At 41.5% G+C, this 144,179-nt stretch overlaps 5 protein-coding genes across 9 annotated transcripts in view; 1 reads left to right on the forward strand and 4 right to left on the reverse strand.

Moving 5' to 3' along the window:
• GEM (GTP binding protein overexpressed in skeletal muscle) overlaps window positions 1–4,868 on the reverse strand; it is an 8,919-nt gene extending 4,051 nt beyond the window's left edge. The window contains exons 1-2 of the mRNA XM_080582865.1: window positions 4,673–4,868; window positions 2,739–3,082 (exon numbers count right to left, since the gene is read on the reverse strand). Coding sequence (XP_080438991.1) covers window positions 2,739–3,072 — 334 coding nt within the window. The 5' untranslated portion in view covers window positions 3,073–3,082; window positions 4,673–4,868. The remainder of the gene's footprint in view (window positions 1–2,738; window positions 3,083–4,672) is intronic.
• A 23,378-nt stretch (window positions 4,869–28,246) lies between these two features.
• Window positions 28,247–101,280, reverse strand: RAD54B (RAD54 homolog B). 5 transcript variants are annotated; one of them, XM_080580604.1, is made up of 16 exons: window positions 101,060–101,280; window positions 98,142–98,295; window positions 97,299–97,473; window positions 61,863–62,063; window positions 58,972–59,259; window positions 55,828–55,990; window positions 54,930–55,155; window positions 49,477–49,684; window positions 48,789–48,928; window positions 47,899–48,189; window positions 46,343–46,518; window positions 43,851–44,112; window positions 42,446–42,512; window positions 41,941–42,141; window positions 38,133–38,397; window positions 28,247–32,139 (listed from the first exon to the last, which is right to left on the reverse strand). In XM_080580604.1, the coding sequence occupies exons 1-15, from the start codon at window positions 101,146–101,148 to the stop codon at window positions 38,177–38,179; spliced, it is 2,862 nt and encodes a 953-aa protein (XP_080436730.1). In that variant the 5' UTR covers window positions 101,149–101,280; the 3' UTR covers window positions 28,247–32,139; window positions 38,133–38,176. The 5 variants fall into 5 exon arrangements, with proteins under 5 accessions (XP_080436730.1, XP_080436729.1, XP_080436732.1 ...); XM_080580603.1 differs by lacking the exon at window positions 28,247–32,139 and having other exon boundaries at window positions 37,536–38,397; window positions 101,060–101,279; XM_080580606.1 differs by lacking the exon at window positions 28,247–32,139 and having other exon boundaries at window positions 37,536–38,397; window positions 98,142–98,290; window positions 101,060–101,191.
• On the reverse strand, window positions 77,147–96,814 carry FSBP (fibrinogen silencer binding protein). Its single transcript, XM_080580612.1, has 2 exons — window positions 82,971–96,814; window positions 77,147–78,658 (listed from the first exon to the last, which is right to left on the reverse strand). The coding sequence occupies exons 1-2, from the start codon at window positions 83,339–83,341 to the stop codon at window positions 78,133–78,135; spliced, it is 897 nt and encodes a 298-aa protein (XP_080436738.1). The 5' UTR covers window positions 83,342–96,814; the 3' UTR covers window positions 77,147–78,132.
• On the forward strand, window positions 101,169–117,546 carry LOC308189950 (RING finger protein 151-like). The gene is made up of 8 exons (XM_080580613.1): window positions 101,169–101,300; window positions 102,886–102,982; window positions 105,168–105,284; window positions 106,300–106,525; window positions 107,581–107,720; window positions 109,537–109,699; window positions 111,055–111,175; window positions 112,144–117,546. The coding sequence occupies exons 4-8, from the start codon at window positions 106,320–106,322 to the stop codon at window positions 112,378–112,380; spliced, it is 867 nt and encodes a 288-aa protein (XP_080436739.1). The 5' UTR covers window positions 101,169–101,300; window positions 102,886–102,982; window positions 105,168–105,284; window positions 106,300–106,319; the 3' UTR covers window positions 112,381–117,546.
• A 3,197-nt stretch (window positions 117,547–120,743) lies between these two features.
• Window positions 120,744–144,179, reverse strand: part of VIRMA (vir like m6A methyltransferase associated) — a 24,340-nt gene continuing 904 nt past the window's right edge. Inside the window, exons 2-24 of the mRNA XM_080580602.1 lie at window positions 141,756–141,871; window positions 141,429–141,515; window positions 141,001–141,049; window positions 140,174–140,342; window positions 139,174–139,296; window positions 138,357–138,641; window positions 136,484–137,636; window positions 135,019–135,510; window positions 134,142–134,296; window positions 132,650–132,732; window positions 131,642–131,735; window positions 130,951–131,495; window positions 130,134–130,369; window positions 129,373–129,625; window positions 127,885–128,102; window positions 126,186–126,318; window positions 125,217–125,369; window positions 124,668–124,828; window positions 124,310–124,406; window positions 123,077–123,243; window positions 122,582–122,913; window positions 121,536–121,679; window positions 120,744–121,088 (exon numbers count right to left, since the gene is read on the reverse strand). Of these exons, the coding sequence (XP_080436728.1) occupies window positions 120,931–121,088; window positions 121,536–121,679; window positions 122,582–122,913; window positions 123,077–123,243; window positions 124,310–124,406; window positions 124,668–124,828; window positions 125,217–125,369; window positions 126,186–126,318; window positions 127,885–128,102; window positions 129,373–129,625; window positions 130,134–130,369; window positions 130,951–131,495; window positions 131,642–131,735; window positions 132,650–132,732; window positions 134,142–134,296; window positions 135,019–135,510; window positions 136,484–137,636; window positions 138,357–138,641; window positions 139,174–139,296; window positions 140,174–140,342; window positions 141,001–141,049; window positions 141,429–141,515; window positions 141,756–141,871 (5,403 nt within the window). The 3' untranslated portion in view covers window positions 120,744–120,930. The remainder of the gene's footprint in view (window positions 121,089–121,535; window positions 121,680–122,581; window positions 122,914–123,076; window positions 123,244–124,309; window positions 124,407–124,667; window positions 124,829–125,216; window positions 125,370–126,185; window positions 126,319–127,884; window positions 128,103–129,372; window positions 129,626–130,133; window positions 130,370–130,950; window positions 131,496–131,641; window positions 131,736–132,649; window positions 132,733–134,141; window positions 134,297–135,018; window positions 135,511–136,483; window positions 137,637–138,356; window positions 138,642–139,173; window positions 139,297–140,173; window positions 140,343–141,000; window positions 141,050–141,428; window positions 141,516–141,755; window positions 141,872–144,179) is intronic.

Consider the following 144,179-nt stretch of genomic DNA (forward strand, 5'->3'; position numbering starts at 1 on the left):
GAGTCCAGTGAGGCTGAGTAATGGAAAATATTTGCTTTCTCTTTAGCAGGGACAGTTTACGGGTGAACAGTCACTGCTGCTGAGAGCAATACAGTTAACAGCCTACCAAGCAAAGAGGACAGGGGGTTGTGAGACAGGAGCTGTTGAGTTTTAGGGAGACTGAAATGACTGCTGCGTCCCATTTCTTTCCTATTTCACAGTTTCCCACATTACCTTTGATGTCAAAAAGCAAAGGAGTCAACAAACCACAGAAGATAATTATTTTGTGCCGAAACCACAAAAACTCATATCTAGATTATAAACACCACATGACTAAGTTCTGCTTAGATCATTGTTTGTGTGTGTGTGTGTGTGTGTCTGTTCCCACTCAATCACGATCAATCCGTGATGTTAAATCTCAGTCTAGCTTCTGCTTCAAATACTGATCTTCCTTCTTCTCCCCCAAATCCAGGGACATTTCGATGAGCAGTATGGGGTTTGGACCTATCCTGAGTCCTGTGTTGCTGGTCAGTGAAAAATGTTTGGCTTAGGGTTTCTGAGCATACCACACCTTTCATGGCACTGTGTCAGGGATCTGTCCCAACCACGTTTGTAGATAGAACCATGTCTTAACTCTTGCCTCATAAAAATTCTGCTGGGTATTAGCAGAGTGAACTTTCCCCTAAATTGTAATCACAGGCTTTCCTCAAAGCCAGGAATCTACATCCATGCAGAAGAATCAGCCAAAAATATTCCACATTTAAAATAAAATCAAACTTTGTAAACAAGAGCACAGGTTTGGCACAGCTTAAAGTGGAGGGATTCAAAATACAAAGCTAATCAAGAGGAGCCCTTTCCATTGTAGGTCAAGAGCATGACACTTGTGTTTGTGAGTTTGATTAATCTCGCTGCCAGTAGCAAAACTACTCCACAAAAGCAGCTGTATTCCCTCTGTGAATTGGCTGTCCTGAAACCGTCAACTCTTGTAATAATATTTCCAGTTTGCAAGCTAAAGTTTGGACTTTCTTCAACTGATCAAGCATCTACATGGGAACAAACTCCATATGCACCAGAGGACAACATTTAGAGGACTACTTCCCTGTTCTGTGACACAAGGAGAGGCTACAAATACGTAACCACAGTACTTGAAAATGTTGTGCCCCAAATGGTCATACTCAGCAGTGATTTGCACCTCGGACAATCCTAAGGAACTTCTATAGGATATAAAACACACTGAAAGTGAACAATTAGTTCATCTCATACTTATTTTGAAGCTGACACTAAAAAAAAAAAGGAGAAATACAACAACAGCAAGTTGTCTGATACCTCCAATGAGCTGACCTTGAAAATCTGTCATGGCTACACTCCAAGCAATAGTTCTGGGAGTGCAAGTGAAGGAGGAAACCACACTGCTTTGCATGGAGGAGAAGGAAACCATCTGACAAGTGTGCAAAGTAAATCAGCTGTGTTTTCTGAATGATTGCCCAAGGGTCCTAACCAGGTCACTGGAGCAGCACTAGGAAAGGTTTTATCAGAGATATTCCAGGCTGAGAAGCTGATGGATTTTCAGAAAAAGTCAGTGGAAGGTGAAGGCAAAGCCTGCTTTTAGTGACCCAGGGTCACTGCACTGTGGGGAGCTTCGGATTCCCCAAAGGCACAAAGATCTGTACCTCCAGTCTGCAAGAGCAAGCAAGAAGGTAGCTCCTACCTTCCTAGCCCTGGGCTATATTAAATCCCAACTGTGTTAAGTCCTGGCATAAAGACAAAAAAAGCGGTGCGTTTTTGCTCCACTGAAGACTGGAAGAGAAGCCCAGAAACTCTGTGCTAGCACAGGCACTGACACACCAGGAAAGGATACAGGAGAGAAGAGAAAACTCCAATGTGTTGACCAGCAAAACCACCCAGCAATTTGCAAGTCCTCCCAAGGTGACAGCACCTGTGTCTTTAGGGCCACAGCAGACTTCTGTCATGGCACAACCCTTCTCCCACCACATCCCCTACACAGTATGCCTTACAGGTGGGTGCCATGACCCCTCTTTCTGCATTAGCTGCTCTTTGGGACTAAGGAAGGTTTCACAATCCTCACCAACACAGAGGAGAATAGCAAGGGGGAAGCATTAAAAAAAACCCTACAGCTTCTGACTTTTCCCCTGGTTTGGGCAACAGGAATTTCCCTACAGTGCTGAAGCATCTTTATTTATTTTTTCCTGGGGGAACCCAACCTGTGCGAGGAGCATGAAGGACGGGTGGGCATATTTACTCAAACTCCATACAGCCTACACTGAGGCAACACATTTATACATAAGACTGAGATGACTTCTAATGGCAAATGTTTTCAAGGTGATTAAAAGACTGGGCAGGTTTTTTATTTTTATTTTGCATTACGTATTATTTCTAAGCACTGCACTCTCATAGACCATGGGGACTTCCAATGGCTTTCTCTGGCCTACAGAAAGCTGAAGACGACCCCATGGAGCCTGTGATGACACAAGGGTTGGACCAGCATGAAAGCTGAACGCCTTCCAACAGGTATTTTGAAATGAAAGAGCATGAGAATCTGTACTGTTCTCTTTCAGAGGCTTTAGAGTGTTGTTGGAGAGCATCTTACTCTATGTAGCTTGATCTCCTTTTTGACAATTAGATTCAAACATTTGCTGCATCAATTTTAGTTTAAATGGCCTCTCTGATTTTCTGTGCCAATTTCTGGTGACAGGACCAATTGCAAGCAAACCCAAACACCTCAGAGCACAATGACCTACCTCCCAGCACCTCGCAGTCGCTGTCGATGCTGTCGTGTACCCCCGCGAAGATGTTGGCCAGCGACGACTTGCCTACGCCGTGCTCCCCGATCAGCACCACCCGGTAGCAATTGCTGCCGGACTCAGAGGAGATGACGGAGTCGGACGACTCCGAGGACCAGCTCCTTCTGTAGTACTCGTCGGGGCTGATGGTGTATCGCTTCTGTGCGTTGTACTCGTTGGAGTCCTTCTGGACCAGCAGGTTTTTGCCGTCAGCGGGGATGCTCCACCGCTGCTGCTGCTGCTGCAGGCTGCTGGTGTGGGTGCGACGCATGGTAACGTTGTTGAGGGTCATTTTTTTACCCCTGGTGAGAAATACAGAAATCACACTTGTTACCCACAAAACAGTTGCAAATGCACTAGCACCCTCGTATTAACTCTAGGCAGCGCGTCCTGCTCTTGTATCCAGTATACAACAGAAGACAATTGAGGCTTTGCACTCTTTCGCAGTTGCTGGTATGCAAAGAAATATTTGTAGTTAGTGAGTCAGAGGCTTTTTCCTAGGGATGATGCCACCCTCACATGCTAAATCCTATCCTTTACAAGCTCACTGCCATGCTAGGTGCAGCCCAGCCCGGGGGAGGCATGGGGAGGGCCAGAGCACGCACACTGCTGTATCCCTGCTGGGACAGCCCTGCAGGCACCGGTCCCTACCCTGCGCGGTCGCCTGGCAGCAAACAGAGGGACCAGTCCCAGCTGCCTCCAGCCCACAAACTTAGACAACACTCTTAAGAAAAGAAAGCCAAGCAAGCAAGCCTTGCTGTGATGGGGTGGATTTGGGTCTCCCCTACGGCAGGGCAACGGCTGCTTCAGGTGGTGGCTTTCTGGCTGCTAAAAGGAGGGACACAGCCAAGCCCAATGGCTTTTCTGAGGAGGTACAGGTTTGAGCTACTACAGGAGGTAGCACTGGGAGAGAAGCTCATAAATTTAAAGATATTAAATCAACAACTTCATTTACTGCACAATTGGCTAAATAGGTTAGCTCTTCCTGTCTAAGCATGGCTCTTAATTACCTTTTATTTAGCAAACTCTATTTTGCCTTGGTTGGAGTCAGAGGACAGTGATGTCATTCTCACTGGCCAACAGCTTCCATTTTTAGGAAAGTTACTTTGATGCATTCCAGTTCCCAAAGTGACAGTTATTTAGACATTTTTCTGTGTTTTTTTTTTGTTTGTGTGTGTGTGTGTGTTTTATTTTTTTATATCTGAAGTTTCTCAGCTCTCTTCTCCGTACTAGTAGGCAGGATAACTGCCCATAAAGTTCACTAGATCACTTCCAAACTTGAATAATAAATGGTGAATGAAAAAAAAAGCACAGCAACACATCAAAACGACATGTACAAGTCACTAGTCCCCTTCACACAACACTATCTGAAAACTTCTTAGAAAAAACACACGGCAGGTCAGAGAAAAAACCAACAAAAAGCAAACTCTATCTGAACTTATTACAACACATGCGATATTTCCTCTGCGATGCACAGTGCTTAGAGGCAAAATTAGATCTAACTGGAGACCAGGCAGCAAGCAAAGACTGCTTCACAAATGAAGGGAAATATTAACCACAATTTAATTTTTTTTTTCTTGGAGTTTCCCCATTTAAAAGATCAGATGAGAAAAGCCAGCTCCAATTCAAACTACAGCGCCTAAAGATAACCTTCAATAAACAATCCCCAAACAGCCTCGCTCACGAACATCTAATGATTTCTCCTCCAGCAAACTATCATCCCTTGCTAAGCAAATCCTAGCGAGACCAAGGCTTATAAGGCACGACTGCACATCGCGGTCCGAGTGCAGGCTGGTTTTGGTGCCACAAGCTGCTCGTAGCTGTTGGGATCTATCAAAGCAGCCACCACACACTGCACGAGACCCAGGGCACCTCGTCCAACAGTGTCTTACTTGCGCCTGGCTCCTGCTCGCAGTCGGGTCCGCAGCTCGCACTGCCCTCCTCTCCCCGTAGACCGTGCTACACCGCGCTGCTCTGCCCAAGTAAATCCTCTCCCGCTTACGGGCTGCCTCTTTAATTCCCTCTCGGCAAACCTGGTTTATATTAAGCCCATCTGATCAGAGACAGGGCTTTTCCGTGACGTGGCTGGCCTTTCCATACAACAGCCAGCCCCCAGCTGGGAGGAAGCAGACATGCAGAAGAGCAAAAACTTACAAACAGGCTCAAAAGACTTACTTGAAATCATATGATTGGCTTAGCATTGCCAGTAAAACAAACACATTTGGGTCGTACAAGATGAAAACAGGAAAGTGGAAAAACACATAATAATAAGTGCCCTTCCACCTCAGTTTTTCAAGCAAATGCTATTAGAATCGATGATGTTTTAAAAATGACACGTCTCATTAATGCATAAAATGCTGTAAATGTATGATGTTCTCTGTCTGCAAAATGCAGCTGACTCCCTGCTGGACAAAATGATTCTTTGGAATAAGATATCCGAATGTTATTTTACAATTGCATCACAAGTAAGAATATTACTGTTGTTGTTTTTCAAATCTAATTTATACAATCCTGTTTTTCTCTGTGAGCTTCCAAGTCACTGCACTCAGTTTTCTGAACTGCACAACTAGCTCCCATTTCTGCTGTACCCCTTCAGTAACGAGGGCTTGACTCCTGTTTCTGCTCCTATTCCTTTTCACTAGCAAGGGCTTGCCAAAACACCTGGCCACACGCTGAGTGTTGCTCCAGCAGCATGCTGTCACTGGAAAAGATGTATGAGCACTAGCGGGCACAAAGTCTGGGCAGTGTAGTGCTGATTCTGCCTGTAGTTTATTAGGAGAGATGAATATATGGTGTATGTGCCATAAAACAAGTGCCTGCTCCTTAAATTTTTATCATCTCATAAGTCCTTGGCAGAAGAAAAAAAGAGTAAATCCAAAGCCATAATGTATGCCCCTGGGTGACGCTTCTAACAAATGTGGAAATTACTTCTTGATTAACAGAGAAAGAATAATAAACATCTACAAACTACTCGGTAGGCATAGCACCAGTTACATAGAAGATTATGGAAAATGCCTACAGTTTTCCCTTATTTTAACAAACTCCTTGTTATTCTACTGTCCCCTCCTTTTTCCCCTCTTCCCCCCCAAAATGAACTGGTGACTGTCCCTCGCCTTGCACTTAGGAAGTCTGAAAAATTTCACTTCTGAGCAGAGGGAAGAGCATTTTGCTTCACAGTGCCATTCTCCTCTGTTCCACGTGATCAAGCTGCAGAGGGGAAGAACCTCTGGTTGCTGCCCAGCACTTACGGTGCAGACCTCTACATTTTTATGCCTTGATTAAACCCTGTCTAGTGGATAGATAGTGGACCTGTATGAAATTCTTCCATTGAAATATGCCCGCTTTCTTCCCCCTTTGGCTTTGTTGTCCCCTTGCATCTTTCATGAGGATTTTCAGGGACCTCCTGAGCCCACCCTCAAAGAGCCAGGAGCATTTCCCAAAGTCATGCACATTCATCAGTGCACATGGAAATTACTCAGAGGTACTGAGGGAAGACCTGAATGCAAACAAGCCCTGATTTTGCATCACCCTGCTCGACAGCAGCTGCCCGGCCCCCGATCCTGCATCCCCACGTGGAGCGGCGTGTCCCTTTGCTGTTTGCGCTCACTGTGCGTGGCAAAACACAGCAAAACCTCCATCAGGGAAAGATTATGGCGCGGCCAGTGGAATTCGACACGGAACACTTTGCTCTTGTGCTGCCGGTACACTCAGCTCTGCAGTTGCTTTTTTTTTTTTTTTTGTGAAACATTGGAAGTGATGTAGGTGAGTGGGTGGCTGGAGAAGCGTGTGCTGCACCCGGGGTTCACTGAGCTCTCTTTACATTGCCTTCATTTGTCACCACGTGTGACAAAAGCAAAACCTGTCCGCCACGGGGCTGGAGGTATTTGTGGCCAGATCGCTGCCAGCAGAACTGTAGGCTCTAGCATCTCGCCCAAATGTTTAACTTATATCATGGCAGAAAGCACAGGCAGTGGATATAAAACACGGTCAGAAAAGCCTTCGTGTTTAGCTGTGGTTATTGTTAGATCAGGAATCGTTGGACATCGTCTTGTGGACTGTCCTCGTAGAACGCAAGGCAGACGCAGAAAACACGGCTCTCCAGCAATCCCTCGATATATCCCTGTGATAAAGCTGTCCGTTTGGACTGTCCCAGCTGTGGCACACAGCACTTGTACTGGGGAAACTTTCACACACGTTTGCCTTTGCACTTTTCCTTCTGAGCTTATCCTAGCTTCGCCAACTTGACAATTAACTCTGCAGCCCCCATTCTGGATAGGGTCTGCATGTGACAGAGAGCTCTTGTTCCTCAGGTAATGCCATCAGACCTCATGAATCTGTCATTATAACTGCGGGGAAAACATTTTCGTTCCTTTAAAAAAAAAAAAGTTAGGGAGAATTGCAACATTTTCAGCCTTCTGCTACTTGCTTACGAGGGATAAGAGCAGATTGATTAATGAATCATGAACTGAGCCCTTCCCAAGAGGGCTGACTATCGACTTGCACTTCCAAATACAGCTCCGTAGACTGATGGGTGGTTCTGTGGTCCTGGACTGCTCTGTCCTCTTGCACTCTTTGCCGGTCAGCACTTCTGCAACAAAAACCGCCTGAAACAAAGGTACAAGAAGAGAAAAAACATAAGGCCAAGTGCTGTCGTAACACACACAAGGGCTTGGATGCTGCTGGCTGGTGCAATACTAAACACAGAGTGATTGCTTTTTGCCCATCTTATCCGTTGTGTGCTTCAATAGTCGCATCTTAGAGGAATGTTCCCTGCAGCCAGGACGAAATAAACACCGCAGAGCAACTGCTCTGCAATCTCTCTCTGGCCAGTTACAGTTACACCAGGTGATGCCCAGAGCAATTAGGCAGAAATTTTCCATTGGATATAAAACAGGAGCGCGTTTTAGGCTGGCACTTTATTAGCTGTTTTGTATTTATGTATATGAAGGCAAAAGTAGTTCCTCAAATTGCCATCTAGCACGAAGGTCATGCTAGAGAGGGTCTGAATCAGCTTGGAGGTGGAGGGAAATGCAAGGGAAAAACAACGACGACAACAACGATAAAACCAAGGAGAGTAAAACTCAGATTTATTTTGCTCGAAATTGAACGCTGTGTCTGAAAGTACACTTGCTCCCTGCACATTCAGCAGAAGAGTATATCTTTGGTTTTCCCTGTAAATGACCTACTTTAGCAGACTGTGTTCCCAGCAGTTAGTTGCCTGCAAAGGCAGTGAATCCAGTCCACCACCCTTCTTCCCTCCACACCATACCAGCATTTTACGTTTTTTTCCACTTCCCACATCCATCAGTGTTGGCTGGCCACATGGAAACTCTCCGTCCCCCTGTAGCATTAGGTTATCAGCTTGCCAGCGGACAGAGATGTGTTTGGGGGACAGGCATGAAGCTGGGCAGAACAGTGCGGACCCACTGCTATGGGGCAGGTAAATGAAGGATCGTGTGCTTGGGGAGAACTACTGAGGGTCTTAAGTGGGGATAGGGAGAGAAGGAGACTCAGAAACTAAGGAATAATAAAGTTTTGATCTATTTTACTGGGAAGAGAGTCAAAAAATGCTCCTGAAAGTGCTTCCCTATCTAAAAATGTTTAATAAATGAGCCAGTGCTCCCCTCAGAGGGGCAGATTTGGTTGCCTCTTCTTCCAGCAATTGCTTACAAATGGTACTGACATTGTTCTACCACCTTCTTTTCTCCCACACCACAGCAGCATTTTACAATTCTTTACTTGAACAGTAAAAGCAGGAGATGATCTTCTGGTGGTGGAGCACAAGGACAGGGGAGAAGCATTGATCTGTTCTTCCTCTGTGCAAGACAGCAGGAAAAGCTGGCATTAGAGCTCTGAGGGAATAGGATTGTCTTTAATCAGCTGCCTCATTAGGGAACCCCTCATTAGTCTATTACTGGCAGATAATCTGGATTCTGATGTACCAAAAGGAAGGTGTGCTCCACATTTGAGCTTTGCAGAGCCCTTGTAGTTGTGATGAGTGTCCAAAAAGTATTTTCCCCATTAATACAGTAAGGTGTCAAAGACAAATATTAAGTAGAGGGTGAAAAATGAGCAGCCAAAGGAAGCTATGCAGTCAAGTTCATAATAAATTACAAAGTTACAAGTTTCTTTTTAGTTTATTTAAACGAAAAAAAAAAATAAAACTGGTATCAGATGTGGGGGAAAAAAAACACACAACAATAACAAAAAGCAAATGGAAGAAGTGAATAATTTCGGTAAGAGTTAGAAAAAGGAGGGCCTATTTCCCACCCTTGCATTGAATGACATTAAAGAATTCTGCTGATAGTTGCCCAGAGAACAGGATTAAATCATGCATGACTTAAATAAATGTACTTTTCAAGTAGAATCGATGTAAATTAAAAAAAATAAATCATAATATTCTAATAATAGTAGGATGTGAGTTAGCCATAAATGTTCTTTGAATACAGAGCTAAAAAAGCCTTTAGAGAAATGGTAGCAGCGTAGACCATTTTCTGCAGCTGGGATTTTTGCAGCACGTCACAGTCCTCGGTGGAGTCTGGTTCGTGAGTCACAGTCTCCTTTTCAACTTGGGGTCGTGACTTTCCAAAACAAATCCCACTTGCTTTTATAGTAGAAAGCCATGGTGGTATTTAATGATAAGCAACCTCTGCATCAGCAAAACATAGGTTGGAAATTTCAGCAGAATATCCCGGGTCTCTGATCTTCAGAAGTACTAAGGAGAAATCCAGAAAAAGGTCTTTTGATCCAACCACAAATTCTCCTTCCTCCCTGCGATACCCAAAGCTGTCACACAAAGGGTAACCAACAATCATTGCCAGGATTTGGGGGTGCTGGGTCACAGAAACCTGCCTGTACTTCAAAAACTTCCCAACATTTGACAGAAAGCAGAGATATATCATCAGAGGCTTCCCAGCAAGTCGTCCCACAGTCTCCAGGGAGGTTTGCTCCAGCTATCATCGCTGCCTGTCAGTTTTTATTGCCATTTTCTCCAACTCTCCATGCACGGACACACATTCGCCAACTAGCACCCACCAGTTTGCGCTCCGATTGCATTTATCTCTGTGATAAACCTGTCTAGGGTGGGAAGAGAGCGCCTCATTTCCCGTGCACGCCGCTTCGCTCTGCAACCCACGTAAGCATCGGATTGTGAAACTCCTTCTGGTTTCACATCAGCTGGGGCCTGTTATCTGCGTGGAGGAGTCCCTGCCATGTGGGCTGGGAGCAGGCGGATGGCGTGCCAATGCCTGGGCAGGGTCGCTGGTGGTCCCGGGGGGCTGCAAGGGGGTCCTGGGCCTGGGGGTGGGCAGGCATGGTCAAGGCTGTGGGTACCCTCAGGGTCTGACACCCACTTGGTGTACTTCTCTGTGCCTTTTGCATAGGAGACATCTTTTCAGCAGTCAGAAAGAGGGAGGCTGGGTCACATCCTCTGCCACTGCAAGCCCATGGCATCCTAAGATGCTGCCTAAGGGCTTGGGTCCATCCTGCACTCACAGGAGTTTTGGCCTGAGAAAAGGTGGTGGCCCTTGGTTCGGGTTTAGCTGAGGCACAGCTGAATGCAGCCTGTCTGGACGAGAAGCCCTGGGCACAAACCGGCCCCCAGGAGGCTCCCCCTGAGCACCAGGAGCACTTCTGTGCTGTGCGGGTGACGGAGCCCTGGCACAGGCTGCCCAGAGGCTGTGGGGTCTCCTCCTTGGAGCCCTTCAGAAGCCGCCTGGATGTGGGGTGGGACCAGGAACAGGTGTGGGACCAGGTGGCATCCTGAGGTCCCTGCCAGCCTCAGCCACTCTGGGATTCTGTTTCAATCAAAATTATTCCTAGACTGTTATTGATATCTGCACTGGGAGGAAGGTGATGTGTAAAAATGCTCAACAAGTGTTGGAACATGATGGCTAAACCAGCTACTCTCATCACGCAAAGCAAGATCAAGCCGTAGCTGTAACACAGTGTCTGGCTATCTTACCCCTCCCCTGTGCTCTTTTTACTGTATAGAAGATCAGCAGCAACCAAACCACAGCTAAATATGGTCTGCTGTGAGGGATGCATGGCTCTCTTCTCTCCCCGTTTACAGTATTGTCTCACCAGTGCCACCGGTTCAGCGCAGCCGTGCGCTTGCTGCTGGCTGCACCAGCACCTAGCGAAGCGATGCTCCATGTGATGGCTCGGTGATTCACCGCCTTGTTTGGATTTTCTGGCTCCCGGGCTTGTGTTGAGCAGCAAAACACACACGCTCCGCAGCGTCAGAATGTAAGCGGGTTGGAGCCGTGCAGAATGCCTTTTAGGAAGATGCTGTATATGGTCAGGCGTCATTAATATCTGTTTAATTGAACGACAGCATATCTTTTATTTACACGGCTTTATTCTGCTGTCTTTCAGCATGCACTTTGCATTTGTCCAAAAGGAAAGAAATAAAGTGAACACAGAAGTGAAAATACGTTTGTTGTTTTCTCTTTGAAGATCGAATTCTTTGTCTCTGTTACACCGTTATCACACCAGGACAACCAAGTGCTGGGTCCTCAGGCAGTGTTCTTCTCACCTCCTTTACATTAGTTGCCTTGGTCCCCAAAGAGAACCGAGCGAGGTCAGACAGGCGCCTCCAGGGTGGTCATCCCACAGAGGCGGCATGAATCACCCCTGGAGATGCGTCTGTCCCCGGTGAGATGCATCACTGGGGAGATGAGTCTCCCTGCGCTAACACGAGCCTTGAACTTCCCTGCCGGGAGATCTGAGAGTCAAGTGAAATGAACCAATATCTGAGAGCTTTACAGGCTGATCGTTACCTTTTCAGATGTGCAACAGGTGAGACAGGGCTTACAATACGGTCATTACATACGCAACACTGAATAAAGTATGCCGCTGTGGTGCAGGCGGCGCAGAGATGCACAGGCAACCTGGCCACAAAGCTGGGGAAACTGCTACGTGTGTCATGGTCAGCATGGATGGCAGCAGGGGTCTTCTCCCAGTAGCCACTGGGATGATTCTGCATCACTTCTGATGCCATCCACATGCAGTGATCACCAGCTGATGATGTTCTTTACATCCCCTGACATACAGCAGCATGGCTCAGTGACCGAGAGCTTTCTGCCCCGCTTCTGCAGGCCAGCGCATGCTGTCGCTGTGTGCCACCGCATCCCTCCACACCAAGCCCTTGCTGGTGCCCAGCAGCAGCAGAAGGCGCTCAGCAGACGAAGCTTCACAAGAAGTCCTAGCTGAAATATGAGAACGAGAGCTGTGCACAGAGTACACGGCGCAAATCCCTGCCCCTGGAGGAAAGGAGGATTCCAGCCAGCGCATTTTACAGGGAACGTGCTCAGTACAATACCAGCAGTTACAGGGCTGTCACCTTCAATATTGCTTCCCAACACCAGTTCCTTGGCAATGAAGGCTCTTGCGTTCCTGCAGGAGCCAGCAAGGGATGGCGCAGCTGCAGCAGGATCTTCTCAAGTCCCCTAGCTGGGAAACACACACTTGGCCATGCTCAGGCTGCTGGGAGCCCTCCTACAGCTGCCAATTGCTTGTCTTTTGCCTTCTCTCTGTTGTTTTCACAAAATCTATTCATTTTGATAGCAGACAGTAAATAGAGGAGCTGGGCATGATTAAAAAAAAAAAAAGCCACCTCTAATAACTAAAAACAACACTTTTGATGGGTAGCAGAACCTTTAATACTTTCACTGCATTTTCCTCCAGTGCATCTTATGCGTTTGTAAAATGTGTGCCTATGTGATAAGATGTGGGACAACACCACCTTTTAGAAGAAGTGAACTGCAGTCTATCACACACATTTTTTCTTCTTTATGGTAATTAGCACATCCTTTAATGTCTCCTGAGCATTTTCTACAATGAAAGGTATTAAAGTTTCATAGATCTAGGGGATGGTCTGTTCTTGTGAAGCCAAGGATGCTGAATATGCTACTGACTCTAAGGTGTGGGTATCTAAAATTGCAGAACCACAGAGTGGTTTGGGTTGGAAGGGACCTTAAAGCCCACCCAGTTCCAGCCCCCTGCCATGGGCAGGGACACCTCCCACCACACCAGGTTGCCCAAAGCCCCATCCAGCCTGGCCTTGAGCACCTCCAGGGATGGGGCATCCACAGCTTCTCTGGGCAGCCTGTGCCAGGGCCTCACCACCCTCTGAGTGAAGAACTTCTTCCTAATATCTAATCTAAATCTCCCCTCTTTTAGTTTAAAGCCATTCCCCCTTGTCCTATCCCTACACCCCCAGACAAAGAGTCCCTCCCCAGCTTTCCTGCAGGCCCCCTTTAGGCACTGGAAGGCCGCTGTAAGGTCTGCCCAGAGCCTTCTCTTCTCCAGGCTGACCAACCCCAGCTCCCTCAGCTTGTCATAGCAGAGGTGCCCAGCCCCTTGGTCATCTTCATGGCCTTCCTCTGGACGCTCTCCAGCAGACCCATGTTCTCCTTGTGCTGGGGGCCCCAGAGCTGAACGCAGGCTCCAGGTGGGGTCTCACAAGAGCAGAGCAGAGGGGGACAATCACCTCCCTCGCCCTGCTGGCCACGCTGCTTTTGGTGCAGCCCAGGACACGGTTGGCTTTTGGGGCTGCAAGCGTGCATTGCCAGCTCACGTTGAGCTTCTCATCAACCAGCTTTCCCATGTTCTCTTCAGGGCTGCTCTCAGTCCATTCCCCACCCAGCCTGTATTTGTGCTTGGGATTGCCCTGGCCCAGATGCAGGACCTTGCACTCGGCCTTGTTGAACCTCACGAGGCTCACACAGGCCCACCTCTCAGGCCTGCCCAGGTCCCTCTGGATGGCAGCCCTTCCCTCCTGCATGTCAACTGCACCACACAGCTTGGTGTCATCAGGAAACTTGCTGAGGGTGCACTCAATTTCACTGTCCATGTCACTGACAAAGATGTTAAATAGTGGTGGTCCCAGTTCTGACCCCAGAGGAACACCACTCATTACTGGTCTCTACCTGGACACTGAGCCATTGACCACAACTCTGAGTGCGACCATCCAGCCAGTTCCTTACCACCAAGTGGTCCGTCCGTCACATCCATGTCTCTCCAATTTAGAGACAAGAATATCACGGGAGACAGTGTCAAGTGCTTTGCACAAGTCCAGGTAGATGAAAAGGCAATATCTACCCAACGCTCAAGCAGCACATTTGTCAGGTGAGCTGCTCTGAGGTGGGGTACCTCATGTGCATTGTTCCTGTGAATCAGAAAATTAGAGAAATCAAAAAATTAGAGAAAAAGCTTTGACTCCTTGAGCCTGAGGAAGTAGCTACAGTCCTGGTTTTCATAAATCCTCTGTGTTGCTGGAAGTTTAATCAGTGGCCAGGCAGGCAGATTTAGAAGCTAAGAGAAAAATAGATAATTCAAAGTCACAAGCTCAAGGAATGTGATTCTGGCATGACTCATAAACTAGATCTGATTTTTGGTTCTCTGCAAAACTCTTTTCTATGTAGCCCACAATTTGGTCATTTGAGCAGTGGGTCTGACCCCTTGAATCACAGCCTCCTCCCCCTTATTGCCCTGCATGCTTTTGAACTGCGCTTTGATGAATTTTAAACAATTCCGTCATGTTGTAAAGTAAGGCCCAACATACCACAAACATGAATGAAGATGATAAAACGTATCTCAGCAAACAGAGACATGCGGGGGAACAATACGGACACATCCCATTACTAAGGGCAGCGAAAATATTTTGATCTCCTAGTTACCAGCCCACTTCTCTTTGACTTCTGACCTAAGACTACGCTGCCAGCAATTACGTCCCCGCAGCTGGGCAGCATAACACTGCTGCCAAGAGCTCTTTGCCTCATCAGCAGGGTGCTCAGAGGGGCAGCTTTGGCTGGGTGAGTCAGGGCAGGGAAATGGGCTCCTCCAGCAGCGAGGGCAGAGCAGCCAGGGCAGGCTTCTGGGCTGCACTGCCTTCCGTGCTCTTCCTCACTCGCAGCTTAAGAAAATATGAAGCTAAAACGAGCAGCACCCTAAAGAGAAAAATATACTTTAATTATAGGATCACATGGCAGAGTCTGACTGCTTACCTAAATACCTTCAAATATCTGCTCTCATGAAATCCCTTCTTCTCCTCATACACTGATATATATCAGGTCACCCTTAAAATAAGTTAAAACCAAACGTAATTGAGGTTAAAAAGCATGTCCAAAGTACCTGAAGGGAAAACAGCAAGGAAGGTCCATGTGTTCTGAGGAGGATGAACACCTTGTAACCCATACACTGCACATGTCCAGCAAAATCTGTACAAAACATGTGCCTGGATACTTCTTACACTTCACACAAAGGACAGACCATCTCCACTGCCTTAGCTACCCTGTGTCCTGCCTGCACAAGGGATAAAGTCCCTTGCCTTCTGCCCTCACATTGCAGAAGATCTTCAACTGCACCTTTAGGTTGTCTTCTGATTAAGCACACGGTTAATATTGTCCCTATATGTTGCTTATATGCAACGTGTTAACCTAGCTGAATAAAAAGGAAAGCAGAGAAAAAGTGAGAAGGAGAGGGAGTGAGGGCAAGAGAGAGAGGGAGAGAGGCCCTGCCCTCAGAACAGCCTTCCTGGGATCATGATGATTCAAGCACTGTCCCTTGTTCGGGATGCTGCATCACTTGCAGAGTGTCATTCCCAGTTATTCTTTTGCTGGCATGCCAGGAAAGTACTCTCTGTGGAAGCCTGTAGGCTTCCAGCTGCCAGCATCTCAGTCTCATATTGCTTGCAGCAACATGACTACATTGAGGATCTAGGCCTCTTCAGCCCAAAATGACTAGGACAGACCCTGCCACCTGAGAGCTCCACCACTTCGGCTTTCCAAGCACTCCTCAGCCATCACTAACATTATGGTGCTCACCATGGATTTTTAATTAACCTGCAGGCAGGGGTGGTCTTTCTCCAACTTCGTGAGGAAACAGAGGTTTCTCCATGGGTGTCTGGCTGCAAAACACTTGTAGTGCTGCCTGAAGGGAGTGTTAGCCACCTTGCTCATGGTGGGAGCCATGGAGCAAAAACACAAACTCATGAGCAGCCCTTGTTCAAATTCAACAGGAAAGGGAACTTGCACCTTTGATGAATTTCTTCTCCTGTAGATCAGGGGGAAAGCTATGATGTGGAGGTGAGGGCAGTTTGCGTGAAGAACCTTTCATCAGTGATGAGAGGAGAGATGACACGAGACAAGATGGGATTAAATTACTTTTTCCCCAGCCAGGCAGCAGTTAAGTTCTGGAGGGATCAGACATGAAGTGTGACTTTCTGTGGAGGACCTACCTGGCTTGCAAGCAGCTGGTTTTCAGATCATTTTATCTTCCATTTCTAACCAGGAAAGACTTTTCACAGTAAGGGGGGAAAGTCCCTAAATTTTAGAAAAATGCAATAAAAAGTCATGAAAGTGACTTAAATTTTGAAGTTACAATATGTGGTTAGTGACCGACTTCATGGGTTGTTCCACACCTTCAATGCACTTGGAGGTACCCTGCTGTTGGCCCCACAACTCTAATTTTGCCTCCAGACCATGCCAGTGGTTTCTCCATGGTGGCTGCCCGCAGCAGTTCCCTGATGCTGATGGTGCTCTGTCTTCTCCAGCTTAGCACCAGCACTGGGAGAAACCCAGCTGCCTGGCTCTGCCTTGGTCTAGAAGCAATGGAAGTAGCAAACACATGTATCTAACCTTAAACAAACAAACAAACAAACAAACATAACAGTGGCAAACACAGCTCTGGACAAAGCCTGGCAGCCTCAGCAGCTCTCTGTGCTCTGTGTCAAAGGAAAAGGCAGAATAATGCCAAGTTCAGATGCGAGCAGGTGAGATATAGTGCCTTGCAGAGTCAAAAGCAACACGCTGTCTCTAGTATTAATAGTTAATTTCATTAGAGCTGCACAAATCACCTGGTAGTAACCTTTTTGTTTATAGCTCTTGCAGGGGCACGCTGTTAAGTCTGCGTCACTCTTTTAGTTATTGCCTTTCCATGATGCACTTGTGGAGCATGTACTTCCTTGCAAAGCGAGTGCCAGTTCCCGAAACCCACCTGCTCAAATGCACAAACCCTGCCTCCTGCATCTGGGGGAAAACAGATTTATTAACCACCAACATCCACGGAGTAACAGAAACCTCCTGCTTGCTGTCTCTGTGCCAAGAGCAGCGGAGAGAAGGAGCTGCCACGATCCACACTGCACTGAAACATTCACAGCTGCCACAAAAGCTGGGTCCTGCAGGGCTCGGGAATGCCAGTGACTTGAGCCACCACCCCAGAGCTGGAAATTTGGGGTCACTGTATTGTTACATACTCAAGCCTGTGTGGCCGTAAGTGACAGCAAGCATTAAAAAGCTTAGCCAAAGCTTTTATTTAACACAGCAGGTCTGAACATCTTAACGATATAAATAGGCACCATTAATACTTAGTGTTACCCAATTGCTGAAGTAGGTTATAGTATTTTTTAGTTTAATTAGGGATAGCCCAATATATAAATAGGTTGTGGTTATGTTTAGCTGGGTACAAGGATTAGAGACCAGCTTAATACAGAAGTAGATCCCGATAGACCACTTAGGAAATAGAAAGAGATTAACTTGACGGTAATAGTAGGGCCCAGGCACAATGACGAACCCATGAGTAGTGGGTTTTGCTAAATAGGGATGGATGTTTATCGATGACAGCAGCCTGATGCCCGTGAAGCTTATGTCATTTCCTATGCTGAGACAAGGGCATCCCTTACGTATTCTGAGACAAGTAACTACTCCACGGGAATAACATTAAAGATTAAATTATCGCTGACACCGAGGGCACATGCCAGGCACGTGCTGTGATCCTCGTCCTGCCTCCCCACATCACTGGCGCCTGGTTTTTGGAAGTTGTGCTGCGTGGGTTTTGTTCAGACATCTGGAGCAGATCTCCAGGGTCCTCAGGTCTTAGGCTTTACATCTGTAAAATGATACGTGCATAACACAGTTCTTGTGAGGAATATTGGAAAAAGCACTGAGACAGTTAGAAGAAATCATAAGTGACGTGGAAAATACTCCAAAAATAACAATTTTGTTTCTAACTATATAAAAGAGTAGTTCTGAAGTGCTTACCAAGCTGGGGATTGAAAGAACTGGGAGCAACATCATTATTATTTGACATACACAGTCAGAGACAAGGCTCCTCCATGCCAAGCATTATACAAACGTACATCAAAAATATTGCCCTTGCACCAGGCAGCTGTCAGCCTTGTTATTAAACCCAAGACATGGAAAATGGGAGGAAACAAAGAGACAGCACTGCTCAACAGGACAGGCAATGGCCAGGGCAAGTCAGCATCAAAACAGACATCAAAGCATTTGCAGAATAAGCAAAGAAGACTTTTATGAAGAATTTAACAGAGAAGGAAATAGCTCTGGGGTCCTTTGGGATCTTCTAGGCCCAAGGGGCAGCACAGGAAAGAGTATGGAGGAGTGGAAACTGCTGTTCAATTCTCCTTCATTACTGCGGAAAAGAATGGGATTTTCTTTGGAACATGGTTGAGTATATTTCCTCACTACACAGCCCCACAGCTTTTTGCATGGCTTTGTGCTGCCTATAGATTTATCATCCAGTCTGAGGCCATGCTCATGATCTATGCCACAATACAACATTTGGCCTAAGACAGTCTCTTAGTCTGAGCCCCGCTTGGTTTTCTCAAAAACAGAAATCACAGAACATAATTAACTTGCCCATATTTAAGTTTTCTCATTTTTACATTTTAAAAATGCTTAGAACATCTTAGGCTAAATTTCCAGAAGTTAGCGTTAATTTCTTGCTGCCTTGGTGCCTTAATACTTTCTTTATTTCCTTTCTTTAACCTTGCACTGTAAAAAGTGTCTGAAAACTAGTTTCTTACCAAGCCTGTTGAGTTGGGCATGAAAACCTGTGCCTGGAAATGCAGAATCCTTTATGTTAAAAGACCAAAGGCTCGCCTGTGTGAGAACATAATGAAATAAGAAAATAACCACAATGGAAAAAGCCGAATAGATTTACAGTTTTAAAATAGCACACATGATACAAAAGTTCATGGGTCTATTTAAATTTCAACAGCAAAGATCGTGGTTTTTTTCATTAATGAAAAATGCATTCATTGCGGCTTTTAAGCGCCTCAATTTAGAAGTTGAAGGCAGTTTTTATTAATAGCACATGTAATCCCTGTGCAGGAGACTCTTGTGGCAGATTCATTTGCTCCTTAAGTAGGCAGATGGAGCAGGGGGTGCTTGGCTGGGGGCCCTTGGCCATGGTGGCTGTGCCTTGGCCCTGCAGATGGTGAGGACGAGGCATGAAGGTCAGGACAAGGCTTCTCTGGAAGGAAATGTGGGTACAGAGCCACTCGAGGACCTGGGTCTGAACACCTGGGGATGAGGACATTGAGATGGGCTACGTGGCTGCATCATGGCCATCGGGAGGGGAGCCAACATGATGCTCCGGGGAGCACAGGGCAGGACGGGCCACCTTCCTGGCTGTCACTGCCAGAGCTGACAGCTCTTTTCTCTTTCACACTCTTTATTCCGAGAAGTCCTCTGACATACAGAGAAAGCTGGCAGATTGGGGCTGACACCATCGCTGCAGTCTTCCTGGTTACTATGTGTGGATGCACGTCAACATTTTCATGGAAATAGTTCACGTGAGCCAAGCAAGCAGAACAATTGCGCTCTTCTCCCCTTTCTGAGAAGGCAAATATCTAAGGGAAAACCCTCCTTCCAGTACATCTTGATGCTGCAGTAAGGAGTAATCACGATAAATGTCCCAGAACCCACACTACCAGGATCCCCAGGGGACACCGCGTTTCCGAAATGGCAGATGCCCAATCTCCCCCTCCCTGGAGGAAGACGCCCTCCTCCAAGTGTCCCACCAGTGCCACCAAAGCAGGAGGCCACCTCTTGGGAACGGCAGCAGGCAGTCTGAAAACCCTCAGCTAAAGTCTTCATAAAGGCAAAAAAAGAGACAAAAAGCAAGGAGGAGGTTTTAAGGAGGGCGTCATGCAATAGCAGAGCAGTGGGGAAAAGAGCCCAGGGCTACGACATGTCTGTCCCTCTGGTTGCCCTTTGAAGGAATTTGAGGAATGCCCAGAGCTGGTCTGAATACCATACACAATGCTTATTTTTTCCTGCTTGTTATAAATTCAGTGCTGGACTGATTTCTGGCCCTACCAGAGGAATTCCAGCCCATCTTGCAGGTAGAAGGATGAGATCCTTCATTACTGGTAGAGTCTCTCAAATGAGCTACAGAAAGATGAAGATCAGTAAATGATAATTTCCAGCTGCCAATGCTTCCAGTACACAGAACAGAGCTGCCACGCATGAGCTGTGACAGCTCTCTGGAGAGGGGAGAGAGATGCCAGAATTGCAGAATCCCTTTACATTAATCATTTTATATAAAGTTTCCAGTGGAAACATTTTGGCACATCTTGCACTTGAAAAGCACATGAAAATATATATATATATATATGAAATACGTTTCTGCTTTTCAAACTTTCCCTTGTGTATTCCCCTAACAGCCCAATATTTGGCATCAGGTAGCCCCCAAGGCAATTCTGGTGGCTCACAAAATGCGAGCAGGGGAAGCGTGGGAGCTGCAATGCCTCCTTGCACACACCGGGCAGCGAGGATGCTGTCTCACAGCTCTGCCTGCACGGTAACTCCCCAGCTATGCACTTTGTCTTGGGAGAAGTTGTGCAACGCCACGAACATTTATCTGGTGCTGAAATCACAGCACTGAGAGAGAATTCGAGGTGACTAGTCCCTGGTGGGGAGCTGACGTGTCTGAGTTAATGGGAAATCCCTTGCCGATGCTTGCCTCCAGGGCGGTCCCACCCTGCAGCTTCTGGCACCCCGTGAGCCTGGCTGTCTGTCCTCTGCACTTGCATCACTCCCAGGAGCACCGTTACCTTCTCTGGTCATTGCACACATTGGCATAGGTGGGTTTTATTCCTAGGAGGTAGTTCTCAAAACATGGTTCAGAGAAGCTGAGGGCACAGGAGATGCTGGTGATGGGGGAAGCTCAGGGAGAGGTCACCCCTCAGCTGGGTCTGCAGCGACAGCATCAGAGACAGGGAAGCTGTGAGGGCACAGGGAGCCCCAGTGCCCAGCCTGGTCATCAGGGAGATGAAAAGAAAGAAGAAAACAGCTCATGAATAAGACACCTGGCCCAACCTGAGCAATCTCTCCCAGCTGTGCCACCTGGTTCTCCAGCATTGCATGGCCCCAGGGCGGTTTGTCTCTACTGAATGAAGCACCAGGGGTGGTTCTGCAGTCAGTGCACCCAGCAGGAATGTTAAAAACATGATAGAAGCTTGATACATGTGTTTTTACTGTAACCCACCACTGCGGTAGAGATAAGGGCTGCCAGTCCCTAAAAAACCCGCAGTGTTGTGTGCATTATGCTATACCAAATGTATGTATTGTTCCCCAAGACCTTTCAAAAAATGACAAATGATCTCAAATGCAGATATTTCTTTATGTATTATTCCCCTTTCACACCTCTGCTTCTTCTCTCACAGGCATTTTCTGGCATTTAAGTAAACAATTCAGTAGATTTCAGATCTGTCAAAGGCCCAGGTGGTTGGCATGATAATAGATAATAACTACTTGTGCATCCCTTACACAGACAGTCCTCATGGAGCTGGCTGCTGATACGAGTATGAGTAAGGATTACTGCACAACAACACTAACTGCAAAAGGAAGAAACAAAAGGGGATGACAGAAGGTCAGAATAATTTAAGTGAAATATCAGTAAACTGTCAAAACAGAATCAAAGCATTCTTTCCTCCTTTCTCTGTTCTTTTTTTTAAAACTATTATTATTTTTATTTTGTTTTTAGCAAACATCCTTACATGCAGTGCGGTGCTGCATCCCTCAGCTGATGCTTGTACACAAGGGCTTTGAATGAACTTACACAGGCGGCGGTGAGCATGCAAAACTCCTGCAGATCTACAGAAACTCAGCTCAAAGGCTTTGTTTGGAAAAGGTTTTTTTCTTCAGTGTTAGAAGACCACAAACAGGAGAATCTGTTGGCATCACAAAAAGTGCAGGTGAGCTCACAGATCCAAGAACCACACATTATGGGCCATATACTGAAATGTATGAAAAATATTTGTGTATGCATAGGTACAGTGTTAAGTTTTCCATTATAGCTCATTTTATGTCAGAAAACAAAGAATTTCAACCAACTGTATGGTCATTTAAATAACTGCGTGCTTTATAACATCTCCATTTTGTGTGGTCTTGCTTCCTATATTTTGAGCACGCTGTTTACCATCTCCTGTTGCCAATGGTTTGGGTTCCCCTTCTAGGAGCTTTCTGTTTGTTCATTTTTTCATTAATTTCTGTTCGTTCATTGCTGCATCAGGCACAAACAGCAGTGCTGGCTGCAGCAGCATGTACGTTCCATCCTGATTCGCTATTTTTGGTTCCTAGGAGTATACACGATCCTAATCAAATTCATCTGTAAGCAAGTCAAGTGTGCTTGATTAATTCTAATGAGGAAAATCTGAGGGCATATAATTTCTGTTTCATTTGAGCGATGTTGAAAACTGGAAACCCATGTAGGAACGAAATGCATTTCTAAAACGCTGACTATACTTTTCTTTCTGCATGTTAGCTCTAAGTATTTACAGGTTAGGAGCAGGGTTTCTCCATTGCTGCTGCAATGGGGTTGCATATTTGTGCCTAGCTTTGCAGACATATCACGGTTTGTCTCTGAGGCCATGACATCCCACGTTCTGATAATTATTTAGACATCTCATCTCACTGATTTCAGTAACAGCAGCCTAAATATCTTGCAGGATCAGGGCCACGATCACTCACCCCAGGGACACAAAGAACAAACCCGTTTGTACCTGGCTGCAGGAGAGGTGCCAGCACCAGCGGGCCAGCGCGATGCTCCCCAGCAGCAAACATTCCTTTGCTGGCAGCGCCCGGGGATTCCTCTGCCTGCTTTGCTGCAGAGGCACCGCCTGCACAGCAAATCCATTGGCTGCTGTCTCCCGGTGTTTCGGTAATCCCGCTCATCATAAACAGCAGATGGTTGTCACTGCAGGCTGCAAAACAACTTAGGGCGCGAGCAACGCTGTGCTGCTTCGGTGCTGCAGAGCAGGAAATCCACAGGAGCGAGGATGCTGCAGTGCCTGGGCTCGGACCCCGGGAGGAAACATGGGGGAAAAGCGGGCAGCATGAGAGGGCAGTGGGTGCAGTCACGTCCAGCATCTGTGCAGGGAACAGCTTGGTTAGGTGCCTATGTGTTGCTGTGAGTACAGAAAAGACAGTGCCTGTACTGTTCTCACATCTAGCACTTATGCAAGGGGCACAAGGGAGGGGAAGTGCGTTAGACTTGGTACAAAAACAAGTGCACAAGTTCTTCAAGTGCAGTGCAGGAGGAATTTGGGAGATTAACTCCAGCACGGTAACCTACAAACCCCACCCAGCCCAACATGAGTGGATATAGGCACACAGGATTTTGCCAGCCTGTGTTCTCAGGTGCTCCCAATTGCGCACTGTCCTCGCCCTTAGGTGCCACTGCTGTGTCCATGATTATTGTAACTCTCCTGAGGTTCACCAACCGCTCACTTTGGTGCCTGCACTGTCGTGACAGGCTGGGCCCTTAGGGATTTCCAGCATACATCTGAAGTATTCAGCAAGACCCCTGTAGCAGGGGCTGTTGTGCAAAAGGTTGTCCTTACCTTCTGTGCAGGCCCCTCTTTCAAAGGCTAAGAGAGAGAGAAAGAGAAAAGAAATAGCTTGCATGTGCACGTGGGGTTAGGTGTGAGCTGTAGCTTGCTCTGTAAGGTCAGTTCTCACCCCCACCCGCATGGCACTTGAAGATCTCGTGCACTGCGAGTCCCGTGCCCTCTGAACCACAGCGGTGGGGGCTCTGAGCCCATCCTTACATGGACCTTACACCAGTGAGGAAGTGAGCTGGTCCCAGGGGACACAGGATTAGGGCATCCATTCCTGGCTCATGCTGCATTGAATACCTGAGCCCTGAGGCCACTTGTTTTAAAGTCATTGGCACAGTGTCTCCAAGTTAAGGGCTTTTGGGAATTCGGACATCGTGCCTGCCTTCCTTCTACAGACTCCCCGAATTGCTGAGGAAATACCTGACTTCAGCTGAGGGAAAACTAAATGATTTTGTTTGGACAGTACCTCCAAGGGAACGGATGGTCGGAGCCAACTAGCAGCAAGTTCACTTGTCCAACCAGTTTAATATCTAAGAGCATTTGAAAACCGTGTGGCTTTAATCCTGTGTGTGTAGTGCAATGAAGACTGAGCTGTGTCTACTACACATCGCCATCGAGCTGAAGAGACTGCTCCAAACTCCACTAGGTTTCATCACCCTCTTCACGGCCCTTCTGTTTTGCCTGCTGAGTTGCTGTTATCCCATCTACTAACCCACCTTTTGGGCTGAATTTAGACTTTACTGACAGAAATACATCCCTTGGGCAACTCAACTGGTGACAGTAAGGGGGCTGCACCCTGTGGCAGCATTTTCTGCTCTTGCAAGGGGCAAGCCAAATCTCTTGTTTGTTAAAAAAGCTTAGCTTGCTGTTTCAAAACCCGACCAAAAAACTCTGAGCTATATATTGACCTCTTTTCCCCATTTCATGGAAGAAGAAAATCTTTTGTACTGGCTGACTTTCTGCGTCACTGCTGCCTGTAATGGCACGGACAGAGGAGAAGTTTGTGCAGAGCCGACAGAGCCTGAGCACCTCTCGTGGGCCTCACGTCTGAGATGTTTTTCCGTGCAGTGTTTTGTAACGACTGCCATTTGCCATAAATGCATTCACAGTGTGCGTTTCTATATGTAAAGCTGTCAGCCCAACAGGAGTCCATCACAATGTTCAGCTTTGGAAACCTCTCTGTTATATCAGCAGTGATAGCAAACAGAAGGCACAACCATCCTGATTAATTAAACCCCATACAGCACCTCCTAGCAACCAAAGGCTGTTTTTCTAACACTTCGAGCTGGGACTTGCAAGAGCATAACTTAACCACATGGGAATGCACTATCTCACTCTCATGAGCTCAGAAGTCTTTAAAGGAAACATTACCTACCCAAATGCTTTCTCGGAGATGCCATCAGTGGCCGGACACACAGCAGGACCAACAGACGAGACGGACAAGTCACAGCAGGCCAGACGAAAAGGTCTGATGCCAGCTTGTGTATTTACAGTTATCAACTCTTCTGTTTTCCTGAAAGGCTAACGAAGCCACCCGGTCAGACCTTGGCTCCAAATGTGTCCGCCATGGCAAATCGTAAGGAGTTTTAGAGTAAGAGGTTTTGTGTTCCTGCACAAAAATCGGTACCTTTCTGGAAGCCATAAGAAATACTGAATTTCTGTCACTGAGTCTGGACAGCATAAAGCGTTGATAAACAACCCGAGACGTGCCCATCCGGGAAATTCCCAGCTTTCACAAGCTTTTGACTGACATCCTGACGTACACTGTCTATACAAGAGCAGCCTGCAGTACCCACATTACAGTACATTACTGTAGCCTCCAGCAATAAGTTTCCCAACTCTACTAGCAAGTGCAGCGTGGCATCCCACCCTTAAATCTGCTTTCGGCAAACCTACATTAAATCTCTCTGCTTGACTTGGCACTGGCAGGTTGTTATGGTATTACTTCAGTATGCCTGCAACCTTGTGTTCTTAAGATGCATCTTTTACTGAAAAAATCTCAGCTAAGGAAAGCTACCAGAGAGTGATCTCAGGCATCCAGAAGTGCAAGGAAGAAAGGAGCCGACTTCCATTATTTACACTTGAGACAAACCAGGAGGCTCTGCAATCAATGTAATTGATTTACCTAGAGGAACTGATTTGCATTTAAATGTGTACCCACCTGCTGCGCTTTACCAGCTACAGGAGGTCAGTCTGCATGCTCTTTGCTGAAATTAATTAACGTGAGGAGGAGAAATTGATATCATAATTAATTTTCAACACTTTATGTTACAGGGAGGCCAGCAGAGTGTGTTTATGACCAGTAGGTCTCCAGGAATTAGGACTATACACACCTGGAGACCATTCAGGCCCCTGTCTGGAGTCAGATACTTGAGCATGAAGATGCACAGGGTGGGCTGGGCTGACAAAGGACCGCAGATTAATTCTCTTAGCCCTGAATGCACAGAGGGGGGTCTCTGGAGACTTCATCGAAGTTTCCAGAGATTATAAAACCATGTTTCCGTTCTAACACTTGTAACTGATTTTTTGAATTCTAGATATTTTTTTTTTAATTCTGCATTTTAGAATAATAAAATGCATTTTATTGACATTGAACCCTTCTCTGGTATTGAAGAGAATGTCAACATGACCTGGGAAATGCTGCCACTCCTCACTCAGGTCAACGTTGCATTATCCACTTATGATGCTGGGGATTCCTCATCAGACTTTTCTCTGCTGCACAGCCTGACAGTAACCAGTTTCCCTAGTTTCTGCCAGTTTCTCTACATCCCTCCTCTCATATACACTTCCAGCACCACAACTGTGCAACTCCTCTCCTAAAAAGGACAGACAGACCGTTAACTGGTGATAACCTGCCAAACCATCACTGAAAGTTGTTCCTCCTCAAAACCAACCACTCACAGACTCCCAGGGTGGCTGAGGCCGGCAGGGCCCTCTGGAGCCACCCGGTGCCACCCGTGCCCAAGCAGGGACACCCAGAGCAGGGTGCCCAGCACCACGTCCAGGCGGCTTCTGAAGGGCTCCAAGGAGGAGACCCCACAGCCTCTGGGCAGCCTGTGCCAGGGCTCCGTCACCCGCACAGCACAGAAGGGCTCCTGGTGCTCAGGGGGAGCCTCCTGGGGGCCAGTTTGTGCCCAGGGCCTCCTGTCCTGGCACTGGGCACCACTGAGCACAGCCTGGCTCCGTCCTCCCTGCACCCTCCCCTCAGGGATTTACAGACAGTGATGAGATCCCCCTGAGCCTCCTCTTCTCCAGGCTGAGCAGTCCCAGCCCCTTTCCTTCTAGGAGAGCTGCTCCAGGCCCTTCATCATCTTCATGGCCCTTTGCTGGATTCTCTCCAGCAAGGGCACGCATTCGCCTGGCTTGGGGGGTTGTCAGAGAGCAGCAGCCCACTGCACATGGCAGCGAATGAGCCACCACGTCTGGACGGGGTCCCTCTGGCAACATCCCCACCCAGGCACCCTGGGGACAGGCGGCAGGCTGGGGCTGAGGCCTTGTGGCCTGGTCCCCAGCCACAGCCACGGTGCCCCAGGGCAAACCTCGGGAGCTGGGCTCGGGGACACGAGAGAGCTGCCTGCTCTCCAAGGCAGCACAAGGATCAGACCTTCTTATCAGCACGACTGACCGGCACAACTGTTGTTTGTTACAAATCACGCAGCAAACCCTTTGAATCGGAAGCCGTAATAACAAAGGGCCATATGTTTCCTGGCTTTGCAGGTTATGTGGGGAGCTGGGGGAGGGTGGAGAAATGGCTCGGAATATCATATGGTTGAATAAAAGCCATTACTCTGCACCGAGGGGCTGGCGTGGGTCCCCATGGTGGACCCCTGGCCTGGATCCAGCCCCTCACTGGCCATGGCTGCAACCGGAGAGGTGCTCCCATGGAGAAAAGGAATTGAGGAGTGTCAGAGGAGATCAGCACTGACAGCGTGAAAATCTGCAGAGAGACCACATGGGGAACAACCGAGTCCAACATGCAGACAAGTCGGTGGGAATGGAGGCTCCAGGTCAGCTCCAGAGCTCAGGTTCGGAAGGACTTTGTTCAATTCCAGCTGGCAGCACAACCACCCTCAGCCGCCCCAAAACAGGACCTGCTGCTGACAACCGCTGGTAGCAGCCAGGGGCCGGACATTGGGCAATTAGTTTGAACTTGTCATTAAACCTGCCTGCGCATCAGGGCCTTTGGCAGAGACTGCTTCAAAGCTGCCTTCTTTCAACACGAGCTCTCACCAGTCCCATCTCCAGACAGCTCAATAGGTTTTCATGGGGCTGGGAAAAGCAGAACACAAAGCGGCTGATAATAAACAACCTCTACAGGGAATTCATGGTCACCAGAAGTTGTCTGTCTGGATATTGCAGAATGAAGTGGAAGCTGCACCCATTTTTATATCAGTGATACAGGCAAATGTTTCCTCCTATTTCTCCAGATTTCTCCCCATGACCTTCCTCAGATGCTGCTGTCCTGGTTCTTAGAAATGCCCTTCAGATTCCACCAACCTGGAATCAACCCAGCCGGGTTTGGCTTGGATGCTGTAATAGATATATCTTCATGGGATGTATACTGAGCACATGGAGAGCACCCAGAGGTTGAGTGCAAGCAGTCACACACGAAGAGTGAAAATGGACAGCTCTGGGGAAAGACAAACAACATCTCAGATACCTTCCTTAGCAGATCAGCCCTCTGGATCTTTAACTTTCAATTCTCAGCAGAGTGCAGCTGAGCACTCTGAAGGGATGATGGCTCATAGGCATGAGGGGGAATGCCAGTCTTGCTTGAACTGGCTCTGATGATTTGGAAAAAAAAAAAAGTGCCAAACTTAAAGCATTGTTGCTCTCCTATTCAGCTCTTACTCAAGGATTTCAGGAGAAGTGTAGCCTGAAAGAAGTTTTGTGTGTGGTCTCAAGATTTTATTGCCTAATTGCAATGCAGCAAGATTTAATTCTGTCCCCCGGGACTCTGGCCCTCCCAAACGAAACACCATGATCCTGGATCCTGATACAATGACGCAAACTGGCCAAATTCGGTAATGGATAGAGCTGGGACCTTCCATGGTCTTAACCACCACTGAAGCACGTCTGAAGGTTTATAATGGATTATAATGGAGCAACCTCTTTGAACTATTACCAGGCATTGTAATTTAGAGAAGCCCTCAGGCTGCCTTAAGTTACTTATGAGATCCTACTGTCTTCTGCTGGCCCTGGAAATTAAAAGAACAGAGCAGTTTTATGCAGTCATTTCTGCTTTTCCCTCTTGGCTCATGATCAGGCCTTGGCGGAGGGTGCCAGCATCAGCTGGAGTTGCAGAGACACAGGTGCTTTGAGACTCAGCGGTGCAGCATCCAGCTTTGGGGTGCCTTGCCTGCATTCAGTATCCACAGCCCTGAGTTAGGTGCACACCTGGGGGGGGGGGGGGGGGGTACCTAAAAAAGAATCCACATCCACAGGTACCTACAGCACTAGAAGAAAGACATGAGGGCTCTCCCTGCATGGTGACAAATCTTTGGCAGTGAAACACAGACCTGAGACTACCCCCAGGGACGTTAATGGATCGTGTAGGTGTTTAGAGACTTGAGATATTTTGCAGATCAGCCTGCAGCTGCGGGATGGTTTTAGGACGGCAGGTTTTCGGGTGCTTACAGCGGCACTCGGACATCACTGAGGTAGCAAGCTCCTGCTGACGGAGCTGCAGTGCCCGCGCTCGGCTCTCCTGTGGGCAGCACGACCGTGCCTTTTACATCAGCTCTAAACACGCTCGGTGTGGCCTCTCTGCCGAAAGGTATGACCACAACGTAACTCACTGACGACAGAGCTCGCTGGTTTTAGCACAGAACGTGGGCAGCGTGCCTCTTTTCTGTCTGGAAGCAGTTTCACAGGGGGTGTCCTTCGCAGCGGAGCCTCCCTGCTGGTCACAGGCGCTGCTGATGCAGGACAGGGCAGTGGTCCTCTGTCACCTCACCCCAAAGGAGCCCTGGCGAAGGGCTTTGCAGTCCCCTTGCATGCTGGTGGGCAGCCAGCGCTGCGCGACCCGCACGGGCACTACTGCGGGCGGCTGCTGCCACCCTCAGGTCACCCCTCGGAAAAGCTCAGCCTGCCTCTGGTGGATGCTGTCTCTGAAACAAATGATGAAAAGCAAGCTCCGCAAAGGCACCGGCCAGTACGATTCTCGCACTCGCTTGGCACGACAGAGTTGCTTGCCAAGGCCGGCTCGAGTTTTTTTAACCTCAAGGCTCTGCGTAAGAGCGGGGACGGCTCTGACATGGACGGCGCCGACGCAAGATGGTCACGTCGTGTGCCCAAGTTGTTCCCTTGAGCTGTTTCGGGTCCAGAACTGGGACTGTGGCAAGGACCCGCCGCCAGGAAGAAGCACGTATTGCCTCAGCCCTGCTACCCCAATGCCCGCGGGCAGGCGCAGGTGGGCAGCAGGCCAGCCAGCTGCAGCGGGCGTGCGGGAACACGGGGCTGCGAACGAGCTGTGCTTCTCCGGGGAACGTGCCGCTGCAAGGGCTGGAACAGCCAGAAGGAGCCTGGGAACCAGAGCCAAAAAATAAATAAAAGGGGTGGCCTGAAGTCACCTTTAATTTCCCAATTCCAAAGTCCCAGGTAAATAGCTAGGTTTAGCCACCCTCCTCTTCCCATCATTAGCAGTGCGTCTGCACCCAGACCCACAGCTGCGGCAAAGCTTGGCAAAGGGCCCTGTGTCAAGCAATCCTAATAGTTCTCTCACAAGTGTTTTGGTTGCATTTGTACCACCACACACCTTGACTGCATCAACACGTACCAGCTGAGGGGCATAGGTCTCAACACCCTCGGGATGAGATAGCAATGGAAAAAATAAAAAGCATCAGGAGGCTCGGTGTTGCTCTGAAGGCTCTGCAGTAGGAGGGATGAGTTCAGATGAGCAAACTTTGCTTCTGCCCAGTCATTTGTAGCCAGGAGGTGGCTTTTATGGCTTTCCTGGAAGCTTCTTTCCAGAGGTTGCCTGCACGCTGAAGAAGAGACTAAGTCCAAATTGTTTTCCAAAAAAATTTTGCTCATAAGAGTTTCATCTCAGCAGCATCAGCGATATTTTTGTCCCCAGCTTGTTCTTCCCTCCCAATACTAGTCTGTTGGATTCTAACACCATCATAGCTGGTAGGGAAAAAAACAAAAGTTTTCTGAGCTTTTGCTGAGATCAAGGTTGAGATTTTAGATCAACTTCTTAAAGACCTCTGCAACATCTTTGGAGAATGGGGGAGATACATATTACGATTACAATTGCTTTGGGGTTGTGCCTTTTTTAATTTTATGGTCATGCAAAACAGCATACAGGAAGACTCAATGACTAGGCAAAGAGTAGAACCATTGCTAAAAGCAACTTGAGGAAAGCTGGTGTTACAAGTTCAAGTGGCTTCAGGTGTAGGCAAGCTTCCACTGCTCTCCGCATGCCCAAGAGCACTTGGTTAACACTGGCTTCAGGGAGCTGCCAACATGCTGTCAGTAAAAGATCTCACAACCCTTTCCAGGCTGCTTTCATAGTGCCTGGTTTTAAGCTTCTCACCACACAAGATAATTCCTGTATTCTTTTATCATATCAGGTCTTTAAATCTCATTGTCCCCGATCAGATTCTATTGTTTCAGATCCATCGCAGATTTCAGATCCCAATGAACAATGGAAGATGATAGCCAGTGGCTGCTTTCCCTCGCAGATCTATACTTTCTCCGTACTCCTAACAGAATCCAGGAGATCACTGAATGACAGAATAATGCACATTGGAAGGAACATTTAGAGGCTATATAGTCCATCCCTCTACTCAAAGCAGGGCCAACTTCAAAGTTAGATCAGGTTGCTCAGGCTTTGTTCATCATGGATGGTTTGGGGGTTTGGTTTTATTTATTTATCTATTTATTTTTGGTGGACCATAAAGGCACACAAAAACTAAGTCAGAAACATTCACGAATGTGGAATTTCCCACGTGAGATAAATGGTACCAGATTTCCATATGGGTAGAAAGTGTAAATTCTGTGTGCATCAGTTGCAATGCATCTGCCTATCAGACTGAAAGGTATCAGAAAACATGACAATGTTAAGTAGCAATTTTCTTATCTAATTTTGGCTTAAGACACTTGCCCAGATGTATATCCAGGAAGAAACAGCAACCTAACTGGTCTGCAGTTAACCGCCTTAACCTGTTACCCTTTTTCCTCTTTTTGCAGCTCCTTGCTTTGTTCATCACATACCTGCAGGCTGTAGCAACAACCATTTTATGATAACTTTCTTTATTACAAAAATTCAGCTTATTCAGATCACTGTCCATCCTCTTAGCTGTACGAGTCAAGGAAAAGGAATATGTGCTTTTGTGCTGTCTATGTAAAAAAGGCTGTTAAAAGTCCACCAGGCAAGTTTAATCCTGAACACCTGCAGCTTCCAAAACGCTATCAGTATTTTTTGAGAGTTTGCACTGCCATAAAGGTTACAAACATTTCCATCTGGATCATACTTTCAGATTTGCAGTGATTCACAAATCAATAGCAAAGAGAATTCAATGGCTCTGTAAAAGCTTAGAGACGTCAGCCGAGAGGAAACAAAAGTTTTGCCAGTGTCTTCATGGGCGTTTGCCAAGAGCAGGAGAAGGGTGAGACTCAGGAATCCCAGCATCCATTACAGAATATGGGGGACAGCATTCCCCCTCCTTTGACCAAATGTGATGCATTTTTTCTTTTCAGTAGTGATATCTGGGTGGGACAGAGAACAACCAGAAGCAAGAATTACAAGAAGAATCCAGAACAACTCCAGAATCACAGGCAAAACCTATGAGGGAATGCCACTTGCTCCAACTGGTCAAATTTACCAGTTCTGAGCCTCACACAAGCCTGGTATAGAAGGAATCGGGAGATATTTTAGCTGCTCAAAACAAAGAAGTCTTTACTGTATATATATTCCTAGTGCATTTTCTTGCAAATATTTATAAATTGGTGCAGAATCTAAGGGGAACAGTGAAAACACGTTAATATGGAAGTCTTGCCTTTTCCTCCCATCTATTTCCATCTCTCTTTTAATTCCTAATTCAAACTAGGAAGGCAAGGAGGCATTTCAGCAGAAGGGTTTCCAATTCCAGAAGATGGACAAAACAAGCTGTTTTCTCCTACCCAGTCTTAGCAGTACACTAGCCATTTTTGTGGAAGCTTTCAACCCAACACAAAAATAAATTGACACCAGAAAATTGATGGGAGAAATGTTAGCCCAAACAGGAAAAGAGAAAGGTTTCAAAGTAACAAGAGAATGGGAAAAGTGCCCTGTAGTAGGAAATCCCTGCAAGCTTTAGTGTTAGGAAAGACTGCTTACCCCTTTTACACTCATAGGATATATATTAAATATTTCATTAGCATGAGCGACCCACAAAGGTTCATCTACTTAACTCAGTGCCTTGGGCATCTAATCCAGATCCCAAGTCTGTGAGGATTATGGGTCAGCCTTGACTCGTGCCCAGAACTCTGCTGACCTGATGAGGCTGTGCAGGTCCCTGCATCCACACCAGTTACGGGACAAGACAAAAACCCCACCAGAGTCAACCCGTTCCAGCTGGAGGGAGGAAAATTCAGGCTGCTGCACTTTTATTGTTCAGCAAACTCCATCCATCAGGATGAGCCTTGAAAAGCCAAGGGTCGTGAAGGAGCTTACTCACGCTCTAGAAAACTAAAGCCTGGGCCAAGACAGTCATAATGAAGAGAGGAAAAAGACCTTCAGCTAATTGACAGAAAATACCAAAAAACTAGCTTGCAGGGGCACAGGCTTTTGTCAGAGTGACTGACATCTTGCCTATTTGGAAGGAAATTAATTAAAGGAGAATGAGGAGCATATGTTGTCAAGTGGGTGTAAATCAAACTAAGCAAACAAAGGAGCACGGGGAGAACTCAGGCTGGCATCAAGGCTGCAAGAAAAGAGAACAGGCTGGAGGAAGCAAAGGCTGCAGATGTCTTTAGACACATTTCCTTCGCATCAGCTTAGATTTCAACAAGCTGATGAAAAGCTGGGTGAAAGACAGCAGCAACCAATACATCTAAGCTCGGAAGTTTCCAGCGAATACTCCCAAGTCGGTTTCAGCGTTCAGTATTACTTCTCTGGGTCCTGATTCACAGAATCAGTGGTGCTTGTGCAGACGTGGTGGTGCTTATCCCCTCCTGAGTGGACAATGCATCACACACTGCAGGTCCTGCGAGTGTCTCTGTCTGCACTTCTATGAGGGCAGCCTTGCTTTTGGTGCAAAGGAGGCTCTGTTAAAAACAGATTTCGGCTCAGCTTATCCTTCAGTTATGCTGTAAAGCCAAAAGTGGTTTTCCTCATTGTTCTTTATAGCCTTCCCAGATCTTCCAGCCACAAACACATCATTTGTTTAAGCCACACATAAACAAGCATTTTCATTCAATGGAAAGCACATGAAAGAACTACTTTCCTTCTGTGTGTTTCTTGCCTGCAAGGGCTGGAGTCTGTCTTTGCAAATTCCTGGTGCTAACCCCAAGCAGTTGTCAAAGCTTGTTCCATATTTGGCATTTTAAGAAATTCCTGAGTTTATTCCATTACAAAATCGTTCGGTCATTATTTAGCACCCGTTTGTAGCAGACGACGAGTCAAAGAACTTCAAGATCTCTAAAAAAGGCAAACCCTTGACTGGACTTGATGTCAACCTGCTGTCAGAATTCATCACAGACCTACTGCAGTTGTGATACAAACTTGTCATCCATTTCCTTGGCAAGAAGTGAATAGAGTTGCAATTCAGACTGCTAATGAAAAATGATATAGGGTCACTATCTAAATCACCAAAAAAAAAAAAAAAAAGTGAGCCAAGATGGCTAAAAACTGAATCAACAAAAATAGTCATATGAAACTAGTTTAAAAAAAATGATGCAATATAAAGCAATAAATAAAAAAACGTCCTTCTGCTTTTTGAAATCTGCGCTGGTCCCAACCAAGAACATGCAGTACGTTTGTGTCTTTGGCACTGTGCCCTCTACCAGAATTTCTCCCAAATCCCCTCCTCCCAGCTAAGGGCTGGCAACAAACATAATATTGATTGCTGCATCTGCGGGTTGGCTGACAGCGCTCCCCCCCGGTGTGATTCAGAGCCCCGCAGGAGTCATTCTAAGGTTAGCAGACCATTCCCTAAGAACACCTGCCTTTGTGACTCGTCCTGCCCTGCTGTCTGCGCCCACTGGTGCAAACCCGCTCCCATCGGTGTCCGTGAGAGCACCCTAAGACATCTGTCAGCTCAGACAGAACAATAACCTGATAGTCCTCGATATCTCACACTCACAGCAGCACCGGGACTTCTGGCAAGCCCTGTGCTTGCCACTGGCTGCCTCATGCATACCTCTACACACTATGTATTTTTCCTACTTTTGCTAAAATACAAAGACTATCTGGCAATCTTTGCTTAGTATTGTTGAAAAAAATAAGCTGCTTTGCCACAGAAACCTGTGGTTTCTGCTCCTCTTGTTTTTCATGTTGCAATCAAGAAGCCACTGTTTGAGACCTATTCTAGGCAGACCCGCCTTAGTCTTTGGAGTGGATCTATGCGAAACACAAGGTGGATGAACGTTTGCATCCTTCAAACACTGGAACAGACAGCCGAGGGCGTTAATCAGCACCTTATGTTTCAAGCATGGCACTAGAACACAACCATGGCTTCAACAGTCCTTGCCTCTCCCTCTCTGCAGAGCAAGTCTTGGGTCTAGGAGACTAGTACTGCTTGGTGGGACCTTGCAACAAAGGCTGCTTAGTGCTCTACAGCTGGTGTCACTGGCAGTGAATCCAGAAGCCACATCTGAGCCCATCTGCTAGGACCTGACAACTCGTCTTTCAGCACCAGCCACCTTCTCCATCCTCTAGAATTTCACATTTGTTAAGAAAAGGGGCAACACGACCCTGTGGAAACTTGAAATCCTCAATATGCCTTATCAGTCAACAATCACATCACGGTAAGATCACCATGGGGCCTTTTCCTTGTAGACATTTTTCACCTATGGGTGAAGAAATTCACATGTCTACGTGCTGCACTTTGTATGAAAATATTGATTATGATACCATGATTATTTGAGCAGGATGGGCTAATCTCATTTGGGGATTTTTGCAGACTACTGTGGGAGAATTACAGATGGCATGCTGAATTAGTCCGTATTCATGCTCCCTGTATTTTCCACAACCTGTTCTTCCAGTGAGAACTGTAGTTTTCTAGGAGACATCAAATTTCTGAATCAGAGTTTCAATCTGTATCACGTGTAATGCCCTATTCAACCTGTAATTTGGGTAGTGTTGTCTTACCCAAACAACCAAGTAGCACACACGTTCTTCACGCTCAGAGATGTGAGGGGTTAAAGAGGGGCGTCCCTCTGGCTGGTTGGGTGCATGCTGGAGGAGCCTTGCGCTGACCATCACCATGCAGCTGCCACGGCCAGAGACCTGGCATAGCAGGGCACAGCTCACGTTTGTATAGGCTGCTTTGGGCTTCTTACCTTGAAGCAACATTACTTAGTGTTATAGCCCACCTGCCAGAAATCCCTCCCAGAGCAGCGATCTGAGCCTGGATCACCTTTACACACAGAGCTGTGCGTCCAAGCTCTCATCACCTCCAGCCTCCTGAGAGCTCCACGGTGCTCCGGCATCAGCTTTTCATTTATTTATTTAAAACCTGCCAAAATACAACTCCCCTGCAGGCCAAACAATGCAAGGGTTTCTTTGCCAGACGTGTGTCCTGCCAGCATACAGCTACAGTTGTATTGTGTGGAGTGGTGCGTGGTGTGACAGCAAGCAGGACTGTCCGAGGGCAGGGACTCAACACGTGAGGTCAGAAGGCTTGCTGAGATAACCCTGAGGGACTGCCTTCGTCAGAGAAGATGAAACGTGACATGGTGTGGATCCTGGAGCAAACTTCCTTCTATTATATACCCAGTTTCCTCAAGCGTTGCCGGCTGATTTGCTCCAAACCAGAGTGCACTCCTGTGTATTCAGTGGAGAGATGACCCAGGTCCCACAAAGAGCAGTGGAACCAAACAGGCAACTACTTTTTCATGCAGATGCACAAAACCACATTTGAGACCAGCAACAGCAGAGAACAGAGAAGTTGGCATCCTTCCTACAGACAGACAGGGGCACAACTTACAAACTTAAGGGCAACACAGATCTAGTATCTTCACTGTCAGATAACTGTTAATTACAATAATCATTATTGCACAGAATAGCTAAAATCTTTCTTGAGTTACAAAGGTGCAGGCAAATCTTGGCCTTGCTAATTAAAACAAGTTGTGGGAGCCGTAAGATATAAGACAGCTTTTGTCTAGCAGACAATGGGCACCACAACAGCACAGCACCTGGATAAACATGATCACCACCATGCTCCACCACAGGCAGGGTGAGGAACAGGCTCTTTAAAGACAGCCTAAAATATTAAAGAATTAAACTCTATCTACTAACACCATTCTAATTGTACCAAGGAACAAAATTTGCATGGCAAAAAATGTTCATAATTGATGTCTTTCTCCATCATTCCCTCACTTTGTTTTTCATTATTTTCTTGTGCAATTCAGCCATCAAACTCAAAAACCTTTCTGAAATAGATGTCTATGTTGGAGACAAGTCAGTGCATCTGATTTTCAGTTCCCAAACTGTATCAAAATGTAAGGAAAATGCTTGATGATGGGTTAGGATGGACTGTGAACTCCACAACAATCTAGGGGGAGGGAGAGCACTGTTATAACATGTAGAACAAACCAATCGATTGTTTTCTGAAAGCTGGTTGGGCTTTTTAATGAGCCACTGCTATCACAACAGGTTCCAAATATCAAAAGGTCATGCAAAATGTGGCACTAAATGCAGCCCTATTCTTGCTCGAGGTCTTTCAAATTCTGTAAGTTTGTAGGCTTTCTGAAAATTATCCAATCTTCTGTTATTCTGGGCCCTTTGAAGTACTTCACTTAAAAGCTGTAATCTGATTTCTAGCTTTTGTGCCTTCAGAGAAGAAGGAAAATATAGTCATAAGAAAAATATACAGTGAAAATGTGTGCAGTACTCCAGTGTTTGACGAAAGGTGTCCTCAAAGGTAGTTAGCTAGAAATTAGATAAGCCTGTACTCTGCATGCCTGAGAAATGAAGTTTGTTTATTTTTCCAAGTAAAAGCAATAGGTGAATTTCATAACATTTTGACACAATAAGCCATGGCCTCAGACTTTAAGACCTCAGTGGCTACAGCTTCTACTATAATTAAACTGTAAATTCAGGGGAACAAACACCTCCCCTTGTTGTAAAGACAATTATACAGATACATAACTTTTCGTTGTCAAAACAAAAATCCAGCCAGACTCTTGTAAACAGCGTATGTATGTATATAGCATTGCCTAATCTCACAAAATGTGGCTGATGGCTTGCCAGCCTTACAAGTAATAAATCATTATGATCCAATGAAAACCATATAACAAAGTAGACATACCTAAGAATGCATATAAAAATAATCTTACTAATTATGATATCAAAGGAACAGAAGACTTGAAAGCAAAGTTAGATTTAAAAACCTGTATTACAATTATTGCAATTATGATTAACTTAGTAATAACTGTAACTTTTTATAAACCTCAGGAATCGTATAATCACATTTATCCAGAAACCTCATCATAAACACCTGAAACAGAATTTGGCAAAAAGAACAAAAGGTAAATGTACATTGGTTGTTTTACCATACCTGTGAGGAGGAGGATGCAAGTGGTAGGGAAAGACACTCAAGTTTTATTGGGCGGGGGAAGTTGGACTCGTTACATTCTGGAAAATGAAAGAAACTTTCTCTTTGATCCTTTCAAGGAAAGGATCAGCTAGAGCCTGATGCTGCCCGGAGAAATGTTTCCATTGCATCAGCTGTGACATAGAGAGTGGTTTCTTTGAATTAGGCTTCCCCTGGTCTTGTCCAAGCTGGCAACTTCTAGATGCAGAAGGCTTTTCTGAGGAAGGATCTGAAAAAATGATGCAAAAAATTAATCAGAGAAAACTGAGACAGAGAATTTCAGTCTGAATCAATAAGCCAGTTGGTGATAGTAAATGAGAGAAAATAGAACATCATACAGAATTGTTCTATGTCAATGAAAACCAAATGGATGTATCCACAGTACGAGGGGAAAGGTTCTCTTTTTTGCTCTTTGATCAAATTTATCAAAATCATCATCTGCTAGCACAAAGATGAATTTTCTCACAAATAGATGGGAAAGGAAATATCCTATCTGGCAATTTCCTTTCTTTTGTCTTCCCATTTAGGTGACATTTGGGTTGCTCCCATTCTTTAATTCTGAATGTAGAAGTATGTTGCAGCAAAACTCAAGCTAATTTCTATTTCCTCTCAAAGGAGTCATTCCAACCAGCTCGGAACAGTTTGAATAGCTATTTCATTGACTCAGCACACTAGAGGTGGATCTCTAGTGCACTCTGTACATTCTGTGGTGGTTTTACCAGCTGGGCAGCTGAGTTCCACCACAACTGCTCTTTCATTCCCCCTCCTCAAAGGGGAGAAAATACGATGGAAAGGGCTCAAGAGTTGAGATAAGGATGGGGAGATCATTCAACAATTATCGTCACAGGCAAAACAGACTCAGAGTAGGGAGGTTAGTAAAATTTATTGCCTATTACTAAAAGCTAGAGCAGTGAGAAACTAAAAGCAAGCTATAAACACCTTCCCCATATTCACCCTCTTCTACCTCCTTCCCCCGTGCAGCACAGGGGAATGGGGAATGGGGGCTGTGGTCAGTCCCTGACACTTCGTCTCCGCTGCTCTTTCACGGTCACTCTGCCCCTGCTCCCCGTGGGGTCCCTCCCACGGGATGCCGTCCTTCCCGAACTGAGCCTGCGGGGGCTGCCCACAGGCAGCAGCTCTTCAAGAACTGCTCCCACACGGCTCCGTACCACGGGGTCCATCCCCCAGGAGCAAACTGCTCCAGCACGGGTCCCCCACGGGCGGCAGCTCCCCCCAGACCCCTGCTCCTGCGTGGGCTCCTCTCCACGGGCTGCAGCTCCGGCCCGGGGCCTGCTCCTGCGGGGGCTCTCCATGGGCCGCAGCCTCCTCCAGGCCACATCCACCTGCTCCACCATGGTTTTGGAGCCGTCTGGAGCTGGCTCTGATCTGACATGGGGCAGCTGCTGGGCTCTGCTCACAGAGGCCGCCCCTGCAGCCCCCCGCTACAAAAACCTCACCGTGTAAACCACCGTGTAAATACACATTCACATTATGCCAAGTGGTTCAATATATGTTATATTGTATACTGTATATTACAGTAAGGAAAAGACAATTCCCTGTGAAGCACAAGGTGAGGAATTCACTTTGAACAAAGCATCCTAGAGTGCTAAACAAGAGCAGGTCATCGCAAGGTATGTCACTTATTGCTGACTTCACAATTCATCTGATGCATGTGATAAATGAAGAGATCAGTTTGGATGAAAAAAAACCACATCACTGCTGCTATTGGTTTAAAACATCATCAAATATTTTCACATCAGTGTTACGTGCTCCTTAAGAAAGACAAGTGATATGAGCAGCACGATGACTCCGAGTACTCTTGAGATTTTTAAGATTTTGGAGAAACCGTAAAGACTCCCACAAGCAAGACTCTCCTTTTTATTGACTTATGATACACATTTGCACTAGAAACAAAACATATTCTTTTACTGTCCAGGAGAAAATTTAGACTAGATGCACTTCTCAAGTCCTTACAGATTCTGCATTCCTAACTTCGTAGATAAAACAATCATCAAGTAAAATAATAGGCTTACACCTTTGCAGCTGATCTGAAAGCCAGTACAATAGCAGGCAACCCATCTGCACAATCCACACAAAGTTAATTGCTTCCCTTCAAGACTCCTGTGGCTTGCTAAAGATGGCCCCAGTGTGAATGGACAACAGGAGCTTGGTCAAGAACATCCAGTCTCACTGGTAGATATAATGCAGATCATTATGAAAAGTTTATATGTTTTGAAATCTGCATTACATTGTTTGGCTCTTATTTAGTTCATTTTTTTGAATCATACTTGCTAGAAATGGAGGAGACAAATCAGTAAAGGTTTTGGCCTTTTCTCTGTGACAACATGTATTCCTAGTGACCTGGAAGCTGGTTCCACAGTAAAGTAATTCGATGTATTTCTGGAAAGGAAAAATTCCAGAGAGGAATTTTTAGGAAAGGCAAAGAGACCAACAAATGGTGGTTGCATTCTGGGGTGATCAGACATGAGATCATGGTTTACAACAATTTGACCAAAGAACTGATGAGCTAGTTTTTCCTGTGCTCTTTAGGAAGCCAAACCTTCCCCTGCTCATTCTATCATTTCCAACATTAAAGTTTAAGAATGACCTTCAGGGTTTCTCTTGATTTACCACCACAAAGGTTCTATTCACTGGGACCAACATACAATTACCCTTGATGGAGTCCTGCTTACATTCTCTGCCCTGAGATCTAAGAGACTGATGCTGTGGTTGCATAGACGGAACCAATGTGCATTCAAAGCATAAGATAAGCAGTGAAGAGTGTTAAGACAATTGCAAAATCCTAAATAAAACTATATGCACCAGTGGTCAGCACTGAAGTAAAAGAAAATTTCTTTGGATCTCTGAACCTGCATCATTGCACACCAGCGGGGAAAAAAAAAAAAAAGAAAAAAAAAAGACTGGTTAAGATTTAACACTACAGCTGCGTTTTCTACACAACTCCAGTAACAGTGCTTAAGTGGAGGCTGGCATAATTTGAACATCACTTACTTACTCATACAAGAACAGAAGGTCTAATTTTTCAATCATTAAAGAAAGATATAAAGACAATGAAATCAATAGGTGGAGCAAAAATAAGGAAAAACCTCACATTGTCATGGTTACAGAAGCATTGTGCTTTCACTAACCAAGTCCTCCCCATTTTGGACAGAATGAGTTGAGAGAGGAATACAGCTCTAGCCTATCGCACGGAGACTTGAAAACCATCAAGCAAAATAATCACATCAGGTCTCTATTAATTAATTCCTTGCTTATGTCTGTTTAGAACATGTGCCTTTGTAGCCATTCCTTTGGCTCTTTTTATTGTGATATCTGTTAATACTACATATACATATTTTATACCAAAAGGAAAGCAATGTACTAGGGCAGTAGACTCTCTTTCCTTTAAGAAATTGGAAATTGAATTTATCATTCCTGTCCTTGAATATTTAGAAACAAAACACCACATTTGGCACAATGGCATTTGATTATAATGAATCACTAATTCAGCTGGCCATAGCTAATTCAAGGAATTAAAAGGCATGATATAGGAATTGGTTGTTAGGGTAAGGAATGAATCTTTTCTCTTCTTCATCTTGTTAGGGGCTCCTATGAATCAGAAAAATCAGGCAATATGTGGCAGATCCCGTAATGAAACTCATTATTTCAGTCCTGTTTTTCTGAGCATTGAGTTTTCTCCAGTGACAGACTGTATATTCAAAACGGAGGTATTTCCTCATCAATGTCCAGAGATAATGGAAAAGAAACTCACTTTGATGGTCTTTTTTTCCCATACAATCGCACTCCAGCAAGTCATGGGTAACACAGCTGGAATCTTCATGAAGTGTGAAGAGATTTTTGAGCTCTTCGACAGAAAAATGGATGTGTTCGGAAGTCTTGGAAAGGTCTACAACTGCCCCAGAAAGATCTTGTTTGCTGATCTGTCTTTGATAAATCTTTTCTTCTATTGAGCCTGGATTGAAAAAACAACAGATACACTGGGATAATTTTTGACTAGTACTTGCCAAGAAGAAAAGTCAAATCCATTTCTTCACAATATTCACAGGAAATGCTGAACCAGTATTTTGAACTACTAAAAAAAGAACAAGGAAAAGGTAAATGAGTCAATGTGATGTCGCTATTTTAACTGATTTCAGAACAAACTATTTATATTTTAAAAGAATAAATCATTTCCAAAAACATTCTCTCTCTTTCTTCTACTGGCAAAATCTCAATAGCTGTCTTAGTCTGGAGTATATTTGAGCACCATCTCTGACCTGTGGTTAGCAGTCTGTAAATATGTACAGTATGTTTTTGACCATCTCTCCACACTCTGGCCATTGCCTGAAGAAAGGAAAAAGATGAAAAGTATTAACAGCATACGATACAATAGAATTTCAGCTAAAACTTAGCATCTGCTGATCAAATTACCAGATCTGCTAGCTCATTCAAAAAGATGTTGTCCAAAGAAAGCATTCTTCAGTAGCTGTCTTTGACTATTTTTATAAAAATATTCTGGTATTAACTATAAATTATTTTGAAAATATAATTTACTTTCTTTCTGCTATTTATGTTTCTCTTTGTGTATATTATACTAGGAAAGCGGGGGTTTCATATCCTTCCTGCCAGCAATTTTTTACATTTTCTTTTCTTTTCTCTTTACATTTCTTTTCTAAGCATTAGCAACAGTTTAATATTTCAGGAATACTTGTCATTCTCCCCCATCTCCAATTCTTTTTTTACCATAATACATCTTTATAAATGACTATGCCATTTTTTTTAAGATTGTAGTTTCACACATAATTCTTAAACAAGCAAACAAAAAAAGGTAAGTGAGTGCTACTACGTGATTTTTGTCAAAAATGTTAGGGTTACATGTACATATTAGGTACAAGTACTCATAAATGGTTTGCAGTATTTGGCAAGCTGTAGCAATTTTGAGTGATATAACAGTGTTTAAAGCAACATGACAAGTGACCACATGGGGGTACTAATTCACAGTTGGAACAGGAGCAGGGGCAAGAACTGGAGCTTCTTTCAGGTAGGTATTAAGAACTTTGTATTAATCTATAATCAGAAGTCTCTTCATGTGCTTATAAAAAGATTTTTTTTAATTGCTATTATTAAGGACTATTTTAACTGAACGCTGTTATGCCAACTAAATAATCCCTTAGGGCCATGTGCACTGTTACAAGAATAGCATGGTACTAGCTTTGTTTTCTTTCTTTTAACGTCACTGCCACATTATTTTCTCATTCTCTTAATTCTGATCAGGACCTCTCCCTTTTTCTTATGTACAGCAAATCAACAGCAACACTTGCTACACAGTCTAATCATAATTTTATTTTCTTTTTTAGAAACACAGCAACTTTCCAGTTAAAAAGTGGTCAGAAGACAAAGGGAATACACGACTCACTCCTCCAAAGTAACCAGAATCTACTCTTTTCATTTTTTTACTGACAAGGTCCTTCTAATGATATATATATATATATATACACACGTATGCACATAGATAAATGTTTCTTCTTTTCTTCTCAGAAAGATTTTCCTCTGGTATTGTACTTACCCAGATATAATGTGATAGCGAGGTAGCAATAAGACGCGTAAAGCCAGACATTTCAAAATCAATCAAGAACTCATTTGATGCCCATCCCAACCTACACATACACAGTTGTATCAGACCTGAATATCTGTAGCTGGATTCCAGTCGATATCATACAGGATCAAGTGAGATGCTCCAACCAGATTCAGTCCTACTCCGCCAGCTTTTGAACTCAGCAAGAAGACGAAAGCTGGACTGAATTTACTGTTAAAACTATCAACTATATGTTGCCTCTGGGAGACAGGCGTATGTCCATCAAGTCTCGTATAAGAGTATCCATAACTTTTGCATGTCTCCTGTAATATGTTCAATGTCTGAGTGTAATTGGATACTAGTACGACTCTGTCAAGCAGAAAAAAAAATATCATCTTAGACCTTGTCAAAGTTAAAGTACAACAACAAATTATTGAAGATAACTAAAAAAATAAAATCACAAGTCAAGCAAAAATTAAACATCAACATGAGGTTACTCACATTTCCTAAGACACTTTTAATATTATTTGAAGCACGTACTAGATTTGGATGCATTAAGTCTTATCATCAAGCATTTGAATGTTAAATTATTAATGTTCTCCTTCACAACAGAATTTGGCCCAATTCACAGATTACAGGGATCCAGAATAAACCACATATATATATATAATATAAAATAGCTGCTCTTAAGGCAGCATTTGCAGAGGATGTTGTAGCAGCTAATTAAAAATACATATGACTCTACTTATTGAAAAAGCTACTGTGAACCTCTATAGATAGCCTAGAAAAATAATGATAAATAAAATCATGAAATTCAGTCAGATAAGAAAGCAATGACTCTTGCTTACACTGGATGACTGAAAAGAAATGGACTGAGGCATGATGAAAGATATCACAAAAAATATAGTCTGGATTTTTTTAAAACAAGTAAGTCTCCTGGTTCATTACACTAATGACTCTTATTATGTCAGTGTTATTTCTCTTACATTTTGAGTAAATAAGTTTCAAAGATCTGAAAATCTTGAATTTCTATCCTCAAAGTTAGTGAGGATGACACTACTGAGAGGACAAAGAAAGATCTTTTTAAGCCATAAAAAATAATCACAGTTAGGGCATTTTCTGATATATCTTGCTTAGAGGTCTAAATTAATGGTACAAAATTCCACCAAACAATCAATTTTTTTAATTTTTAAATTTATTTTTTTTAATAATTTTTTTTACTAAACACAAATACTGAAGAACTCTACAAACAATTTCAGGGAAAATTTTGCAAATTAACATTTAAAAATTGTTTTATATTATTATTGTTGTTATTATTGTTGTTGTTGTTATTATCACAGTTGCCTCTACAATCAAACTAAAACCAAGACGTGTTTGTAAAGACTTTGCAAGATAGACTTTTTGTCAATCAACCTGAAATTCACATCTTTTTTTTCACTTAAAAATAGAAACACAAACTTTAAAAGAGGACTGGAATTGGCTCTGTATATTGAAAAAACTATTTAATGCTAATGAGAGCAGATAAGAAGAAAAAGAAACATGAATAGCACTGAATTAAAAAAGTAAAAAAGTTCTTGAAGTTGTACAATAATGCCACAACATGAACTGTAACTCAGCAACTCCCATAGCACTGACACAGGGAAAGGTGTTTTTCCTTCACACCCCTGATTCTTTTGACTTACATGAAAAAAGGCTAGCGCGTTTAGATATTTAGCTGTCATTGGTTTCATTGAATGCTAGGCATATAAACTCCCATGACAGGCTCAGATTTCTGATTTGTAAGAAGAGAGCATCAGGAAGAAACAAATTCCATTGCATCAGTGCCAAGAGATCTGCTGTTACTTCACACTACTGAATTACAGCATGCCCTATTTAAGCATCAATTAAAATAAAAGTTAAAAGCTAAATACTTTTGAAATGGCTGGGCTGTAAGGTATGAGTACATAAAAAAGTTATCATGAGACACAAGGTCATGTTGAGATTTCCATGAATCAGCAATTCCACAATAACCAGCCATGTGCATCCTATTACCCCACGATAAACAGAGGTTTTCCTACATGTCAGTGACATTTACCATGGGGGAAATACGCAGTTGTTGTGCAAGTTCACCTGTTAAGACTTGTTGCCCTGGACAGAAAAGGCAGCAAGCACTGAGCAGTTTAGCATGATTAAAGGGGAAAGAACTCATAATCCAGTCATTAAAAATATTTTAGTGCAATTTCAAACATTTTAATACATTAAATAATTGCCTCAAGGAGATACAAAGTGTTGGGAAGTCTTTGTCGGTAAAGATAATTTGTCATAGCTCAGGAGCTGTAGCAAACTCTAACCTAGTCGCTAGAACTCAGTATGAAAAATACAATTATCTTTGCCTGGAAATAATATGAAGAGCAACTTTGAAAACTATGTCAGCTGCAAATCATAGGTTAGTAATTTAACAAGGAAGAACCAGAAGTAAAATGCATAAATATGCTTGGCACCTCTGCAAACAGTTGCAAAGGTTTTATTTTGAATATTATGTCCCTACACATTTGAAAAGCAAAACCATACGCAGAAGGTCACTCTTATTATCTCCCTTTTACCTTTCTTTCACACTTACCTTTCAGAAGAGTTGAGCTCATGGATTGCTGCTAACAACTTCACCAGCACCTGCAATTTTCCTGAATCAGTTTCAGAGAAAGTGTCAGAAGAATAACCTTGTGGAAAGACATCTGTTAGCCCTTCGTAGAGACTGGACTCATCATGTTCATCATTCATCGGATCACAGCTTTTTTCCTATCGAAAATAAAAGGATTCAAGTTTCATATCCCCACTAAAATGTTTTCTGGGTTTTTTTATTTTTAAAACTTTGTTATATTTTTTATTCCAAAGACAAAAGGAGGCATCGAAAGCTGCCACAAAGCAGTGTATCATGTGAGCATGACAACCTCCCGATACTGGATTGAAAACATAGTTTCAAAATACTGATAGCATTTACTGTGGCTTACACCCTCTAATCCAAAATGTTGTTTACACCTGAGTAGAGAGCAAGTTGAAATACTGAAAAGTGAAAAATGCATTTGACTACTTCTTCTCTACTTCAACAAACAAACAGATATACAGCCATAACTAAAGCTTGGGAAAAAAAATCAATATTCTGTTTATTCTTTCTAAATCCTGTAATAGCTTACTATGGAACTCCAAAATCATTGACTTTTGGGGGAAAAGATATTGTCATTAGGATTCAGTTATGCAAAGGGAAGTGAAGAAAAGCTAACAAGTAATAACAATAAAATAGAAGAAATACAGGTAATATCTTGCTGTAATTTGAAAATCGATGTTTCACGAGGAGGAAAAAGCCAAACTAATAAAACCTCACAGCAGTAATAAATGACTTGCACATACAGTCCTTTGTTCATCCACATAGTTTCTAAAGGTTTATGCTTTCACTTACAAAAAAAATCAAACGCTTATACAATTAATTAAAAGCAACAAACTTTACTTGACAGTGTTGTCAGTTACAGGGATGTCTCCTGTGGACATTCCTACAGAGTCACGAAGAACCTCTTTGAAGGAACATTTACATTTCCACTCACCTTACTTGGACTTCGACTAGTGTCCAGAGAAGTTACTATTACTAAGCTCTATCACACTGTTTACCTATAGGAATGAGAACATTTCTGTAGAAATAATAAGGTGTACAGCATGATAGGATTCCAGGAGAACTGAAAATTGAGACATCTAGTACCAATGACATGTGGAACCTGCAGTTCCTGGTATCATTGAACGCAAGAATGTATGGGCAGGGAAATTTCAGGGGAACCAGCAGACAGAGTATACAGAATAATCTCTAGATAAGTGTTCTTTGTAAAATTCACATTTATATCTGTATCTACAAATACTCAAAGACAAAGTAGGAGGGAAAATACATGAAGGCAACAAAGAACAAGAAAATACCCTAAAGCCACAGGAAGGTGTAGAGATACCTTCCCTGAGTATGTTTAGATTTCCTAACATTTACATTTTTGCAAGCAGATCTCCTAAAGCAAGTCAGATGTGAAAAGAGAGCATGGAAATGACCTTAACTAACATGCACATTGACCATAACGCATTTTTAGTGACCTTTGTCCACTGAAATGACTAATTGCAGGCACCCACCCCCATGCAAATAGATACCTTTACGGCTTTAAACAGAAGACACGGGTGATTGCAAAGTTTTTTCAAAGCTCCTATACATATTAGGTGAGGACTATTTTCTAGCCTGCCTTGTAAACAGGATCTAATAACTTGAGAACTAAGCAGTTTTCGATACAGTTCAAGTTGCAGTGCTGTTGGTCGGCAGAAGATTATGCTCTCCTTTTTGGGGGGGAGAAATTTGTTTATAACCTCCTGTGTTCTCCTAAGAATAAAGAGTCCAGTGAGGCGCGTGAGTTCTGCTGCTCTTTTTTCTCCTAATTCCTTTTCCTCCTAAAAGAACAAAGCACAAAATTAATGCTCATCTTGCATTCCGTCAAAATAATTTTCTATATGATTTTAATTAGGCAGCTAATGAACATTTTAAATGTATGATACCACTTTCAGCATGTGAATGTAATGATCAGTTCTACAATGAGTACCACTGCATTAGCTTAGTTCTAGGTTTGGTTTCTAAAGTCTTAAACAAAGGAGGGTAATATCTCAAAAGACATCCAAGGCTCAAATTATATTCCAGAATTTCTGTATGCAGTACAGATGAAGTAAAATCATGCAGATATTGCAGTATTGTGGAGAAACTGAGAATTAATAGAGTATAATCATACTAAAATTTACATGGCATTATCAGGAATGCATGATGTTGGAAGAATATATTTTGCCTGATAATGAAAATGCAGCTGAAATGCCATGATCTCAACACACACATATTCCACCACCGCCCTTTGAAAAACAACTGAACTTATTCACATAGGAAGCTGAAAAGCTTTTGCTACCATTAGTAGTCCCAAGCTTCATTTTATTCCACAGAAAGCAAATTTCACATTGCTCTCTATTAATTTCCTTCTATAACTGCATGTTTTTTAATAATACACCTTTGTTGCCGAAGGTTCTCTGGATCTGACAATCGGCTCCTCATATATCTTTCTATATGTGGATAAAGAACCAAGTACTCCCGGATTTACAAACTCTATTAATGCATAAAATTCTTGCAAGTCATTTTGGATTGGAGTACCTGGAAAGAGAGAAACGTAATTATGCATTTGGTAACTATTTATTGAAACAGACAGAAGTAAGATTGTTGAATGCAGAATTTAACGTTGAGAATGCATCCTGAGGACAGAAGTTTTGTTTCAGTATGAATTACTCAGAGTACTGAATTAATCTAGAACAGTGATTGATAAACTACTGTCTCCCTAACTGAACAGACTGCATATCTAGTTGTTTTAACAAAGGAATTCAAAAAGTCAATTTCTAAATCGGTTTTATTAAATAACTACAAAAGAAAATAAAGAGTGTATATAAACAGAGTCCTGATTCCCTTACAGAATTTTTCAGGCTCCTTGCCTGTCCTTTAAGTTAGACAAATTTTGCATTTATTAAAAAAAAAAAAAAAAAAGATTAATGAAATAATCTGTTTTAAGAAGACTCTAGATTTGTCTTTTTAATACCCATTGCCAAAATTTATATTGTACTCCTGTCACATTTACAATATCTTTTCCCTTTATCCCAAGCTGGCACTTTTAGCATAGCAAAATATTACAAGTAACTATAAATACTAACCAGTAAGGATAATTCTCCTCTCACAAGACAGACTAGTAAGGGCTGTAGTTGTCTTAATGGAGCTATTTTTCAGACGATGTCCTTCATCACAGATCAGGAGGTTAAATTCTATTGCCTGAATTTGTTCCAAAGATCGTAGCAGCATCTCGTAACTGATTATCATAACTGAATAAAGTGGAGAACTGATGAATTCTTCTACTTTGTGGTCCTACAGGCATAAAGAAAATATATCATACAACTATTTCTTTGGAGATCACTCATCACACTATTTAAACATCTAGTGTCTAAAGAAATTTTCCAGCATGACACAAAACATTTACTATCTCCTCCAAGAGTTGGATTATTGATTCCTTCCTAATTAGCAAAGGAAATAAGGGAGCTGATACAGCATTTTTTAGCTTTATTTTATCACCTCATTAATAGACAACTTATTATTCTTTTAGACCTTCAGATCCTCTGAAACACATTATCATGAAGATGAAAAGCACAGATTCCCTGTAACAGCTTCCCGGTCCTGGCACTTAGGTAAGCTTCAAATAGATGATTAAAACCAAGATAACAAACAGGCATAAGTAGCTGCCTATACATTCACTTTGGGACCTCAACCTGCAGTGTCCAGTTAGAAGTTACCACGTTCTGCCAACCTAAAATTCCACTTGTAGTTTTAAATTGGATATGATACTCACTTTGTTAAAAGTCCTTAAGATTGATGGGTTGGCTAAAAGCAGCCTAGGACTCACAGTTAAGCCTATAAATAGTCCCAGAAAACATGCCTGTCTATTGGTAATTAAATGCAATTGATCTCTAAACCCTGCATTAGTGGTCAGAAAGTGTCTTCAACCCCTTTTCCTTCAATGGACATTAAGACTTTTCTTTCTAAACTCCAAAATAAAACAACCAGAACAAAGTTTATTTATTATCAAATGTGACAATGAGGAAACCAACAACAGCTGTCCATGTTAGATCATTCAAGTGAACCAGAATCACAGTTGTACAGTTCTAGACCCTACAGACAGAACTAGCTTAAAAAAAAACAAAAACACAAAAACAAAACAAAACAAAAAAAACAACACTAAATTAACAAGCCACTGTAATGTTTAAGGCAGTTTCTTAAAAAAAAAACAACAACGACAACAAAAAACTCCTAGAAATAGTTATTGGACTCGATGATCCTTGTGGGTCCCTTCCAACTCGGGATGTTCTATGATTCTCTGACTCTGTGTATTGGAATTCCTTCTTTACATGACTTTTTGATTATGTGATTCTATGATTATTTGTTTACATATTTACAGACCTGTGAATGTGCTGGGATTGCTTACCTGTCTTGTAATTACATATAAAAATGAAAAATTCTTCTGTTGGCACATCCCTTGCCTTTCCACTTAGCTCCAGATACTAATTCCTTGCATACTCTTTCCTGTTTCCTAACAGTGTTCACTTCCCAAGCAGGCAATGGTGCCAGCTGACAAGCTGAACTATCTCTTTAATTTTGAAGCAGACCAACCTAGAGCCTCAAAAGGTGTTTCTATTTCCAAACAAGATCAGTTACCAAAGACAGACAACTAAGTCTGCAGCCAGATGGTGTAATGCACTGAAAGAGTAATACCACTTAATTACCACAATCTTTAGAGCTTTCAAGTAGGTGATTCAGGTGAATCCACGGGCCAAATCTGGCAAGTTAATCCCACAAAGTACCTTGTGGTAGATGAATCCCCACACCTTGCTCATGAAGAGGCCCAGCACATGATGGAGGAAGAAAGAAGCAGTGAAGACTAGGTTAACAAGGGTACGCATCGATTTCCCCCAGGTGTCTGAACTGGACCACGGCATTCCTGTTGCTTCCAAGACGGCAGTTAAGTGCCTGTTTTCTGCCCAGTATTTTTACTGCCATTTTGGAAAGAGGAGCAGAAAATTTCCTTCACCCTCCATTCCCAACACGGGAGCAGAGGAGCCCTGCTGGCAACACCCAGTGCTGTCCCTACCCAGCGTTCAGGCTCCATACTGCAGCCCTGAGGACAGATGCAATGCCCCCTGATCTTTTCTTGGGGTGGTCAAGCATCAAAAGATGAGCAGGGTTTGGAAATCATTTTGTTTTTCTGCATTTTCTGAGCAACTTCCCTCCCCTGGCTACTCATTTTGAGTGCTTGAATCCCTTAAAAAGAAGGAGAGTCCTGACATATAACCCCCCTGCAGCCAAATATAATATATTCACAGCTGTATATAATAACTTTACAAGTCATTTTCAAACAATTAATTTATCCTCTTAACTAGCTGCAAGATATGTATGTATTACAGCCTCCGTTTTCAGTTACCCAGAGTGACTTGACAGGTTTAAGCGAGGTGCCTGGAGCTTCGTATGGAGCAATTGTCAGTCAGTATTAGAGCTCCATAATGTCCCACGCTTACTCTTTGAACAGACCTTGCTTTGCGCTAGTCCGAATCTAATGTAGCCAGTGAAGTGTAAATTAAAAAATGCTGAATCCTGAACCTTGCCTTAATTCATTCTCCAGACTCTTCAGCTCGAAAACCAACCAACACAACCTCTGTGGAAGTGATGCTCTGCAAACAGGTCATGGGAGTTATTCTCTGAAACACATCTCAAACACTGATAGTGTGGATTAATGAGACCTAAATGCAGTTTTTGTGAGGAAACCTTCATTTTAAAAGCAATGTCCTCTACCTGACTGTTGCATTTTAACTGTAATTCCTCTGTAAACTGCAATCACATTTTAAAAGCAAATAATGTCCTGTTTTTTTTTTTAAAGTTTGTTACTGAAGGGTTAGGATCAGTTCTCAGTGCTTCAGTGTGAAAATGAGGAAAACACACCTAACACATTTTGAAAAGTCTGCTAGTTCTTTGAGTGTATTCCTTATAGGCAAGAATAGAAAAAAAATAAAAATAAACTTTGAGACAAGCTCTTCTTTTTAAGTTATACTGAAGAAATAACAGTAGGATAATTGCTGTTTTTCTGTAGAAGATAGACAGTAAATTATTTTTAAATACTTCATTCTACCCCAGGCAAGTCATACTGCATCTTGCCTTTGCATGACAATGTATTCGTTGCTATTTGGGAACACAATCTTAAAAGCTGCTGAGTGTCCTCAATCCAAATGGCTCCAATGAAATGAGTAGGAATATTAAAGTTATTTAAATTAAAAGACAAATAAAAGCTACTGTCAATTTGGGTCACGGTAACTGTCAGCAAAGTCAGATTTTTTTTCTTCCCAACATTATTTGTGAAAACTGAAAGAAAACATTTAATTATTTCTAATTACCTTTGTCAGGCAAAAATGTTGCATATTATATTTTGCCTTGTATCCACTTCCTTTAGAAACTTCTATATTTCTCAAGCCTTCAACCTATACAGTTCCTGACAAGTCAGTCTGCTTCGTTTCCACATCTTGAAACAAGTTAGTAAGGAAAAAAAAGTGATGCAAAGAGCACCTATTACTGAAACAGACGTATAGATTGGCCCCAGTGGAAGATGAGTAGGTTCAGTAATTTCAGGGTTTTGACAGTAATAAGAGTGGTATTCAAATAAATAATTACTTTTACAAAATCTCATACGTTCTATAAAATTTACGTTTAAAATAGTTTGAAAACTTCCATTTTGTCTGAAATATCTGCTGTTTCATATAGACAGTAAAAATATTACAAGAAACTAAAAGCAGATTATGTTAAAATTAGGTTATCTTTAAAATGAAGTATTTTTTTTTCCTTCGATGTAATTGTATGGAACCTATAGATTAAAAAATAACTGTGGAAAATGAATATCTGTATCTTTGATGTAAACACCAGTGTAAACAATACACATTTACCATTTGTGTTTTCTATTCTTCTTGTTTAGTACAACCAAAGCTGTCAAGTCAGATTCTATTCCATTTCATCTGGTGTTCTCAGTGAGAAACAGTCCTGGCCAGCAAATACTGGGAAATTAGTGCTTGTTTACTTTAAAAAACGATAAGTTATTTACCTCCTAGTTCTCTAAGAGGCATGGTCTGGAACACATTTAACTGTTGGGGTACGCTGCCTCCTGAATGCTTCATTCAGACATGTTAAGTGTCTGTGTCCCCATCCTGGTGCCTCCCATACTCCTCTAATGTTTTACAGGCACAGACCTCCTGAGTCTCCACTTCCTCCCATGGGCACAATCCAAACAGTAAGGACCAAGGAAGAAGTAAGGGTATGGTAGATTGTTGAGTGTACGAGCAGAAAACACAGTTTGTGTGTTTGCTCAGTAACTTCCCTTTTCTTTCTGTTATGAATGCCCACTCCAAATGGACATGGGAAGCAGAAGGCTTAGGAAAATTAATAGTGGATGGCAAATTACAAACAACAGAGCTTGAATTTAAAAGCTTTGGAAGTGTTAATAAAGGCATGAGAGAGTCTCCTGTTCAGAGCATCACAAATGTCAGTCTGAGGGGAGCCAACACTTTGACTGAGACACTGAGCCATGCTTAAAGGGAAGCACGACAAGAAAGCCTTTCTGAATAACCACAGCAAGATATGGATCTCCTCCAGAGAAAGCCCTGTCAATGATAGTACACCCTCACTCCTTGAACTCCTTTCTCTTTTACTTGTCTTTACCAGGTGCTTTCCTGACTGTTGTGGTCAGTAAAGATCAGTGAAGCACAGAGCCCATGCTAGAACATTGAGTCTTTGCAGTTAGATGTAGAGAGAGATCTGTGTTCCAAAAATGAGGCAAGATCCTAGAGGTATACCAAGGAGATTAAAAGATGAGATCCCTCAGCACATGGGATTCATCTAGGCAATACAGGAACTTGGGAGTGTCATTACCAGCAGGAACAGCTCCACTATAGGAGGGACAGGGGTCAGCGTCAGCCAGCTTCTTTATTGAGATTTGTACCTGTCTGCTTTCTTCCAGAGAGAAGAGATATTCACATTATGTAACACCGAGCCTCTAGGTTTGGCATAAGACTAAATCATCCTTACAGAAACCTAACTCTTGACAGTGACAGCAAAGGGAATAAACTTCTAAAGTGACCTGAAGCAGACGGCTGAAACGAGGAGGAAAAAGTTTTCAGTCCAGAGCAAGAGGAACTACCAAAGAAAATGAGTACAAGTCAGTCAAGCTAGAAGTGGTGTTATATAAAGCAAGGAAGGTATGCACTTTGATATACAACAGAAAGCTCTTCCTTAAACCAAACCAAATTGGGACGAGGAAGAGCATGCTACCTTTTATATCTGCAAAGGTGAAGCCTGAGGGAAGATATGACAGATGCAGGCAGGTGAGCTTGAGCTATAACCTGGTTACTGACAGCTAAATGCACATTTGGACAACTACGTGAAGGAGAAATTAAGTATTCCAAATAAATATTAATAGAGGATTACTAGTTTATGTCTCTGGTTAAAAATAATAATAAAAAAATAATTACAAGTCCTATATTCTGAGCCAGATGTGACCTAATCCCCTTTTGGAAATAAATCTTACCTGATCAACTGTAAAGACTTTGATCCTTTCACTTCCCAACCATTTCTGAAATTCTTTTTTCCAGTTTTTTACCAGACTCCCAGGGGTCACAATTAGTGCTCGCTTTAGTACAGGTTTGCATCCATAGACCCCTTGACGCAGGAGAGTCCAGACAAGCGAAATGCATTGCAAAGTTTTTCCTAAGCCCATTTCATCAGCAAGAATAGCTCCAAATCTGCCACTAACTCTGTAAGATACAATGATAACATTTTAAAAGATATATCTGTTATTGTCTACAACTGTTTTAGGGAATTGTTTCTCAAGGTTGTTTTCTGAAGTATAAAGAACCTACTTATGCTCTGCTGTAGGTTTTCATTCAGGAAGGACAAGAAGTCCTTAGAGAGAAACTCCTCATTTTCTACATTAATGCACTAGCCCTCCAAAACCAAATAGTTACATCTTCATTTAGAATTTAAAATATTATATAATGTGTACTCTTTTTAACACTTGCATGTCTTCTCTGTACCTTCACTGTACATACTTTCTTCAGTTTCTCTATCCCAAATGACTGAATTATAAATTATATGAATAATTATGAATTATATGAATTATAAAGTCCAGAAATCAGTGTGCGTTAGCATGGGTCAGATTTTATCTATGTTTTCAAGACATGGTAATTTCAGCAGAACTGACAGGCCCTTTGCTGCACTTATCATATCTGGCAAAGTTACAGCAAGCACAATGATACATACAGGTCAGAAAAGAAAACACTGTGCAACCTTTACTAGGAGAAAATTATTAATATTATTAATATTAATTAACTGAACAACTTCTCAAATTTTCCCCTTCCAATTCTTTATTTTCTAACATGGACATGAAAATATTGTATGTATTGAAATCCAGAAGAATATGTTCTTACCTCATTCCCATTACACATTCATATAGAAATACAATTCCTTCTTTCTGATGTGGTCGGAGATTATTTGCAATGTAAGGATCCACAACTACATCCACCACAGGTAAACCAGCCTTATTGAACATCCACTGATGGCTTGCATTTGGTCTCGGCATAACTAGAGAATCTTGAAGTAGAAAACATATGGAAATGTTGCACTTCTTTTCTTTTTTTTTGGCTGTTAGCATAGGTTATTATTTATTTAAATCATCTACAGAAAAAAAAGTCAGTGATCTGATGGCTGCTAAATATACTGTTTAATATATGGACCATTCTCAGTCAGAAAATGCACTTACCAACAAAACTTTTAGATAGCCTTTGAAATAAAAATCTCTTTGCAGAGGTTTCCAGAATAGTTTGCACTTTTCTCCAACGTAAAAGTGACAAACTGAGAAGTTTTATTTTATGAAGTGAAACTGCCTACCTAATAAATTTTGCATGATGACTTTGAATACTTAAATCAGAAGAAGGTCTAAAAGGTTTCTAAAAGGAAAGTCTAAGAACACAAACAATGACACACAGAAAGACTGGGATTTCAAGGGGATATTCTTGTAGATGATGGGAAAGACTTCTCTTCTTGAGAAACAGAGATAAGACAATGATTTGCCAGAAAAGAGAGAAAGAATGAGAGTGAGCTGACAAAGGCTGCCACAGTGCGTGAATACAAGAATTTGACAAGTTTGAAGACATACAGAGGCAAAGAGAGACTGGGATATGTCCTTTGGCTACATCTGTATAGCAGTCTTGCTTGCCATCATTTGTTTATAAACTCTGATGTCATTATTTTGCTGGACAATGTCCATATAAGGTTGCTTATATTGATGATACACAACCTCACTGAAAAGCAGTATTGTCAGAAGACAGAAAGAGAAAGCAATTCACAGCTTCTGATATTTTTATGTTCCTAGAATAGATCTATATTGATAATTTATTCATGGAAATAGGTCAGTTGAAGGCTTGTATCACTCAGAGGGATTTTGTTTCCTACTGACAAAGGGCTGAGTTCTGATGGATTACATCAAATTGCATCTGGGTATACATAAAAGGCGGCGGTGACAAAAATAACACTTTTCTAACAAAATTTTGCAGTATCAGAGATGGGGAAGAGCGCAGTTTAAATGAGTTTTGGACTAAAAGCTTAGAAATCATATCTGGAAGACAAGGGTTTCCATCTTTGTCACTGTGCTCAGTTCTGTTGAGCACACAGATAAACAACATTCCATTTTGAAAAAGCTGCATTTTAATCAATGATTGTCATAGACCTCAGCATGAAAACCTGTGAATGCTCCAATACCAAGGTCCTGGTCTAGGAAAATATCTCCATTACTTCTGAAAGAAATTATGCAGCAAGACATTAAATAAGCTATGGGATCCGCCTGAGTTAAACAACACTAATCATAGAACCACAGAATGGTTTGGGTTGGAAGGGACCTTAAAGCCCACCCAGTTCCAGCCCCCTGCCATGGGCAGGGACACCTCCCACCACACCAGGCTGCCCAAAGCCCCATCCAGCCTGGCCTTGAGCACCTCCAGGGATGGGGCATCCACAGCTTCTCTGGGCAGCCTGTGCCACGGCCTCACCGCCCTCTGAGCAAACAATTTCTTCCCACCTGATCTAAATCTCCCCTCTTTTAGTTTAAAGCCATTCCCCCTTGTCCTATCTCTACACCCCCAGACAAAGAGTCCCTCCCCAGCTTTCCTGTAGCCCCCTTTAGGCACTGGAAGGCCGCTGTAAGGTCTCCCTGGAGCCTTCTCTTCTCCAGGCTGAACAACCCCAGCTCCATCTGAGGGAGTACTTGATCCCGCTGTCCATGTCACCAACAAAGATATTAATGAGTGATAGTCCAACCTACGGATGTGTTGAGGGCTTTCCATATCAGGCAGTTTGGGGAAGTGTCACAGGAGGTGCTCAAATTCACCAGAAGAAAAGTTACAGAAGGCAAAGATCTAGAATAAAACTTAGTTTTTTGACAGAGTATTGCTTAAGCAACAAAGAAGTTCATTTGGGTATAGAATATATCATCTCTTTGCCAGATTTTAGGTTAGAAAGCTAATGCAGAATCATCATGAAAACACAGGAAGCTGCATTACTAGAAACAACATAATCAAGCTGAATTGAGACTAGAAGTTGTTGCTAATGAAAGTGCTCTTACAAAAGTGCAAATTATATCATTAATTGCTAGGTGATGAGGATTTCATTGTTTATTTACATAGCAGTCAAGCATTGAAAAGCTTTGACAAGCCTTACACTATCAAGATACGAGGTAAGAAGTTGGATGGAGGTAAAACTATAGTAAGAATCCAGAACAACCTTTCTTTAAAAAAAAAATAAGGATTGTCTATTTAATAATATTTCTTTAAAATTGTTTCTATCTTCCATCTGAAAGACAAAGCCATCAGCAGAATATAGTTCTTAACCAGCAGGTTGTATGACTGGTTTGTTATTCATAGACAGAAGAGCACTTCTTGTTTAGATAAGCAATGCCACTTCCTGCAATTATTAAATGTTTACAGGATCCCTCTTATACAACTGCTTAACCAGCTTGTTTCCACGTGAATTCTCGTGGCTCTTCAGCACAGGGTAGTTCTAGTATTACAAATCAAAACTTTTATCCCAAAATATATCCTGTTGAGTTTTGGGCAGTGAAGTTACACTCACCGCCTGGGAAGAATCAGGCACCATCAGGAACAATTCTCTGAATCTGGCTTATCTGGTCTATTACTGATCCTTCACAGCAATTATAGTGCTGCCATATTCTGTTAGTGCTTCACTGACCCCCAGCGGGAAGCCGGAACTCATCTAGAACTTCTAGGGCATGTTAGACTGTTTCTCTGATCAACATACATATTCTTCTTGGCAAAACTCTCAGAAACCACTCTAACCTGTTTCTACAGCCATCTGTAACAACTATGAGAAACTTGCACTGCAGAGCATTTCACTTGTTAGAAACACATGATAAAATCCTAAAATGGTACTGATAGAAAGACGACTACTGTATTTCAGAAATACTACACTAATACATAGGGGAACGTGAAAATTTTGGTTACACCCTCAACTTTTTTGAGAGACAGGGGATGCTTAAATAACCTTAAAAATTTGAACCTTACTTGAAGCATTTGGATCATGGCGAGGTTTGCAGCTTTGAGAATTGTTGAGAATATTCTCTTTAGTATTGGGTTGACAGACATTTTTGAATGGTTTACAGAATCGTTTCATACTAGCTTGAGGTAAAGCAGTTGGGACTGTGTCATGAGTCACTATTCCAGTCTGAAAACACCTGCCACTGCTGAAGTCATCTGCTGAAATTACACCCATCACTTCAATTTCTTTTCCTCCAATCATCAGTGTTTGACCTTCATCAAGACTGTCTAACTCTTTAGGTTTATATCCAGTACCTAAAAGAGTATAAAAATTTATGAATTAGGACAACACAGCAAATTATACTTCTTTAAAATCAGTACTCATTTGCAGGAAGGAAAAATAAAACTGTCAACAGGTATTTGGTTCTTAAGCATTTGAATTGTTAAACATGTGAACATGTAAAGTCTTTTCCTCCTTAACAGATTTGACATTTCAGTGGTAATGTTCAGAATTAGATACCAGAATATGTGAGCAAACATTCTACCATCCTCATCCATAAGCTCTATTGAATGTCAAGTACTCGTTTAAGGGAAATTTATAAAAATCACAATACCATATCATAAAAAATGGCAGCTTGACTTAGTTTTAAACTTGTGTAAAACTAATAACCATTCTAGGTCCTTTTCCCTTCTTTTGTACCCCAGCACGAACACGACTAGCCCCTCTTGCTGTTGATCTAGACAAAATATTCTTCTTCTGAAACCGTTCTCTAAAGTAGCTTTTCACAACTGGGAATATATGCTCTGATTTTTGCCAGGATTTATACTTTGCTCATATATATTATATATTGCTCATATATATATTTTATACTCAATACTTTGCTCATTCCAAAACCCATAAGGAAGCTCGTGCATTTTTCTCTGCCCTCCTAGAGACTCTGTCGGGTGAACATTCCCAGAGCAGCTACCGGTCAGTCTGATTAAAAAGTAAAGATGTAGTTCCACTTCTTTTTAATATAAAGATGTAGGAAAGAGTTGTGGTTCCTTCTTTTAAACAGTATTCTAGTTGTTAAAACTCTCACATAAGAAATGGGAGGCTTACCTGTAATTTGTTTTCTTAACTCAGGGAGGTCAAAGACGCCTCTCCATCAGAATTAGAAGGAGGCACTTTTTTTTTTTTTTTTTTTACCCCAATTGTTGGATTTATGCCACTCTGGATAAACAGGCTCGGATTCTTGGTTGGGTCAGAAAAATAAAAGGCATGACTATGTTGACCAACAGTTAAAGCACTCACCTGTGAAAGAGCCAAATCCCCCCAAAGTTTTACACATACGGTGTCCAGCAGATAGTACATATAAAGAATGCTGGGAGCTGTTTGCAAAGCTCAGGTCTCCCATTTCTAGGAATGTGTCCTTCCGAAAAGGTTGGAAGGTGAAGATCTGGATGTGAATTCCTTTAAGAGCAGAAATTTACTGAGCTGTTTCAAAGTCTAAGCAAGTGTTGAAAAATAGTCAAGCCAAAAGGCAAAGGGAGGCCTTTTTCTTCCGCTCTAAATGCATGCAAAAATGCACAGTACTCCTTGTTTGATTCTTGAAAGAAAAGTATCTGCTTTCAGGAAAGAGCTGAAGATGCCAGGACATAAGAGAAGGGATGTGCCTTTCTAGTCGAGGTGCTTGTAGAGAGTAGTTATGACCTACCCTTTGCTAATTATATTTAAAATTTACACTGCTTACATTGCCGAATTTATGATTTTCTTAGAAACCACGAGCATTGGAAACAACTCTAAATGAGCAAGTTAGACCGATGGCATTGGTATCATTGCGCTACCTGACACAATCAAACATAGCCAAAAAAATTTTACCGGAGACAATGAGAATACTCAATTTTCTATTGTGTTTTCTGCTAATTCAAGAAGACAGGACTAGAAAAAAATACAAGAACAACAGGGTGGTGGCTGATGCATTCCATACATTACTCTCTTTCTCTCTGCCTTTTTCAAACTCAAGCAAGTCTGTACATATATTGCTTTGCTATAAATGATTTTGAATTAATTTTTAAGTCACAGACTGATCTGCAAATTACAACTGCTTGGTCCTAGCAAGGTTCACAATGTCATGATTGTAACAAAAGAGCTGAGAAGCCACCTCGGCCCCAGTATTAATCAAATTATGTTTTGTAGCAACATTGTCCAATCCTACTTCCTCCTCAAATATTTTTGGCATAGTTAGCAAAGTTAATTCTTTTTTTTTTTTTCGCTAAAAAAATACTGCTCCAAGTTGACTGCAGCCTATACTTTGCAAGTCTTATTTTTAACTCTGATAACAACCCAAACTGTGTCTTACAGCAGCAGCTGCTGCTAAAACTGCAAGACTAAAAATTGCTACACGGTTGACTTTGGCTTGGCTGGAAACCGTTGCTATTGCTTGTCTTTCTGACAAAGATAATATTTTTAGCTGTTTGGCTGAAAAGTACAGATCCAATCTCAGACACTCCCAGTTACCATACTACTGACTGGAATATCTACAAGCAACTTACCTGTATACGTTCCCTGAATTCTCACACCTTCAATGCAGTATATGAGCAACCAAAATCAACTACTTCTTCCTCATTTGGCATCTCAGCTGCGTTAGTACTGCCGCTCATTTCCAGATCCTCTCCTTGGACTAGCATTTGGTGTTTTTGTGAATAATGTTATTCAGCCTGCTCCAGCCTCCCCCATACATCTGCCTTATACGTAAGAAACATAAAGCCGTCTTTCCATCTCCCCCCACCGCAAAAAAAGACTACTGTGTTTTCATCAAGTGTTCAACTTTGGTATTGAGAACTCTGAAATATCTAAAGAACCTTTTCTCTGTTATTCAAAGCACATTAATTTTAAGCCAATTGTTCAGTTACACAAATGTGAAAACCTACAGTACCTCTTCCAATGTCTTTGCCTTCCATATCTTTCAATATTACCGACTTTCCTTTTGTAACAAGAACAGCATCACCTTCCCACTTCTTGTGCTTTTTCTTTGATGCCTTACACCACACAACACTGAAATATTTTGTAAGGCAGTCAGGTTCTTCCTGCGCTGCTTCTTCCTTTGCCGTTCCTGATGTTGGCAAATACATTGCATCTAAAAGGGAAATAAAATACCAAAGAATATCTCAAGTTCTCTTGATGAAGCGTACAGTCATTTTCATTTCAAACAAATCAAGGACAATCTATGCATTTCATCTTACATAAACAAAGTGGCATATTTCCTCTCCTGGGCTGTTTATGTTAAGTTTGGACTGAGACAGAAAAGCACATAAGGACTCATCCTGAAATAGGAACCATTAAATTGTTTTTGGAAAGTATGTACTTTCAGGAAAAGGACATTTAGAGAAAAAGGACAAAGTACATTAATCAGAGAACTCCTGACTTGACATAACAGATGAGGAGTGTGTAGAAAGAATAAAAGGAATGGCTGGAGAAAACAGACAGGGAAACAAGCATATGAGAAAATGAGAAGTCCTGGTCAGATGGTGCTGGGCAATGTTCTGGAAGCAAGGACGGGAATACAGAACTCCAGAAAGGGAGCAAAGGAGGCCAGTAAAGAGGTCTGAAGCTAAAGTCATTAGTCCTAAGTTGCAAAATAGCTATAACTGTAATAATGCAAAAGATTACTTCAACTGTTTTCCTCGTGGCCTTTAGAAATAAGTAATTACGCAAACATTGAAACAGATCATCTCTTGAGCTTGCAGCCATTCAAATGATGCCACCAGGCTTAGACTGATTTAGATTTGTCAGCAGTTAGCTCATTATAAGTAACACAAATATAAATGCTAATACAAAATGTTTAGGTTAATAAGGTTAAGAAATCATAATAGAACAGACAGCTGTTGATTATAATATCGATTAAGAATAAACGCATGCTTCCCAGAGTTAGCAATCTCACATGAGTCAAGTAATGGCAGATAAGTCCTCAGCATTATCTAAAGGAATATCTGTAGCATTCCTTTTCAGCACATGCACAGCTTCAAAGAGAGAATCAGACTAATTTTCATTAAAATACCCTTGCATGCTGGTTAAAGGCTTAAATCGGTTTGCTCCTTTGATTCCATCTGGGATTCAACACTACACAAATCTGTTACAAAAAAGCGCTTATGCCACAGACTAACCTTTCCAAAATTTCCAAGTGTGCTGGTATTTAAAGGAGAAGCAGCAAGAGTAGAAGAAGGTTGCTCACAGTAATGGTGAGGCAACTTTATAATAATATCAGGCAACTTCACAATAAATAAAGAGGCAACTTTATTGCTTGTACATCAAGTCTACATTTTCTTAAAACTGCAAAAGACTAGTAAGTTACTTACATAAAATGAGTGTAATTTTTCGGACTAGTATACACTGAAGAAGTATTATCTAAACAAAAATGCTACATTTATTGAAAATCATTTTCTTCCCAAAGCTGTCTGCAAGTTTGCGTGTCTGGATAGGACTTTATGCTAACACAGTGCTTGATGTTGATCTTTTTTCAGGGCACTGGCCGATAACTGTAGTGCCCCCCATCCCCAAGGGGTAACAGAACAGCTACTGAGCACAGGCACACCACACGAGGATCAGCAAACAGACCAGATGACCTCCTTTTGAAATGTAGAGAATTCTACATAGATGAAACCTGGGAAATGAGCCAGAGAGCAAGAATAAATCCTTACAGTTTTGCAAAAAGGTACAAGGGCTCTATTGGATCTTCAGTAATCACAAATAATAAGATTTGGAGGAGCAAAGTAGAGAGAGAAACCCCCTACGTTGCTAAAAATACGAGCCTGATTTGATTCTATTCTGAGTTTTGAAATGCAAATTGATCCAAAAAGATACATACAAGATTGTTTTCGCTTTTTCAACTGGTTCTCACATTTTAATCAGCAACTGCTACCTCTTTCTTCATTTTAAGATTTTAAAAAAGTTACTGCAAAAATGAGAGATTTTGTTGCAGAATGTTCTCCTTGTCTCCTGAAGGATGCTTGTCCATAAAAAAATGACCACCTTCTTATCTCCTCCATTGACCTCCCACATGAGTTTGGTGACCCCTGAGATCTGTTTTATGGTCATTGCTCTTTTACCCAGGGAGTCCTGCTTGGTGTTATTTGAATCACCAGTAGATTAACTTTCAAGTCAATAACAATTCTTCAAACTCCTCTAATCCCCACTTCAGTTAAAAATAATAAAATAAACAATAATTTAGAAACAATGCTGGAAACTGCAAGCATCGTATAACAGTGAATTTTGAAGAGAAGGATTTCTAAAGCAAACTGCCCCCAGTGAGCAGCAAACTGGCTACCGGTATTCCCCATATAACAGTGTCATGTTCCTATGGGAAAACTAAAAATTAGCAGAATCTGCAATGCTCAGATTTCTTCCCTCAGTTTGTCTTCTGTATTATCATAATTTCTGATTATAAAAATATCCATTAGTGATTTGCTTCAATGCTAGAATACATAATAAATACATAAGAATACATAATGTATTCTCCTTTTACCTACAACTACAGTAGAATTTCAGATAAAAGTGTAATTTTTCTTTCTTTAATCATTTTTATATAAAGATAATTAAATGTTTTCAAGTTGATCTTCTACAGAATTCCCTGGAATAAAAATCTAAACCTGTTCACCAGCAACTCTGATCAGGTACTGGCGTTCACCCTTCTCGTTATGATACACTCCTCTTGTTGTTTTTGTTTCTACTTGGGATCACACCTCTTTGACATCGAAGATTTATTCCAGTGCAATAGCAGAATAAACAAATTTTGTCGATACACTGCCAGGATTTTTTCGTGAATCAAAACAAGACTGGGGCGGTATGTATAGTAGCTAAGTTCAGTATTTGATATAGTGGTATGGAGAGCAATGACTTCTACAGTAAAAACCCTTGCTGCCCTTACACAGAGCTGGTTTTGCCAAGATCCCGAACTGCAGGTGGAGATCCTGGGCTCCGCTGTTAATCAGTTGGGACTACAAATAATAAGTAACAGGAGCTTTGTGAGCACCAGAGTAAGAGAAAGATCAGGAAATCATGCCCACTCATCTCTCTCCTAAATGGTCTACTGCCTCGCCTGGGTGCAGTTTCCTTAACCATGAAGAAACCATGGCAAGTGACATATCTTTCCTCCCAGAAGGAAGGGCTTGGGAATCTTAAAAACGTGGGTAATGAGGCTTTAAATGCTTCCACAAACAGAAACGTACCTGGCTGAGAGAGCAAGGGCTTAAGTTTCAAGATATAAACCAGCGCTTGCTTGATGTGAGGAAAAGCTCCAGCAACCTTCCTGGAGGTGATGATTTACAGAAAACGGGACGGGATCCAGGAAAGGGGATGGGGGGAGCGTCCCAATGGCAAACCAGCTTAACCAGTTTCTGCTGAGCGGGGTTTGGAGAAAACACATCGATGAAATGTGCTCGGCTACTCCCAACACGCTGAGAAAGCTGGACTATGAAAGACCACAAAACATAAAGCGCGTGTGCATTTTCAGCAGCCTCTGCAGTGTAACCGTGCACGTTCGTGAGGAGAAGTCAGGCTCCAGCGAGCAGGGCCGCGGGCACCTCAGGCCGAGGTGGGGTTTAATGGATGGCTTAACCCCGTCTAACTGCGGGCCGCTGCCAAAACCCCTGAGCTCCCTTCTCCTTCTTGCTCCCCCACCGCCGTTCCTCCGGCGGCTTTAGTGGCTGAGCAGCCAGGGCAAGGCCGATCGATGAATCACACGAGCAACCGAGGGCCAAACGAGGAAGGGGAACAAGGAGACCGTCCCTTCCCTTTCCGCGCAGCAGCCCCCGGTAGGTCGGAGGGGGTTTGAAGCTGTGGGTCTGTCAGGCTGCTTAACAGCTCTGTGCCTGGACTTCACGTTGTAAGCGGGTTCCAAATCCCCTAAACAAAAAAGCATCGCCAAAATGCACAAACTGCAGTTTACAGAAAACAACTTCGATTCCAGTTGTGCTCTGTGGTAAAAAGAATAAGAGAGAGAGAGAGAGAGAGAAAGGTAGGCTGAGCCAAAAATATGGACTGAGATAGAGATAAAAAGAGATTTGGACTCTGAATGAATCACAGCCGAAACTCGGTGGCGGTGTTTTCCGTAGCCTCTGCGGCCACTTCTGCACACATGTACCATCTCTGCCCTGCAGAGCCAGCGTCGTCCCCGTCTTCTGAGCAGAGGAGATTTTCCATGAAGCTCCCCTCCACAGTCCTCAGAAAATTCCTTAATCAAATCACAACGTTCAGAGAACTGAGGTGTACTTAGCAGTTAGGTGTCGTGTTCTGTATGAAACCCCTGTATGTTAAACACTTCCCAGGAATATTTAAAGAAATACGAGACAGAGATAGCATCATCGTTCGTTTGCAAAGCAATTTCAGTCTAATAATAAATTTAATACTAAGCTAACATGTCAATGTGTATTATTGTGCCTTCAAAATGGAAAAATATGTAATAACTCTCCTCACAGCACTTCTGTGGGACTTTTTATGAGGAGTGCAACCACGAAGAGTTGAACTGACTTGCCTACAACTATAGGAATCAATGACAGATGGGACTACAACTGAGTTGCTCAATTACAATTCAGTGCTTCGTACCCCTCTTTTAAACACAAAATGTATAATAAATGTATAATGAACACATCAATATTGCAGCCAAAATGCAACCAGCATTATTAGCAGGGGAGGTCCATAGTCCTATCAGTATCTCAGTTATGGACATGTCCTATAGAGACTTCACATCCTGACAGAGAAAAGCCTAATTTGAACAATTTCATCGGTGCCCAAGTCTGTAGGGCATTTTTGTTTTAAGATTAAGTTTTTTTTAAAAGCAAAAGCAAGGTGTTTTGTTTTGTTTTGTTTTTTTCCTTCTTTCATTTCACACTAGGTGGATGTGCTTATTGAATGTGAAAATTAATTCATCTAAAGACTGATATTTCAAGCAGGAATATTTTTTTTTAAAAAAATAAATTGTTTTACAAACTTCTTTTAAACAAAACCACAAATGATCAAATATTGATCATCAACATCTGTTTTATGAGAACAAAAATCATAGATGAATGCAGTTTTAGTCTCAATAAGCTATTATTCCTTGTAGAAGCTCTAATAACTCAATGCTGTGGAGAATCTAGAAATCTGGGGAGGAGGTAGCGCTTCTTTTTCCTTTTGGCCCGGGTAAAACTTTTTCCATTCCTGAGAGCTAAAAGCTCTTGGAAATAAATGCAGTTTGCACATTCTCTGCAGCTTAATTTCCTGAGGATTACACAGTGGACATGCTCTAACCGAGGCCGAGAATAGCTTTCTCTGTAGTCACAGCTCTCGCTGCTTGGACCAAAGCTGGTTCCCCTCCAAGCATGCCAGCGGGAAATTTTTCTCTTTGTCCCTCTCATTCAGAGACAATGTCTCCACTCCTGATGCCGAACAGGAAAAGATGGCAAAGGGGACACGGAGCAGCTACGTGGAAGAGTTCATTGTGAGGAGAAGCCTGAAAAGAGGCTACGATGGGAAAGGCAAGCTGATGTTAAAACAGTAAAAAAAATGATGACTGGTAAGAGACTATCAGTCGGACCTGGAAGCAAAGCACACAGGAATGGCTAGAAAACAGTAAGGGAATAAAAAGGGTAAGGAGACAACTGTCTATATTAGAAGGAGGAATGGAGATGAAGACAGAGGCGGACTGGGATTGGAGTCTAGGGTAAGAGTCATGCAGCAGAGAGAGCTGGGGTTTTAGGAGCAAGAATGGGAGCAAGAAAAGCTTGCTGCACCTCAACTCTGTCCTTCAAAATTCAAGGTCCAGTAAAAATGTATGGCTTGCTGGAAGCCACCAAGGGAAATCCAAGGAAGACCAGGGAGAAGGAAATGAGAACAGGAGCTGATTAGGCACTGACAGGGAAACTAAAGAGAAAAGCAACAGGGGAGAGAACAGCAAAGGACAATAGGGCATTACAGCATAAAAGATGGCAAGCAGGTGAGTCCAGAACAGAAATGGCTGTACAAAGACATAAGGGCACTCAGACCAATTCACCCTCCCAATAAATAGGGCCCACTCCACTTTGCTCATCCTTCTAGTTTCACTTTTCTCCTAATCCAATTTTTAAGACTACCAAGGTTAAAAATAGCATAAAATTACTATGATTTTTAATCTCTTCCACTGCACAGACTCAGGTTCAGCAGTTGCCCTCCATGTGGGTAGGGCCAGAGGAGGAGAGCAAGGGGAGGCTTAGGTACAACGTATGAGATGGCAGCAATTAAGCTTTTGAACTGGCTCCATTTGACCATGCAAGACAAATTAATTCTGAGTTTAGGACTGGTGGAGGACCCAGAGTCAGGCAAACAATTTCGAATGGACAAGTTGGTGTAGACAAATGAGGAGCTAAAGCTTGGGTGACCTTGCTGTTATACCCCAAGTCCCTTTGGTAATTTCTGCTCTTCAATATGAAATATCTTCAGTCTTTCAGTTTGTTTGCTGTCAGCAAATGTGCAAAACTCACTGATCAAAACACTGCATGCCACTGTATTAATGGTCTACACTGAATGCAGCAGCCTCCTAATGCAGTCATTTGGTTTGTTACCTCAAAGGGTAAAGATCAGAGTTTCAACCTTGTCTGTCTTACACAAATGAAAACATTAAATTATAGGGAATAATCTATTTAGAAATGTTAATTTGCTCTACAAGCCAAAAGAATAATATCTACAAACCTGTGGTACCAAACCACCTTACCCCCATGCACTCTCAAAAACCAGCCTATTTAAAGTAAATTAATTTTAAGGTTGTGAAGTTGAGCAAAGTTTGGAAACGTCAAAATAAGACTGTTCCAGTGACTTGATCTGCCCCATTGACCATATGGATTAATGGTAACTCTTTACAGAAAACATGCTGCACTGCATTTCCTTGGGACCTTTCTCGTATGCGCGCACGGAATTACACTGCTCTGCAGCTGCAGCAAAAAGAGGCTGCGATGTACAAGGCCTCCGAGCTGCTCTGATGCAGCTGCTCTGATGGGAGGCCAAGAGTGCAAGGACAGAAAGTCTACTCTCATGTTTAGAAAAGTAGTGCCTTTGAGAACTGGATGTTATTTGCATTTTTTCTAGTGTTCCTTTGTGGTGTAACAAAAGTCATTTAACCCAAACTTTTCAGCAGTACAGATTTGTCCGAGTGCCTGATTTGAGAATCAGTCTCATTTGTAGTAATACTGAACACTCGCAGGTGCAACTGGAAGGTGTAGTCTGAACACATTAACTGTAGAATGACAGAATGGTTTGGGTTGGAAGGGACCTTAAAGCCCACCCAGTTCCAGCCCCCTGCCAGGTCCACGTCCTTCTTGTGCTGGGGGCCCCGGAGCTGAACGCAGGCTCCAGGTGGGGTCTCACAAGGGCAGAGCAGAGGGGGACAATCACCTCCCTTGCCCTGCTGGCCACGCTGCTTTTGGTGCAGCCCAGGACACGGTTGGCTTTCTGGGCTGCAAGCACACATTGACAGCTCATGTTGAGCTTCTCATCAACCAACACCCCCAGGTCCTTCTCCTCAGGGCTGCTCTCCATCCACCCGTTCCCGCACAGAACACTGAAGCACTGAGATAACGCAGTCCTAGTTGATTCAATCTACACCTTCAGTGTTAATGGAGCTTACTCTCTCTGTGCCTCAGCTCCCAGTTTCTCTCCTTGAAAGTGGAGATTATACCAACCTGTCATCTCACAAGGATGTTGCGGAATGCAATTATATTTGTGAAGTGCTCAGCTACTACCGTGATGGACATCAGAGAAAAAAAAAAAACGTCAGGAAATTAATTCAAGATAGTTTGAATGCTGAGAAGAAATCAAGGCAGAAGTCTGTAGCTGAGCAAAAAAGAGGAAAGGAAATACTGAATAGTTGTTGACTGAGTAGATGCAGTACGTTCTGTGAACTGAAACTGGCGAGGAAGCCTACCGAAGCAGAACACATGATTGTGCAATTAAGGACTGCACCGCAATGCATAAGAAAGCTGGAAACAGGCTGCGTGCATTTGCAAGATTTTTGGGTACCTGCATTTGTAACCTGAATTTTCTTTTCAAATAGGAACCTTCTGTATACAATAAAAGAGATGATAGATGCACTTAATTTGAACAATGAGGAACATTCTCCTCATCACCATTTAATGAAACTTTTAGCTCTTACGGGTATCAGCAACAGAGGAGGGAGGAAAGCTTTTACTTTTCTATCTCCATGGTAGAAAACTATTCTTCTTAAACCTCTCAGCTGTCTAAAAATCCAACTGACTCCAGCTTCCACTTTAAAATTTAATGAACTGAGCTGAAAGCTTCTGTCAAGTCCACAGAAATAGAGGTGCAAGTCCTATTATCAAAGGAAAAAGCAGCATCATTGAGGATTCTGAAACGCTGCAGGCATCATACGGTGCAGCAAGCCAGATCAGCGTGATAAAATATTGGAACCATTCAAATGCCATCCGAGTTGACTGTTTACCACTCCTCTTAGTGTTGCCATCCATGCTGAAAGTTGTTTTGATTAATTTGTCAATTAAAGGCTCTTTTCCTTCAAAAAAAAAATGCAAAAAGTAGTATCAGAAAGCAACATTTGTACTTGGGCTCTGTAAATATTGAATGTTATTGTGATAAATGATAGCCTAAATGGGATAAGTGGAAAAATTCCAAATATTTAATTTACTGAAAAATCCAAATTACTAAGAAGTATGGAAGCAAAGCAGTTATTAGACTGTTAAACAATCACAGGTTAATCAGAGCCATCTCAAAAAGCAGCCAATTTCTGAAGCAGCTTGCAGAGATTTAAATATGCATTCTTTTGTGCTTGAATGTTAATGGAAGGTACACAGCTAAACGCATATGTGGGACCTTCAAAATATACAGTTTCGGATTCTCTAAACATTTGCTATTGCTTCTACTGTTTCCTTTTTAATTAAAAATAAAACTTTGTTATCTACAAAATCTTATTTATAAAATCTGAAGACTTTTAGATTGTAGGAAACAGCACGCAGGCAGAAAGGGATGTATTAAGATTATGTATACTTCGTATTTACATCTGTTTTAGCACATATTAGAAAGTAAAACATTTTCATGTACTGGTTTTGCTTGTTAATTTCTAATTATCTTTAATTTCTCTGGATTATAATAAAGAGTATTTAAAATAATCAATAGAACTTATGTCCACTGTCATAAGCATGGAACACAATATATTTCTATCTAAATTATTTAAACAGGACTGTTTAAAATTTATGACATTACCCTGGAAAGAGGCACACAAAGGATGAGTCATATTTTTGAGAGTTTTCATGTGTTATGCAGCAATGATTACTTACAGGGTGGCTGACGAAATCTTTGGAAAGGGAACGAGTAATCTTTCCAAATCAAGTTACATAACATTGATTTACATAAATGTAATCCATTCAATAGGCCAAGCAGAAAAGTAATATTTATGGCCAAGGCATAAAAACCTAGGGCTTTAGTTGCAATTCTCACAAGAAAAGCAAAACTAACACGGAAGATGAGAGAGGAGGGAAGAGGAGAAATTTACCTTTGTGCAGTTATGGGGTGCTTACTGTGCTGCCTTTGCTGCTTCTTGAGAGAAGAAAATTGAACGTGGTTTAAACTGCATAAAAATTCCAACGCAAATTAATAACGTTATTCCATGCGAGGAGCCATAAAGTCAGAATACCTTTGGCAGAGCCTACTTTGTGTCAAGCCTGCCTGGTTTTGATCCTGAACTGAGTACTTAGGAAACACTGAAAGCCATGGTGATGTGGCAGCTTTACTCAACACAGACCGGGTCCCTCTTGCTGCTCCCAAGGGACTGCTTTGACCCTCGATGTCACCTGCAAGGTGTTCAGCCAGCTTCTGCAGCACACGCAGCTTTAGCTCTTACCCAACTAGCATAAGCAGATCTCATTGGGTATGTATATGTGTATAGGTACACGTGCACGCTCGTCAGGAAAGGATGAGATATGAAAGGAACAAAATTTATCTGTGAGAAATAATTATAAGATGCAACAATGGCTAAATTCCCCAAGCAAGGTTAATTCAGCCCTCTTCTGCGTGCACGACGCTCAGCCCTCTGAACCACCCAAATACAGACTATATTTTCCAGGTTATTGCTGGTCCTGAACTTCCCACGGAAGAGCTGAGCCATTAGCTGCTCAGCTGCATAGTTGAATCGCTTTGAAACTATCCTGAAAGATGGGCAAGTGCTCGAGATCCTTGCTGTCACATCATCTTCTCTGGATCTAAACCAAGTGACTTCCACACTGAGGCCACCAGGCCTGCCAGTGGCTAGCCCAGAGACAAATTGTCTTGCTTTCATTCAAGGAGTGCCCAGCAAAGAAATCGCTGTACAGCTCTCAGCAACTCAATGTGCCCAGTTTGGACAGATTCTCCTAAGAATTCAGTTATTAGGGACGATAACAGAAGTATAACAAACTTACTGCAAACAAACTGCACGTTCTGTGCTTGCCAATGAGTTATGAAGTAGCCAAATGTGAGACAGCTTTTACAGCAATGACCAAAGGGCATCTCGATGCCAAGTGTCAAGGACTTTTTCAAAAGCCCAGGGAAGCTAGAACACTACAAAGGAAAGATCATCAAAATTCAATACATACAAAACAATACAAGATATTCTCCCCTCAATCTGGTTCACAGAAAATAAAAGGCGAGCTGCTTTGAAAAAGCATAAACACAAGCATCTAACAGCATAAATGGTCTGGCCAAACTGACAGCTGATGCTACCGGTGTCACATGGAAATCCATCTTGACAGACAACCCGCTGTCAGAGCTTATTTACAATGCAAAACAACGCAAACATCACCCAGATGAAACTTGTAGAGTTTGCAAGTCAAAAATATATATATATATTTTTGGCTTACGCATGCAACCCAAAGTCAATGCCATAAGGTGATATGTCATGTTTTAATTCTACCATCCAACCTTATTCCAATATCCATATGGATGTATGGATTCTGGATATGTGCCCGATTTTAATTCTGTGTTTCTGATACAGACCGTACATAAATGTTCCTAGACTCCACACAGAGTTGTATTAACAGTAGCAACAAGTGGGCTAAGCGAAATTTACCTGCAAACTGCTGCGGAGTTATGAAAAATTACTTTCTTTCACATGATACCTTCAGTGATTAATAACAGGTACAGCTTGAGATTACTGCAACAGATCTTATCTATACATAACACAGAGAAAAAACATAAACGTTGCAGTAACTAACTAGAAAAAGTACAAAATCCCTCCTGCCCCATCCCCAAAGCTAGATAAAGGTTTTGTCCTCTTGTTTCCCTGTTAAATTAAATCTGAAGTATAACTGGCAATTTATAAACCCACTTATTTCAAGCACACAACGTTCTGAACTTTTAAAGCAGACGTATTTTGAGACAGCAGTATCAGTACAGACAAGGATCACACAAAGACGTGCAAAGAGAGCAAAAGGCAACTCTCAGAGTACTGTAAACAAAATGACTGAAATTTAACCAAACTAGGCCTTGGCATCAGCGGCATATGGAGGGGCATCATAATCCAGATAAATTGGTTTTTTTGACTGCATTTACGTTAAATTATGCTTGTTATTGTGATTATGCTAACTACAGATGAAAATCAGCAAGAAGCGGTCAGGAAATAATGAATTAGTTTTTTTTAATTCTGCTCACATACTTAAAATATAAAAAAAAGAAGTATGATTTTCAAGTCTGCGTTTTTCCTAAAGAGCAAACCGAGATTATAAATAACACGGAACAACTGCTGATTAAGTATGCAAAGAGAATCGTACAATATTTCTCTCGTGTGAGTAATACAGTCTGACAACGTGCTGTGCTCACTCAAATATTTGGATACATCAACAAATCACTGTGCAATCACTAGGATAAAATGGTATGCAATCCCACAGCACTCAGAAAACACAAGGACCCCGGAGAATGTCAGGGCTCGCAGACTGCTGAGTTTCCCAATGGGTTCCCCGTCCCTTATCCGTCCCTGCTTATGCACAGATCACAACCGAGGTTTTCAACTACTTTAGTACTGAAAATTGTAGGTTTCAGAAGCAAGGCTTTTATCTTAAAACTTTTAAAACACCATAATTGAAAGTCTGAATGTCCTGGGCTAGATGTATGTAAAGTTCTGTTAGGCTTAACCTTTCTATAATGCAGTGTGGAGCAAAAATAATTTTCAAGAAAAAGGGGAAAAAAAAAACACAAAAAACTAATTATTTTTCCAATCTCTCTCTCTACCCTTGGGCAATACTATGAACTTCATCAACACGAGATTAAATCGCCTTGTGAAAATGTTTTATATTTGAACTGTGGAAAGACAGCTTCTCCAGCAAACCTGAGCATCAGAATTCACCACTTGTTCCTCCCACTTAGAAGCAATTCTTTCACAATTATAAGCACAGTTACGGCTTTGCCTGTTGGCGATCCATGGGATGCAAAGTGTGTAGGCTCTAGTTTACGCATTTTCATTCCCTGGGGAAAAAAGTCCCAAGCAAGAAAATACGTGGAAACACAAAGGAAAGAAAGCATTCAAAAGTAGAAGAATGCTAGAAAAGGAGTATGACAAGCAAGATTAGTAAGTAATATTTCCTGGTCTTGGAGTAGGTCTCTCTTCCACGATTTTTACCTGGTAATTCTGACAGAAGGCAAGCACAGCCAACAAGATGATAACAAAGGAGTGGAGAGCTTACGGGGAGAAAAAGGAAAAGATAATTAGGGAGCATTTGACAAAAGTATAGACCAATAATTAGACAGTTACTCACATAGATGAAGTTACGCAAGATGTTATCACAATGATCACAAAGTTATCAAAGTTATAGTTTTTTTACTCTAATCCTAAAATGAAAATAATACATTAGAAACTGGGAATTAAATTACTGCTAGAGCCTGTTTATTTCGGTTATCTTAGTAGGAGGACGTGAACATATGGTAGAAATTTGCCCTTGCCTAAAATTACTCTGCTTGTACACAGTACATTGTAAACATGCAGACAGGGAACGGCACTGCCAGGTACAGTGAAGAGAACAGGAGGATTAGGATGGGGGTGAAGGAGTGAAGGGCTTCCTGCCATTGCTTTCACACATGCTAATGAAATATAATTTACTGGAACGGTAAAAATTCATAGTACTTGAAGGTCCAGAAGGACTAGCCGCAGCTGTGCGTGCATGTGCCCACATTAGGAATACATGAAAAAAAAAAACGAGAACAGGCACCGAGAAGTGAGAAGTCTGATGCAGACCGATAACCTGACACTGAAAAGCAGATGTGGGGTGAGAAAGATCCGCCAGCATGGACAGGCATAACATAGTCAGCACCATGCTGCACTGATGTCACTGAAAGAAGAAACATATCCGTAGTGAAAGAAGATAAATGTCATGTCGCAAGTAAAGAAACAAGCCAGCTATGTGGGGATTCAAGAGGGTCCCCTCCCCACCACCAAAAAAAACCATAAAAACCCACACCAGAGAACAAAGGAAACCAGAAGAGAGATCTCCAAACTAGAGATGCTGCCTGCAAGTAAGAATGAAAGGCCTTCCACCAACAAATGAGACAGTGCCAGAACAACCAAACGTCCTGATTACAGGGAGACATTTCTGAGCAGACCCCTGTATTGCATTATTTCTTACTCATTTGTATCCTTCCCCCTCCAATATCAGGACTGTAACAGGCAGTTTGCTCTACCCAGAGTCTGAGCTTTGTATCTGCCTTGCCTCTCAGTTCAGAAAGGACTACAAACAAGCTTTTGTAGATTGGAAATTCCTCTGGTTCTACTCCTTGAAATAAAAACGCCGTGCCAACAGAGACCCTGGAGGTCACCTCCTGATGTATCTCAAGGAGAATGGAGAATTCAACAGAAAATATTCTGGAGTCTCTGAAGAGCATTTTAGTGGCCAAAATAAGGTTAGCTATAATTCAAAACCACCGCCACACAATCAGCCAGTTGGGAATTATCTTCTGGACTAGTAAAAAGGTATCCATTTGCATAGTATGTAAGGACACGAACAACAAATTGGAATTCCTTGAAATTGGAAAACAAAATTCTGATTTTCAACTGAAAGGATAAAATCATTTTTTTCAAAATTATGAGTGCAGGGAATTTCGTGCTGTTACCCAATTTCTGAGCAGCCACATTTCACACAGCAAAGTAGAACAAATAAAATCTGTATTTATTTATTAAAGCCAAGACTCTGACTCTTGTAAACTCAGGGAAGAGCGTATCTCATTGAAGTGTTCCTGGCTATATAAAAAGAGATCAATGTCCTTGAACCGCAAAAAAGACAGAAGGCAAGGTCTGAACAGAAACCAAGGCCACGCATTCAGACATCATCATCAGTGCACGCAAACATTCCCAAAAGAACAAGTGCTTGAAAAGCTCTCTTCTCTACAATACCACTGGAAGAAGAAGAGTAGGGGGCAATTCCATATTGCTGACATCTGTTTTCATTGACTGTATTTTTCCTCGGATTGTAAACCAAAGATTTATTTCCTCTACCCTCCGCACCTGTAATCCGTTAAAGGTGTCCTGGGCACTGACAGTCGAGATGATTTCTCTCTCATCGCTGTCATAAAATTTTAACTACAATGCTTTAAGCTCGACTGGTCCCTCAGCTAAACTTATATGCTTCCAGCCTTCAGGTTTTAATAAGCACTTATCCCCGTGGTTACAAAGGTAACCTGATTCACTCAGAAGACTGGCAAGAAGTAGCAAGGCTTACCTCATTTAAAGAGTCTGCTGATGCAGACCAGTGCCCCATTCACACAAGCTGAGGTTCTGTGGGAATGGAGAAAGAAGCAAATTTGGGGAAAAACAGTGACAGAAGCAACAGTAACAAGCAGACACAGGAAAAAAACGTTCTCCTTCCTATTGCTTTTGTCCTTTCTGTTGTTGGGGCCCTCTGAGATAGGAGACCAGGGTGGAATTACACCTCATTTGTTCTCTCTTTTTCCTTGAGTCCGTGCTTCCTTTCCTTTTCCTATGCTAGAAGTTAGAGGAAGGAGAAAGTATTGTTACATGGAATAAGGAGCCAGAGCTCTAAGGCAGGTGTGGATCTATTCATAACAAGCAGAAGACCAAGAATTATGGAGAAATCAATTGTCTGGGACTTACGCTTTCCAGTTGTTGTGGGTTGGTTTTTTTTGTTTGCTTTGTTTTGTTTTCCAGTTATTAGTGTTGATCATAACTGCAGAGGAAAGTGCTGCTACTAGGACAGACAGAAGAATCAATTTCTTTTTCATTTTGGACTTTTTATTTAAAACTAATCAAAAGACCAGAACAACAGCAGTTATAAAAGGTACGCGGAATAACAAAGAATCTTCTGTTGACTTCAAGTCACATTACTTACACACAGCAACTATTTCATTTTGGTAGCTTATAGTCATATTGATATCAATCAAAGGCACCTGCAACTGTCTTGGTTGCACATGCACAGTAGTAATTATGCATGCAAATGAGCAAATTAGACACTTCTGTGGTTGATCACCAGTATAATTACTCTAACTGAATATACGATCATGGTAACTGTACACACAAATTACGCACACATGCAGTTTTAACGATGAAGTATTGCATTCCTTGTCTCTATTTTGATAATGTCCTATGGAAACGCTCATCCACCGAAAACAATAAAAAGTGTTAACTCTTTAAAAAAATGTACATTTATGCAACTGTCTACTGAACATTAAAAAAATATAACAATCCAGTAATTTTGTTTTCCAAGTTGATATATCAGCAAAATTTCACCACTGCCGTAAGATTTACCAACTTGAAAAGAAGAGCATATTTAAACATCGCCTCTTACTCCTCCTTTTAATGCGTATTTACGAACCTGTAACTTCATTAAGATTATGAAGCAGAGGTACTTATTTGAAGAAATAATGCATATGATCAAATTTTTAGAAAGAATTGAGCTAAATTGCTGTTAGGTCATCACATTTCTATTAGAGAGAAGTGGAAATATTTAAGAAGTTGGGATTTTTAACATCCTAACCACTTAAATCTACAGGATTTGATTATAGTTCAGAAGAGGTGGTGCACTCAAACGCATACAAGGTATTTTTATTAAGGTACATAAACAACAACATGGAAAATATGCTCTCATCTTTCAAGACCACATTTTGATCCATCCATATTAACATAAGGAACAACTTTGCTAGGGTAAAAGTATTTATTATTAAGTACTTCACGGGATATGACAGAAGTAATAAAATATTTAGATACTGCTGTATTCTGGCAGATCACGGCGTAATCGTATTGCCTTCAGCTTCTCTACTTTGATTTTTGTTCGCAACAGTTCTTCCTCCAGCTGCTGCTTTCTTTTCAAACCATCCCTTTTTTCTTGGACATAAAGCCCAATTTTTCTTTGATTTTCTAATATTATCTGGTGCTCTTCTTTCAGCATTTGCAGCATCTGTGGGTCAGACCCACACATTGGTCTAAAGCGTTCTCCAACCTCAAGCCTAAAAAACTCATCTCTTCTCGGTACAGGAGAGGGAGACATCATAACTCTCATGTCAACCGAAGACACCGATGTTGAAGGAGACCTTTCCATAATATGCACCAGCTGGTGTTCTTCCTCTTGTTCTAAGCTCTCACTTTGCTGTGAGTCTATAATCAAAGAAGGAGGAGGTTTGACATCCTCTTCTGACTGCAACTCCATCATGACTGTCGCAGGATGGTGATCCAACATTGCCTGTGGCGAACTGGTACCAGCAATTGTTTCTTTATCGATACCAGCACTAGAACACACAAAATCAGATGTAAATCATCCATTAAAAACTATTTTAAAAAGACACAGATGTAAGTAACCAAAGCTTCATTTGAAATACTACTCTTTGCTAGCTACGCCTGGAACTCTACTTCATTACATGAACACCGTGTGCATCCCTCCTTCTCTCCACCACATGTATACAGCCTTGTCTTATTCAGATGCTACTGCTACCACAAAGTGTAGCCTAGAAAGAGCAATCCTGGTTGGCCCTTCCTCTGCAACAGGACAAACAGGCATTAGTGATAAATGATAGTGATAAATGAGAATAAAAACAAAGAAGTAGAAGTTGATGCACGTGACAGAGGAAATGGTTTATATAACCTAGAAAGTGATTATAAAAGGGCATAAACTCAGATTGAGCGGACTATGGCAGAAATGTTTCCATCTCCCAAACTTACTCATCTCCTCCTGTCCCAATGTGTTCCCTGTTTCTGACTCACGCACCTAAATGTTTGTTTTGTGTGCCTTTTTCCATGTAAAACAATCGCTGAATAAAATTACACAAAGTGCCTGGGGAGAAGAAACCACAGCCCAGATGATGACCCTGCCCGTAGATTAGGGAATCAAGCTAATCCTTGCTCCTTCCCTACGAATCAATGATCTCACTATTTTTCTGAAGCTTCATGAGAAGATGTGGAAGCGCTGCCACTCAGAACAGCTCTGCGCTGCATTTTTCCCCCTGTTCTGAAGTACAACACCCACCTGACTCATCTGCCTTTGTGCGAAGCCCTGAGTCAGCAGCACCTCCAGTCACGATCTGACATTACGCTGGCTTTGATGCTAATAACGGCCCCAGCTGCGCCTGCCGACTTCTCCACCACTTGTTTGAAACCCCAGAGCTCTGCACATCACTCCTTTATTCAGACAATACTTTTTCTTTTTTTTTTTTAAGCCAGATCAGCTTCTTGAACTATTGTACAGTACGGATCTACAAAGAATACCTCCAGCATGACTTGGGAGGCAGTTCGGTTAATATGGGAACGGGAATACATAAAGCTGGTACTGGCAGCAAAGACAGTGCACCATCATGGCCAGGACTCCTTAAAACAGAGGCTCTAACTAGAGGATGAAGACATGAGACAGTCCCCATCCCATGAAGAACTGAGCTGCTGCTAGCAGCTAAAGGCAGCGAGTGGATCCACGATGAACAAAACATCCACAGATGCTCCCCAGCCCTGGAGGACCTGAGTTGCTGCCTATTAAAGGGGTAGGGCGTGTGTCTGTGTTTGCACTGGCTTTTTAAAAACTCCTTTTGAGCTCTACAATCCACAGTTTGAGGAACACTGATTATTAAAACACTGCCCGTGAGCAGCAGATGTGGGTTCACATTCCCAGAAGTACAGGAGAAATTTAATTTGTACATCCTACTTTTTGTGGAAGTGCACAAACTCCTTAGGGAGACACCAAAAGAAAGCATTATCTCCCCTGCATCTCCCATGGTCTGCAAAACTCTTGGTTCAAAAGAAATAAGCAGCCATGGGTGCAATTTCCAAAGGACCCTGAACTAGCCCACCATCTACTAAGATCCAAGTGCAATTTCTAGAATAAAAGCACGTAAACTTCTAAATACTCAGTTATAAGAACGAGCAAGAGGGTCAGAGAAATGTATTTCACAAAAATTAGTTCTGCCAATCACCCACACTATTTTAAATAAAGCTTTCAAGAAGAAAAAGTCCATCTGAAGGAGGCTTTTGGAAACAGAACTTTCATTTATCCCTAAGAAAACATCGGGATAATCGTAATTCTGTCCACCGTCACCAGAGCTGCCTATAAAGTATCGATTATATCACCTTACTCCCTCTCTTCCTCATGCCACAAAGCTTCACCTTCTTCTATGCACCTCTTTCTCACATCCCTTCCCCTCCTTTTCCTTGAGCATCAGGGGTTATTTTCCCGCATACAAATGTCCTCTGTGCCTCCCCAGGGCTGGCCGTAGCGCCGGGTTTCCCCCTCTTCACCACCTCAGCCTCTAGCACGGGCTCGCCTCGGTCGGGGTTGCTGGCTCCCGGCCAGCGTCTCGCCTGCGAATGGTGGAAACAACTAGCAGGAGAAGCAGGTCATTGTGACAAAAGGAAACGGAGAGGGAGAGAGCAGAAAGAGAAAGTGAGAGAGGTTAAAGAGAAAGAAAAAATAGGTACGATTCAGGCTAACAGCCTCCAAACGGTGACCATTTCATCTCGTGCAGTGTATTTCACAGGAAACTTGACAATTACCAAACCTTCAGGTAGCTCCGCCGGGGCTTTTTTTCCCCCCTTTTGGAGTCAGCCTCCTAAGAGGAAAACAATTAGACGGGGAAGAGAGAAAGAAGGAATTGGGAAACAAAAGGAACGCCTGTATGGTGGTTACTAATGTTGTTTCTGACAACTTGACTGAAAGAAAGACAAACAACAGTTACCACAACTGGGGGATGGTATTTATAACCCTGGAGGCACCCATGATTCACTAGGTTTTGTTTAATCACCGTGAGCTAGAAATTGCTTAAAGGTGCAATTAAGAATTTGGATTCATTATAAGTTGTATTTCCTTCCCAAAAAGCTAAGCCATATCCTAGTGAGTTAAAACCCAGCGCAGGGTTTTCAAAATCAGGGGAAAATGCAACTCGGAGTTAAAATTAGAACTATCAAATAATGATGTAATTAGGCAGAAAAAAAATATATTTAAATGATAATCCTTCCCTTCGACACACAGTGCATTGGCTGTTCCTAGAACAACCATTTTGGGTAAGCAGCAATCAAGTCAACGTTCCCAGAGCCATAAAAGCCTGCAAAAAATGCCTAAATTATAGGAGACAAACTATGGAGATCATTAGCTCTTAATCATTCATGAAAAGCGTCACCGCTTTTTATAAGCCGATCTACAAACCAAAGTTCTCACACTATTTTTTTTTTTTCTTCCTCCTTACAAAAGTTGGTAGCCAAGACACTGCAACCTTTATTAGCGCAATTAAAAGCCTCGTTTTGTTCCAGGGAATTCTTTGGAACTGTTCCTCCAGGGGCATTCACCAGGAGCAGCAGCAGCAGCACAGCCCAGTTGCTTCAGACTTCTTTACGCCGAGGACCCACAACAGCATATTTTTAGAGCATCTGGCATGTTGGGATTTAGACAATTGTTACCATTCAGTTCAACCAGTGGCACCACGAATCAAATTCGCCCTGTGCGCGCATGCCAGCTTTTCTTAGAGCCTTTAGCTGTTGCACCAACTAGCAGTGTGTCCGATTAAAATATGGAAAGTTCACTTCCCATTAATCTGTTTGTTAAAAAGAGGGAAGAAAAAAAAAATCAGAGCTTTCTCAAGATTTCTGAGAGTTATTTGGCTTTTTTTCCCCTCCTCCCTACCTTGCTTTTTGTATCTGGAGGAACCAAAACCTGACCCAGGCATTTTTTGATCCCTCAAGGACCAATACAGAACCAGCAGAGTGTTGCAAGTCAGATATGAGGGGCATTAGCCAGCTGTGTGAGAAAGCCTGCATGCTGCCTGCCTGTATTATGTCTGGCTCAAATCTAGACAGTGTGTCTCACTTTACTGAGCAGTGTAGAAAAAAAAAAACTACCAAAAAAAAACAAAACTTCTATAGCTGTACCTCTCAGTTTCTCTCTGTGTGCATTTAAACTACCTACCGTACGATGCAGAAGTGCTTGGAGTTTAGACTGCAATTAGCTTTGCTCCAGTTTCAGAAAATCACTGTCAATGCAATAAAAGTATTTAAAAAAACACACTTGCACTCACAAAGGCACTGTGGTGCAGGCAGTCGATTTTTTTAAAGGGTTGGGATCAGTTAAAACGTAATATGCAAACAGCAGAGCAAATGAGAGAAGAAAGCTCCAGGAACAAGGTTCCTTAGCTCTGTGAAGTAACTTTATTAAAAATCTTATATAAACTGCTAAGAGTTCCATATGTTGCAAAATGACTGCAGTATTACCTTAAATGGAGGAGAATAGCCATCACTTTGCCAATGTTTGAATAATCTGCCTATTAAAAGGTAGGGGAGGGGTAGAGGTTGGAGCTACTATTTCTCTTTGATTCTCCCTTAACCCTCACTTTCCAGAGTATGACAAAGACTGAAACAGGCTTTGAAAGAGCTGAAAAATGAATGCAGTGCTAAGTCACCATCAAGCTTCCCATAAAACAAAAGCAATATTATTTAGTCATTGTTCCCAATTTGGGGATTTTTCTCTTACGTTTTCTTTAGGACACTGAACACGAGAAACGCGTCACAGAGCAGATAGGAGGCGCCATAATTTTCATTCAGAAACAAAATGAAAAAAAAAAATTCTCTCACCTTTGTACACCGCTCCTGTCTCTTAAACACACATTGGAAATCTGTGGAATCATCTCCACAACTTTCTTGGTTGGCTCGGAAATGCTGCTTTTACAATCGGAGTGCGTCTCCTTTTGCTGCAATAGCTCCTGTTTGGCATATTCTTTGAGCCTCTTGTACAGCGTGCGCAGGCCCTGTGCGGTACGAGGCGGGCGATCTACTCCGATGGCATTGTAGTTATCAGCTATGATATCCCAGCATTTGTTTTTTTCCACTATGACTGAATGCTTATTGGTGTGTTCTTCGAGAATTTTAACGTACGGCTTCACGAGTTTTAGCAAATCGAGCTTTTCAGATAAGGTGAAATTAGAAGATCTGGCCTTCCCGACCATTGTTAGCTCGGAATTAAGGAAGCCGTTCCTGAAGCCACCATGCAGTCCCTAGCTCTGCTCGGCTCTTTTTCACAAACAGAAAAAGATCAGGCTTAACTAGGCTAGTCTCATTTAGGCCCACGCCTACAAGGGAGGGTTTATTAAAATTCCTTCAGCTTAAGCTGACGCAGGTTCAGGAAATCTGCTTAAGCCAAGCCTGACCTACATAAGGCTTCAGACTGAAGAAGACGAGAAGAAACAAGCAAAATACACTTTTGTATGAAGAGACCAGACACACGCAGGATTTAAAGACATAAAGGTTTAAAGATTAGCACGTTACCCAGCTAAAAATTACCTAATTTAGCCGGAGTAACAAGCTCTGACACATATCCCTAGCTCTCTCGCACATATCGCAAACTGAAACCGCACTCGGGATTTCGCACGCAACGGGCGGCCGAAAAAAGGGAGGGAAAAAAAAAAAAGAAAAAAAAAAGCAACAATTGTTTTTGGGGGGCGATTTATTGACTGTTACACCGAGCGGGAGGCGAGGCGGAAAGCTCCAGCCAGATAAGCGCGGCGTGTGTAGGGAGCTCCCTCAGAGAGCCCCCGGTCGGCCGCCGCGCTCTCCGGCGGTATTTGCATAATGCTAGTCCTGCTGTCAATCAGCTATTGCATATCCTCCAGCTGGTTAGGTTACACTCGGCCTTCCAGCAAAGCTAAGCTTCTCCTGCATTTTGCAGCCTGCTCCTGCTACCTACACAGAGGCTTCTTAAAGAGGCAGCCGCTATTCGCGGCCCGGCGTTTGACGGCGGAGAAAGCGACAAAAAAAAATCCTGGTGGAAAAAAAAAAAAAACAAACAAACGCGGCGGCGTGAGAGCTGAATCGGCTTTTTATCCGGCTTTTTCTCGTGGCTGCAGCCTGCAGCTGTGCCCTGCTGGAACATGCCTGCCTCTCGGGGCGTGTGGCATCGCCGTGCAGCCCGTGGTGGCTGCGAAACGGCCTGACCTGCCTCTCGGGATGCCTGCGAGAAAGGTTACGGCTCAATCCCAAATTACTGGGTCTGCCATCGCGAGTGGAAGCTGGGGTTTTCCTAACAACCACCGGGAAACATGCTACTTGCGTGATAATACTTCCAGGCATTCCTTCTGGGTGAAAACCTGAGTTTTAGGAGCAAGATGTGCGTGCTACGTTGGTGCATCTCCGCTGTTTGCTCCAAAATGCATCACCTTGAGCCAAGCCTTAACACAAAAACGCAGGCGAGGTTTGAAATTTCTCCGGTCTAAACTCGATTAACAAAGCGGAGGAACCTGCAGATGAAAGGGAAGGTGCCCATAAACACAAGAAGCAACAACTAAGTTTGAAAAAATCGCGTATGTCACTGCAAGAGTCCAAAGGGTGGAAACAAACACAATTTGAGATGGTGGCAACAGCTTCTCAAGCTTAACATGTTCAGCCTTGAAAAAAAGGGAGCCTAGAAGGGGGGGGTAAGGGCAAGAGAAATCTAATTATAGCTTGAAATATCTATCTGCAGGCAATAAAGATCTAGGTATAAACTTGCTTGCTCAAAGGGGAAAAATCCCCAAGCAGACGCAAGCCGCAATCAAAACAAAAAGCCTGAAACTAAACGAAAGGAGACTTTCACTGCTAAAAATCAGCCAGCGTTTACAATAACAAGCGTGTTTGGAACAACTTCCCGAGGCTTGGCTTGCCCACGCCACCTAACAAAATTGTGACTGGTCCACTTTGCTGGAATCGCTTTCAAGCCAGGATTAAATAAAGCATTTTATAGTCTGAAGCCCATTTCGGGAGACTTTGAGAAACAAAATACTTCTGTGGTTAGAAACACCGCGTGAAAACCATTACTTTTAAACACCTAATCCTTCCCTATTTCCCCACACTTTGCTCTTAATATTACTAAAGAGTGGTGTACCAGTGGTTAAAAAAAAAAAAAAAAAAGGAATATGCCTAATGTATTTTAGGCTTCTGGGAGTATAGGAATCGAGGAGCCACAGAAAAGCCCACCTTATGCCCTCGGATGTTTAAGAAGCTGTGCAGGCCCCAGTCTCCTGACTTTTAGTGACAAAACTCAGGGCTAGGCTGTGTGAGTAAAGGCTCCTCCCCACAAACACAGAGCAGATGAACATCATCAGGCAGAAGAACCCCAATAACCCCAAGGAAAGAAGGGGGGCCCTCGACATGGCTGCTCCAACAGAAACACGAGCGGCGCCACAGCTCAGGAGTGGGACCGTGACAGGAGAGTCGACGGGTGAGGCCCCCCCGCTCACTTTGCAGCCCACCGGCGTATGGCAGTCATTACGAGATGCCAGCAAGTGTATTTTGGGATTGGACAAGGCTTAGGACGGGGTATTTCAAGGAGGGAACAAGGGCAAGTAAAGGAGCGGATGAAAGTGGTTTGGGAAGGAACAGGCACAGGGAAATGGGGTGTGAGGAGCCCAGATGCATGTCCAGCCATCCCCTAGCCCTGATCACTGGAGTTTGTCCCATCTTCTTACTAAACTACACTTGTAACTATTTTCCTGGGTGAGAGAAGCCTTTATTCTGATCACAGGTCGGAGGGACCCATGTGCTTGGGGTACCGGCAAGCAGAGGCCAAACCCATGCTATCACCTCAGCCCGTATGGCAGCACACGGTCGCTGGCAAGCACCAAACCATAAAGAGACAGCAGATATGGGGCTGGGAGCCAAGACGTGGCCTCCGTGAGCCTGGGCCACATTCTGGAGCGACCAGAGGGTCTGTGAGATGGCTGCGGGAGGGACCAGCACCTCTGCGGGCTGGCTGCTGGCCAGAAATGCAGAAATGCAGACCAGTGCAGGGTTGTGTCCGTGTGGCTGAGGCAACCGGGACAGACCAGGGGATTAGGGACCAGCCAGTGAGGAGAGTAACTCCCCAAAATGCTGCAGCAGCCACCTCTGTGCCGGGCTGCAGCAAATCTTAATAAACCTACCTGAACTCGTGTTACTTCATCACCTTCCTGCTTAACAGAGACCCGGTTTCCACACTAATGCAATTACAGCAAAACACCGCTACAATGATTTCTTTTGAGCAAGCGCCTGAAGGAATCAGTCTGAATTACATATTGTTCTGCAGGAGTGTAAAATAACCCTCGTAAAAAATGAAGCCGGCTGCCAAACAAGATTTTTTTTTTTCCTATTTCTTTTTTTTTGTTGTTGTTGTTTTTAAATAGTTCTGCTCATCAGCCTAAGGTCATGTCAGTACTTGGATGAGAAATCACAGAAGGTGAGAAGGCTGCGTATTAACATCACACGAAGACTTCTTTGAGCTACCAAAGGTGCAGCTCCAAGACAGTTGAAAAAAAACCTGTTCTCCCCCAGCCCTGTTGTGCTTCTGCCCCTGCCCTGTGCTGATATTAGCACTCACAAAGCAATTTTTTCCCCCCATTTGCTTGATTCTTTCTTTTCAAGAAGCCAGATGCTTCCCAATTTAAATGTTAGCATTTAAAACCCCAGTTTTCAAGTGGATGAAATCTTCATATTTGGAAATTGATGAAAAATGGGAGCTGTGAGAGTAGATCAGAATATTAAGAGAATGGAAAACCATCACAATTACTCAAGGACTGAGCAACAGGCCCTTGCTAAGGATGAAGAACTTAAATAGTTGGGAAATAAGACTCGAAACTACAGGTAATAGGTAAGTTCAGGGCTTTGCAGTTGAAAATTCTAGAATAAATACAAAAAAAAATACAAATAGTGCTTCCTGGAGAGCTATCAAGAGATGAATGAATCACAGATAGAAGAGAGGCAGGGATTAAAGTAGCCAAGCTACTATGAGATGAATTGTTGAAAAAGTTCAATGGGCCCAAATTTTAGAAGCCAAGTGACACATTTGGACCGTAGTCAATCACTGCACCAAGTGGCCCATGTATATTTTGATATATATGAGAGAACACCCTACAAAGGCTGGTTTCTTAAACTGGGGAGAGAAGAGGGAGAAGAAGGATCCTTTGTCAAACAAACTGAGGAAGAATATCTCCATGACAAGCTTTTATTCTTGAAGAAAAAAAAAAAAAAAGAGGGAGGATCTCTACAGGGTACACACACAGAGATAATTAAGGAGGAGACCCTAAAAAAGAATGTCATGAAAGATGAAGTTCGGAGCAGACTTGAATGAAGTGAATTACACTGGTCCAGGCTGGGACCTTTCAATGCAAATAATAATAAGTCAATAAAGGGCTGCTGAACTCTGTGAGGGCGCTCTGCCCACAGAAGGGTAGCCTCAGAGTAAGTCTAAAAGAGATCAATTTTTCTTTTATTTAATGTGTAAGCAAACCAGCTCTGGGTAGACCTGGGTTTGGCATTTGCATTCAGTAGAAGCCTGAGAATCTTAAGAACAAGAAAATGACTGCAAGATCTGATCCAAAATCTGAAGTGAAACCCTGATACCCCTGTGCTTATTAGAAACCGTAAGAGGATTGAGCAGCTACGGCTACGTTACACATCTCTGAATATATTGGGGTATACTGGCAGCAAAAACATTTGGCAAGCACTGAGGCAGTTGCTCACTCGTGCAAATGGATTTGGCAGCTGCAGAAGATGGCTTGAGAGGGTCTATAGGTAGCAAGGGCTGCAAAAGTTCCATTAGGTCATCGCACAGCCTTCTTCACTGACACACCAGCAAGATGGTGCCAAGTCATTCGATCCGTCTTGAGAGCCGGCTGCGGCAAAGGGTGGGTGAGAAAGTTTTCAGCTCCAAAGGTCTCCCGTAGAGACAGCTGTTTCGTGGGTAATCTCCCAAATTAAGGGTTGCAGGCATTATTCATTATGGAGAGAGCTGAGGGTGGCAAAGAATTGAGAGACAAAAGTTGCAGAAAAACTTCACCTGGAAGCTACTGCGCTTAGATAGATTCTCTCCAGACTCTGAGAATTATTATAAGAGCATTTAATATGTATTTCAAATAGCTTTCTCATTTCATTCTTCTTTTTTCCTGTTTCACCATCAACTTTACACTTTCTTCTTCCTACCCTTACCATACCTGAACCCCTCAGACCACTCTTTTCCCTTCTCCTTGCACAAATATTTCTAAACTTTTCTAAACCTCTGCCCAGCATTTGGGGTAGGGTGGGCAGGAACGGGAAAAACAAAGAGAAGCTTTAATTCTTTCTTCTGCATCTATTTCTGTCATCACCATTTACCACATATTAACGCCTGATGTCTAGCTAATAATTCTTGCAGCTTCTGGGCACTTATATCTCGGGACAAGCCCAGAAACTCCAGAAGTTAACAGTGTAATTATTACCTTTGCACTGCTCTCCTGAAGCTAGCCTGAATTATGCACTCCAGAGCTCTCATGTCCTCTAAAATTCCAGGCGTAAAAGCTAATTATGCATCCATCCCCTCTGCTGATGCTAAGTGTTGTCTCAACATCTAGCCCACTGAAATGGGAAATATTCAAATTAGATAATTACACTGGCCTTCTCCATGCCAAATTTTAAGGATTTATCTTCATCTCAATCTGACATTCCAGCCCACACATTCAGATCTGTAATCGTCCTTCAAACAAGTTTGGCTTAAAGCTACAGGACTCCAAATTATCCTACTAAGTGCCTATAGCACCATAAATAAGCTCTTCGCTTTGTAAGTAAGAAAAGGGAACAGCATCGTTCTTTACGAATTCAGAAGTGCCTCCGGTTCCTAATACACTCTTGCACCTTCTCTGATCCTGTTTTTCAACAAGCTTTTTGATGACTGACCAGAAGCAGCCAAGAAATACAGGAAGATTTCAAAGTATGGTTTTCTCAGGATATTTATATTCTTAAATCCCCATTAGTGAGATAGCCTCTAGAAGAAAAGAAAGAATGTAAGAAAAGTCAAGTTTCTGCAATTCTCCCATCTTTTGGATATTATTCTTTAATAGTAACCTCAAAATACTTCCCCACCCACTACTTCGTGCATTTGACATAGGAGCAGCTTTCTCCATTCTTCTGATGTGCTCAGAGCAGCTATTTTGAGGACCCTGAGATAACAAACCGTCTTACCGCTATCCTGTTGGCTTTAGGAAAGTCGTATTGTGACAAAGCTTCTGTTCGGGGGGAAGCCTAAGGCCCAAAGCCAGAAGCTGGGGCTGAACTCTAGTTATGCTGGCATGGCAACAAAGGGGATCCAAACAATGAGCAGAGCTACAGAAAGATTTGGCGACTATCTTTGAAGGGATCCGGGCCAAGTCTGTAACAGTGCTCATTATAACTCAAAAAACCCTTCCACTTCACTTGAATAAGGCATTTCTTGTCCTTTACCTGGTACTTACATTCTCTCCCATCTTCCTTTAAATCCAGCTTTGTATCTGTTGGAAACGGGAGGGTGCTGGCGGGAGCAAAACCACATCCCACCCCCACACCCCCAAAACAGGGCTTTCTGAAGGGTGGGAGTGGAAAATATCCGAGAAATTTAGAGTTGCAGTGATTTTCCTCTTTTGTCCATCTTCACTCCTTACACACACACACGCGGCCTGATAATAAATTTTGATAATGAAGGAGAAATTAAGAAGAAATTATATGGACAGTTTCCCCCAGAATGAATGAAGAAACTGAAACTATCTTTACTGCTAAACCTAAATTGTTAAAAATAGTCTCTAGACAAAGCATCTCCTAAGTTCCTTATTTCAAAATTACAGTGTTAGGTAATTTCATTTTCTACATATTGCAGACTATATATCATATATTTGCATGCAATTGCCAAGGAGCTAAATAATAATAAATATATTGGCTTAATCAGTTCATTTCCCAGGCCCACTCCCACCCTGGAAAAGGGAGTTTCCTTTTTATCTGCAGTTTCAACATTAGGTCTCTGTGTCTGCACTAAAAAGAGCGTTTAAGTCTTTTTTTTTCTTGTTTACAAATTCTGTTTTTTCAATAATTTATGATAAAAACAAAGGGATAAAGCATAAAAGATTATTATCTTTATGTGCAGCATAGCTCTCTTCAATAGTGAGTATATCTATCACTATTTAAAAAGTAAAGAAACTAGCAATTTGTGCTGTTTCACTGCAAAGAAGCAAATACCATTCAGTTTAATAGGCAAGTTTCCACTGAAAAGCTTCCACATTAATCCTTGCAACTTTTTGGGAAGCGTTGGGTATCTTCCATCTAAAACAACTCTGATGTGCGTTTCCTTTTCTGACCAAGTAATACCCTTCTGATTTCTAGTTTCCTTCCTCTCTCCTTCATTATCTCCATTAGTTCAAATGCACGTATCAGAGCACATCTAACTAGGACAGATGAAAAGTGTATTTCGCTGCCATTTCACTGCCCTTTTCTCAAACGTGTGAATATCCTGGTTATGTCACCTATCATTACCTAAAGCCTCGTTATTCACACAACAGCTATACACGATCATATCAAATTATAGGTTGTGTTGGACTAACCGTGGAAATATCGCCTGAGAAAGGCAGGGTTTGTTTTACAGCAGCCCATTATAGCGCATCGCAGGTGGCTACCCAGCCCAGGACAGCAGCTTTGCACTTGGCGAATGTTATACGACACGCTGCCTTTGGTGGTGGAGCTGGAATAGTTTCCTTCCACCCGCCTCATACTTGCTTGTTTTTTCCTACTCACGGTGCATCTTACTGCTCAAACTGGTGGGCAGTCCAAATTCAAGGTAAGTAACACTGGTTAGAGATGTGAACTTCCTCAGCAGGCCAGTGTATCCCAGAAGCACACTATGCTGTTTTGCTTGCTTTCAGTCTGTGGCGATGACCCTGAGTTAAGGGATTACCGCTACAATTCAGTAACGGTTTCTCCGCTGCAGACCTTAAAACTGCAGAAGCAGGGAAGTCACGGCTGCTGCATTTGGTGCTTCTGAGCACAGGAATAGAAACCCTGAAGGACAGGGTTCTGTTCTAACCACGACCATAAAGCAGGTGAGGAATCTATAGCAAGAGTAAGGCAAAAAAAAAAAAAAAAAAGATTGAAGAGTCATGAGAAAAAGCAACGGCAGATAAGGGTGAAGAATATCTTAATATTTTTTTTTTTGAACACTAAGATTACAGTAGTAAAGTTACTTTGCTAAAATGCTGTTTCCTGCTTTGTTACCATACCATTTCCATGCATAACTAAAAACAATGCATGACCTCAGCAAGGGGGAAATCTGAGTGCATGTAACTAGCCGGGGAAATACCAGAGAAGGTCAGACACCAGCAGCAAAGTAAAGGACATCACCTCACATCTCAAGGAAGAGCACCAAGCGAAAGGAATCATCCTGAGGAGGTGTCAGAGCCCCAAAGCTGCAGCCCAGAGAACAATGTAAGCCGCGTAGGACTACACCACAGAAGGCTCATCGAGAAGTCTGCCAGTACCACGTCGACTGCTGGCCAGTGGTGTACTTGGCCAACGGGTGACAATCTGCAGCTATACCTACCGTGGCTGATGGATAAATGAACACTTCTGGTTCATTTATCAAATGAACATCACAAAACTGTCTCTGAATGGTGTCGGATGAGAGAGACAGTTAATTTATTTCCAATACATTTACTCTAACATCAGTCTAATTTTCTTAACCAATCCCCATCTCCTGAGTGAACTCGAACAGGTACAGGTGACACCCACACAGAATAAAAACAATCTTGAATTTAGCGACAGCTGTCTGTTCGCTATTACTGGCTATTCTGTCCATCACACTGCACGGAGAAGCAGTTTACTTTAAATCAGAAAGAAACTAGCAGCGATACCATTTTGATAAAAAAAACATCTACACACTTTAAATCTAACTTGCAAGTAATGCAACAATAACTTCTTTGAGCTCAGGCATCAAATAACAGCTGTACTAAGGCACACTTAGTTGTTACTAAGAGCTACACACGGTTATGCAGTATCTTTTACCCAAAGAGTTAACTGCTTTACCAACTGTTTATGAAAACACGTGAGGGGCCCACTGAACTGCAGCTCCACCACTAATACAGGCAGATGGTAAAAATACTCAACGGGAATATCTTTTCCAGTTCAATTTGTAAAGTGCAATAATGGAAATGAAAGAAATAATAGAAATTAGAATTAATACGTGCAAAGATACTTAAGTAATTCTAGCAACAGGATGTTTCATTACAAGATGTCAGGACTGAATGTCTTTGGTTGTGTTATCTAGAAACTGAAAATAGACAGGCTGAAATTGCACAGTACGAAAAAAAACTCCAAATAGCATTTTTTTTAATCCTCTGATTAGCAGTGATAGGGAATTGATTGGTGCTGTCATGATTTACTGAAAAGCAAATTTTCTCATATAGCATTCATATTAATTAAGAGGGTTTTGTATTCGTATCAAGTGAGAAGAAACCAGGCTAACCTGTAACAATGCTCGAGAAAGCTGAAGGAGCCAAACAATCCCATTATGAAAATAAAGATGACTTAACTGAGGAAAGAGTTTAAACTTTATAGGCCAACAAACTCAGCAAACATTAGCATCCCAGGGAAAATATGGAAAATATATTCACAACTACATGCAAATAATAAATACGGTTAACATCATAAGCATGAAAAACTTTCTGTCATCATAGGGCAAACACTTTAATCCTGTTCTGAAATACAGTTACAATCTGTCTGCATTGCTAGTTCAAAGGTAATCTCTGAGTATGACTTCTGACAAAGTTTCTCTTAGAAGAAGCATTAAGAGATGTTAATGATGGATGAAAGACAAGGTATTCCTCAACCGAAAACTAAACAGGAGGGGAGATGGAAGAAAGTGACAGACTCGGTATGCAGCTTTTCTGTTCACCTACATCAGGTTCAAATAATGAAGTCCGAGCCCAACTATGTCCATACGAGCCCAATGCTATGTCCAAGTACGCAGGTGAAAGAGCTATTTGTCTCCACATGCGATGTAGCAAACCCAGAGGAGAAACAAGTCAAGGTTCTCCTAGATTAAAAATACCAACAGAAAGTAAACTGTAAACTCAGATAATAAGCATAAATTAAATTCGTTACATATATATTTACATATAAAATGTTAAGTTGAAGAAGGTAGTGCAGGTGAGAACCCCGGTTCTGGCCAATCCCGCTTACTAGCACCATATCTGAATTCATCATCTTGCAGAGCATAAATCCAAAAATGTAATCCAGACAGAGAAGTAAGACACCGAGGAGATATTAACTATAGTTCAGAGATTTGCCTGTCTGTGGATTCTTCAAACAAATTATTTGTGTTTGTTTTGTACTCAGTTATAGGACCTCAGAATGGAATGAGGACAAGTAGAAGCCAAGGAGTTTTAAGAGCTGCGGTAATAGTCCAGACGTGTAATTTTCGATTTCTGTTAAGTATTTCTGGAATGGTAAAGTAACTTTCACTTTTAAAGACATACAGACTAATCCAGTACAGGCGTATAAGAAAAATAAATGACCTCCCCATACCACACCTGATGGCAGTGCCGATGAATATTATGTTCTGAATGTGAAAAAAACGTACCAAAATGATTGCCACACCGTTTTCCTCTTGAAACAAACAAACAAAAGAACCCAGGCTGATTCATAAAGCAGTAGTAAAGTTTATTTTCCTACAAAGATATGTATTTATGAAGAAGCATCATTTTCCAGTGTTCAGCGCTCACCATAATCACAATCAGTAACCTGCTTGTTGAACACCATAAACTTGCATCTGAAATAGCTTCCAGCCCAAACCCTGCTACTACCACCACAGCTTTCTTCAAAATTACATCGGTAGGTTTCACTCTACAACAGTTGCTACAATCTTATTAAAACCACTTTAGAGGTTTTTATCTCATCTTACAGAATTTCAGCGTCCTTTTCATTTTACTTTTATTAGTGAAATTTTAGGGAAAAAAAAAGCTCATTTTGAGAAGAAGGCTAGAAAAGCAAGTATTTTTTTAAGCTAGATCTGCTGTAATTTTTAGATTGATGGTATCTGATCAAATCCTTACTTGTCTACTCCCGGAAAAGGACACCGTATGTCAGAGAGCAAGTTTTATTGAAAGAATGCGCAGCATTTTCAGGGCTGGGTTTCAGAAAGATAAGCTCAATGAACAGTGCAGTTGTCCAGACGTCCACAGGTGTTTCATAAGAATTTCAATGGAAGCTGGGGTATTTATTTACACATTCCACTACTGCACTGGCAACCCAAACACAGCAGCTTTCAGCATGATATAAAGTTAACAAACAGCTTATCATGTGCATTAAATGATATTGAGACAATGAACCAAAATAATGCACGCACACTGACTTTAAATCCTGAAATTGTCTTAACGCCCCTTTAAAAGAGAAGCCTTGTTTGGCTGAAGAGACCGACAGTCAGATATAATTCCGTTAGGACAAAAATAAATAAAGAAATAAATAGTGACTCTGGTTTTCACAACTGGTTTCCATTACTTTCGAATTTCACACCAGCAACAGCTTTGACAAACCAAGTTAATTCACACTACAAAGGAGGTTCTGGTTCACACAGTCTACGTCTTAGAGAATCTAAGTCATCAAGAAATTGCTTAAGATTTAATGAAGCCTCCAAGCAAGACTGTTTTCACAGTGCATGTATCACCAGTGAGCCTGATGGCCATAACTAGCATTTTCTTTTAAAATCCTTATTTTATACCACATTTTATCAGAGCTTTACGAAGAGTTGCAAGATTAGCCCCGTTCTACAGACACAGGAAGGCTTTGGCATGAAATGATTTGGTCAGTCACTCAGCTAGGAGCGCAACATCAACAGAAACAGGTCACCCCATCACAATTTATTTTTTTCCTAAACTCATCACAGAGAACCCATACCAACTGCACCTGGAGCACATGATACCAGAAAACATTGAGTATCTTTTCCATTTCACAACTTTTGTTGTTGTTGGGAAGACTGACAATTTTCCCTGCAGGCCACAGGAAGGTTATTTTGGAAATAAATCCACTAGCTATCTTTCAAATGCACTGTCAGATAGAACCAGCAGACGCAAATTTTCACAGATGTATCGACAGGGAAGCAGGACCACTCAAACAACTTGTCCCATACACACTGAAAGGTCTCTGGATGTATGGGCATCACGGGAAGAACTGGGAGTTACAGCACGCTGCAGATAAACACAAAACCCAAAAGACCAGGCATAAAAGATGGCTGAATTTTCCCACATTATCCCTGCCAAAGAGAGCACCTGATGGAATTGGTCCCCCACCAGAGGGGACCAACCAACCCCATTTTCTGAGGGTGAAAGCCAACAAGAAGAGTCCAACAGGAAAGGCTCTCCAGAGCACCCTATGGAATGAGGGGGGTCGTTGCCTACCTGGGTATGGAACTTAGAAGATGCTAGAAAGAGCACTGGGGATTGCACAAGGCTTATAATGAGATTTTTAGAGGAAAAAACAAAGATTGGCAAGGGGGAAAGATGAAGGTGGTTCAGGGAGGAACAAAAGGAAGAAAGGAGCCAGCTTTAAACAGGTGACTGGTCAGTATGCTTGCCCACCTGTGCTCTTTCTTTTCACAAGCTGTCCCTTCTTGTTATGGAACTACATGTCAAAACACTTTCTGGGTGAAGGGGCTCTCTCTATCCTGTGTGCACAAGTGCCCATGGAGTTGTACAAGCCAGAAGGTGGAGCTGGACCGCACACATCACAGGGCCCAGGCACCCGAAGTGCCAGCAACTGGAGAGTCCGTGCATACTGCCTGGTTGTGGCCATCAGCGGGTGATCGCTAGCAAACATCGAGCCGGACTAACTGGAAAATAGGAAAAGAGGTTTGGGAGCCAGGTTTTGGAGCAGCCATGAATCTGGGTTACATACTGCAGAGACCAGAGGGTCTGCAAGTTGCCTACTGGAGTCACTGGGAAGTCGAAACGAGTTACTGGAGAGATCAGCACATCTTGGGGGTTGGCTACCAGTAAGTCTGGCCCAGCTCTAACAGCAAGACGTGTTGGTATCCACGCATCTCTTGTGCACTAGGCCTCTGGCAGACCAGGGGAGCCAGAAGTCAGGCTACTAAGTAGACCAAGCGTCTAAGGCCAATTCCTGGGGGGATCCATAAAGTGTTTACCTGTGGGAGTGCAGGAAAACCAGCACCTGAGAACCAGCAACGAGACCGGGGGCCTTCATGGTTCACATGCCCAGGTAGGCCGAGTGCATCAGAGCAGTTACTGCGTGTGGGAGGGGAGCGTGGAGAGCTATTCTAATTATCAGTGTAATTAATTGTGAGGAGAGAGCAGTGAATTATCTGTTAGGCAGGCATTAGGATGCTTGAGCTGGCTCCAAGAAAACTGATTTTCATCCAGCAATGTGAGCAGCCCGGTTAAAGTACCCACATCCGTACAAGGTGGGATGTCCCTGCACTGCATCTGTGGTCAGGGCACACGAAGAGAAGAAAATGAAGACACTCAACCGCAGAGAGTCATTCAGGTCCATCAAAGTGCATTTGCTACCTTTCAGGCGCTTCACTATCTTCGCAGTGCTTGCTACTTAGCTTTTCTGAGTAATGTTCATTACCGGGTAGAAAATTAATGAATGGCACACACGAGAGAGCAGAGCCAGCCCTGCTCTGGTGACACGGAGGTTAACAACCCCCTTGAGCCTGAATACCCACCAGATACGCCGAAGAAAACTGCTCAGGTCTTGCATTGAAGAAAGTCTCGGAAAAATGTGAATTCCCTCAGTACGGTTAGCATTCTCTGCATGAGGCCAACAACGTATCCAAATCACAACACTTTTTATTAGTTAAGGTATCCCAACTTTCTTTGTGACGTTACCCTGGGTAAGAGCAAGTTGATTATAAGTACTCTTCTGGAAGACGCACACCTGAATAGCAGCACTACCAACTGCCACTTAAAATGTCAACTTTTTTAGTTTGTTTTCCATTTAAGAGAATCATTTAGTGTCTGTTCCTGTCACACTCTACCAATTAGAACACCAAATAACGGTCCCATTGCACAACATGTTAGTATTTCATAAAAGTTTAGGAAGTAGCACGTCACTCGCAAGCTTTTAAATTCTCTCACGTTACGCAGCAGTAAGTAAGAAAGAGCATCTTACCAGCTTTGGGCGTACTTAGCATTTTCATTTCCAACCTGCTGCACTTATTACCGCTGTTACACGCTGTTGTTGTCTTTACTTTTCCAGTTGAGTCCACAGACTGTGTAAAATTTACATTTTGATTCTGGCGGTATATTTTAGAAAGCCCTGAAGCGCTTCCCTGTTGCTCATTTACCTGCAAAAGAGCAACAAGATCAAGATAGAATTTCCTTCAAGCAGTTGAAGAGAAATGTAAAAAAGAGCAACAAGAAGGGATTTTAATAGATGTGTGATCCTCACTATCAAACTATCTAGATAAACATATACATCCCTACACAAATATACGCATCCCAATGTTCAGAACAGTAAGTGCAGGAACAAAATACCAAACACCAGTTGTGCAAGTAGTTTATGACTTAATAGAAGTCTTCTACAGATAAAATTAATAAAAACTGTGGTGCTCTTTCTGGACGATACTAAAGGTTTCAGAGGAAGTTTCTTTTAGCAAATCTGCAACCCAATGTATTGGCATTTCATTAGTAAGTATCGTGTTTTCTGAAACTGCTTTTGTCACAGCATTCCAAACATTTGAATTCAAAGTCCAGGCCAACGTGCCTCATCTGCACCGAGAACTGTATTTGGGCTCAATACTAATTACCTTTATTTATTCTAAGGACATTTTTCTGCATGCATTTCAGAGTGAGAGAAACCTACCCAAGATGCAAGATCAAATCTTGTAAGAGCAAAGGTATCAAAGTCTATTTGAAACAGACTAAGCTGGAATTGTCTGTGCTGAGCTCAATGCTACCTTTTACTAACAACGGTGTTCAAACAGATATAATTTTTAGTGCACTGTTCACTTACCTCCTTTAATTTCATGTCTTGGTCCACCTCCTTAGTTTCAGTCTTGGGACGAAGTGCATTACTTTTTCCTGGAGGTATAAACCTCGGCTTTTTGGCTACATTTCCTAGCACTTGACTTGGAGCTGCCGATCGCCTCATATTTGGTTGAACTGCTCTGGAAGGAACGAAGCAGATAGGACAACTGCAGTCAGAACAGGCTTTATATATATATAAATATATCCATAGGGGACACTATAAACACACTTTTAAAAACAACAATAAACAAACAAACATAAACTTGCATAGCATAAAAGATCTTGGAGGTCTTTTCCAACCTTTATGATTCTGTGATTTTCAAATAACAATTTTAATTCATAAACATAACACAACATATGAAAAAGAAATATAATTGTAATGCCTTAAGTACTAAGATAAACTACAGCAATTTCTGAAGTTGAACATTTCCTTTTTTGTTTGAAAAGTCAGAACAGCATGTTCTCAAGAGCAAGAAACGCTCTGGAGATGAATGGTATAGAACTTCTTATCAACTGCCATGTCATCTTTCTAATCATTGACTGAGGTAGCAGAACTAACTATTCTAAAAACTTAAAACATAATTTTGAAAAAAACAGTATTAGTAAACAACAAACAAGGAATGGTTAAGTTACATATTTCTGGAAGTAGCATTTTGCATCAGACAGCCAATTATATAGAATCATAGAGTGGTTTGAATTGAAAAAAACTTTAATTGAAAATCAAACTGCTCTGCAGCAAAAAGAGGCTGCGATGTACAAGGCCTCTGAGCTGCTCTGATGCAAAAGACAAAAGGTGGGTGGGGAAGGAGGCCAAGAGTGCAAGGACAGAAAGTCTACTCTCATGTTTAGAAAAGTAGTCCCCTTTGAGAACTGGATGTTGCTTGCATTTTTTCTAGTGTTCCTTTGTGGTGTAAGGAAAGTCATTTAACCCAAACTTTTCGGCAGCAGAGATTTGTCCGAGTGCCTGATTTGAGAATCAGTCTCATTTGTAGTAATACTGAACACTCGCAGGTGCAACTGGAAGGTGTAGTCTGAACACATTAACTGTAGAATGACAGAATGGTTTGGGTTGGAAGGGACCTTAAAGCCCACCCAGCTCCAGCCCCCTGCCATGGGCAGGGACACCTCCCACCACACCAGGTTGCCCAAAGCCCCATCCAGCCTGGCCTTGAGCACCTCCAGAGATGGGGCATCCACAGCTTCTCTGGGCAGCTTGTGCCAGAGCCTCACGACTTCTTCCTAATGTCTAATCAAAATCTCTGATTAGATTTGGATATTGGTCATTCCAGTATCTATTTAGAATTCAGCAAAGAACGATCTCAAAATTACAGCTGACATTATCACTCTGAACTATGTGCACTTGAACAGTGGAAGGAATGTACTAGGTGTTTTCCACTGAAATAGAAGACCATTATTCCCCCAACCAACCTCAGAATAAAACCAAACATACACTAAAGTTAATATGGCAAAGTATACCTGCAACCATTTGAATAAAAAGCAACAATCTTAATACTTAAAACAAGAAAAAAATAAACCAGTAAAGTAACCCAGAAGCTCAAATGACAAAGATAAGCATGGCACAGCAATTTATAAACATACTTTTACCAACTGCAGATACAATCACGTCTACCATCCTCAAAGTATTATTTGCATCCTGTTCCAAGAAGCACTGTGCTTATTTTTTTCTTTTACACTATTCTGCACTCCAGTGGCCTACCAGGGCACAACAACCTTTCTTTCCCAGGTTTGCACAGAACTAGTAACGGAGCACTATTAAAACACTTTGCAGACATGCAGACACTATCTACACTGCTGACGGTACTGCTCTCTGTTACATCTGCACATATTTGCATGATTTGCACATATATGATGCTGTTTCTAGATGTAAATCTTGATGACAAAGCAGCCTCCTATAACTGTTATTACTTCTACTGTGGCTGTGCTGTTAAAAAAAACAAGGAAAGAAGAGGCCTCTGTCAACAGTTCTGGCAGTTCACACAAATTAGGCCTTCTGAACAGCACCGTTAGCACATGTGCTTCAGCTAATGGGATAAGGGAATAGCTCTGTCATGGTAACAGGAGGGTGGTCAAGAAATGGGCCTTCTCTACCCAGCCCTGTAGGTGACGGTGACACTTGGTCTTTTAGATAGGATGGAAGCAGGCGTAGCTGGGTCAAGGAATAGCTCCGCATTCCAGCTAATTCGACTGACAACCAAATGTGCCCTTTGTAAGGAGTGCCACCAACTGGAATCATCCCATTCCTTCGACTCATTGGGGTTGGTTCCAGGGAAACTGCTGGAGGCAATGATAAAAGCGCAGCTTTTATTAGTGACCCAGCCAGACCAGAATAAGCGTACCATGAAACCACAGCCTAAAACACCTCCCGAATGCACCTGTTTTTGCAAGCAATGTACTCGGTGGTGTTTTTCTCTCTTAACATCTGCATTAAAAGGAAACACATACGCAGAAAGTACTTCAAAACTGTACACGTTCAGCTCAACGCCGTGCAGCACCCCGCCACAGGCTGCGAGGTCAGCCATTTTAGCACCAACCTAAGGGGCTGCTCCCTCCAACGCTGGAGCTTCCTGGCACACCTGAGCAGGCTGAATGCTTTCTGGACGCGGTCAGGAAGCTGTAACACGGGACTAACTTTTAGTTATTTTTTTGCAGGCAGCGAGCTGTCCCCTTGGGTATCGGGATTACTTGGAGGTGACCCGAAATGAGTAGTAACTGCAAGGATTTGGGCACAAAATCGCCGCGATTGCTGCTAGCTACCCACAAACGTAACTAAAAGAACTAATTAGGGAAGCTGCCTCCCACAGGAGGCACGCAGGAGACCCGTGAGGGCTGGAGCCGCCCGAACAGCACCCCCGCCCTGCTCCCCGCCCGCCGCCCCTGCCGTACCTCAGGCCCGGCCGCTCAATTCGCCCGCCGCCGCCACCCGCCGGCCGCGCCGCGCATGCGCCGGACATCTCGCCTCGGCGAGCGCGCATGGCCCGGAGGCAGGGAGCCGCCCTGCGCCACACACAAGATGGCGGCCGGGCCGCGCTGGGGCGGGAAGGGCGACGCGCTGCTGTCAAGCGGCGCTGCCGCAAAAGGGCCGTGTTTGCGGCGGGCGGGGCCGTGAGGCGAGCGTCGGCGGCAGGTGGGTGCTCGCTGTGTGCCCTAAATTCCCTGTAATGGGCGTTAGAGGGGCTTTTATGGCAGAAATCAGCCCCCCTCCGCCCCGCGAAGGGGCGTTGGTGGCCCCTCCGGTCCCGCTGCCTCGCCCTGGTTCCCCTCACGGCTCTGCTGAGCCGCCTGCGGGCAGGGCAGGGCAGGGCAGCGGGTGCTGCTGTGGGGAAGGGCCGAGGGAGGGGAGCCGGGGGATACATCGGGGGGCAGCTCGGCTTAGGCTGCTGTGGGAACCGTGTTGAGGTGAAAACTTGTAGGGCTTGTGGCAATTCGCTCTTGAAAGCAGTTAGTGCCCCGCTATACGCCAAGTGGCTGTAGAAATAGCATGTGTTGGTACAGTTGAAGGGGTTAGTCTGCTTCTTCAGGCATTAACGGTGTCTTAAACTGGCTTATAGTGACTGTGGTGTTGCCATAAGACACCCTAAAATGTCATTTTTGTGTTGTGGTGTGTTTGTGAAAATAGGAGCTGAAGCCGTAGCATGTTAATGGCACCCCAGTGCTGGGCCCTGCACAAATTGTTTGTTCTTCCACTCAGGGCTTTTGGAAATGTGTCTTAGTGATGCACATTTAGTGCCATCGTGATTCTAACAGCCTTTAGTTTGTCGCATAAAAAGAAACATTTTTTAAAAAAATTCAGGAACTACCTTAGAAGAAAAAAATGCAGGTCGCTAATATATCACAGTCCTGATTTTACAACGGAATGGCTTTGATGAGTGCTAGGTATTTGGCAAGCTGTTCCACTACATTGGTGGGACCTGCCTACCACCTGTATTTTCCCTACTTTTATACCCACAAAAAAATCCCTGGAGGCAGAGCAGACCGTACATAGCTTAGGGCTGCCTTCAAGTGTGTGTCTGCCTGGCAAACGTGGGCTGACAGCTGCTGAAAAAGGATTTAATATCGGTGCTGGTTGGTCTGGGATGGAGTTAATATTCTTCATGGTAGCCGTTATGGTGCTGTGCGTTGGATTTGTGATGAAAACAGCGTTGATAACACACCAGTGCTTTAGCTGGTGCTGAGCAGCACTGATACACAGTCAAAATCTCTTCATTTCCATGCTGCCCTGCCAGCAGGGAGCCTGGGGGTGCGGCAGCAGCTGGGAGGGAACACAGCCTGGCCAGCTGGCCCAAACGGACCGAAGGGATATCCCGTGCCATGTGAGGTTGTGCTCAGCAATAAAGCCAGGGGGAAGTTTGCCAGGGCTGCTGTTGCTCAGAAGCTGGCTGGGAATCAGTTTGCTGGTGTTGAGCAGTTCCGTTTTACATTGCTTGTTTTCCTTGGGTTTGTTTCTCTTTGTGTTTTTTCCTTGTTGTTTTATTTTTTTACTTGTTAAATTGTCTTTATCTAAACCCCCAAATTTTCTCACTTTTACCCTTCTGATTCTCTCCCCCATCCTGCTGTGGGGTGAGCAAGCAGCTGCGTGGTGCTTAGCTGTCTACTAGGGTTAAGCCACAACACTGGGAGAGATCGTTGCATGTCATGGGGAAGAAAAAAAAACATTTGAAACAGTGGAAAAGTGAATAGCATGCGATAGCTTCTGGTTTCTTGCCTTCCAGGTTTGGCATCTGCAAATTCCAGATTTCCTCAGGGACAGCACTGCTGGCAACGGCGAGGTGATGGGCAGAGTTCTGGACCAGAGAAACCAAAGGCAAAGTAAGGTTTGGAACTGTTAGTGGAGTGTGAGAAGGCAGTGACACCTGGTGTAGTTTCAAAGTCAGGAAAGGAGAAATTACTGGGAGGGAGCAGAAGTTGAAAATGATATAATTCTGCGGTGAAAGCACTGAGCAAAGTGATCTGTACTGCAAGAGTGCATGGCATCTAGCTGATGTTCTCCCTCCACTTGTATCTTAACTAAGTACATCTCTTGAAGGGAAGGCTGTCTGTGGTCTCAGACTAAAAATGCTCCTTGACCCATAGTACAAGCAGCAAGGATTGTGGTGTTATGTAGGGATGTTGCTGCTCCAGCATCAGACCTTAAAACATACTGACCTTCTCATCAGAAACCCCATTGATTGTATTGTTTGCCTCAGAGTTCTCATCCACTCTCCATCTGAACTTTGGGCACACTCTCAGCTCTTTAGGTTGAGGCTTTTTGTATATATAAATACGCGTGGGTGTGCATGTATATGTATTTTTATATATATATATATATTTATATGTACACACATTTGTCGCACTCGTTTTTCTGTCAAGCACGAAGGAAGTTTTGGTTTCCCGCTCAATAAAAATGCTCTTTTGTGCATTCTGATACTCTTGAAACTTGCCGAAATAAGCTAAACAGTGCCTTGAAGATTTAGTGTTTGGGGATCAACAGAGTGTGTGCAAGCTGTAGCTTACAGCGTCCCCAATTCCCATGGAAAAGAAACCCTGGAACAGCAGAAATACAGAGTTTTGCTGATACTTCTTATGTCTCTGTGAAAGTTTCCCAAAAGCTGAATCCTCTGGGATCCGCCAAGCCAAATCAAAACCTTAGGCTTGCAATTCAAATGATAGAATGTCGTGGGCCATTTAACACTCCTCCAGCACAAACGTGCTGTATGGTTCAGTGCTTTCATCAGTACTGGGGGCTGGTACTTAACTTCACGTTTTGTTACTAATAGCTTTGCTCTCCACTTCTTAAACTTCCCCCTGTGTTCCCTGCTGCTCTTGCAATGACAGCTCTGTGCAAACATACTGCTTGTTTTGTTTACCCTCAACTAGCAAAGTCCTGAATTTCCTGTCTTTGCAGGAGACCTGTATAAACATACAACATACAAGGAAACAGTGGTATGAAAAAGATTATTGTCTTTATAATACAGTATTTGCTTGAGCAGGCTCTTCTAAAACACAAAACGTCTGTGCTGTCACCACAGGAATGGCATATCCAAGAGACCTGTGTGTTTAGGTGGCCTGTCCTGTTGATGAGAACATCATCACAGAGCTAAATGCAGACTGTGAAATCTACCTGAGGCCTTGTCAGGAGTCTGGACTGTGCTACATGCTGCTGTGGCTGTGCTGTAAGCATGCCGCTGGGAACAAAGCACCACATTGAAACCGTAGCAGATGACGTGTTTTGTTTGGGTAGTGTACACGCTTGCCTGTGTTACGTATGCTCTCATTGCAGATTTTATTAACTTTAATCTTAAGTCACCCTGTTAACGCAAGCATCTCTCATGTTCAGTGGAGATATGCTTTGTTACTCCGATGTATAAGATCTTCCAAATTCCAGATTTATATTGCATTAATGAAGAGGAACTACCAAGTTTTTTTTTTTTCCCCTCTAGAGCAAAATATTACTTTAGTCATTAGAGATCCTTACTGTTCTTAAACAGGTCTAATTCAGACTGAGAGCACCCTAGACAAATAAATCAGAACTCTGGCCAGCTAGCACAGATTATCTTTGAATGTTTTATTGCAATTACTAAATATTGTCCTAGGGGATTTAAGTGATGAATTCCTTTCTAATTTTTTTAAGTATGCAACCTGAGTTATGCTATTTACCAATGCTATGAACTTGACTGTGATAGTTTTATTTTAAGAATGGACTGTGTAGCGTCCATTAAAACTAGGTTAATTAAGAAACATCATTTTAAGGAATAGGATTTTAACAGATTTCAGTTGCTACTTTTCAATAATACTGAGTTCTGTTGTCAAAGAGAGACTGATGATTTTTTTCCCCTACTCTAGTCGGATGTCTTGTGTTGAATTACAGGTTTTACAGTGACGTACTTTTAAAAGCTTTGTTTTAATGTTTTAATGCTGTTAGGGCAGCTTTCCATACAACAGCTGGCTGGTTAGCACAGGACTCACCAACTTAGGAAACACAACTGAGCCTTTTTCTTTCTAATTTTTCTTACAGACATAGTAAAGCAGTGAAGAGAAACTGAAGGAAAGAAGTACTGCATGTGTTAAAGATCAGAAAACTGTTTCTGAAGTATTTGGGCAAACAAGTATATAAGTAGTAAAATTTAAAAAGGTAAGACATTTTCCTTTTTGTTTGTTTCTTTTATTTAGAAAATCTCGTAACTAATTAACCTGTAAACCCTGAGTGGGTTTACAGAAGTGATTTTGTACATTAAGGAGGAAAGCAAAATCTAAAACACTTTTTTTTTTTTTTTAAGGGAATTCTGAGTTTTGCCAAATTTTAATAGGCTTTTCCTGATAGGATTTTGTTAAAGGTAGAATGCTTCTTAGTTTTTCTTCACAAAACTTTCAAATCAATTTAAAAGGTACTCAGTTTTATAAAATAGATCCTGTAGGAGAAGACGGTAGCTCGTCATGATTTCAGGGCTATCATGAGGATAAATTTTGGCTTTTTTTTTTTATCATAAGTTTGGGCTTTTTTCTCCTCCCAAATATTAAGTATTTCTCTAGGCATGTGGAGATTTCATGCTCTTCCCTCTGGAATGGAAGTCAACAATGAGTAGAGAATCTTAGGTGGTTTTTGTTTGTTTGTTTTGTTTATTTTTTTGTTCCCTCCAGTATGAAAGCAACACAAAGGTATACGTAGTTCATAAATACAAAGTCTGCTGGCTGATACTACCACAGCTACTGGCTGTAAGGATCCTGTTTTGTAAGTTTGTTAGGCATTATATAAAAGGCATGAAAATGGAAAGCAAACACTTACTTTTGAAATTTTTTGCCAATTCTGCTTCAGATAGGATTCAAGTAGAAACTATGTGTATCCCAGCGCCTGCTAGAGCTGTGTTTGGTAACAGTTGGGAACGTATCTGCTAAAATCTTTGCTTTCAAAATGCAGAGAATCTTGATATAAAATTGGGATGCTGTCCTCCAGCAGTACAATCTCACATTCTCAGTTAATTCTTGAAGTCTCCAAAGTATGCAAGTGCTTGTGTTTTCACAGGTAAAGTTCTATATTCGGCTTAAGTTCTCTATGTTTCTAGATTTTGCTTCCAGGCCTTTTGTGGATCTGGCTGTAGATAAAGGACAAAGAGGACGAAGGCTGCTTTATTTCTTTCTTGTTTTAATAGGTTAAAAGTGTGTGGGAAGCATGGGTTATGATATCGAGCGTTTTGTTGGCTACGTTAACGAAGGGCTCTTATGCTCCATCTGCCGTGATGTGTTAGAAGATCCACTACAGGCTCCTTGTGAACACGCTTTCTGTACTGCTTGTATACACGGGTGGCTCGTTCATCACAGTAACTGCCCTGAAGACAGACAAGTGGTTGATGTGTCTATGCTACGACCTCTGTACAGGTATACAATGACCTCCCTGTATGTTAAAATTGCATGAATTCAGGGTTTTTCATCTCTTGTCATTTACTTTCACCCATTTTCTGTCTATGGCAGAAACTGATGACTTGCACGCAAGCATTAGCATTTTGTATTCATTATAACCACCTACCTTTGGAGGTATGAAGGTTTCAAAATGGAAAGAACACGTCTGTTCTCCACCTTTTTATATCTTGAGTGCTGATTATAGATGTGTGCCTGGATATTACTCTGAATGTCTTCTACAGCAGCAAAACTTTCCCATATCTTTTCAGAGAAAAGTGGGCAATGCAGTTCTTGAGAACGAACTGAACACTGTATATCTGTTGTTTTTCTTTTCAGTCTTACAATTAGTTCTCTTTTTTGTAATTCCTGCTATCATCGATACTGAGCTTCATCAGTAGACACTGCTTGGTGTTTAACCCTTGCATTGTCTGATTTTGCTCAGATTAATAGTTACATTTAAAATCTTCAGCTGCATGCATTAAATTAACTCCATTAGTACTCCCATTATTTTTCTCACTAATGAGAGTTCACTGTATTGAAAGTTGAAATATAATGTAGACAGTTCCATTTATACATTGTTCAATTTACACATTGAACAAAAAAACACTACATTGTTCAATTTTAGAGTTCAATTTATACATTGTTTAGTCTGTACTCACTGTGGCCAGTCTGCTTTGGCATGTTTATAAACACAAGCTAAAACTGAAATGACGAATGATTAGCCGAAGTGTTTGGTGATATCTGCAGAACTAATGAAAAGGCACAGTTGAATTCTTTATTTCTGAATTATTATTTTTATATTTGCACATTTGATTGTGGAGACTGAGTTTTCCATTAACATTCAATTGTTTATTTTAAGCCTGTTCTTTTCCAATATTGTCACTTGAATGCTTAAAAATAAATAAATATGGAAACTGATTATTCACAAGTGTTTCTAATCAAAATTTGAATTTTAGTTTCTCTTCCCAAAGTAGAAAATTCATTTTTTTCAATAATGATCACAGATTTAAGAACAACTCTTCTTTTGTATGTAGATATATGAAAAATGATTTAAATCGTCTTCAGCTACACTGCAAAAACAGAGAGTATGGCTGTGAAATGGTTTGTTCTCTAGAGTCTATCGACCGGCACGAACGGGAGTGTGAATACAGTCAGATACCGTGCTCCAATGCTGGTGAGTAACATTCAAAATCAAATCCTCTATATTCAGGAAAACATGTAGTTGTCATCTTTCTGTCAACGGGGTGGCAATAATGTCCATTCATTTCTAAACATATTCAAAACTTTAGCATGATCTACTCTTTACAGCAGTATTTTTAAAGAAAATTTATTACCCATTTATGGCCGTCATGATCATTAGCAGCAAATTCTTACCCAAGAACTAACCAAAATGAATGAGAATAATTCAGACATCTCAAACTCTCAAAATTGAAAGACAAACACATACATTCACAGAAAGCGAAATAAATACAATACTATAATAATACTAAGTTTGAATTCCATTGATGTAATAGCACCTGCAGAAGTCAAATGTGTATAGGTCATAATTTATTAACAAAACAGCTAGTTGTCTGGTGCATGTGCAGCCACTCACTGTCTCTTGGTTTTAACAAAAAAGTATTTTGGAAATGAGGATTTTTAACTAAATTTTTATTAGAATTGATATGTTGGTGTTAAGGTCTTTAAAACAAACTGAAGCTTCCCAAGGAAGAAATATATTATTAAAAAGAAATGTACTGTTAAATTTTCCCAGCTTATTCTATTCACAATGTTGCATGCTCCTAGAAAGACTTAATTTCTAATTAGTGATGTTAAGGGCATAGTTAAGTCTGCCACTGTAATTAATTATGAGAAGATTAAGTTGCTAGTGTTGCTCCACTGGAAGTTACAACTTCTCTCAGTGACTATTGCAGATGCTTCAGATTAGAGACACAGTAAGAGTTACAACATCTTGTCGCTGCTATATGGCATTCAAGGTGTGAGCGTTCTTAAATCTCGTGAATTCCTTTCTCAAGAGGGCATGAGAGTATATTTTGAGTACCTCAATTACAAATCATTACAGTTTTATTAATAAAGCTCTTCTAGAGGGCTCTCTTTTGCAGTTTTCTGGTATGGTTTGTTGGCAAGTTTCAGTACTCTATTGTTTCAGTTTTCCTCTATATATTTTTATCCTTGAATTAAATGAGAGGAGCTATAATATATACTACAGCACACAGTGCCTCACAGATTGAAAGCTAAGACCATGAGTTTCAAAGTTTACTGATAAATGTAGCAAAAATTAATGTAGTGTTTATTTCTGCTTCTCCACACTTTTAATTACTACCAATTTGCAAGGTTTATATCCTGCCATTTCTGTGAAAATGTTTCTAGTTTTGCAACAGATATTAAATGTTCAAACATGATTGCTCTTGGTTTATGTGGCCTAGTATGTTATTCATAGGACCAACCAACTGGGAAAACAGTCTCACCCACTGTTTCACTACCTGTTCTAGGACCCTTTTTTGAAAATTTGATACATTTAAAAAGAAAAGAAAAGAAAAACACTGAAAAAAAAATAAAAAGAAAACATTTGCATTCTTCTTCAATTCCAAACATTACAAGCTGCTAGTGTCTTAGCTTGGCATCAGTGCTGTCATTGCTGAAGTTGGTTTAATGCCAGACCAGTGGCAGAAAACTTTACAAAAAAAAAATCACTTCTTAATCAACATTTTCAAGTAATTGTTAAATGTTTTAATAAGAGTTTTTGAGAGTGTGTATTAATTCTACTATGTGTGTTATAACTATTGAACTTAGTATTCTAAAGAACTTGCTTTTCTTCGCTTCTTAACAGATTCACAGTTGCTTATCTCAGGTTACTGCAGCTTGCTTACTTACTTGAGTGGTTATGTTATTAAAATTATTATTATATGTTATTAAAATTATTGTTATTATAAATTATTAAAATGCTTGTGTTGTAAGTGGTTGACTTCATCTTATTGTTCCCTGTTCAGGCTGTACAGTTCAGGTTGAGCGACGTAACCTTGATGTTCACTTGGCAGTGTGTGAATATCGGAGCCGTGAATGCCCCAACGGCTGTGGTTACACCATTCTCAGCGCAGAAGACACGCAGCATAACTGTGTAGCAGAGCTGAGAACCGAGCTAGAACTACTTCGGTACAAATCTGCTGTTTCTTTGGTGTTTGTGTTAGTCTGGGCCTAAAATCACTGCGTAAAGCGCTTCAAATACTAGCACTGGATGCTGGTATGTGTTAAATAGTCTGTTCATTGGTTGATACTGGTGGGCCAGGGTATTATTATTTGTCCATGCAGACTTTAAGTCCTTACTGTTTTGATTTTCTTTTGTTGTTATTTCTTGTCCAAGTTATTACAAATCCCAAAACACCATTGATTGCAGTTGAACACAGCTGTGAGCTGACTAAATAAAACAACAAAATACCTACCAAGAACCAGACTGAAGTTAAAAACTTTATTTTTCCGCTGGTCTGATATAGACCCAAAGTCACATTATTAAATAATTTAGTTTATAAATTTACAAATCCTCCCGAATATAAAAATCTCTGATTATTTTGGTTGGTATGGTCTGGTAGATTAAACCTCAAAGAGTCTAATTTTCAATTTTGATAAAATCGTGGCTTACCATTTGGTAAATACGCATCTTCTTACCAGCATTTTCTTATTTCCTCTTATATACAATAAGATATATATGCTTATATATGTGTGTATTTGTGTGCGTGTGTGTGTGTTTCTGTAGCTTTTCCTTTCCATGATATTCCAACTGGGCTGTATTTTGGTTTTGTGTGTTTGTTTTCCACGTTCTTTCCTGTTTTTTTTATCTTTCCGCTATGTCTTGTGTTCTTGAACGTTGTTGTGAAATCTGGCTCAAATCTGTTTTAAATGCCTTGAGGCACGAGGAATTCGGATATCTTGTTACTGAACCAAACAAGGTTACTGTAGTAACAGCTAGTTTTTGGCTGTGAGTCTGTGTGAGCGATTAGGTTATGCTAGTTTTATTGCTGTCGTTTAGTATCTTCCATAAAAGTGACAAGTTGACATGTTTAGCAATCCAGTAATATTCACACGTTATCCTGACTACATGTGCTTAGTAATATTAAGCAAGCATATACTATAGTAAAAGGCAGTAAATAATTTAAAGTCATAAATACATGGTCATAGAATTATTTCAGAAATACGATGCATTTTTTCCCTGTGTAGGCTGTCCAAGGTCAATCTGGTGCCCTCTCAGCAGAATACACCGTTTTTTTATGCTAGTCTTTCTTCACCAGGCCATTCCATCAGAAAAAAGGAATAACACTAAACACTGCACGATAAGCAGCAAGAATGTGTCACTGGGAAAAATTTATTGATAATACTGTCGTGCCTCCAGAGAGGCATCCTCTAGAGCATGATGGGAATCAGATCAGGCTATCTGGCTGCAAGAAGGCTTTTGGGAATTTGATTATTTTTTTTTCTGTGTTAACAAGACTTAAAAAGGATAAATACTTTTTTAGGTCAGAAATGATCTGCAGAGTGGAGGAGGCAAAGCATGAGATGGAGTCAAGGTTAGATTCACAGAGAAGGCATATGGTCCAGAAAGAGAGCATTCTGCAGAATGAGATTGAAGAACTAAAGGTAAATATGATTCCCCCCACCCCAACAGTCTAAAGTTTTGCTCTTCCAGTAGCAGTCTTTTCTTTTGTAAATGCGGAGTCCCAGATAGATGCAAGTTAAATCAAGGGTGGGAAGAGAAAAACAGATGTTAGCCAAACGCTTTGCCTGGGCTAATCAGCTCTGAGAAGCAGACTGAGTGTTGCTTTCATGCAGTTTATCTACTTCAAATTCATTTGGAGCTGGCTTGGATACCTCTGTACAAGGACTGCATTGTTCTTTGTGCATGTAACACGTCAGCAAATCAGTCTAAACCTATTTTCAGAGTCTAAACATAGCTCATACATCACAAATCAAATGTAATTAAATATCCAGCCCCCTTTTTAGTGATGTTCAAAGTGACTTAATCCAGTGCTGTGCTGAGACAGAGCCCTACTGCAGACATTGGTATTTATACTATCAGCTGTGGTCAAAAGGTTGCAAAGTTGCACTGTAAATTAAATCAAATAACAAGCAAAGCCATGTTATTTTTTCACACATCCAGTTCTTATTATATCATCAAATAACAATTATAGTAAAGCAATGGAGATACTTCAGATTATACGCTCTTCTTTTTTAATGGATTTGAGTTTTAAATCCTTGAAGAGTATATCTGAATGTAACCAATACCTTACTTTGGTAGGGGTCTTGAAATGTGAAATTTAAGCAGAAACCCGATAAATCCACTCCCAGTTTAAAATATTTTATGAGAAAACTTTTGCACTTGTCGGAAAACTGGTTTGGAATTAAAAAAAAAAAAACATCCAAGAAGGTCAATGCTGGACTGTGTCTTAAATCGTTTACGTTTTTTCTGCTATCAAAACCAGTAGATCACATCAGTGTTGCTTTTTCTTTATAATCCATCTCCCTTACATGCGTGACCAGTTCAGCCTCTTAATGCCATCAGTGGAAGAGAGTTTGTTTATTGCACTAAGCTTGTACTTGCGTTTCAGAGTCAGATGTCCCGAATGATGTCAGATGTACGTTCCCTGATGGCTGCAGAGAGGCAGCATCGTCAGGAGCTGGAGCAAGCAGAGCTGGAAAAACGGGAATTAATGGAGCTGCTGAGGGGGCTGCAGAAGGACTGTCGGTTAAGTACCACAGAGGGAAGCAGGAAGTCAACAAATTTCCGCCCGCTGACACGACTAGAGAGCGCAAAACGGAAACCCAGGGAAGTTACAGTTATCTAAACAGAAGTAAGCTCAAAAAGCATTTTTTTTCTTGATTTCTGTGACCATCTGAGAAATTTTTTTTACTCTCCGTGAATGATTGGTAAACTTCACATCATTTCTGATTTGCTTGCTTTCTTTTTTAAACCTGGATTACAACTTTCTGTCCTCCTGGGCCATAAAAACAAATGGGAGAGTTTTCTCTTACAGAACACTGGGTATTAAACCTGGTAATTTTCAAAGATGTTTGTAGCTCATGTTTTCCTAAAAAGAGGGAAGAAAACTTGATTTCTGTCTCTTCAGTGTGTCATTTACAGACCTCTTTGTACCATGAAAACTGGAATCTTTTAAAGTCAAGGATACTTAATGTTTTTTTTTTTTCTTTCCTGGTCCATTAGAGTCTGTTTCAGTCCAGTTTATGCTTATACTTGAAACAGGAAAAAAAAAGAAAATGAGATTATATCTGTAATGACATTTGGGATGTACTTAATTTGGGGAAAGTCAGTAATAGAAATTAATAGATTTTGTTTGTATCATCTGTAGGAGGTATATCTCAAAGGTAAAAAGAAAGCACTTTAAATTCTAAATCTACTGCTATGTAACAGCTTCAGGTGAGCTTGACTTACTTTAGAGCTTCTCTTAACTTCCCAGGCTGACACACACTGAAAAGATAGGTACCAGAGCCCAAGGTAATAGTGTTACCCAAAACCTGTTACACAGATCTGTGTGTAACTTAGAGTTTGTGGGAGAGGATCTTGCATTTTATTAAATAACTTGGGCTTTTCTGTGTGAAAATATTAGCTTTCGATAGGGTCCTTAAAGCCTAACTTCAGCCCATTCAGTATTCAATATTAAAAAAAAAAAAAAAACACAATATATAAATACTTTGAGTAGGGTGGTTTTAACCTGCTGGGCAGCTGAACGCCACCACAACCACTCTCTCACTCCCCCTCCTCAAAAGAAGAGGGGGAGAAGAAAGTATGAATGAAAGAAAAAGGCTCACATGTTGAGATAAGGATAATTTAATTAAAGGGGAAAGAAAGTTGGGGGGGGGGGGGGGGGGGGAACAAGCAAAGGCCACGTGGAAGCAAAGAGGGAGGGAAAAAAACACCACAATGCTCATTGATGGGAAGTAGAGAAGAAATGTTCGGCCACATCCTGGGAAGCAGGGCCTCTGCATGTGGTTGTTTGGGACGTCTTCATAAGGAGAGCCCCACCCTCTGCTTCCTTCCCCGTTCCCAGCTTTTACTGCTGAGTGCGATGTCATATGGCAGGGGATGTCCCTTCGGGCCCCCTGCCCTGCCTGTGTCCCTTCCCCACCTCTTGCCCTCCTGGTCTGGGGATGTTGGAGGGAGCCCTGGTGCCGTGCCAGTGCTGCTCAGCAACAGGCGAAGCAGCGGTGCGGTATGGGGGCTGTTCTCCCAGCAAGTGCAGAGCTACGAGTAGCTCTGGTTTTCTTCTGGCATGTTTAAGGCTATTTGAGCATTAATGTCCACAGCAGAGGAATATTTGCACAGGGGCTTGGACTTCGAGTGTCTTAGTTCTCAAGTCTGCAGCCGTATCAGAGCTAGAATTTTGTAGCAGACTGACAAATACTGGACTGAGGGGACGTATCCCTGTAAGGACTGGAGTATGAGTGAGAAATCTGTACAGCTCAAAGACTTTTATCCAAACTTCTCACAAAGCCTGTTTGCGTTGTTTTCGGAGCTATAACTAAGCCATATTCTGTCCTCTGGCGCAGCCCTTCAATGGAATAGCTGGGGGAGAACCTGGCCTCCTGTTTACTGACTGTGCTAAATCGGTTTTGACCTTTCAGGAAAGATGTGTGCAGGTGCAACGGTCTTAATAAACCAATTCTCTAGCTTCGAAAGCAAATACGATACTGTGCGTGCTTTGCTGTCACTCAGAGCCATGCTTTTATGGCTAACACCATAACCAAAGAGAGAGACAGCAGCCTCCTTTAGCACATACACTACATTAGAAAAACTTGTGGCCAGCGTTCTCTTCATTTCAGGCATTAATAAATCCTTATAACCTGTTCCTTCAGTAACACTGAAACAAACGCACACACGTTCAGTTGTTGTATGCTGAAAATCTAACACAAATAACTCTCCTGTAACATCCCTTTGTTTTTCTGAAAGAAAACATTCACAGGAAGAGCTATGACCAAATATTTATTTGGTTTTCACTTCACACTGTGTATATTCTAGATTAAACTACGCTCACTGACAGCGTTTAGGGCATTATAGCAGTCTCTTCCAATTCACGACATAGCACATCTCTTCAGCAGCCGTCTGTAACGAAGTGGGACAGTAGCGCAGTCGCTATGATTTGGGAATAATCCCCTTCATTCCCAGCAGGCACTCAGTGGTCATTTCACGTACATCTGTGTGCATACTAAAGCTGTAGGTAGAGACTTAGAAAGCTTTGATCATCTCATGTTCTCTGTGATTTTTGTGACTGTTTCAGCTTTCCCACTGATTTTTGAAGCTTCTTAGCCCCACCAGATTTCATGCTAGTAGAATCAGGATGTTTTCAGGATGTTTTTCTGTGTTCTATAACCGTGTGGTTCTGTGATGTGATTTTAATCTACCTTGGTTAATGTGAAAGAAGAAAATTCCTTCAAAATCCTACGGAACTCAGATGAGCCGGAGCATCCGTCCCAAACTGGAGGGCAGTAATGATCACCCGATCTTTTCTGATCAGAAAAAAAGCAAGTAATTAGCTGTGCTTTTTCTATAACAGGATCTCTATTTGTTTTTAAGGATTTCACCCACTGATTTTATGACTGAATTCTTTCTAATATAAGAAGTAGGGTTTATTTAGTATTTACCTAGCATTTGGCCTGCTCTCTGTCCCCTAAGCGACACGCAGGGAGGGAGCTGTGTGAGAAAACACGCCTTAGGTGGTACAATCCGTGCAGCTTCCATTTGCCAGCTCTGGAGAGTCTCAGCTTCCACTGTCGAAGTGGGGCAGTGCCTTGGGCCCCCTTGCTGCTGGAAGGACCTGTCAGCTGCGTCTCCTTTAGCAGAAAACAAGCTCACACCCATCTCTTGAACGGGGGATAGATACACTGGCTGATGGCATCTGTTTCTTCCATTTCAAGCTTGAGCCCGTTCCTCAGCGACAACTGTTCTGCGCTCAGCTTTTCCCCTACGACTGAACCACTCACAGGGCAGCGTACGCTTAACCGAGGTCATCATTCTACCTATTTCTTAAAATTAACTGGACTGAAATAGCCCATTAAAATAATGCTTTACCTGGTTTTAGCTTTTCCAGTTTCATGTATTACACAGCTCTTAACAACAGGTAGCAGAGGGCTTTCTTTATTCCTTTCAAATAGTTTTTATAAAAAGGATTAACAGACTAAGGGTCCAAATACTGTAGTAGACTTGGGGTAGGTGAAGGCACTCACTTGAAGTGCTACTTCCCAATCATCAGTTTAGGATTAGATGAAAGACTGCTAAAAGTGCATTTCCTAATTTCATTATGCGCATTCCAGCACTGAATTACTGGCAGGAATTACGCTAAATATTCTTATACTGCATCACACTCTAATGGATTCTGTTCCCTCACAATTGGACCCTAGTTCCTAAGATATATAAAAATGGTTAATCTTGTAAATTGAACAAGTAAGTACTCCAGTGGACCAGGAGCCATGCAAACAGTTGCATTTAGCAGCTAGAACAGGGAGGAGGACTGGGAGAACGACTGACTGCAGCATACCCTGTGTCTTCCCTCAGCCTGAGAGCAACGATGCAGCTGTGCCAGCTGGCTTACCAGTACGAGCTGCTGGCTTGGGGCATCACAATTAACACAGCATTAGAAATAAAACGAGAATAAGTCCTTGTCCACAACTGAGTACTAAACGTAATAGTACCAAACCTGCAACATCCTCAAACAAAACACACAGAGAGACGGTTGTAAAGTACCGGAGATTACAAGGCGTTACAATGAGTTGAGCAAATCCTTATCCTATGTTAAATTGAGTGAAAAATAATAAGGGTGTATTTGAAGAAATTAACACTTTAAAGTGAGGGGTAAGTTTGTATTTGAAAGAAAACCAACATTTACATATTTATTCTGAAAAGGCCAGTTAAAAATACCTTTAAATTAATTCCCTTAAACAGACTTCTCAACTTGAGAGGTCAAATTCAAAATACTGCTCTCTCTGCTTCCTGTAGTATTAAAGCTACATTCCCTGTTTTCCTGCTGTCTTCCCAAAGCAAAAATTTGTCAGAAGCCTCAGCCAGGGTGGACCTGTGCTGCTCAGATTATTTCGAAAGGGAAGGATGAGTTGGGAGTGCTTCTAGTAGGGTTAGCTGAGATTTGACAGAAGTGAGACTTGAGACCCCTGCATCTGAGTCAGCTGCAAGACAGAATTTCACCAGCCTTGCTCATTAAGATGACAGTTCTTAGTTAGTATTAGATTAACAGGCCTGTATGAGGTTAATTTAACAGCACAGAATGGGCGAGGTTGGCAGGACCAACAAGCTGACCAAGCAAAACGTTGACCTCAGGAGGCCAGCTGGCCCAACACCCCTGCTCAAGCAGGGCCAAGGGGAGGTTGCCCAGCACCACGGCCAGGTGGCAAATACATACACCAGAGTTTCTTGTTAGGGTAGAAGGGAATGGAAGCAGATATTCAAGCAAAAAGCCTAATACAGTGATGTATTTTGACTGGAAAAAAGTGTTTTTATCTCAACTGTTAAGTGTTTTTAAGAAATGCAATGCATTAATAGACCCTAGTTCCTAAGATATATAAAACAGTCTTGCAAATTAAGTTTTCCAGATGCTGCCCTCTCAGATGTTTCTGGCATGGTGCTTTTCTACAGCTGTTTTCCTTACAAGTGCTGGATAGTATTTAAAAGGAGCAGTACCAGCCTTTCCTTTCTCACGTACTGCTGAGCGGATGAGGTACGGTAGGTCAGGGAGATTTTACCACATTGATAGATGCCTTTACAGAGACCTACGATTCTATGCAACTTTGTATTAACAAATAACCATTGACTTGTCTTCCAGCATCATGGTTCACTGCCAGCCTAGCTACGTTTTCTACCTTTATATATACGTGGATAAAACAGTGCTTAACAGACCTTGATCTCTCGTCTGTACAAGAAACAGTATTTGTATCACTTTGAAGTACACTTTGTATAAAAGTTGAACTAATAAAGGATTATACTGTAATTAATGCAATTTGGGCCATTTCTTTCTGTTACGAAAGTTTGAGTCTCCCAGTTGCTCGGCTGAAATAGTCGCCTTCAGGCCTGCTGACTGCAGCGTGCAGGAGGTCCCGAATAAACAACGCTATCGGGTCAGTGCACTAAAGCAGTTAAGGCATTATTACCAGTTGCGCATCATGTTGCCAAACAGAGCAAATGCACAGCGCTGAACAAAGCGAGCATTAGATCAAGCAGTACCCCCTTCTCATGGATTTTTCTCCTGCCTGAATTCAGAGTTCCTGAATAGGCTAAGCAGCCATTTTTGAAGGAGGGAAGAGCTAGCAAAAGTTTACAACTGCCTAGACTGCAAGAATACAATGGTCCAGTCCTGCACAGACAGCATGAAAATAAACTGACACAAAGGGGAAAAAAAATCAATTCACCATTCATCAATTAAAGAGATCTCATCGTTAATGCCAGTTTTTCGTACACTCTGTAAGAATATATATGGACACATAATAGGAAAACAGCATGGTACTCTAGAATTTTCACTTCAGAAGGTGTATTTTTGAGATGCATTACTGGTTAGGATACAGGGCACTCTAGAGCATGACTTAGTTGCCTACAGTACTCTGCATTAACTGTCCCAAGCGTATTCTTTTACCGGATAGGAAGTAGTCAGGAGGGGAAGGCTGAAAGCCTGCATGTGATAACTACGGACAGTAGCACAGATCGTTGCAGACAACTTGCTTAGTATTTGGCCTTCAGAGGGTAGAGAACAGAGACTGGAACATGCAGAAATACTGCATAGCTGCTAGATTTTGGAAATAAAGTGTACACAACTTGTCTCACCATTATCCCATAAACTGCATTTGTCTGTGCTTGACTGTGACGTTAACTGAACCAAGGCAATTCTTGCCCTTTCAGCCAGAACAGCCTTTATTGACCATCTTCTTTCCCTACCACGCACTCGCTGGCACCAGATCTGGGTACTCAGCCCCAGGACTGTAGGAGGAAGAATTGTATCACACGGTGGATGGGTTCTACGTTACTTGCTCTTCCCAAGTGTTTTGCTCATTGGGTAAGCGTAAGGTTCACTAAACAGTAGTTTGGCATTGTTATTAGCTTCCAGCACTCCATTTAGGAAACAGAACTTGATCATTTCTTTTTGGACATGGTATGAAAAGCAAAATTTAATGCTTAGAATGTTACTTAATCATGGAAGGATTCCAGTTTTAAGAGTCAAACCAAAGAACTCAGTTTTAAACAGCATTATTTCAAGTTGAATTTATCCAGGAAAAGAACCGCTTTGCAGTGAAGGGCTACAGAACTAAATGCATTAAGACACATACTTCTTTTTCCAGTTTGACTAAATTTACAGATTGCATACATCTTAAACAACTTAAGCAACCCTTTACTTCCTCCTAGTTTGAAAATGATTAGTGTGACATGCCATATATTTTAAACTTTCAAGAACAAATACTATATATTTACATATTTATTCCATGCCTGACACTTTTCATTTCAAATTCCCTGACAGAAAACAAATGATTCATATCCCTGCTAGTTTCAAACACAGTAAAGTTTCCAAAAAGAATTAAAGAACCTTAAACACATGGTCTAAAGGTTAAACACATGGTCTAAAGGAGCAAGTTAGCTTGAAAAATATTTATGCAGTGCTCCTTAAAAAAATAGCATTAATACCTGTAATGTCTGAGAGCTCCACCCATTTTAGTCATTACAATTGCATTATTAGTGAAATTACATCTTTGTGTTATTTTTAGAATTTTAGAAATTTGATTTTTGTTCATGTCATTTTAAACAGCGTTAAAATACATACCTTTGTGAACCAGCATTATTCCCTTTCACTGCACCCAGTCCATCAGCAGAAGCTTACCACGTTCATAGGCTACGCCAACTGCCTGTGCACAGCTCTCAAACTGGGGGACGTTATGCCCCAGAGTCTCCTCAGAGAAAGCATGCACAAAACGGTTCCAATAGAACACATCTTTATTTAGCCAACCAGCAAAAAGCTAAAAAAAATCCGATCTGAAGTATGATCGTATTTTAGAAACACTTGAAATAGGTTGTTAAAGTTTATGATACTAAGCAGGCTAGCTGCCCAAGAGTAAGTTAAGATTAAGGACACTATAACTGGGCCTTATTTAAGCAGAAGACAACCCCTTTATAGCACTTTCATAATGTCAAGAAACCAAAGCATAAGTGAAAATCAAGCTCAGCTAACAGCGGAGCTTGTAAAAAAATCAAAATAAAAATGGTGTATGGCCTTCAGTAAGAACTACCACTCCTCACCCCATCCAAAAATGCAGTAAAAGGTGATTGAGAACTGGTTACTTCTAAGAAATCCCACGGAGCTCAAAGGAACACAAGTATAACATGAAAGTAAATTTAGAGCTGGATCTACTGGTAACATCTCTTCATGAATTCCTGCTTCTCAGAAGTTTTTCCTCTTTGCAATGCATCTAAACATTACAGAAACAAAAATCCAAACCATCTATTTAAAGGGAAAGTTTAGCTTTACTGCTTCGCTACATGGTCGGTTGGCTTTCCATGTCTGTGCCCTCTCCTCAACTACTTCAGTCAGCAGATAGGCAGGCAGCCATCATTAACTGCAGACTCTCAGAGGATGGGTATCTCACCGTTTTAACCTCAAAGCATACATAATCTGTTTTCCAACACAATGACACGCTCCTAATGCATGACCTGGAGTTGTAAAGCAAGTACTAGAACGTTCTCTTATTCTCACTGAGGTCAATGACAGATTTTCTACAAATTTTAACAGGAGCAAGATCTTATCCAAGCGTCTAATCATGTTACCAAAAACATACAACAAACCCCATATAAATTACAATTATGTTTGCGTTCTTTCACAGATTAATTCGTTTCAGTCAATCTTCTATCACCTGCTACTTCAACTGCTCTCAGATGTACCTCAACCATTAACAACTGAGATTGGCTAAAAAAAGGGCTAGTGGCTCTAAACCTGAGAGAAAAAAAATAGAATTGCCTTACATATATATATTTTTAATCTTCTTGCAGTAATAAGTCACACACAAAACACGTGTACCTTTCTTTTGGCACAATGAATTTTTTTTTTAAAAGTCCTTCAAGTCAACTCAACGAGGTTCTTTACTGAATGTTGTCTACTGTCCACGAAAAAATTAAAACATCCTTTCAAAAGGAACAAAAAATATACAATTGTACACAAAAAGTCTTGAATTTTATTGAAATTTCAAGTCTTGTATCAAACAAAAACTTTTCTTCAGACAAAAATATTCTCTTGGTGTCCTCCAGATCCCACCAACTCTGAATTGGTCCTTTAGTGCCTCCGTTTTCTTTGTCATCTCACAGAAGTCCACAAGGTTGGGCTGTTCCGTTAGGTCTCATTTTATCGCGTGAAGGAACGTACATGACGACCTCTTCCACTGCCTCCACTAACAAACTTTCCTCTTGAGCCACCACTGCTACTACTATTAGCACTTGTCCAAGATGGTCCAATTCCTCCCCGGCCTCTGGAAGCACGATCGCGAGGACTCGGTCGGTAGCCTTAAAGCAAAGAAAAGTATACTCAGTTGGAAAAAAAAAAAAGCCTAGGCGTAGCAGGTGCTGTGAAAGCATGAGAAACAAAATCAAGACGAGACACGAACCGGGTCTGTTTTCTCCTCTTAATTTTCACCTTTCTTTTAGGCAAGCACTTTTGTTTTGATTGGCTCTATAACTACTGCGTAGTTACGAAGACAACTGAACCGCAAAAAACCGATTGCAAAATTAAGGTTCTGCGCTCAAGCGTTCAATTCAGCAAGTCTTATGGATTACAGGACAGTTCTTAGGAAAGTACGGATTTGACAGTCTCAGTGACAACTGTTCATATATGCTTAAAGCATTTGCTGAATTTCAAGGTGTCTGCAGCATCCTTGCACGGTTTCATTTGTAAAGCAAAAATGAAATTCAAGGAATTTTCTATAGTTCGATGCCCATATGAATACCATGTACCTGCTGAACTTAATGGTCTCAGTGGTGGCAGTGGACCCCTGTTAAAATTGCTTTGACCACCTCTACTGTCATTGTAGGTTCCTCTGGGCGTACTCTGGGCGCTCCAACTTGAGCCTCGAGCGCCTTCACGGCGACTGTAATTTCCTAGATATGGGGAGAGAAAAAATGCACGCTCTTGAGCAAATCTCTCATTTTCTTCATTTTAATCTTTCACGATACTCAGGGTGGGTAAACAATATTTACATAATTCAGACAGATAAAACTACTCTGCATCAACATACCATCAGTATTTTAACTCACAGTGTAAGGTATTTTCTGTGCATAGTACAGTATCTACTTTTCAGACATGATCTCAAGTTTAAAAAAGAATCACATTATCTAGTGTACTAAGATAGACCCCTATACTTTAAGGTAAATAATCCTACACTTTACCTTAAAGTATCCATAGCACTGTTTGTAGTAAAGTAAATCCTAGTATTTATAACTTTTCTAAATTAAAATATTTTGTTTCCACTGTGCAGACTTGTCTTAATTGCCAGATGGAAAGGAAAGGAATGCAGCCTTCTCTGTATATGAAAGGAACTTGACACTCTGTAGCTAGAATCTCCAGGTTCAATCAAACTGCGCCTTGCTCTTGTCAGAATCTTCCATCCGTTTATTCAAGCCCCATTTAAATCCAGAGATGTATTTTGAGGTTTGATTTCAGGAACTACCCCATCAAAAATGTGAGAAAAGGCTTTGTATTTTTCTGACTGCATCTCTGAAACACTCCAACAGTTGCTATACACAGGACCATGACATCAGAAAGAAAACAGCTCTTTTTGTAAGAGAAAAGGGGAGAGGAGAGTTTAGTTCAATTCCACAGCACATGAGAGAACCCTTTTTTTTTTTTTTTTTTTTAGCACCAAACAACTTCTTTCCTTCCCAGATACACTGGGTCAAAAACATCACATGCTGGGGTGATTAATTGCTGGAAGACTGGGCTAGCATTACTGAAGCATTTTAAGCATTCATTTACTACAACTCTAATAAAAGAGCAAACGTACCTTTTGAAGCGGGTGGGGTAAAGAACCTGTTCTGACTGTGAAAAGCTCCCCGTCCTCCACGATTCCCTGAGAACCCACCACGTGAAGAAATTTTCTGTGACACTTTGGGTGGCCTTTTGGCTGGTGGTATCCCATCTGGAGTGACGACTTCTTTGCTCTCCGCAGCAACAAAATCATCCACGTGCATGGAGGGTGGTCTGCTGGTGTTCTGCTTCCTCTGACGGAAGATATCATGTGGTCGAATCCCTTGTCCAAATCCTCCCCTGCCTCTTCCTCTCGGTGGCGGCACGACATGAGCTCTCTTTGCAGGCTCTATGTATTCAGATTTTCCACTGCCGTGACAAACAATGTTTTTTTTTAGTTAACAGAAAAAAAATATTCTTACTGAAAGTCAAATATTCTTCATATTGGAAACATCATTTAAAAGGTATTCAATGTTTTGAGAATACACAAAACAGTGCTGAACATACTATTTACTCATTGAACTCATCTTACCTTGAAGTTATGAAGGTCTCATGCTTGTGCTTGCCAAGTTTGAAACCTTTTGTGGTTTTTGTCCGACCAGGGGATGACGGTTCTGACAAAAATGACCTCTCCAACTCAGCTTGCAAGTCAAAGTCACTGCAGCCCTTCTCTGACAGCTCGATTAAGTCAACTTTCACCTGCGGTAATAGAGGGTGGTTTTATCACAACAATCATCACTAGCACCTCTGAAGAAGAAAACATGCTGCACCAGGATGGATGAGATTCAGCAAGGGTCCCAAACCTACTCTGGAGGTCCTTCCTCTCCCTTTTGATGCAGTAGTGTGGCTCAAAAAAAAAAAAGCAGCAGAAATAAAACAAAAAGAGCAGCAGAACTGCAGCAAAATTGTCTTAAAGGTTCTAAGTTAAGGGCTAAACTTTCAAGTTTGAATGCCCGTCTTGTCACTAAATGACTTACAGTAGAGCACTCTTAAGCTACAATCCCATAAATTTATCAGTGCTGCTTTTATATGGGAATGAACAGTTTGGGTTTTGCTTAAAAATAAAACACAAGTGTCTTCGGAAGTGAATATTAAAAAGTAAAACTAAAAAAGAAGGAAGGCAATGAAGTCAACAGAAAGTAACCATTCCCCACATAAGAAGCTAAGCCATTAACGACAGCTTAGTTTATAAAGAGTTATTTTTAGTTGTTGTATATTTTTCAAAATTACATTTAAAGTTCATATTACAAAAATTATGTTTCAAGTACTGCGAAGACTCCTTGTGTATATAGTTTCTTCCATTTACTACTGTCTTTTTTTCCCCACTTTTGTCACATCAGAGCAAAGATTTTGAAACAAAGTATAGCTATCAGGCTGGTTGAACATCACTGCAAGGACAGAAGGTAAGCAAGAAAAAGAGAAGGTAAATCAGATTCCTTGTTTAAGCTTAACGCAAATTACTGAAAAGACCCAGCAGCAACACAAAAGCAGGTTAGGACTGATGCAGCAACTGCTCCTCTGATGGAGACGACTGCCTCCTATGTCAGGACACTGTGGAAGGTGCCAATTCTTTGTCCACTTCCACGTGAACTTGAAGGCGTTTGATGACAACCTTTAACAAATGCCAGCCCCCCTGTGTCTATGTCAATTTACAGGGGTGAGCAAAGGAAGCCAACCCACTCGGCCACATGAATCTCTGACGCTACTAGCTCAGGTTAACCCTGATTTTTAAATCCCCTTCAATAACATTAATGAAGGCCCTTACCATATCCAGATCAGTCTCTATTTCTTCAGCCTGAAAGGGTGAGAACCACATGGGCTTCAGCTGGTCGTCCATCACATCTGCCAACACGTACGTAGTCCTGCAATAAGACAGATGTCTGATGTCTAATGCCTACTGGATTATGAACTACGACCAAATGCAAGCATGTGCAGCACCACAGAAATACAGTGAAATATTGCTGCCTTATCCTTCATAGTTTTATGAAATTAAATACACTGGGACTAGTAGGGAGTAGCAACAGCTATTCTATTGAGATCCTGTTTGTAATATAAAATGCATAAATTATTGCATTCTATTAAATAAATTACAGGCTGTACGCCCACACATTTATCTGCTTTACCTGTTGTTAAACAAATTCTGAAGAGAGTCTGGTGCAGAAAGAATAGGCTCCACATCTTGGTCGCTCAGTGGACAAGAATCACCCGCCGATTCCAACATTTGCCTGACTCCAACGATGTTGTCCAGCAAGGATTCAAGGCCATCGTCTTCCTTAGAACGATCCTAAGTCAACGCATCAAGACAAAAATTTGTTCCCCTCCTCAAACAAATATTTTTTGTTAATTATTTAAAAAATACTACATGAAACAGGATTCCTTGTGCTTTATTACATTAACAACCTTCTCAGCAGTAGCCAGTGCTCTCTTGTGTGCATTTGCTGCCTTTTCTCACACAATTAGTTGTCTATGCTTTTACGGTGTGTAAATACTCTCAGCACAAGGGGATCCCAACCCTACCTGAAACTTCTTAAAACAGCAACAGCTATTACCAATTCTGCAAAGTATGCTACAGAAATGTGCATCCTTCTCATTAGGAAGTGATGGTCTATATTGTTCTAAAATCAGTCAGATACCAGATTGCAACATGAACCTGATTATCCAAATCTTTTTACCATAACATGTTTCTCCAGATCAAGTAATAGGTTCTCTGGGGTTTCCTCTTTGCTCTGCAGTAGATGTTTTAACTCCGCAGTGGTCAGACCCAGCGTTCTGCCTGGATGAGATCCATCTACTTCCATAAGGCTTCCGTCATCTCCACAGCATCCCTGGAAAACATGAGGGGTGGGAAATAAGTACAGTTAAATATTTATTATACTTCTGGATGGCAGACACCTTAGAATTCAAACATATTAGAGAAATGGAACAAAGCAAGAGTAATTTCTTCTGATTATTCTGCATATAACGCAAAACATTTTTAAATTAAGTACATTTCCACAGGCTAGTTCAAATGCTGCATCAAGATGAATCCAATCCTTTCCCATATAAGCTGAGGTTCGTATGAGAGAACTAACAATTATTTTAAACTTCTTTCTATACTACTTGTTAGTAGTTTTTGTATACTACTGCATTATATTTGGCATATTTTCCATGCTACATGTTGATACAGCTACTCTCTAACACATCCGCATCAAATCAGAACCTGGATGCAACAGCACACCATTCCCCTAGGAAAGCCAGTATAACTAATTCACAGTTTCACCAATTACATAAATATATTTTCTGCACAGAGCTAGCACTTGAAATGCTTGCTAGGGCCTTTTTTTTTTTATTGCCAGCGTGACTTCTTGAAATACTTCATTTGTAGCTTGAAAATAAATAACTGCACTTTTCTCCTAAAGAATCAATATGCCATTTTTTCCTACTGAAAGGAAGCTCTTATTTATTAAACATATGTTCTGCCCAGCTTTCACAGATTTCATTACAAAATGAAGATGGCACTAACGCTACTGATAGAAAAGCCATACGCAGCAATCTAAATAGTCATCTGCTTTTTGAGATCGTAGTTCCCAAATGCATCTCACCCTGCAATTTCAGAGAAATGCAGCTGAATTTGTCTAAGTATTCAATACATACTCACTCACCAGTGTATCCGAGTTTAGAAGCTGTCGCATAAAATCCAAGAAAGAAGAGGCTAGTTCACCTGTGTCTTTGCTGAAACTGGTGATTACTCGCTTTAATACAGTGTACAGAGCACTGCTGTGTTTTCTTAGAGAGCTGTTTTATCATAAATAGAGAAAAAACACTTTTAGTGCATACATTGTGACCACCCCGCTGTAACTTATCATAAGAAAACAACATACATTGCAAAATAAATTTGGTACATTTGATAATTATCAAGTTGGGTCTTGATTACAAAGCTGGAGCTCTCTCTCTATCCCACTGTTGTTCTCTCCAGGGCTGTGCGCAGGTATTTCAGCCTGCATGTACACAGCTACACACACTACAGCAGTATCTTGAAAACCTGCCTGAAATGGCATTTCCATCTTGTGAGGGAAAAGGCATAGGAGTACAGAAGCTTTTGCTCACACAAGTGCCTTATATATAAAGCAGGATTGTGCTTGCAGTTTCACTGCATCCCATGATGCCTAACTGCAGGAGCAAAACAAGAAACAATCAAAAACAAAAACCAGCACGGCCATGCACTGAAGCTGACAGATAGGCATTTGGGAGGCATAGAAACGACAGCATCTTTAACCTACTTATTTTTCATTTACAGGCTGTGTACCTTGTTCAAGTCTGAGCAGCAGAGCTCTGTAACATCCCTTAGAAGACTGTTTTGAGCAGTTTTTTATTGGCAAGGCTCCAGGTGCTACCTTTTTATTTTCAGGAACCTCACACCCTTCTTGCCTCTCTGCACCTCACTTTTGATAGGCAGAAACGGGTCCAAATATAGGACAGGGAAAAAAGTGTAAAAAAAACATAGTACTGTCCCTTGTATGTATACATTCTGTTCAAAAAAGAGAGGACTTAATAGAAGTCAAAAAAAATCCCCATTTCAAAAGCCCTGGTGGTCAAGACATTCCAGAGAAGGGCAAACTGAATTCCCTTAAAATAGAGGAAAAGATATACAACGCTTCAGTGCTTCAGACGATAGCTGTATCTATTGCTTTACTGAAAAGGAAAGGACACAAGCACTGTATCTCATTCTAATCCATTTCCCCCCATCTCAAGGTTGGAGGAAGACAAGCCTTTTTTCAATACTTATTTGCTTCTTAAAAGAAAGTGCTCCTGTGTGCCCACTACAGAAATGATGGGTAAATCTCAAGTGAAAAAGATAAAAAAACACATGAAAAATACACCTGAGTAAAACACTGAAGCTTCAAAAGAGAAGTGAAAGTTCAGGTGCCTTGTCTTCAGCATTTCCTGCTAAATACAGCGATCCCCCACTCAGTGTGCTGCATGCAACAGACTCCACTAAAAGATACTTATACTTTTTGTAAGGGAAGTGAAAAGAGCTTCAGCACTTTTTCTTCACAGTGACCAAGGAGTGAACTCAGTGTTTAGAAACTCTTTTATACCAGAAATATGATCACTTGGTTATTAAAAGTAAGCGTTCTTCCCAATGTTATTTTTCTGCATTTTTAAACAGTGAAGTCTTAAGGATTCTCACTAAACGTTGTCATTCTAGCACACTATTTTATATTCCCATATTATACCTGAGACTCCTAGACAGAGAAGCAAGACATTTATAAGACTTCTAAATCTTTCTAGACATCTGATTTCCCATTGCAGAAGTTTTTAACACCTTTAAGCTGTCAGAGATATCTTAAGATACCGTACCTCTTTAAGTGATAGAAGCCATAGTCGTGCTCTGTAAGGAACATCATTGTTCGGATACATGTCAGCAGACAACTGTAACTGCTCTCAGAATTGGTTAATGTTTCCATTAAGCAGTCACAAATTAACGGCATCAGATCCTTGTTTGGTAAGGAATTGGAAAGCTGCTCTAATTCAGACACAGAGCCTTCTGATGAACTTGGCAAAATGAGGGCAATATCCTACAAAAAGTAATTATTACACACAGGAAAATACACATAGCTGCGTTTGACATACCAGCAATAAGCATAAACCATACATTATGTCAGCAACACTAGGTTCTTTCACTACCCCTTTATCAGCTTATTCAAGCATTTGACATTATTACTGCGCAGCAAAACACTAATCCAGTGTATCCTTTTTAATTTGGTTCTGTCAAGGGTTACAAACCGTTACTGATTTTTAAAAACATAAAAGCTTCAAAGGATGAGAGGTGATGGCAAAGACAACTAAATGCCACAGAGTAACTGAATAGTATCTTAGCTTTGCATTCAGCTTCTTGCTTACTGAGTCAAACTGTCCCTCGATCTCAAAACATTCATCCAAATTCAGAGGTTTTAAGCAATACCTAGGAAGTTTAAGATCTACTATCCCCTTCATATTTTATGTGGCATAAAACAAGATCGACTTTCACAATGAATTTGCATAGGCAACGAGCTCTTGTTTATATGCAAATGGCTGTTTATATGCAAATGGAAAATGGCTGACTGATCTCTACCGACCAACAGCACTCAGCCATCATTTGTATAATGATGTATAAATGCACTAAACCAAAAAAATACATGCAAGCACTAAGACAGATAATGACATGCAAATATATGCATACAACTAACAAGAATACACCTGGGCTAGCCCATGAATCAGTTTTCAGGTAATATTTCTTACTCTGTTCTAGTAGACTGTGTGTTTTGTTGTAGTTTTCTTGTGTGATTTGTTGTGGTTTTTTGTTTTTTTGTTGTTGTTGTTGTTTTTTAAAGTGTCAGCAGCCTATCATACATATCTTCAGATTTGCAACATATGTTTAAGAGGTTTCAGACAGCTAAAACACAGATACTTATTCAACTGAGTAAGAGGTGAATAGTGACAGCACAAGTCTTGCCAGTGGCCCACGTTCTAGAATTTCCCCGTGAGGAGAAACAACATCCCTCAGCTAAGAGGACGGTCAGTCTGCGTGCCAGTCAGCTCTTGGTCTCTAATGAGCTACCAGAATAGTGCACACGGTGCAAAAGAGATGTCAAATTAAAATATTTATGTTCAAGAACAAAAAGCCTGGCAGCAAGTCTGTCAAAGCAGCCAACTATACACAAATTTTTACTTTTTGTATTTTGAAAGTGTTGATGGATTTTTTCCCCCTCAGGAAACAAACAAACAACCACAGGCACCTAAGAATAACTTGCTTTAATGTTTCTCCCAAAAGTGTCAACACACATTATGCATTAATGTATAAAATACCTGATCGCAGAGGGACTGCAGAAGAGAGGTTACATATTCAGCACTCTGTTGATGAGTGACGTTGTCGCCAGCTGACCGCATTAGAGCCAGGAGCTCCTGGAAAACTTCTGCATACTTTTCATCACCTTTAGTAGTTCCGTTGATAAGATGCAACATAGCCAATTTACAGGCTTTGTTTGAAGCCAGGGCATCCAATAAAGCAAGCAATCGAGTGGTTTGTCCAGTGTATTGTTTCTCTTTATCTTCTGTGTTGCTGAAAGGGTATCAATGCATGTTGAATACATAGGAAAAGCTGCTCAAAAATGATCTAAAGCTATAAAAATACTCATTACAGGAGTCATAATTCCACATTTTAAACAAACACCTGATGTATATAAACTTACACTTTCATGTACTTTTTAAAAGCTGTTTAACTTTCACTAAACGTCTTTCAGTTGCACCACAAATTAACTATGCATGTAACACACTATAGCATCTAATTATATGTAGATACATATGCTTTTACACAGTTATCTAATTATATGTGAATAAACAGGATTTTAAATAAACAATACTCGTTGCTTCAATGCTCTCCGACATGGTAGTCTTCAACTTCCTAAAGCAGTATCAGAACATGGCATATAGAACTGGACTGAGAATTCAGAAATACTACTTATGTTATGAACAGAATGAAAGTTTTTCTCCTGCTAAATCTACTGCACAGAACCTGGTCGAATTTAGTAGTCCATTAAAGAAATCTTTGCAATAAAAAGCCAAAATACCTTTGCAGGTCTTCTACGATCAGGTCCAATACAGTCCTCATGATAAGAAGAGCGGTAGGCGAAGCCAAGTCACACAGCTGAACACAAATACGTCTCAACATATGCTGAATAGGCTGGCAAGATGAACCAGAGAAGGATCTAACTATCTCTTGGATCAGTTTGGCTTGAACGTGAAGGTGCATGCTCCACAGCTTCCTGGTGTTAAGTGCCACTGAAATATCATGTGGCTCGATTACCTGCAGGAACAGAAGAACAGGAGGTTTTTCCTCTCAACTTTTATCATAAAAATTGAATTGTACCACAAGGTATAAACAAATAGTAAGCACTAATATTGCCCTCATCATAAACATGCAATGCCATTTTCATTAGTATCACTAAATGACAGGGCACAGTTCCACAAATTAGGTATTCCTAACTCCTTTGGGAGCATGGGTTGTGACATCTTTTACACTTAAAGATCACAAATTCGAGATCCATGCCTTAATAAACTGAATTTGGCATTCAGGGTTAAATTCAGAGGTTTCCTAGCCAACCATTTAAGTAATACAACGTAAATCTAGATAATCTGACAAGGGACAGAACAACAACATATAGCTTAACTTAAAAAAAAATCCTCCAAATAAGAATATTTGTTTTTTTTTTTTCCCCCATTAGAAACATATCTCCAAAGAATCTATGTCAATATAAATGCTTTAGAAAAATTTTAATCCACCCTTTCATGTATCTGTTCTTTCTACAGCTAAGAAAATGGTGAAAAATGGTCTAAAGGTTATGCATAATAAGAATTCTTCAAAAAGTAAATAAATCTAAGTTATACCTGAGTTGTCTGCATGGGCAGTGGAAGAGGCAACAGTTCTGAAAGAAGTATGAGTCCAGAGAAAAAACCCTCAGGAATTCTCAAAATTGAGGAGAGAACTTCCTTTAGCATTAAAGACCAAGTATTGTTTGCCAAAGTTTCTTCTGAAATTGTAAGTTTTTCATTAACGCCCTGCGTAAAAGTCAGTAAGATGTCAACAATGTCATTCTGAATTTTCTGCTCATCGCTATCTAAGCGGCCCGAGAGGGGGATAGAACACAGGAGCATGTGTAAAGAAACGAGCGCCGACGGAACGCGCATGTCCTTAAACTCAAACGATCCGCCCCGCAAGAGCTCTGTTAGCATGGTTTTAAGGAGTGTCAGCGTACAGCGGGCCATGGAAATAGTTGTAACTCTGTGAAGCGTGGTGCCCATGTTGACGTGGAGTCGCCAAGGCTGAATGAGGATGCTGTTCAGCTTCTGCAGGACCCGAATGAAGGTGTCCATTCCCTCGGAAGAGAAGAGCTGAATAACTGCAAGATTCCATTTCAGGTCTTTCTGTTGACCTGTACAGGAAAAAAAAAAAAAAAACAACCATCTCTGTATGCCTAATTCCTCCTGGGAAATCACAGTTACACTTGGGACATTTTTAAGTAAGAAACTCAGAAAATTAAGATTTCTGAGTTGAACGGTACAAAGACATTTACCATACCTTCTACCATAGGTGGTGGACATGCTACGTGACACAGAACACGAAGGGCTGTAGGAAGGCCAACTCCATCCGGGGTCATCAAACTGTCAATATTCTTAAAAACAAAATTTAAAAAATGAACATGCATTACAAGGAAGGACTTCATGACAAATATATTACTAGCTTAATATTCTGACTAGAATGAAAGAACAGCTATCAGATTGTTATATAAACCAAGATGCTTAACTACACAGACAAGCAAATTTAACATGACTTCCAGAAGACACATCTTAATGCCATTCTTTTTCCACTTTTTTGAAAAACAGGTCCACTACACACTAATTCTGATAATCTGCAGCTATACAAAGAGCTCTAAAGAGACTACAGGACCAATGTATCAACAAGTCCACTAGAACAAGCCTTGGAAAATTAGTTACGGACAAAATACAATTAGTGTTTAAAATTTATAAATATATTATATACCTACAAACATAAACACACATTTATACCTTTATCATTCACTGACTAATATCAGCCTCTATTGAAGGGAATGGAAGTATTTCAGTGGTATCTATTGAAGCAAAGAAGTATCCTCTGGGAGCTAACTTCAGGAGAAAACAGCTGGAAGCCCCTTTCAGATGTTCTGTTGAAAAAGTATCCTGTATTCGGCCTTGCTGCCTGCTCAATACAGTTGGAAGAGCAACTTGTCTCTGCCTGAAGAATTACTCCCCAGGATCTGGCAGCTGAGAACTCAAGCTCCTACGCTGATCCCTCTTCAGGCTAATAATCTCTTGGCCCTAGGTTCCCAGGGGGTTCCGCTAGGTTTTGTACTCAGTTACCTGCAGGTTTTTTTTCAACATATATAACTGAGAGCAAGAGCTGGCTTAGATTGTAAGCTTTAATAAAAACATGTATTTTACATAATACTTTTAAATGTTAGTACGTACGTAATATAAAATATCAAATGACAAAAAAGCATAAGCCTACAGAGCACAACTAAAAGATAGCATCTATCTGTATTTTACTAACCTGTTTGATATATTCAATGAGATTTGGAATACAATTTATTTCAAATCTAAGATTTTTCAAAGGTTCAAGCCACTTGCTGAGCTCTGCAGGGAGAAAAAAAGATTACCTATAGTTAATCAAATAACTTGTCAGGGCATCTATGAACATAAAACCTTAAGCACTTAATTTACACAAAGGGTACTAAGTCCAAGTGCGAAATCCATGAGGCAAACATCGTACCTGTAGCCAGTTGAAAATCATCAACAAAAGCAAGACTTTAGAACAGTTATGTATATGGACAAAATTTTGCTCAACTCAACTTGAACTCTCAATTTTCAGCTTATTATGTGTGTTATTTATAATTAAACATTTTCTAAAAGACAGTAAGGGCCCCACTGTCAGATAAATAAAAAGCCATTAAGAACAAGGACGCATTCCCCTAAGGTTATACATAGTAGGTTATTACAAACTGAAAATGAACATCCTATTAAATGCCCAAACGTAGCCAGTATCTGCACCAGTAAGACTTATCCTCTCTGGAAGTCTTTAGACATTAACAGATTCTCTCTCAGTCCAGAATAATCTGAATGTCCCAATCCTTGGGAGAAGAGATTTCAAGTTTCAAAACCCATTATTTCTGAAAATAGGTAGAATAATCAGAAGGTTCAAAGGTTGAATGGCTACGAATTGACTACTGTTCTCAGATTGATTTCATGATCTGTTTTAATAAACTAGTTCCCCTTCTCATGGAATAGTCTGATCAGATAAGATGAAAAGATATAAAAGAATGACAGAAGGAGAAATTAAACTAAATTTTTGAAGAATTCTGATTTCTGTTGGAGCGTTAAAGTTTTGGGAGAAATTGCTGGCACACGTACACACATCAGTTAAGCAGTGCAGAGCACAACCCTGCAGCTTCAGGCTCAGGTGCCAGAATGGTCTCCAGCAGGCTCTCTCCAATCTCCTCCATTCCAAATGATCTGGGTCTGACATGCGAGTCAACACAAACGAAGGAATATCCCAAGGCACAATTTAGAAGTCAAAAGATTTACTAACAGAGACCTGACCATTCCATGCCAGTTGGCCCAGCTGCCAAAAAACAGTCCCAGGAATATTTATTAGTATATATACACATAAGCCTACATCACCAAGAAAAAGAAAAGAAAAGAGTCTGCTCGCTAACTAGTTAGCCCATTTTTACTGAAATTTGCTCTCCTAAGTTATTTTCAACACAGAAATAATTTCAAACTTCCTGTAATTATCCAAAATTCATGGTAGTTATTATTGCTTGAAAAATAGTTTAACTATACAGAATTTCCTACTTAACTCTCATTAACAGGGGGGAAAAAAATTACACATCATCTCTGTGACTCAACTAATCAGATGCAGCTGGAAAAGGAATTTCATTATATACATTATCCAAACCAGATGATTGTGAAGTACCAATTACCCACATATAAAAGGTTTCTTCCATACATTCAAACAATTCAGTTGATAATGACACACGCTGTACCTTGCAATTTGGTGTTATTTTCGTCTGCCTTACAAAGCTTCAGCAAAGGCGCCGAGTGCTGCTCCAGCATTTGGACATCACTAGAAGACTGAACCACCAGCAAAACAAGGATGCAGGCATAATTGTAAGCAACTGACTTCTTAGACTTCGAGTCTCTGGAACAACGATAAGAACTTCCTTTAGATCTCAGCTAATGCAACTGGGTATTTCTTTCTCTGACCCCTAAAAATCTACCTACAGAACTTTAACCTTCAGTAAGGCTTTCTCCATATGATTATTAAAAAAAAATCTCCCGTGCTTTGTGAAAAGAGAAAGCTTTCATTTACGTTTACTTTATCATCCACAAAAGAGACCTGAGAATACTGACTAGAGTCAACTAGCCAACAGATCTTTTTCCCATAACTTTGTTTCCATTTTTAAAATCTTGTTTTAAAAGCACTGCTATCTGAAACAGTAAGACTGCTCGTCCAGAAAAAAAATAATGTTTTTAAACACATATAAGAACTTTGTAAACTGAGAGATTCCCACCTCTGAGGAGAGCGCAGAATCCGGTTTCCCCAGCCAAATCTTCTGCTCTTTTCAAGGTGAAATCTTACACTTCAATGAAAAATGCCTACCAACTGATTTTTTTTTTTTTCATATAAACCAATGTCTGACCTATATCACAACACCTTTGTGGATGACCCCCCCAAATTCTGGGCATTAAGTAGTTGATCACAACTGACAGGCCTGATTTTCAATAACATTGTCCTACTCAAGATATTTTCAAAAAGATCATGGTCTAAAAGAACACAAACTCTTTTAGATATACTGAATCATTTTTTAAAAGGTAGATACTTTTAAATGTAAGAACCTAAAGAATGCAAATATAAATTACCCTAAAGCTTCTTTGGAATAGTACTCCATTAAAGTAATAAGACTTTGGAGGTTTTTCTCCAGACTGAAGACATGAGCCACAGCAGATCTTCCCACAGGGTTAAAGGTGATCAAGTAAAGGTTGTGAAGTGTTCCCAACAGATCCGAGTGGTCGGTTTCCTCGCTGGCTGTGCACCGCTGAAAGTGGCAAAACAATTCTGAAATGCACTGTAACGTCTGCGTCGAATGCAGGAGCCACAGGGCAAAGGTGTCCTCGTTTGCACCATCTGACTGGAGACCTTCCTCTTGATCCGGATCGGAAAACTGACAAAGTGCTCTTATCAACAAGTTCGTCGCTTCGTACTCGGAAATAAAGAAGAGGAGACCCTTCTGGGACTGCGCCAGGAAACGCAAGAGGTCTCGGATAGCTTGGAGCACACCCGGATGCACACCTGTCACTGGAATAGACAGTAGCAAAGTGATGCATTCCAAGAAATGGTGACTGTGAAGATACCTGAAAAAAAGTACATGAAAATAATCAGTAATATTACAATCATCTGCCATAACAGTACAATAATAGAATATAAAATTAACTCAGTACTTACTGCTCTGTGGATGATGAGAAATGACTAATTATGAAGTAGTACAAAACTTTAAGCATACATAACACAGTTGCTGGAATATTTACAGGAAATAAATCCCTAAATATAAAGTACTGATTACCAAAACCAAGTATCTGCCCCACAAAAACCACACCCTATCTCTTATTAAATTTGCTGCATTTGAACCATCATTAAGAGAGCATTTAAAACATTTAATGCAGTAAGAAACTAATCATTACCACATATGTAGGAGGCGATTTGAAGACTCCTTACAGATACTTCCGTGTAGCTGTGACCGTACACTGTTACTATCAAAGAAAACTGTTAGCATTTAGAGAAACACTTTCTAGCCTGAAACTTGCTAACAGAGAAATAACCCAGGGAATCCTTTAAATGGCTGAACGAAGACAGGCCTCAACTCGTCTGCCCACGTTCTGGCACACTGAGCTCGCTGACAGAACAGCACGCTGGCTTGTCTTTTGCCAGCTCAGCACATAGAGGTAATTCCAGACTCCTTTCATCCTTATGCATAGACACGTTCCTAGACGATAAAGGGAAGACGCTTTACATCCATAACAGCTTTCAAATACACACTTGTGCAGCACCCAGCACAACCATCCAGGTCTACAAATGCAACTGAGGAGCTAGCACACTACCAGCAGCGGCAAGAGGTTAACTTTTTGTTACGCACCTGGTAGGCGTGACCAGAAGCTAACAATATAGCAAGTATATTAACTATCAAACTCTCTCAAAACAATCCAGAAACTTCCAACAAATACAGAGTAAAACATCTAGAAAAGCATCAGTCAACAATGCCATCCCTAAAAATATCTGTATTGAGCTGTAGGAAATACATTCTGAGACGTGAGCGTGCAAGAACCATACCTAAACAGGACAGGGTAAGGATCATCCCTTTCTGGAGGGCCTGTAATGCGTGCCATCGTTGGGAAAGATTTCACGGGTGGCTGAATCATTGTATGAGGAGCAGTTTCCATCAAATGGAAGATTTCTTCAAGAAGACTAACAAGTTTTTCCACCTCTCCTTCGCTTATATTAGAAGATTCCAAAAGGTGATCCATATCCATAGGAGCCTCCACATCGTTCTCATATTCTTGGTTGGTTCTGTCAAGTCCTGCCAAGTCCTGGTCCTGTTCTGTCTCCGTGTGATTAGGAAGAGGAGGAGTGCTCTCGGCTAACTGATCGACCACCTTTTTAATATCCGACAGAATCTCATAGAAGTGACATTTCTGGAGGATTGCAGAGCCAGCAGTGACTACTCTCACCGTCTGGTCTAACAGAATGAGTTCAAGGAGTTTCTGATAACCACTTTTTTCATGTACGTCTACGCCACCTCTTAGAAACATTTCCATTCCCTCAGTCGTACTAATAACACTATCCAAAGCTTTAAAAGCATTAAGCTTAAGGGAGGACGATACATGGTCTGCAAACAACAGTTCAAACAATACATTAATAACTCCCGCCTGCAAGAGTGCCATTATTCCTTGAGTCCCACATTCTCCTAATGATGATACCAGTTTTGTCCCAGCTTTGAGTTGCCGGACATTCAAAGCGATGGGCTGCTTGAGAGCTACCTGAAGGTTTAAAGCTTGCAGGGTCCAGTCTACCAGCTGAGTAATATAGTCCTGCTTTGTGTCTTTAACCTGCAGATAGCTCAATCCTTTTACTATTAAACTCGGAATTTCTTCTAATGCAGTCACCCACTTTGCACCCCTTTCCTCTTGATACAATTCCAGCAGTTCAGTTAATTTAACGGAGGCTTCCACTGCCCCTGAATTTTCTTTTTCTGGGTCTTGGTCCTTTATTTTTGCAACTTCATTCTCAAATACAGTCTTGTAAGGGCAGCTGAAGTACAAAAGAGGTCCAAGCTCCCTTTCAAAAGGTTCATATGTCACAGGAGGCACAGATGCCAGATCCTCAGGAGTGTACTCAATATCAAAGCTTGGATACTTAAATGTTTCACGTTCCAGATCAGCAATTCCATCTTCATCACTTGAAATCTGCTCATATCCATCATCTCCTAAAAAGGAAAGGATTCGGTTATGGAATAAAATTAATTACGGATAATCCAGTTCATAAATGCTGAGAGGCTGCTCAAACTAAATAAAAAAACTATTTAATACAAATACTATTGGTTAGAAAACAATCATACGCTACCATCCAAAAGCCTTTCTCTCCCCAGCTCTAAGTGAAAGCCCCAGCCAACAGAATATTTTTTGTGACAGGGGAAACACTTAGAAAAACGAAAACATTAAAATATATAAAACAAAACGTTACTATAAAAATATTGTCCAGTTTTCTTCTTATGATTGTATCTATCATTGAACATCTAGCTTGAGATTTTGCACAGGCATCAGCAGGAACTTTGAATAATTCAAGATGGCAACTACTGACATTATTACACAAACAATTCTGTTAACTAATAATTTGCTTCACAGCTTTCCTACTTCTTTAAATAATCAGATAACAAGATCCAATGTTCATTCTTACCTATAAGATCTGTGTTTTCCTGTTTTTTATAGAAAGCAACAGGAAGATTTACTATAAGAGAATAAATATTCCTCAGCAAAATACTGTTCTCCTCAAGAGATGTCAGAAGTATATATAAGGAACACAATGGTGCAGTGACCATTGCAGAATGAGACCCAATTCTCTACACTCCTAGTCACTGTAATAGTACTGCCATCAAAATTTTAAAAAGTAAATGGTTTTTTCCTCAGCTTTTTGTAACTTCACTTACCTTCACCTTCCTCCTCCTCTTCGCCATCTTCTTCATCTTCGTCTTCATCTTCTTCTTCCTCTTCCTCATCAGGAATGCTCTCTACTGTATGCCCATCGTCTTCTTCCTCATCCTCCTCCTCCTCAACATCCACATCTTCTTCATCATCTCCTTCCTCTGGTTGATCTTCTTCCACTTCTCCCTCATCAGAATACTGGCTTTCTTGATGAATGGATGTTCTATCAGGAGAAATGGGCTCGAAGTAATCCTCCCTGTGGTCCACATCATCTTCTTTTTCTCCAACCACTAAAAAACAATATACAGAGTTTAAGAAATTAGAGTACTTCTGTGAAACTGAATGCTCAGTAACGTTTTAGAATTTTGCATTACACTTTGTGGAGGTGCAAAAGAACATCTTGAAGAAAATCTTCAAATGTTTTGGCAGAACACAAGCAACAATCACTTAGTTCAGCAAGACCGTATAGAATTCTGTAAAGAGTTCTCAGTGCTTTATAGATTCCAGAGGACTCAGCAGAAACTGCAAACAGTGATGGAGGGGAAGGACCACACATAACAGAGGCAACAAAAATTTTATAAAATACGAGCAGTATGATCAAGCAGCGTAATGATCAATGTTAACTGAATATATAGATTAATTACTGATATTCTTAAACCTACTAATTTTTAAATTGATACAATTTAACATATCCAACATATTTTCTTTCAAATCCCTTCCCTAAAATAGAATCTGTCCAGCAGAGTAACAGCAGACAGGAAACTTCACAATTCTGACTCCACTAAGCAGTGGTGCAGCAGATGAAACACAGCCTGGTTCTACCTGACACTGGCATAGGTTCATCCTCATCATCATCAGGAGGCGGCGGCCCTGGAGGTGTCCTTGGTCCCCTAGGTTGTGGTCTTGGAGGACTGCCATTAAACTGGTCTTCTTTCTCTCCATCAGCTTTGTTTATTAAGAAAATAAAAGCTTGCATTTAATAGAATTGCAGGAATAGAAACAATACATTTTAGGTTTTTAGTGCTATAACACCTTCTTTTCCCAGCTGTTATTTAATCTGTATTTTACCTCTGCAGTACATGAGGCTGTTTTCTGAAATCACTTTTGATATAAACAATAGCCTTGCTTATTGATGTAGTTCTTAACACTACAGATGTTTTTAAACATAATAATGATTAAAATTAACATGGTTAATTGCCATTTTTTTGGCTCTAATGCTATGTAACAAGACTGTTCCATTATCAGTAACAACAGAAGCTACTTTAAAAAAAGGAGGGGGGATTATATTTTAATCTACTACTCTCTTGTACAATAAAAACCATTCAACTTTTGTAGCACAATACCTGTACCTTGAAAAACTTTAAATCTAAACCCGTAAGTCAGGTAGAAATCTGCTCATGAATTCCATTCATGGCTATTCTAATACCAAGGCAAAGCAAACACTTTTCTGCAGTGTACTGTTACATACAAGCCACAGAAGGAAAGCTAATTACAGCTGTGAATTTTTCTTTTTATTAATACTTTTCTAACCTTATTTTTTGTATTATAATCATATAAAATTAATGAGTTCATACAGGTCACTGAACTTTGGCGATCCTAAGTAATTTGCAATAGAACAATTAATCTACTCTCAAAAAAGCACTAGAAAAGAATCTACTCAAAATCATTCAGCATAAATCTAAAAGAAAATACAAGAATATGGACACAAACAAAGCTAGAAAAATAAGGCCAGTGAAATCTCAAACGTTAAAGAACTGTCTTTTCAAATGCCATAATGTAATTTTGATTTAAAAAAAAAAAAACTACATCTCACAAGGCTTACCATGTTTTGGGTTTCTTTTCAAACCAGGCTGTTGCTGGGGAGGAGGCGGCGGAGGTGGAGGCGGAGGAGGTGATTCTCTGTCATGACTGATTACTCTGTCAACTGAGCCATATATTGCCAAAGTCAGACAGTTGTACCATCCTCTTAGAACCAATCCATCTGTGTTGACCTGTGTTTTTTTTTTTAAAGGAAAGAAAAAGCACTTAAAAACAACACGAGAAAACTTCAAAATAGTTATTTTTATATCGTTGTATCAGTATGTGCATAAAGGCAAGAATGGAGAACTGAACATTAAAGTATCCTTCTTAGTTTTCAAAACGCAGGTTAGAAAACTTTAAATATCAAATCATTACAATCAATAAGTAATCTTTCTCTAAAGAGTATTCAATTACTTGCAGTATGTCGCCTAACTAATACAGCTTACATGCTTATATTATACACCCAGTTAGTGAACAAAAACATTACCATAGGTCACAATCATTTGATCATACTGATCAGAATGAAATAAACCTAAACAGAACTGAAGAGGATGTGCTTCGTTGTGGCCTGCAGCCGTAACATTCTGATTCATCTTTGCTCATAAGTAATGGATACTTCTGGCAATCTCAATTAGAATTGTAAAGCAATCAAGTCTCCCACAACTCATGTAATTTATATAGCGTCTATAACACAGACTCTAAAGTCGTATGTATCTGAACTACACGCAGATTTCAGAGTAAGAAATTAAACAATAAACATTTTACTCAGTTCCAACACACCACACATTACCGTGCTTATACACAAGTGACAGACATGTAGAAAAGGAGGTTTAAATGGTATTGCATTACCTTTGCGTTGGGTCTGAAAATAATTGAAGTATTTTCATCATATTCGAGGCTGTTAAGTAAAATACACAAAATTATTTTCCATTAATATAAAACATGTTTACAGAAACTGCCAATAATAAAATACTGAACAAATACACGCTCCTAAAAACAAGAGTGAAGAACCACTTCTTTTCACATTTCCTCAATACATTCGGGCTCTGTAAGCCTAAAAATAACAGAATTGTCTCATCTTTGAGGCACAAACCTCTGTCCTCCCATACAAACTGGAGCAAAAGGGCAAGGAGAACACAAACTAGCAAAAGGCAGACCAAACGAGAAAAGTACAAGAGATACAGATTTTCTGTTGTACATGTTCTGCATTCAAAACTTCTCAAGAAGAAAAAGAAAGGTAGCTAATGAAGCCAAGAAGTAATTGTGAAAGTACTTACCTCCCCAGCCTATCAAAAACCGGGGCACTTGGCTTGCTGACATTGTTGAAAAACAAGTCCAGTTGAAATGTATGTGGGGATGTCTCTCTGGAAACAGAACAAAGGCAAAAATTAAACCCATCAAGCTCCTTGTCAGAGTAAGTATGCCTAACAAGGAAAGAGCTCTAAATTTTACTGTTTAAATGGTTCCCCAAAATAATTACAAGAGCAGCAGACACACAAATGCATTTTACCTTTTTAGACAGGAAGTTCTATGGAAATACACAAGCTGAAGGAAAACTAATAGGAAGGTGTTCCTGAATCAGGCACCCAGTACCTTTCACTTACCCATAAGCCCTACTGTCAGGCAAACTTGTGTGAGCTCTCACTCCGGGAGGAATGACACGTACTTCATTTATGTAAACCACGCATGGAAAACGAACTACATCTATATTGGTACTTTGCTACAAAACAAAGAAGAAAGAAAAACGATGAAATGTAAAATGGAAGCAACGTAACATACTCGTATATTCTTTATTAAGCAAACTAAGGCTGCAATCATAATAATTATAGAATTCAATTCTGCAAAATGTTAAACACTGTTAAACAGAAGAGATTTTTAAATGATCTTCTGGCAGTTATTTAAATATTTGACACTTTTTTATAGGCAACATTACAGGTTTATTTACATAATCAGTTATTTATGAGAATCTTTTAAACAGGAACAGTTTTTCTTCAACAGAAGGTAAAAGAGAAAAACTGAAACTTAAATTATTAAAAGAAAGACTAAGTATACAGTTCCCTTTTAAATAAACCATATCAAGTTTATTATGTAAAAAAAAACACGCGTGTTCTAATGTTAAAGATATGGGAATGTTAAATTTCAAACCTAGTATTAGTAATAATTGTGATACTATAAATCTGTTTTGCTAAACCTGTACAAAAAAAAAACGTGACATTTATATACCAATTCTGCAACATTTGAAAACCTTTTGAAACTGAGATTTCTGTTTAAAACACAGAAACAGCAAATGTAAAGACATCTTATGCCTCAGCACTCCTAAAAGCCTGAGCAAACTAGGAAGTAATCACAAGGTCACTGTGACTTCCTGTGTAGTAACCACCAAACAATTAATGCTGAAAGTCTCCTCTCACTAAATTCATTTTATTAGGTATATAACGTATATGTCCAACCTTAAACATAAAGACTTTCTCAAACAGAAGCTCAGAATCACGCTTCTCAGCTTCCAGCCAGCAAATTGGATTAGCAAAGACTGCACTAGCAAAACAGCAACAACAAAAAAAAAAAACCTGTCTACCAACATAAGTAAAAAATGAAAATTAAAGAAGTTATCTTCAGTAAAAAGTTACATAACCTTCACCGTGATTACGAAGCAAAAGAAACTCCAAAGTTACCAGCACGAAGCAAGAAGGTACTAAGATTTTTAGAAAGCTAACAACTTAAGAAATAGTCACAAGTAAAGTTTTAAGAGGAACATGTAAGTGTGTGCTGTATGACACATATTGCTATAATTTACAAAAAAATATCTGTGCCTGCATCTTTTAGTGCACAAATACAGTATCTTGTCCCAGGGGCTGAGGCGTCCAGTCAGGAAGGCAGAACAAAAGGAGCCTGTGACAGGAGGCACAACTTCATTAAAGGAATGGGGTGACTGTAACCCCTGCGGAGCGATGGCTGTGGGAGCTCTCTGCTGTGCCTTTTACAAACGTACACAGCCTGTAGGACTCAAACTTCGAAGGAAGGCTGCTGCTAAGGAGGCTGTGGCCCCAGCAGCACAGCCCAGGGACAGACTTGTGGTTAAAGGATCCTGGACTATGCCTTGTCTGCCACGCAGCAACCTCATCACAACACAACTGAATCCAATTTCCTTTTTCTCCAGACCATCTATATATAAAAAAAATGTATGGTGGAACTGCCCAACCGACATTAAACTATACAGCTAAGCCAAATAAATAATTTTATTAGAAAACTAAGCGGTACGTCTCAAGAAGTGCAAGTTCCAAAGCAAGACTCACGATCCATTTAGCTGGAGAATTATTCTAACGTGAAGGTGGCTTTTCTGCCATACGTAAACTGTTTTGTTTTTAATAAAAACTCAGTGTGGTTCTGGTTATGAAAAAGTCATCGGCAAGACTGAAAGTGCCAGAAAACAGCCTACAAAGTTAAAAAGTGTCCAATAAAAGCATGCACTGTGCTGGAGAAGATGAGGAAGGGCTACTGTGTCCTACCCAGTGCTGTCTTAAACTGCAGAATTAAAAATACATTTAGTGATCCATGAATGTGGCACTAGAAAGGACTTCAGAATAACTTCTGGTTTGTTTTTAATCATAGCATTAGCTCCAAATACTTTGTTTTCATCCTTGTACCTGTCCATGCATGGAGCTTCCTTCACGTTATGCTATACTTTACATTTCCCACCTTCATAGTCCCCTTTCTCCCTTCTGAAGGGGGAGGAGGACCAGGCCTCGGGCAACCCCGTTTAACACAGCATCTTCAAGGATGCTCATGCTCCCTGTAGCAAAGTATTTACTCGCTTTGAATATTAGTTATTGAGCCTCACTCAAAGTGAAGTATTTGTAAAACCTCCCATTGCTGAACCTAGGTCGAAACGCTCGTTTTGCTTCCTATGCATAAAGCTCAGGGGTCCCCAAACGCTCCGTAAAGCTCCGGGAAGCAGCAGCAGCTCCTCCCGGCTCCTTCTCCCGCAGCCCCAGCACACGGAGCCCCCCGGACCCCCGTCCCCTTCCCCT

Source organism: Anser brachyrhynchus (assembly GCF_964034855.1).
Source record: "Anser brachyrhynchus genome assembly, chromosome: 2".
Taxonomy (NCBI): domain Eukaryota; kingdom Metazoa; phylum Chordata; class Aves; order Anseriformes; family Anatidae; genus Anser; species Anser brachyrhynchus.

Bases quoted from the DNA above. Each gene is read 5' to 3' on its own strand.
- FSBP (XM_080580612.1), bottom strand. From the start codon at position 83,341: ATGGTCGGGAAGGCCAGATCTTCTAATTTCACCTTATCTGAAAAGCTC. The intron at 78,659-82,970 runs GTGAGAGAATTT...TGTGTGTTCTAG, and splicing joins GACAGGAGCGGTGTACAAAG to TGCTGGTATCGATAAAGAAA.
- RAD54B (XM_080580604.1), bottom strand. From the start codon at position 101,148: ATGCGCGCTCGCCGAGGCGAGATGTCCGGCGCATGCGCGGCGCGGCCG. The intron at 49,685-54,929 runs GTAAGATTTATT...TTATGCCTGTAG, and splicing joins AAGTCTTTACAGTTGATCAG to GACCACAAAGTAGAAGAATT. The intron at 46,519-47,898 runs GTATCTATTTGC...TATTTTCGATAG, and splicing joins TTCTGTTTAAAGCCGTAAAG to GAAAAAAGCTGTGATCCGAT.
- LOC308189950 (XM_080580613.1), top strand. From the start codon at position 106,320: ATGGGTTATGATATCGAGCGTTTTGTTGGCTACGTTAACGAAGGGCTC. The intron at 106,526-107,580 runs GTATACAATGAC...TTTTGTATGTAG, and splicing joins ATGCTACGACCTCTGTACAG to ATATATGAAAAATGATTTAA. The intron at 109,700-111,054 runs GTACAAATCTGC...ATACTTTTTTAG, and splicing joins ACCGAGCTAGAACTACTTCG to GTCAGAAATGATCTGCAGAG.